This window comes from Mchenga conophoros, linkage group LG6 (assembly GCF_057382185.1).
Source record: "Mchenga conophoros isolate Kocher_MC1m ecotype Shallow Benthic linkage group LG6, M_conophoros_male_GT1.1, whole genome shotgun sequence".
Taxonomy (NCBI): domain Eukaryota; kingdom Metazoa; phylum Chordata; class Actinopteri; order Cichliformes; family Cichlidae; genus Mchenga; species Mchenga conophoros.
Window position 1 is genome coordinate 10,108,635 of NC_140531.1, and position 142,718 is coordinate 10,251,352.

At 40.0% G+C, this 142,718-nt stretch overlaps 10 protein-coding genes and 1 long non-coding RNA gene across 14 annotated transcripts; 8 read left to right on the top strand and 3 right to left on the bottom strand.

Moving 5' to 3' along the window:
• Positions 1-2,709: 2,709 nt before the first annotated feature.
• LOC146572091 (somatostatin receptor type 3-like) lies at positions 2,710-13,390 on the top strand. Its single transcript, XM_085276095.1, has 2 exons — positions 2,710-2,773; positions 12,499-13,390. Exon 2 carries the CDS (start codon positions 12,564-12,566, stop codon positions 13,344-13,346), a length of 783 nt encoding a protein of 260 aa, XP_085132221.1. The 5' UTR covers positions 2,710-2,773; positions 12,499-12,563; the 3' UTR covers positions 13,347-13,390.
• Positions 13,391-14,676: 1,286 nt separating this feature from the next.
• LOC146572092 (ras-related C3 botulinum toxin substrate 2-like) lies at positions 14,677-18,755 on the top strand. Its single transcript, XM_085278457.1, has 4 exons — positions 14,677-14,769; positions 16,352-16,414; positions 16,813-16,972; positions 17,279-18,755. Exons 1-4 carry the CDS (start codon positions 14,677-14,679, stop codon positions 17,407-17,409), a joined length of 447 nt encoding a protein of 148 aa, XP_085134583.1. The 3' UTR covers positions 17,410-18,755.
• A 29,403-nt stretch (positions 18,756-48,158) lies between these two features.
• Positions 48,159-51,951, bottom strand: LOC146572093 (serine protease 1-like). 2 transcript variants are annotated; one of them, XM_085278590.1, is made up of 6 exons: positions 51,875-51,951; positions 51,331-51,517; positions 50,896-51,075; positions 49,101-49,162; positions 48,674-48,813; positions 48,167-48,580 (listed from the first exon to the last, which is right to left on the bottom strand). In XM_085278590.1, exons 1-6 carry the CDS (start codon positions 51,912-51,914, stop codon positions 48,437-48,439), a joined length of 753 nt encoding a protein of 250 aa, XP_085134716.1. In that variant the 5' UTR covers positions 51,915-51,951; the 3' UTR covers positions 48,167-48,436. The 2 variants fall into 2 exon arrangements, with proteins under 2 accessions (XP_085134717.1, XP_085134716.1); XM_085278591.1 differs by lacking the exon at positions 50,896-51,075 and having other exon boundaries at positions 48,159-48,580.
• Positions 51,952-66,784: 14,833 nt separating this feature from the next.
• Positions 66,785-70,568, top strand: LOC146572094 (somatostatin receptor type 3-like). The gene is made up of 3 exons (XM_085278458.1): positions 66,785-67,561; positions 69,919-70,034; positions 70,458-70,568. Exons 1-2 carry the CDS (start codon positions 66,785-66,787, stop codon positions 69,937-69,939), a joined length of 798 nt encoding a protein of 265 aa, XP_085134584.1. The 3' UTR covers positions 69,940-70,034; positions 70,458-70,568.
• On the top strand, positions 70,414-73,334 carry LOC146572095 (ras-related C3 botulinum toxin substrate 2-like). The gene is made up of 5 exons (XM_085278459.1): positions 70,414-70,500; positions 70,717-70,779; positions 71,178-71,337; positions 71,644-71,777; positions 72,984-73,334. The coding sequence occupies exons 1-4, from the start codon at positions 70,414-70,416 to the stop codon at positions 71,772-71,774; spliced, it is 441 nt and encodes a 146-aa protein (XP_085134585.1). The 3' UTR covers positions 71,775-71,777; positions 72,984-73,334.
• Positions 73,335-84,622: 11,288 nt separating this feature from the next.
• LOC146572096 (F-BAR and double SH3 domains protein 2-like) lies at positions 84,623-94,470 on the top strand. Of its 2 annotated transcripts, XM_085276097.1 has the most exons (5): positions 84,623-84,842; positions 88,902-88,966; positions 90,883-90,966; positions 92,457-92,640; positions 92,725-94,470. In XM_085276097.1, the coding sequence occupies exons 3-5, from the start codon at positions 90,949-90,951 to the stop codon at positions 92,904-92,906; spliced, it is 384 nt and encodes a 127-aa protein (XP_085132223.1). In that variant the 5' UTR covers positions 84,623-84,842; positions 88,902-88,966; positions 90,883-90,948; the 3' UTR covers positions 92,907-94,470. The 2 variants fall into 2 exon arrangements, with proteins under 2 accessions (XP_085132223.1, XP_085132222.1); XM_085276096.1 differs by lacking the exon at positions 84,623-84,842 and having other exon boundaries at positions 87,704-88,966.
• Positions 94,471-100,973: 6,503 nt separating this feature from the next.
• Positions 100,974-116,133, bottom strand: LOC146572097 (uncharacterized). The gene is made up of 7 exons (XM_085276099.1): positions 115,634-116,133; positions 113,640-114,687; positions 113,108-113,494; positions 112,614-112,741; positions 112,220-112,405; positions 105,380-105,450; positions 100,974-101,131 (listed from the first exon to the last, which is right to left on the bottom strand). The coding sequence occupies exons 2-7, from the start codon at positions 114,266-114,268 to the stop codon at positions 101,075-101,077; spliced, it is 1,458 nt and encodes a 485-aa protein (XP_085132225.1). The 5' UTR covers positions 114,269-114,687; positions 115,634-116,133; the 3' UTR covers positions 100,974-101,074.
• Positions 101,962-103,674, top strand: LOC146572098 (serine protease 1-like). Its single transcript, XM_085276100.1, has 5 exons — positions 101,962-102,215; positions 102,310-102,483; positions 102,933-102,994; positions 103,293-103,435; positions 103,516-103,674. Exons 2-5 carry the CDS (start codon positions 102,314-102,316, stop codon positions 103,672-103,674), a joined length of 534 nt encoding a protein of 177 aa, XP_085132226.1. The 5' UTR covers positions 101,962-102,215; positions 102,310-102,313.
• Positions 116,134-116,358: 225 nt separating the features above from the next.
• Positions 116,359-119,644, top strand: LOC146572099 (uncharacterized). 2 transcript variants are annotated; one of them, XR_014892655.1, is made up of 3 exons: positions 116,359-116,546; positions 117,972-119,307; positions 119,538-119,644. XR_014892655.1 is itself a non-coding variant. In XM_085276101.1 (2 exons), the coding sequence occupies exons 1-2, from the start codon at positions 116,495-116,497 to the stop codon at positions 119,033-119,035; spliced, it is 1,116 nt and encodes a 371-aa protein (XP_085132227.1). In that variant the 5' UTR covers positions 116,359-116,494; the 3' UTR covers positions 119,036-119,635. The 2 variants fall into 2 exon arrangements, 1 of the variants encoding a protein (XP_085132227.1); XM_085276101.1 differs by having other exon boundaries at positions 117,972-119,635.
• A 6,939-nt stretch (positions 119,645-126,583) lies between these two features.
• Positions 126,584-129,268, bottom strand: LOC146572100 (uncharacterized). Its single transcript, XR_014892656.1, has 3 exons — positions 128,582-129,268; positions 127,225-127,401; positions 126,584-127,064 (listed from the first exon to the last, which is right to left on the bottom strand). It is a non-coding gene; the product is annotated as an uncharacterized LOC146572100 (long non-coding RNA).
• A 2,888-nt stretch (positions 129,269-132,156) lies between these two features.
• On the top strand, positions 132,157-135,067 carry LOC146572101 (ras-related C3 botulinum toxin substrate 2-like). The gene is made up of 5 exons (XM_085278460.1): positions 132,157-132,243; positions 132,460-132,522; positions 132,921-133,080; positions 133,387-133,520; positions 134,717-135,067. Exons 1-4 carry the CDS (start codon positions 132,157-132,159, stop codon positions 133,515-133,517), a joined length of 441 nt encoding a protein of 146 aa, XP_085134586.1. The 3' UTR covers positions 133,518-133,520; positions 134,717-135,067.
• Positions 135,068-142,718: the final 7,651 nt, after the last annotated feature.

The following is a 142,718-nucleotide window of genomic DNA, read 5'->3' on the forward strand; positions in this document are numbered from 1 at the left end:
GCTAAACTCCAGATATTTTCTATTTTGAGCTTAAGATGATTCGATCGGTTAATTAAGTCCATTTGAGTTCATTTGTGGCACACTTGTGGATGCATGTAAAACCACACCCCCAAACACAGAGCCTCTTTCTTTGACATCATAGGAAAATCAACCAAGACATCAGGAAATGAATTGTAGACTCCACAAGTGTGGCTCATCTTTAGGTGCAATTTTCAGATGCCTGAAGGTCCCACATTCATCCATTCAGACAATAATACGAGAGAATAAAAAGTACAGGAACGTACAACCATCATACCGCTCAGGAAGGAGACCTACAAACCTGACCCAGTTACACCAGTTCTGTCAAGAGCAGTGGGCCAAGATTCCAGCAAACTGTTGCAGAAAGCTGGTGTAAGGACACCTGAAGCGTGTGGCCCAAGTGAAACAGTTTTGGGGCAATTTTACCAAATAATAAGGAAGTGTATGCATACTTCTGACTCTGATGAAAGTTAAAGAAACAAAAAACAAACAAACTTCTCTCTCTTTATTTTGAATGTGTAAACAGAATCCGCAAAAAGATGTAAACACAAAGCGCGGCTCATTCACCCGGACATGCCGTCAGGTGCTGAAAGCAGACGTCCAAAGCGAAATAGTCAATTCACTTTGGGCACGTCATTGTCAAGCAGGACGATTAACCCTAACCCTATGAAATAAGAAGTTATCTATAAGGTTATAATTAAACTGCTACGCAGATAAGCTACACAAAAACACCACTATGTGTTGGAACAGGAAGTGATACTCTACCGCAGAGAGAGCGAACACCAGCTGGATGGCGCTGTAGTCTGCACTATAGCTTTGTATTATTTATTCATTAATGAAAAAGCACACACATTGCAGCTCTTCCTGTTTGCTTACTGGATCTAGAACACCATTTAGATCATAACAGCTCCTGATCAGGATGAATTTCATTTTCAAATCAAATTTCATGTCCCAGTTTCACAATTTTGTGACATAATATTTCAAAGCTTGCTTATGGGCTTGTTTGGAGCAGACCAACAGTCAGGCTCGTCTTCACCCTTACTGTCAGACTCTGAATTGATGGTTCTGCTATATCTCACCTGGCTGAGTGGGGACACACGTACTAAAGGTTAGAGTTCCCACTGCAGGAGCTTGGGTGTGAGTCTGCCGCACAGGTGTAGGTGCTTGAAAAGTAACAATGTTGGAACTGTGTGCTGGAATGACAGACAATAGAAGAACACACACATGCAGGCACACCTTCAGAGTACTCTCTAAGGAGACCCAAACTACTTATGCACCACTCAGCATATCTCACACTGTGAACATGACATTTGCTTCAGCCATGTTCATGAAGCCCATTCTCACTATGCCTTGGGTTGAACTGCATTTTTGCCTTAGTTATTGCTAAGGAGGAAGGTGAAATGCACTGGCTGACGGTCGTAAAGTGACTGCCTCGTTCAGTTAAAAAGTCTGGTCTGAACATGGACTGTTAGTCAATGGCCCCTCCATTTTTACTTACAGCTATTCACAGAGGCAGAAAGATGAGAGAGCAAAGCAAAGTGCCTGCTATGTTCGTATGAATCTCTATTTTTGAACACTTTGTTTGCATTTCTGAATCAGAATTAAATGTCTAAACAAACACAGCATTTTAAAATTGCTTTGTGTAAAATATGTGACACTGTGATTGCACTATCCCTGTACTTTGTTATACAGTACTTCTTACTGCCAATTTGTCTTGAGGACTCAAATTTAAGTGCACAAAAAGTAAAAAATGAACCCATGTTAATGGCACTTGTTTAAAAAGCATAAAGTGATGGTTTTCCAAAGCTGCTGCTATGAGTAATGGCTCCAGAGATTCAGGTGCTTAGCTGTTTGTTCATTTGTGCACTCCCCGCAAAGGTATTAACAACTGATTAGTGTAATGGGAAATTTTAAGACTGTGTGAAGCTGACCTGACTCAGTGAAAGGCTCCATGTTTTGTCATTCTGTCTTCATGCACTCAGAAAATATTTATGCTCAAAATGCTGATTTTAATTTAATTACATGTCAACTTTCTGTGTCTTTGTTTTTTTAAGTCCATGAAAAAAGTTTAATGGAATCTGGCCAAAAGAAATGTACTTGATTGGTATGTATTCAATTTATTATGAGCATATCTTCCTAATAATTTGAATAAATAAACAGATTTTATTTATTGTTATGAGGGCAAAGAATAATCTTTCAGGTATACCACACGCTCATGCATCAGTTATCTTTCGCACACAGTGTTCTGACCGTATTGTGTGATCGTGGCAGTGATGTGTAAATATTGGAGGTGCTTTGTAAAAAAGCACATGGACCTGCTGGTAATTTGAACCAATGCAAAGTCAAATTAAAGTCGCAGAGAAAACCTGATTTATTTCAGATTTCCACAACATTTGCGCTCAGCTACGAGAGAGGATAATACAGGATGTGATTAAGCCGAGCATAACCATTATAATATGTATATATAAAACATCTAAAACTGTTTCTAGAACTAGGGTTGTGGTTTCTATTGGTTAAGAGAGTTGCTAATACGTCGTGTCTGCAGGGTCCTCGAAATTCCAACAAAAAACAGAGAGAAAGAAAAAAAAAAAGAAACACGGGCGCGTGTGTGCGCGCGTGGGTATTGTAGGTGGAGGCTGTTCTTACAAACCCCCTCAGCTCTCAGAGCTCTGAGACAGTCTCCGCTGTTCACGGCTCCGAGTGAGTCTGTTCTCAGCTGAAGTGCAGACCGGTGAAACACAGTGAGCGGATAGTTGTAAGTATTTTTTTCCCTTCGTCATGTCTTTAGTCTCTGTTTAGAGTGTGCAGGACAGCCTTTTTAATCCACACTGCCGCTAACACAAGCCTGTGAAAATGAAGCGTCGTTAAGTTTGTCTTACTTAGTAACATAAACTTGATGGCTCGTCCAAACAACAGCAGCCATTGCCGTCAGCTGGATACATTTTTATTTGCAGAATTCACCTGTGATAGCGGACAGCACACAGCCATAAACTCGTGCTTACATGTAAATACATCAGGTGAAGGTGGCTGGTGTCGTGTTTAGGTTCACTTCAGCAGTCTGTGCTTTGTGTGTTGCTCGTGTCTTTCTGTTTTGTCCTAGTTGTTGCTGTGTATTGGTGGGATTTATTTTAATCTCTAATACTCTTTATTAATGTGAGATATATTTCGCGCCGTGTCTCTGGAGGTGCAGCAAGCCAAAAACATTATCAGTCACGGTGCTCATCTGTCTGCTGCTGATACAGAACTCCTGGAATTACTGTAAAAATGAGGATTTTTGTGTATGTGGCTTTTAAAAACGATACAGGTGGAAGTGGAGGCCTTGATTTGCTCTAAAGGGTCACACATACAAAAAGGGGACTGGAATAGAAATTGAACTCAAACTAAAAACAAAAAATGCAGAATTAAGAGGAATAGGAGTCACGAGAGAAGAGATGAGGAGAAACCAAGTGAGATGAAGAAGGGTGAAATGCAGTGTAGGAGATAGAAGAAGAGATGAGGGGAAAACAACAACAGGGTTGAGAGGAAATAAAAGAAAGAGGAAAGAAGAGGAAGGAATATGAAATCTGCTCCACTATCACTGATAAGGTTTAGAACACTGTTATTGAAGCCCTGCTGCTTGAATTAATGGACTGCTGTGAAACAGGTAAAAAAAATAATTAACCTCTACGTGACCCTTTGTTTTCTCTTTCTTTCACTGTCCAAGGAAACAGAGCTTTTAATTTAATTGGTCACCACTCTTTAGCTTTTAAAGCTTTTCATTCTCGTCTGTTCACCTGTGGTACGTTTTTTTTTTTCTCATAAACTGCATGTGTCCTGCACGCTGTGTAGGAAGAGGATAAAAGTGTTGCTGATATTGGTTTTAGCAGAACTGTGGCAATGCATGTAAGCATTAATGCACCCCCCACAAATTCCTGTATACCTTCCCAAAAATCTACCCTCCACAAGCAGTGTGACACTGTGGGTGCTGCAGAGTCTCCTGTGTTTTTTAACTTCAGTCACTGCCTTAGGGCCAAATGACTCATGTGTGCACACGAACACCTCCCTGCGTGTTTATCTATCCATAGATAAGTCCTTCCATATGTGTCGTTCAGAAAAACTGAAATACAACCAAAACCATTCTGTGACCATGTTTGCATTTGCAGATCTTTGATCCACATGACATGCTTGTAAGATTATTGATCACACTCTGTGCAATCTGTGAGCACTTGTCAGCTTTGTAATAAAAAGTGTGGAGGCGGGCAGCGGTGTGGAGGTGACTGGATCCAGTCCAAATCTGTTAATTAAACCGCAACAGAGGAAGTAGATTCCCTGAGGGAGTAGTACTAATGGATAGCCAATTAGCTGATGGTGTATCTCTGCTCAATCTATGCTCTCCTGCTTCGAGTGAAATTGCTTTAAAAAAAAAAAAAAGAACATTACTGTGTATTACATGTCATAAACAGTGTACACACATCACAAACCCACTATTTTCCCCAAAGAAATATCACAAATGAATATTTATAGTCCAAATATTTGCCTTGCTGAAAGCATATATGTGTTTTTGTGAAAATACAAGCTTAGGATCTTTGTACTTTGGGCTAAAGTAACTCACAAATGTTTACTGGTCTATCTTGCAAAGATGGGGCTATTTTTAGTAACTGTAGATATTGAATAGGCTAAATTTAGTAAACAAAAAGTACAATATTTCACACTGATAATATTATCACTATTTAAATGTTACCTAAAGTCAAACACTCTATATAAAATTTGGACCCAATCACAACAAGAGCACATACTCTTTTGTGGACTACTGCTTTGAAGCTTCAAGTTTGGCATTTTGGCTGTCACCATTGTTTTTCTTTGGAAGTAAACAATGGCCGTATTTGGATGAGAGGCTGTAGTGCTAGCAGCTAGTTAGCAGCTAATGTGGTTTATCTTGATTAGCAACTTGCATACATAGACTGAAGCATATTCATACAGTATTACAATTTAAGTCACAGACCTTTTTGTGACAGAAGACATATAATTTGCCAGATAAACTCGTTAAAATGGTCCAAAAGAGCACAAACATGTTCAGTGATTTTTAACTAGCTGAGGCGTTACCTAGCATTTGCTAGCAGCTTTAGCGACCCTAACCCTGGAGACTGCTGCCAACCTAGAATGTACTGACTTTGGTAAGCTTTTTTTTAAATGTGTGTGTCATTAGCATTATTGTTGTATTTTATTGGCATATAATGCAAATTCACAGATGCAGGAGTGTGTTTCAAGCTCCAGTCTCTAAATGTTTTGTCTACACGAAGTGTACATATACTTAGGTGTGTTCATGTCCAAGCTCAAAGCGTCGCAGCAAGGAATTCAAGTGATGATTTTGTGCAGCATCATCGTCGTGTGATGATCAGTTGTATCCACAATTATAACTAACATTATAAACCATATGAAATAAATGGACAGATGCACATAAATGTATATAGTTTATGCTGCAATTCCTTGGCACCTTCTTAATGACAGCGTGATAAGTAAGGCTTTGAAATCTATTTTGTGCAGTGAGTGATGGTTACTCTTCCCCATTTCCCATGACCCTTTATGAGATACCCTCTGCAGCCTGGTGGCCACACCACCAACAGTCTTTGCTTTTTCCTGTCCTATTTTTTATATGCTAGGAATAAGGGTGGCAAAAAAAAGAAAAGACCAGACTGACATTAAAAGAAACAATAGAAATGCCCTAAAATGCACTTAGTGAATGTAACAATAATGAGCGGCCCTTTGGGCAATCAGCAGGCATTCACTTCCCCAACGAAACAGTTGCCAGACAGGCGTCTGTGTTAATGGGTACCTTGTGGCCTCTAGATTGCATCAGGAGGTTGTTTGTTCCAAGCTGTGGATTGAACAATTACGAGGTATTACGCAGGCGTCAACAGAGTTTTCAGTGAGGAGGAAACATGTATTTACCACCAGTATCAACCATGTAATCATCACCAGGCCTCTTATAAAGAGAGTCACCATTAATGTTAGTATAAATGCTTTCCAAAAATTCAACTATTGAATTTTATTCAAGGACATCTCTTTTCCATCTCTTATGCTCTCTTTTGTCTTTAAGAGAGGTTAATCACACCAGAAATACGAGAGGTTAAAGCCAAATTGATGGTTGTACAACACGTAATGGTGATAGGAAAAAAACAAAAACATTAAAAAAAAAACCATGGAAACTGATGTTAAAAGTGTTTATTAAAGCATCGTGCACCAAACCGCTGTCAGCATGAATGTGGATTTTTGAAAGTTTTCAGCTTGTTCCTTTGAAAGACACAACAGCTGAAGCTCACAGCAGGTGCAAGCTATTTTCATTAGCAGAAACCATAACAATAGTATCCAGGCTTATTATGTGCCAAGCAATTGTCGCTTCACCAGCTAATCTCTAAGTACAATACTGCTAGTGTCGCTTTGCAGTTATGAGCAAGCATCATTATGGAAATAACTGAATTTGGGATTCAGTGATGTTGTGGATGAACAGCTGGAATGATCGATATGGGAGTAGAGAAGTGTGTTGTCCTGCAGTGTCAGCCGTGGCATCCAGTTATGAGTACACACACCTTCAGTGAATTCCATCGAGGGACAATAACTGCTGAGGTGGTGCATGACTCAGTATAATAGTCTTTCCTCTGGAAAAGGCTCTGAAAATCTCAAGATGACATCTTGGCTTCAGCTAATTCAAAGGCTAACTGTAAAGCCTATGCTGAAATACACTGAGGCTTCAGTGAAAGTGGATTTTATTTTCTACTGATTCATGAGGAACAAAGTGACATGCATTTGTTGGTAATCACAAACTGAGTTTGCAGCATTGAGTTTAGTCAGAGTTGAATTAGAGCAGTGAGAAAGTCTCTGACGTGAAAGCCTAAAGGTGTTCAAGCCAGCACAGGAAAACATGGGACTGATGAGATTAAGAAAAAACACATTGAACTGTAATGTCGTTAAAGTGTGTAGTGAACAAGTGGATAGAAAGGACTGCTGCTTAGACCACCGACAGTTTGAAAGCGTTGCATAATTTTGGTAGGTTATGAACTGCTGCTGTTGCCTCAAATTATACTGTACAAATGGACTGATTCTTACATAGCTTTCACTTTTCTACTCTCCCGGAGTACTCAAAGCGCTCTATACAACATGCCACAATCACCCAATCTCACAAGCACTGTCTCTAAACTGAGTGCTTTCTATCGACATTCACACACATTCATGCTCCGATGGATGCATCGAGAGCAACCTGGGGTTAGTATCTTGCCCAAGGATACATGAGCCAGGGATCGAACCACCAACCTTCCGATCAGTAGGTGATCTGCTCTACCTCCGGAGCTGCAGTCACCCCACCCAGGCCTCTCATTGTACTGCCTCAGCAAATAGGTACAATTTCACCAGTTCATTTGTAAACCCTGTGTTGTCTCACTTAAACAGAGTTTTTTTCTAGACTTTTTTCAGTTTTTTAAATATATTTACATTCAATTTATTAATTTAAAAAAAAAAACTGCAAATCAAGGTTTTAAATTAAATTTTTTATTCTTTTTCATTGTGTCACTTTGTAAAATTAATATATATTATATTTTTTATTCAGTCTCATATGTGGCATATGGCATTCACTTATTATTAATAGTTAAATTACTGTAAATGACAACCAGTAAGTTACCATTAAAGTTTAATGATCAGGCAAAATACATATTTCAGTTACACATGAGATTTTTTTCTATATTTATTTTTTTCAGCACAGCTTCAACGTCATTTAAGTTTTTTCCTGCTTGCACAGAATGATAAGGTTACGAAACCACAGAAGATTACCGTTTCACGCTCTCGATCCAGTCTTGAGTCTTTTCCAAATGTGTTTGATATTCAAATTTGTATGCTTGGCATTTGCTTTTCCCTGCTGCAGCCACAAAATGAGCTAAAAAGTGGGGAAAGTGAACCAGAACACTGAATTAGTAAGCCATATGACTGGATAACCTTGTTTGCCAGAATGATAGAGTAATCCTTGAGATGTGAAATAATAAAAAAGTAAGTACCTTCCTATTTTTAACAAACTTTCTAGCTTCTGTTTCTCCGGATGTCTGCATTAGGAGAGAACAGACTATGCAAAATTTGCCAAAGCAGCAGCTCAATCATATTTTGTGTTGAACCTATTATTTTAAGATTTGCTTTGAAAACTATACATATTCCATTCTATGCCACAAATGGCACATAAATATAGATATGTATAGCAAACAAGTGAACATTTAGAATTGTAATCATCACTTCAGCTAGCATCAGACTTTAAATAACAACCAGTTAACATAAATTTACCCTGAGATCTCTAAGACTATATTATCTTCACTCTGCAGATGCACAGAGGGCAGGTTTTGTGTACACACATGCACAAATGCATTTGTCACACACCTGGCCTCTCACACACAATACTCTTTGTATTTGAATGTAAATGCAAGGACTCTTCAATCAGCAGTCATTCAGACTCTCACTTATCTCGTCAATTTGCTCCATGCAGGGACCTTTAAGCCTTGTCTTGACCTTATGTTACCATAGCAACACCTCCTGGGAGGGTTTTCACAGAGCTGCTCGTGCAATGGCAGACAAGAGAAGTGATGCACTTCAGGAAGAAAAATTGTCAGTCTGCTCTTATTGTGTTTATCAGAGATTAGGGTGGGAGGCAATAGCAAAGGCAAAATGAGGAGAGTGTAGGGGAGTGTGTGTGTGATTAGGTTAGCCTTGCTGACTGTTCACATCTCAGTGGGACATTCAGTGACTATCTAATGTATGGTGTGAGTAAAAAACAAAACAAAAGATACCTGCAACCACTCCAGTTTGTGTTATGGAACCATTAAACTTCTTATTTCCCCTTTTATATATTAATTAACAGATATTCTCGTTATGACAGTGATGTGAAGCCTGTGATATGTTAGAAAATCATTTGTCTTCACTAACCATGGATGTGAATTGCATTACTATAGTTTTTATATGTTCAATTCCATTTTATTATTATAGTGCCAATTCACAGCCACAGTTGCCTCAAGGCGCTTTCTATCACAAGACAAAGATCCTACAATATCATAGAGAAAAACCCAGCAATTCACTGTGAGCAACCACATGGCAACAGAGGGGAGGAAGAACTCATTTTAATAAGAGGCAACATGTGGCAGAACCAGGCTCAGGAAGGGGCAGCCTTGTGCTGTGACTGGCTGCTGAATGAGAGGAAAGAGAAGGAGGAAAAGGGAGCATAGAGAGACAAGGACAGAACTTGAAGGTAATTGTGGATTTTTTTAAGCTTAATAAATGATGCACATACTAGCCACAAGGTTGGATTACAAAGAGAATGCACTCCAAATAGTCACAATGTGTAACCACAGAAAGGTTTTGGTTTCCTACTATTTGTTCATTATCTATCCAAAACTGTTTTTTTAATAAATGTTGGAACCATAAAAACCAGAACGATAATTTTTTTTATATTTTTTTATTTATGGAGACAGGATTTAAGAGTGAACACTGGCTCTTGTGCCTCAGCTGATTTTTAATATTTTGCTGAACCACTTTTACTGCATTACAACATTCTTTTCTTTTGTGTACTCCTGATACGCTTTATTGAAAAGGACTTATTGAGACTTTATACGTCACTCAAGTTCGCTGACTGGAAAAAAAAAATCAATGACTGAGGCCAGAGAAATAATTGGTGCCTCGATTTAATCTGTTGAACCATTTTAGCTCCGTGTCTTTGTACAGTGTGACACCTGAACGTTGTACAACTCCATATTCACAATCACAGCACTGTTTGTGATACGAAGCCTGTCAAAGGTTAGTCAAGAAGACTGTCTCACGTTTATACCACCCATTCATGTTCCCTCTCACACAGCACCTAGTTTATAAAGGCGACTGACTGATGATGTTCCTCTCTGTGTTTATCATAGTTTCTGTCTCTTATCCAATTTTTTGCACTGTGGTCATTTAAAAAATGTCTAAGCCTCTGCTGCTCTCTGTGGTCATTTCCTTGTCAGATTGATGGAAAACTCTTCCACCCCATTCATCCTCACTTTTAATCAGGACCTCTGTCCTCAGGTCCATCCATTAATCTCACCATTTGTCATGCTTCACATCACATCCATCCAGATCTCCAGCATCATCCTTCACCCCTGCGCTGCCATCACCACCGTCTAGACTCCCTCCAGGGGATTTTTCCAGTACAGCTCAATATATCACTACTCCCTTATATGATGATGTCACAATAGCATCTCTTCACTAAAGACTCCTTACACAATGTGCACACATTATAAAAAAATCCATCTTAGCCTTCTTTCATTTGAATAATTTCTGATTTAAACATGAGGTTTTAAAAGCCTAAATAACCCCAAGTATAAGTGTAATTCGATATTAGGTACAAGTTAATATTTCTATATTTATCGACTTCTTGTCTTTACCCTGTTGCTTCATAAAAGCAGTAGCAGCATTAAGCAGTTGAGATCCACGGCATATACCATCCTCTGGCATTCACATTTAGTAACTGAGGTCATGACCTATGGATGGCTCTTAGGTTTGGTCTAAAAACTGTACATAAGGATTGACATTCACCATGATTTGATCACGTGTTTGACCAGTGAACACTGTGGTCTTATTCTCCACTGGTGGTACTGGTGCCCTTTAGGTTGTAATGAATGAAATGTAATTAAAGCAAAGCAAAAAAAATCTCCAAACACTGAAAGAGAATTCAGTCATGCTTCAAAGTGTGTACATTTGCTGTGTGCTGCCAATATTTGTACTTATTTTAATCTAAAGTAACTGTCTCTGGGGGATTCTTTAGTGGTGTATATAATTCACCTTACCTTCCCCGCTCTTCCGCTCATCTTCACATCTGCATTAATGTACTTTACTCAGTTGAGGTCGCAGAAGATATGCCTCTGCTATTTTTCCCCCATAGGTCAGTGCATTTTGTTCCACCAATTATTAACCATCGCTGTGAGGGATGAGGGTGTGCCTGTGTGTGGAACAGTGGTGATTAAGAAGCTGGGATGGCTTCATAAACAAGTCTCGTACTAATAAAACTAAATACCTTATGTCTGTGTTCTGGTGCTCGCTTGCTTTGTTGTGACGGAAGGAAGGTTGTTATGTTTATTAATAGCTTAGTATTCATCAAGCCACTGGGCAGATATGGCCAAACTTTTGAAACTTTTAGGTGTTGTCCAACATCAGCAGCAGTCAACGTTATGTGTACATAGAAAAGTGTGTCTTTGTCAATACATGTTGTTGCCTGTTCATTCTCTCTTACTGCTGTGTATGCCATTGTTTTCTATGTTTTATCTTTCTTTGCTACATATCTTTTAGAGACACAGTTTTATATTTTATTAAACTGGCTCACTCATTCTCTTGCCAATAGTCAGATGAAAAATGTAATAGTGCTTGCACGTCTATTTTTGACAGAAGCCTGTTAAAACATTTAAATACCCCTAAAGCTCACATTAGCTAGTTATATAGTATTGTTGTCTAGATGCAAAAAAATGTCACTTGTGAGTTTTACAGAGAAGACATAAACACTAAACATGCAGCAAAAGTCTCCTGCCCACTTGAAACCAAGAACAATACAGCACTTGAGTGCCGGCTGTCTCCAGGCAACCTCAAGGTAACAAGACTTCCCAAGTTGCTGTCTATCCAATAAAAATTCAAAGTCCATACTAGCAAAGAACAATCTAAGACGTGATGGGAAATCTGTTACCTTTACACAGTCAGCCTAGATGTTTCCTCTAAAACTCTAAAACACAATTATAATGCAGTTTAGTTGAAGTTTCATGGACCTGGATTAACGTTACATTAATGATAATCCAGGTGCTAAATAACACCGAGCACCTTTCTTACTCCTAAGGGTTTTACATAAATTCTATACTTATTATTATGTACTATATTTATATTTTAAAGTTAAGCAACAAGTTTGCTGCAGTGTGTATAATTGCATGCAAACTGTGTGCTGTGTCTATTCCACCATGTAAAGCAGGGTTCCCCAATCCCAGTCCACGGGGGCCGGTGTCCCTGCAGGTTTTAGATCTCACCCTGGGTCAACACACCTGAATCACATGATTAGTTCATTACCAGGCCTCTGGAGAACTTCAGGACATGTTAAGAAGGTAATTTATCCATTTAAATCAGCTGTGATGGATCAAGGACACATCTAAAACCTGCAGGGACACCGGCCCTCGTGGACTGGGATTGGGGACCCCTGATGTAAAGGATGCTACAAAGGATGAAGCATTTTCTCCAACAACAGATCTGCTCGAACAGAAACTGAAAACAGAACTCAGAAAAGGTCCCAGAAGAAACTTTATAGCTTTACAGACACATTTCAGTGGACGAACAACCAACACGGCTGATTTGTTGGAAGAGTTGATTAACTGGACATCTCCAAAATGTTAGAATACACCTTTAATGCATTAATTGCTTTATATTTCATGTCCACATGAAGTGTGCTAAATTAATTAACTTTGCTTTCTGTAGGGCTGCTGATCTTCTACTGATGTGAGCTTACCAACAACTGTTGCCTGATAGTCGTTAACGCCTCGATGGAGCTCGTCCAGTTTGCTTTGCTGCCTCAGGAAGTCCCTACAGCTACCTGGAGCAACACCTCTGCCCCCTCCTACTCTCATTTCCTGCTCCTTTCTACTCCCTCTGAACCGCTTCACAGCTTCAACCAAGATGACACTTCGTTTCTCCTTAACAGCTCCTGTCAAAATTGCACCAAAAGTAAACCAGGATCCCTCCCTGGCTTGGCTGGAATCTTCATCCCACTCATTTATGGCATCGTTTGTGTCGTTGGCTTGGTGGGAAACACTCTGGTCATCCATGTTGTTGTCAACTACACAAAACACGAGTCAGTCACAAACATCTACATCCTCAATCTAGCCATTGCAGATGAGCTTTTCATGCTGGGCCTACCCTTCTTGGCGGTACAGAACGCTTTGCTCTCGTGGCCTTTCGGCTCTCTGATGTGCCGAGTGGTTATGACAGTGGATGCCATCAACCAGTTTACCAGCATCTTTTGTCTAACTGTGATATCAGTGGACCGATACCTGGCTGTGGTGCATCCCATCCGCTCTTCTTGGTGGCGGCGCCCCCACGTGGCTAAGGCTATCAGTGGCACCGTTTGGGCGGGGTCCTTTGTGGTGGTGCTGCCGGTAGTGGTGTTCGCGGATGTGCTGAAGGATGATGGGAACTGCAGCATCGTGTGGCCTGAACCAGCAGAAGTGTGGAAGACATCGTTTATTGTCTACACGTGCACTGTTGGATTCTTCTGCCCCCTGCTGGTCATCTGTTTGTGCTACCTGCTGATCGTCATCAAGGTATGACTTTTAGAGTAACACTGAAATAATTTGAGTTTTTAAGATAAAGGAGGAAGTATGAGGCTGCAAACTGTTTTAAGAGTATTGTGGCTTCAGTCAACTAATGTTGATGTACTTGATTGACATTTTATGATTGACATTTAACTGTTCATCCACTGTCTAAAAAAAGCCATTTCCTTTAAGGCCACTCTTACACCCTCAGGAAAGGGCTAGGGGATGAGGGGATTAACAATGATAAGCTCAGGGGACAGATAACGAGTCAACTATACTGTTATATCACTCCAACAAAGGATGTCAACAGACTAGAATCTGCTGAAAAGACAAGAAATGGTTAATCAAAGAAAAACTTCACTCTCACATAGGGCACTGGCTGCTCACTACTAGCTCAAACACAGCGCTAAACTCATCGTCAAATACGTCAAAGCACATCACTACACAAGCCTCTGCAGGCTGGGAAACAAACACCTAAGGTCACCACAGTACTGACACTGGCGTACACCGAGGAGCTCTTCACAAGCTTGTATCCAGCTATACACTGGCTCCTCAGGAGAAATGGGCGGCAGCTGAACCTGTGGGAGCCTGCTAGGGTTATAACAGCCACCCTCACTTTAAGCCAGCTTTCTTCTGTTCATTATAAACAGGTTGAAAGAGCAGGCGGTGGCTGTGTTCACAGCCAGAGCTGTGAGCATGAGATGACCATATTAACGATGTCCCCACTCTTACATATTACACAGATAAACAAGCAGTAAACACTGTCCTAAACCTCACTGTGCACAGCGATTACTTGCACATGCATTGGCCACAAGGTTTACAAATTTGGGCCATGTTTAACATGAGTATCTAATTTTAACAGTATACACCAATGAGGCTTAATATTATGATCACTGATAGGTGAAGTGAATAACACTGATTATTTCTTTATTGGGGCACCTGTTAGTGGGTGGGATATATTACGGAGCAACTGAACATTTTGTAGTCAAAGTTTATGAGTTAAAAGCAGAAAAATGGGCGAGCACAGGGATTTGAGTAAGTCTGCAATATTAATAATATTAATATTGTGATGGCTGGATCATCTCCAAACTGCAGCTCTTGTGGGGGGTTCCCGGCTTGCAGTAGTATCTATCAAAAGTGGTCCAAGGAAGGCGCAGTGGTGAACCAGCAACAGGGTCATGTGCAGCGCATGAGGCAGCATAGCTGCAGACCAGTCAGGGTGCCCGTGCTGACCTCTGTCCATTCATGAAAGCACCAAAAATGGGCACATGAGCATCAGAACTGAACCACGGAGCAACAGAAATACATGGCCTCTAAAGCTGTGCCCTCTTTCAGCAACGCAAACATGTTTCAGGACTGGTTTAAAGAGTACAACAACATGTTTAAGGTTGAGAAGCTCCGAGGCCCCACCTCGCAACTTCCAGAACTTAAAGGATCTGTTGCTAGAATCTTGTTGCAGATACAGCATACCTTCAGGGCTCCAGTGGAGTCCATTCTTCAGGGCTGTTTTGGTATCAAAAGGGGGACCTGTGGCCTGTGGTCATAATGTTATCCCTGATCGGTATCTGCATGAGTGTGTGTATACACTGTTACTGTAACTTGTTTATATGTAAACAAGGTTATAACTTTTCATCTTCCACTTTCACAGTTGCTAATCTTTTTGCAGTCATGATTAACATTGCTCATGTTGACTCATTGTGAATCATGTTGCTGCATCTGTGGGAAACATAAATGAACTTTGGGAACATAATGGCTCCTTCCACACTAAAACTCTGTCTCGGTTATTTTTGTTTAAAAAAAAGAACCTCACTCCTCTCCACAGTGACGTCCTCCTAAACTTACATTACTCAGAAAATCTGCCAACATGTGCGTAGATGCTGAAGCCCAACGTAAATGGACTACACTCTGTTAATATCACTAATGGCACAGGAGGATGAGTGTACTTAAGTAGTATTTGCACAGACCTAATGGAAAAGCAGAGTGTGCCATGGTTAGCAGGTGTTTCTACATTTTGGGAGAAAAACAGCAATCAGACTGCGTGAATGTTGTTCTTCCAGCAATCTGAACTCTTAACTCTATAAATATGTTTAAACAACAAACAGAATCACGTATATCCTCCCTAACCACCAGCAGGATCTCAGATAGTGTTGACTGTTTGTCATAGTTGTTCTATGTTTGACAGTTTACGTTATTTCAGTGACTTTTCTATTTCAGGAAATCCATCCATCTTTTTAACTACTGGGTCATTAAGGAGACTGAAGCCCATCCCAGCTGTCATTAGGCAAAGGGCGGGGTAGACCTCGGACAGGCCATAAAACAGGATTAATCTGGTACACTAGTCTCTTTCTTTCTGTAAAAAAACATCTGTGTCTGCAAACATTTGTGTTATCAGTTTCATTTGAGCCTGAATACATTTGAATATGAATATGAAATTTCTCAAGTTTTTAAAAATGAGAAATTAAACTGTTATTCTACTATGAGACCACACGGGGGCAGCCCTGCCTTATTATGTATTATTCTCTCTTACTAGACATGGTTAGGATGGCTTTTGTGTCAAACTAACCAAAGTAATGTTGTTGGTTAATGTTTTTGTGAACAGTGGTATTTCAAGTATGGTCCTGTTTTTTTTCTCCATTACAGGAGTTTCACTGGTTAAACAATCAGTGAATTGAAAGATTGTTGAATGAATGAATAACCAATGAAATGAAAGGTTGCCTATGACTTGTTGGCTGATCGCTGACCTTCTCTACTCTCCCCACAGATTCGACAAATATTCAGCTAATGTGATGGTGGACAGCAAGCCGGTCAACCTGGGCCTCTGGGATACAGCTGGACAGGAAGATTATGACAGGCTCCGCCCACTGTCCTAGCCACAGACGGTACAGAATCACACATACACACACAGGCACACACAGTAACTAATGGACATAAAGTTACAGAGACAGAACTTGTATAACATGTCAGCTAATTAAAACTGCAGCAGCTATTCTAATTCTTTGTCTCCTTGTCTCTCCATCCAGGATGTTTTCCTAATCTGCTTCTCCCTGGTTAGCCCGGCATCCTATGAGAACGTCAGAGCTAAGGTGAGTTTTGGCTGTTTTTTATGAGGCCTGTCTCTCAGCTGCCGAGGAACAAAATGTAAAAAAGAACAAACAGAACAAAAGCAGGAATTTATTATAGAGAAAAAAAATAGGTACTTGGATTACAAAATGGAGAAAAAGCCTAAACAGGTCTAATAATTGATGTGAATGAATGATTGATGCTGTGGGTGAAAGTTGGATGATGTATTTCTCTCATCTTTAATAGCTACAGCATATCATTTGTTTTTCATGCCTTCATCCACCTTTCTGTAACACCTGGCATCAGAGCTTCATCTCCCTCCACCTTTGATTCTGTTTTTTGCCTCTAACACGTTCCTTGATTTTGCGTGTTCCCCTTTCTTGCCTCTTATTTAGTTTTCCTTTACTCTGTATTCTGCCAGTGGTACCCTGAGGTCCGTCACCACTGCCCCTCCACACCCATCATCCTGGTTGGCACTAAGCTGGATCTGAGGGATGAAAAGGATACCATTGAGAAACTGAAGGACAAGAAACTGGCGCCTATCACCTATCCACAGGGCCTAGCTCTGGCTAAGGAGATAGGTCAGTCACTCTTACTTTATTTGCTTGAAAAGCACTTTAAGATTTGAAGCTCTCCTCACCAGTGAAGATATGAAACTAGCAGATGAAGATGCTAGAGAACTTTGTAGCCTGACTGCCTCTGCAAATTTTTGTTATTCCCCTCATTTCCTGGCATCACAGTAAAAGTATAGTAGCTGTAGTTGACTATAGTGTTCTTTGAAAGTTGAACTTATTCTTCTCCACTACCAGCAAACCTTTCTTCTCTTACTTTGTCTTTGTAGTTCTTTCTCTTCTTTTATTAACATATATGTGTCTTCGCATGTATAGATGCAGTCAAATACCTGGAGTGCTCAGCCTTGACCCAGCGTGGTCTGAAGACTGTGTTTGATGAGGCCATTCGTGCCGTCCTCTGCCCTCAGCCCGCCAAGGTCAAGAAGAAGCCCTGCTCGCTGCTGTAAACGGTACGACTGAATAAAACACAGAGGAAGAGGAGGAGGAGAGATTAGACGTTTGAGAGAAGAGAGAAACAAAGTGAACTCGCTCATTAAATCAACACATAAAGTAGAGTAGAGGTTTGAGGGCTTCTTTTCTTTTCTTTGAACATAAGTCTGAAGCTATTCAATCAAGCCTTTTATTTGTCACATGCAATGTTTACATCTGCAGTGAAATTGGACCCCCCGAACATACATACGTATCAGCTCCAGCCTTGAGACCACAGCTGACACCGATACGGTAGCTGCATGAAATGATGGTGGTTTTCCTTTAGTGCGAACAACTGCATGTCAATTTCACAGTTGGTCTAACAGTCCGTCACTGGTCTCTCAGTCTCCCGTTGGAGAGCTTCTCTGAGATGTTATCAATCTTGTGCTCAGAGAGCAGAGACTGCCGTGAGCTTCTCCAAGATCGTATCCGTGCTGCGTTCAATGAGCCCATTTTGAGAAGTCACGACCCGTCCCATCATTTCCATCACAGCGGGCAGCCTTGTGGGGTTTTGGAAAGCCAATTCTGCTATCTTTGATAAGCCAGGGCCAAGCCAACTCCGAACAGCAAGAACCCTGTTATCATGGTTCCGAAAAGGTAGATGTCTACAATGTCCTCGATTGACAGTCCCGCCAGGCACACGACCCTCCAGTTCCTCCACCCGTCCATTGTGTATCCAGAGGGGAACGTCCCTCTAGGACACTCGGACTTACTCAAGCCCAGGCTTCTCGTTGAGAAGAGCGTGTCAATTGCATTCAGGGACCAGTTGTTCAAATCCATAATTCCTCTTTTAGGTTGTAACAGACCGTGAGAGTCATCCAGGGCAAAAGTAGAAAAGTAGACGAGACTAGACAAGGACATTGAGAAGCCAAGCAGGAAAGAGAAGGAAGAGGGAGAGGAGAAAAGTGCGACTGCCTTCATCCAGAGCCAAACGAGAAAGGAAACTGTAGACACTTATCACTAAGAGGTGATTCAGAAGTTTGTTCTTGCACATATAATGGACAGAAACATTAAAGAGAAAAGAAAAGACATAAATGAACACAACACAAGACAGAAAAGTTTCACATGCACACACAAAAAACAAAACAATGTATGGTGTGCAGGTTTGCTATTGTTTTAGAAATGCCAACGAGCTCTTAAGTCCAAATCCAGACGCTGCCCAGACAGGATTTCTTTGTAAAATATATCAGTTTAGAGATTATAGACCCTTTGAGTTTAAGTGTAAGTCTGAGAGCAGCATGCTGCCTTCATCTAAAGTACTGCCAACAATATATATGTGTTTCATGAAACCTAAAATAAAAATAACTTTTGTAACTGAAATAAACACAGTGTTTCAGTATGATTTGTTCACTGTGCTGTTTTCAGGGTGATGAATGTAAGGAGCAGAAATGGTCGTTTGTGAGGAAGCAAGCAACAAGCAAACTTGTGTCTGAATAAGATTTATTAACAAATGTATTATTTGTTGTGCTATTAAAATAAAAATAAAACATTTGATTGCACAAAAGATTCACATTATTTCTCCACAACATGTGACCTTTTGGATTGAATGCCTATACTCAACTATGGGGGATATAAAATTCTCATTTTGATCCAGCTGCTGATATCGCCTATACTCTATCCTTATTTACATATTGTGGAGAACAGCATCTTTTTCTGGTGGTGAGTTGAAAATGTTCAGACTCAAACAGCACTTTCAGTTTTGCAGTTTAATGTTTGACCAGCTTTTTTGCCAAAACACCTTCATGTTTCAATCATTTTAGTAATCCTGCGAACAGTTAATCATGTCACATGGTGCTCAAGTCTTCAGCTGTGATTTTATTTGTTATTTAATTAATACAGTTTAATGTCTTATAATATAGATAGCTACACAGGCATACAGAGAGATTGTTTACTTAATTAATCCCCAGTGCGACTGAAGATTAAACTGAATATAAAGCATTTAAAAGAAGCTCAATCTTAAACTCATAACAGAACAGTAATGTTAGTCCATATAAAACTGATGTGGAATATTTTCCTCTTGAATTATTAGGTTAACTTTGATATTTTGTGGTTAGTTTGCCAGGATGATGACTGTCATCCTCTCTGCCTTTCTGCAAGAGGCTCCATATGCCGCTGTTCTAGTGGATACTGTAAAAATAAATAAGCAATAATATATGATAATACATTATCATTAAACTCTTAACTATACAGTAGTAGTAAAAAATATTTTATATTTTATATTTTTCCAAATATCAATGAAAGTATAGGCATTCATGTAATAATAATAATAATAATAATGAATTATGTTTCATTCACAAAATATTTTCTCTTGCCAGTTAGTATTGTATTGTAGTGGTATTGTAATTTTCAGGAGACTGACAGTAACAGAAATTAATTCCATAGACAAGAAATCAACATGGACGTGGACCGCCACACTGCAAAACATTTGGTAATTTTTTCTGAATGGTTTATAGTTATGACCCTATTAAGGATACACAGAAGACAATGGACGAATGGACAAAATAAAACATGTAGAGTACTTTTCAAATTCTTTTTGGTGTTTGCTCAAATATGGGAGCTCCAATGGAGCTCTAACACCTCTGCGGTCTTAAAGAAGGCCCAACAGCGTCTCCACTTTCTGAGAATCCTCAGAAAAATGGACCTGAAGAAGGAGCTGCTGACCGTCTTCTACCGCTGCTCCATTGAAAGTGTGCTGACATATTGCATCGGTGTGTGGTTCTCCAGCTGCACCACAGCACACAGAAAGGCACTCCAGAGGGTCATCAACATGGCCCCAAAAATCATTGGACATCCTCTTCCCTCCCTGAAGGACCTGTACAGCACTCGCTGTCTCAAGAGGGCACGCAGCATCCTACGGGACTGCACACACCCAGGACACCGGGTGTTTAAGCTGCTGCCGTCTGGCAGGAGGTTCAGGCTGCTGAGGTCCCGAACAAATAGACTCAAGGACAGCTTTTACAACAGGGCAATAGCCCTGATCAATGTAAATAGCTGACCTGACTGGATACCTCCCTGGACTTTTTAGGGGGAGGTAACAATGTTTAAAACGATAACAATAATATTTATATTTATAACAAGGTGCAATAATAATTAATGTGCAATAATAACAGTGTGCAATATACATACACTTATTCTTCTTTTTTTATACTAAGTTAATATACTGTGTTGTGTTGTTTGTTACGTTGTGATGTGTCATATCGTGTCGTGTTGTGTTATATGTAGTGCCGACGTAGGACAGTTTTTCCAATTTCATTGTACTACTGTACTATGTATGACTGTGCAATGACAATAAAGAGTTATCTTATCTTATCTTAAATAAGTTTTTTTAATAATATAATTTAACTAGACCATACCTAGAATTTTTTGTGGTACATTTCCCTGATGACAGATCCTGATTTAATTTCATGGTTGGAAGGACCAGGAAAAATTCTAAAAATTGTTTGAGTTGAGACAAAATGACCCTATTAGCAAATCACCATCGGTTTAAGAAAGGACACAAAACAATTCAGTTAACATACAAAATCTGATATGAAAGAGGCAATATAGATAAACTACTGTCAAACAATAACATTTTTTGAGATTGAGCCCATTTGAATATAACAGTTTAATTTGACAGACAAGCACATCTATGTAATACCATAAAAGTATATGTTGGTGTACGTGTGTGTGTGTGTGTTCAAGACATGTTTGCAGTTGGAAGTGTAGATTCCTTTTGTGAACAGAAGACAGTTCTTAGATAACTCAGTGCTTGTTACCCCGGGCTCACGCTTCTCCATGTCGCAATCTGATAGATGAGTCTGCTTTTGGCAGTTAGCAGGAAAATCGTACTTGTTTGACTGCATTGTGCAAAGTGTAAAGTTTGGTGGAGCGGGGCTCATGACGTGGGGTTGTTTTTGTGGAGTTGGGCTCCACCCTGAGTCCTGACCTCTGCCCGTCAGAACACCTTTGGGATGAATTAGAGCAGAGACTTTAAGCTCATCCATCATCAGTGTCTGACCTCAAAAATATGTTTCTGGAACGGTGTTCTGCATGCGGTGTTCCTGAGTTCACTGATGTTATGGTGTGTAAAATTTTCACCACTGGATGTCAGTAGATTGCAGATTGCGGTTAACTTAGTTCTGTTTTTTTATACCCATCCCAATCATCCTAGCTATGTTGTTAGGATGTTAGATAGGAAGCACTTAAGCACAGAAAGAAATTGCTTATCTTGTATAGAGTGCTTTGAGTAGAAAAGTGCAATATCGGAAGAAGGCCATTTACCATAATGTCTCAGAACCCTACTGTGTTTGCAAATCAAGTAATTCTGTGAAATGATTGATTGATGACTGTCCTTCTCTGATCCCCACAATGCCTCACAACAACTTAACTAATGGGATGGTGCATAGGCAGCCAGTCAGCCTGGGCCTCTGAACACACAGTTGCTCAAGAAAATTATAGCAGGGCCAACCCATTGTCCCTCCTACAGATGGTATACAAGCATACTTGCAGTTAGAAAAAGTTAAACTTTAACATTAGTCTGCAAGCCTAAAATTCTGTTTGTGACCTTGGAAATAGCTTAATAAAAATCAAATCACATAGAGCACTTACATCATATCACACACACACACACACACACACACACACACACACACACACACACACACACACACACACACACACACAAAGGAATGAAATTCATCTCTTTGTGAATGAAATGGTTTTTTTTATATGATTTGTTAATAAGTTTTATGTTTTTTTAATTTTTTGAAATATGTATAGCTAAAAAAATTTGATCAGGTAACAAATTTACAGTTATTTCAAAGTGTCCTCCAGTTCTTGCAAACAGCAGCAGTTGTCCACATGATCTATATGTCCACTGTATTTGCAGTTTTGTTGTGTGCTGAAAGCTCATAAATGCTTATCATGTTTACTGTTTCTATGCGATCATGAAGATGTGTGGCTTTCAGCAAAGATACAACTTTAGTTATTTTGTGAGGTTTTGCCAGAATGATCAGAGGTTTTTTTAATCATGCGAAGGACAACATAATTTTCTTCATTATTGACCCAGATCCTAACCCCAAGTTGCTCTTCGATGTATCAATTGAAGCATGAATGTGTGTGTGAATGTTAAATACAATGCACTTCAGAATAGGAGAAAGTGCTTGTATGAATATGTGAATGGGGCATGTTATATAAAGCGCTTTGAGTGCTCTTGGAGAGTAGAAAAGCACTATATACCAATCAGATCATTTACCATTTATCATCTGAGTCTATGATGTTGACATCAGTGAAGAGATATCTATCCATCCATCTACAAATCATTTTTAGCCATCATACTGAAACCAGGGAGATGACACTGGGGTGAATCCAGAGTACTTTTTTACAATCTATCCCAGCAACTGGCATTGTGGTTTTAGTCAGTTAATCCTGAGCAGTCCATGTGTTTTTGAATGTTACTGTACTGCATGCATGCATCACTCTTTTCTGCAGGCTGTAGATTCATATACATGTTTGCTTGCGGCTTGTATCAGGATTCTTCTTTTCGGTCAGAAACCTTAGGCAGGGAAATACAAGAGAAAACAGGTCTAAATAGTCAGATGCCAGTCAGCCTAAACGAAGGGTTTTGAAGTGTAAGATTTGGCATTGTGTCATAATGAGGAAAATTGCAGTCTGTGTAAGTTTCAGACGACTACAAACCCTAGTGCAAAAACCATCTTTTTATTTCTACTCAAAAATCACTTTTATGTGATTAAAAATTTAAGAGTGTTTAGTATTTTCTGTGATTTAGAGATATTTGTAAATGATCACGGTAACCATAGCCCTTTTTTGGGTGCTCATGTCATTGCCCACATGAGCACCCAAGTTTCTCAATAAGATATGAGTCCCCAGGTGGAGCAACCTCAAGCAGCCCACTCAGGGACTCCAAGACAGCCGGGTACTCTGAACTGTCATTCGGCACATAGATACAGACAACTGTCAGGACCCGTTTCTTGCACCAAAAGCACAGGACCTGTTCCTCTCTCCCATTGGGAAAAACTCCAACGCACAGACAGCAAGATACCCACCCCGGCCACTGTGCTTTGGCCTTTTCTCCATTACACTGTTTCAAGGTATGGAGTGAAATCACAACATTACATGCAATCCTGGCCTCCCTTATGAGAAACTGCACAAACTGGCTAAGCTTGGAAATCTGCCAGTCTTCTCTTCTATCATCGAGACCTTTCTGTTCCACCTTGAAGTCAGCCCATCATGAAGCTTAGAGAGGACTTTTTGATTCTCATTATAGTCATTAAGAACCTGTAGACCCTTAATCTGGCTTTCGGCAGCTTCACAGCTACGCTGGAAGTCTACAAACACTTAAGTTCTAAACTGTCCTTGGAGCCAATTCTAGGCCATGCACTAAGTTTATCTCTAAAGGCTTTGACAATAAGAAAATAGTTTTCAAATCTCTCATCTAAAACTTCCCATGGTGCTTTATAAGCAGCCTCAGTGCCTAACAGGAAATAGTTTTCAACAGCCTTCTTAGCTGGTCCACTAACGTACTTGCACAAATAGTAGATTTTCTCAGAGGCTGGTGTGTTTTTTTCTTTTGATCAAAGTTTGAAAGGCAGCTTTCCAGTTCTTATGCTTTGGTGGGTCACCACTGAATGTTGTTGGCTTTGGCATAGGAAGATGACTAGCACTAATAGAATCTGCTAATGCCATGGCAAGTGCTGCAATGCTACCGTCATGCTGTGGCTGTATAATAGCTTGTTGTGGTGAACATCTGTCACATATGTAACTCTGGTGAGTTACATATGTGACTTGTGTGATGACTTGAGTCTCCTTCCTTTTCCCTTTCAGATTTTCATGCAAGTAGTAACTGCTTAATTTCTTCTCCTGAATCTTCATCTTGCTCTTGCTTTTACACTTGCATGGATGCCTTAGCAGCCTTAACTGTTTGAGTGCTTCCAATCACTCCAGTTCCTTGCACTTCTCTTCCAAAACCTTTCGCCTGGCAGCATTTTCAACCTCAAGTTTTGCTTGCAACTGTGCTTCTTCTTCCTCCATCCTTAAACATCATCTACAGGCCTCAGCTGTTTATTCTGCAATCTGTCTTTTATTTTCAGCTTCCAGCTGCAGAAGCTCTGCTTGCTGACACTGTTGTTCATGTATGATTTTCAATGTTGCTTGAGCTGCAGCGATTTTAGCAGCAGTTTCTTGTCCGCTCACAGATGATGCGCTGGAGGACTTAGAGGTGACTCTTGATGACCTCCGAATTTTCCTTTCCGTCCAGTCCATCCTTTCCAAAATGTTATTCTGACTTATGAAGCGGTGTTTCATCATTAGGTGTCCTGCAGCTGATTGATGGCATGTCACAAACCTGGTTTCCATCTTCACAGTGTCAATTTCACAGTTTCTGAAGAACAAAATGATCTACTATCTGAAACTATATTCACACCACACATAAGGTGTGTGGTTTTATACACATAAATTTACATTTCTGAGAAAAAGTGGTTCTGGGATAGAAACAAATCACACCACACATATTTCTTGTAGAGCTGATTGTTTATTTTTTTCTTGAAATCTTATTTAATTGAATTATTTTCCACTATTTGGTGTAATGAAGTTTTTTATCCAACCAATGTAAGAGCAGACCTTCAGAGAAACAGCTGATCTGCTACAGACACATGTCCCACCTCCAACATGAACACCGTAAATCATGTTGTTGAATAACACTCCACCACCAGAATCACCCTGAGAAAGAAAATATAATCCATAGGTTTATTTTAAAACATCTGATAATGGAGAGTAAACGTTAGCAGCATGGCAGCTCACCGGACATGTGTCCACTCCAGCTTCTTCATAACACATCGTGTTTCCATTTGGCCATAATAATGGTGAATTACATGGAGTGCGATTAAGCCCACAGTTAACAACATGCATCTTTGCACACTTGAGATGAGGCGGTTCATCAGGGCCTAAAAAAAAAGAGGAAAAGAACAAAAGCTACTCAGTGTTTCATGCAATGAAATCAGATCAGAAACACGCTTTCACTCATTTCTGGAACAAAATGTGTGAAGCTGAGCAGCATTTAAAAAGGAGGGAAACTGAGAGTATATCCACCATAAAATCAAATAAATACTGCATGTCATCACAGTTGTAAAATTAAAACAGGCTCACAAGCCAAAATCAAATTCTAATGTAAGCTAGAAAAATGAAAAAATAAAATAAAATAGGTCTTACGTGGGATGTTCTGTTGATTTACTAGATAACCACCAAGGCCTGCAATTTTAATGTCATTTCCTCTACAAATTAAAGAATAATAATTAATTAGTTCATCCATGTGTTGTGAGTACAAGATAAATTCATATGATTGGAGTCCACAGGCTGGGTATTTCCAGTTCACTATGACTAAAGCTAAATTAACTTTAAGGATTCAAAAATTAAACATTAAATTTCTGATTATTCTCTGAATTTTATGCCACTCTCATATTTTATTGTCCTTTACTCTGGGTCATGAATGCATCTCCTAAAGTAAAGAGAGTCTTATTCTCATTCTAAAGCATACTTGCAGATTTGCTTTAAGCATGTAAGAAAATCTAAATAATTCAGGTTACAACGACAGTTTAAAAAGAAAACCTATCATGCTTGTGTTGGAACTCACATGTTCGGAGGAACGGTACAATCAGGTAACTGAACAAGGTCAGTCCTGATCGATGCTGGTGAGATTTTCAGTAGCATGATGTCATGGTTCTGAAAGATTTGGTGATCCCTAATTGCAACCATACTTCCTGGACCTGGATGAATTCCTACATATGCAGACATAGTCCTAAACAATGGAAATGGTTATAACAAAGTCTTTATTATGAAAATAAAGAACAAATATCAGTAATGATTTTTGCCTCTGGCCTTTTTGATTCTGTCTAATCTTAAGTTTTAAGTGAAATTCTCATTTTCTCACCATCCAGGTTGATCTATCCAACAGTGAGCTGCAGTTAGAACCCACTCTCTGTGGATCAGAGAGCCTCCACATCGAGAAACAGCTGTTCCTTTGGTTGCAGTTATTTTCACATGGTACAGATGCTTGGTGTTTTCACAGTCATAACCGTTGAAGATTCTTTTGTGTAAATCCAGGACTGCGCTCTCTGTGACACCTGAAATAAGCCCAGTAATTTACTTACAAATAGTTGGTTCACTGTCTGAACAACATTATCTTTCTCAGCCAGTTGTTTGGCTAAAAAGATTTATCATAAATAACTGATGAAATTCAAACATATTGTATGAGCGAGTGTTCCTGATACTGGGAAATTCTGACAAATGTACAAAACTGATATCAAAGGAGAAACAAAGAATTAGAAGGACATACATGATATTAACACAAAACAAGCAAAACAAGCCTTTATTAACATAGATGTGTCATAACCTAAGGAACAGTTCAAACAGACAAAGTTCAAACAAGCACAGGAAGTGAGTGCAGTAGTTCACTTACCAACCCACAGGAGGAGAAGGAGGAACTTCAGATGAGCCATTGCTGTCATTCAGCTTGCAGTGAATGCTGTGCTGGGACCCTTTTAAGCCTCATTTTTTAGTTAGTGATGGATCCACCAATCAAAGAGCCTAATGTTATCAACAAAACCCCATTGGTTCGTTGGGACAGTTTTCATGCAAATGTTGAACATCTCTTCATCTTAACAAAAAAGTGTCCTCATTATTTGTAGTCTTTGTCATCCACATACTCCAGGAAATGATACTGCATTTGTTAAAATAAGTTGTTTTTTAACAGAATAATTTCAAAGTTGAAGTTAATTTATACACACACAACTTTTTAGGGTGTGTGTATATCTTTTTCTAAGAGTAGCATAAAGGAAAAACTATAAAACATCTGTTCTTCAATTAGCAAGATATTGACTGACTTCATTTAACAATGTATTTATTTTCTTTTTTGTTTGTATTTTGTATCACACTTTCCTGTATTTTAATAAGTGATACTGCTGAACAACTACGTCTGGCTCACTGAGCACAAAACTCGGGGCCTTAGAATTTCCTGTTCAGTTCAATACTTGCTTATGAGAAGCAACATTTTCAAGAAGCAACACATATCAGTTGTGGTAACAGCCTTAAAACTTTTCTCTGTGCCTCTTTCAGTGGTCAGCTACTACTTTCTAAGTTTTTGTTGGTATTTCTTATTCTTTCAGCGCAGCTTAGTCATTCATGTTCGCATAATACTCATAATCAAATATAAATCAATTTTTGGATAAAAAGTTGTTTGACATCCTCCCGGATCATATTCTTAGCTTTTTAATAACAGCACAATTTTAATAATAATCAGTTTGTTTCTTTGATTTTTCATCATATTTTTCTGATATTCACTCTGTGCTGTTTCAGATCAGTTTGTGATGTGTCCAGGTGACAAAGCCTTTTGGGTCAAATTTGTGATATTTTGCTATGTAAATTAAAGTGGCCTTTGTCTTGACTGTTGTCACATATGATGATGTTTCAAAGGTTCTGCTATGGGCTCAGATGGTGCAACAGAAGATTAAATTTTTTAGTTTTATGTTTTTTCTTACCCGGACTAAAAACATATGCAGCAGTTTTTCTCAACTAGTCTGTAACACTTTCTGACACGTTCTTTAGACGGACTCAGGCGCACACCAGGAATTCCTTGTGAAAGAAGACAGTGCGTTTATTTACAGTGAGAAAACACCAGGTGAATATATGTACAGAGTGCCAGTGAAAAGGCGGTCCGGGGCTCCAGGGTCCGAAGGAAACAGGGAAAGGGTCCAACATGCTCCACTCTCTCACAGAAAAGTCCAATTCCTCTCCTCCGCTGCTCCTCTCGCTCACATACTCAAACTGTGACCACAAGTTTGCATCATGGCGCTGATCCAGAATCCTTCCCTTATTGTTAATTCCTAGTGCTATAATAAAAAAGCGATAAGAATAAAAATATGAAGTAATAAATATACAATAATGTATGTATGATGATTCAATTTGTTTGACTATCCACTCGGTGCAGGCACAACGTTTATGTATTATTGTATAAAATACAATCATGTATTTTCTTTAAAATGTGTTTTTTGAATATCATAATTACAATAATCCAATCCATAACTGTGTTTTCTTGTCATTGTCTTTTCAAAGCAAATAGGAGTTTAAACCACAGCAGTGAAATATGAGCTGAGTCAACTGAAGGTGAACAAGAAAGAGCCTGACAGCTGTTGTGTTGTGCAGTTTCACCTGCAGTATATAACATATCAGACTAGAGTTATGTCCTACAGCTTCGGTTCCTGAGAGTGTGAAACGTTAACATGGTCCTTGTGTGTGTGTGTGTGTGCACAATGTTTCTTTACAAGTGAAACTAGAACCACTAGATATGTGGTTCTAGTTTGGCTCTGTTGGCTCTGCTGCTGCTTTGTTTGCTTTACTTCCAAACTTTCTGCATTTAGTAAATAGCCTCTTTTGCTGTTAGCTAATCAAACAGAGGCAAGCAGAGAGAGTCTGTCACCTTCCTCCCTAAACTTGATTAAATATTACCACAGTGTAATAGTGTACATATAGTTGAGGACAGAGAGACAAAACAGGTGAGATGAGGAAGTGAAGAGAGAGCGTTATGCAGTTTTCCCACTCCCACCTGATAAAACCATCTGTTTTGTTTCTCATGACACTTCTTTCTCTCTGATTCTTTCACTGTCTGTGAAAACAGAAGACTTTATTCATAGAGTTGTTGTTTTTCAAGGTTTTTATTTTGTTCTGTTCCATTTTGGCATTTTGTTTTGCACAGTATGAGTGCTGCACACTTTGGAGGAAGAATGAAATTGTTGCTAATAGTATTTTTGTCAGACTGTGCCATGTATGTCACCATAAATTCACTCAAAAGTCGTGTTTACCGTTCTAAAAGTGCTCTACATGTACTATGGTCCAGTGGGTGCTGCACAGTCTCCTGTTCTAACATTTAATCAGTCTCTTGGTGCTACATGACTCGTGCACATGAGCAACTAACAGATGATCACTCGAAACAGGAAGTATCTGTGCTCAATTTTCAGTGTCATGGCAAACGCTGTGGAGGATATTTTATGATCACTGACCATAATTTCAAAATACTTATTTGAGAAGTCGTTGTAATATTAACTTTGAGCCTTTTATTTTTGATGACAGATCATATTGACTGATTGTTCTGAGAGGCTGTGGCTGAGAATATTATAAGATGGAATCAGAAAAGGAAGATGAAAAAGGAATAGAGAAGGACACGGGGAAAAGAAAAGAAAAATATAAAGTGCGATGATGCAGAGTAGAGAGAGTAGATGTGAGATGAATCAGTAAAGAAGTAAGAAAAGAGCAGCCTGCAATAGTCCACTGTTAGTATAACGTACAGTGGGATGCAAAAGTTTGGGCAACATTGTTAATAGTCATTATTTTCCTGTATAAATCGTTGGTTGTTACAATAAAAAATGTCAGTTAAACAGACACACACAGTGATATTTGAGAAGTGAAATGAAGTTTACTGGATTTACAGAAAGTGTGCAATAATTGTTCAAACAAAATTTAACTCACTAACAACCTTGGAAGAGATTTTTATTTGTTTATTTTGCATAGGCTATTAGTATTAGGGACCCACTAATCCAATAGTTTGATTAGATATCAGTCCCATATTTACAAAAAAACCTTGGTCAGATATCGGTGACAATGAGCTGATCTATTATTCACTTCTTTTTTTTTTTTTCTTTTTTTTCTGCCTGTCCCATTTGGTTCTTTAGCCATCAGAATTGTTGTCTGAAGACCAACAAGGATACCCAATGGATTTACTTTGCCAAATGGATCATCGTGGCATTGCCGTATTGGTCCATTTGGTCGATCTTTGTTTTTATTATTTATTATATTTTATTTTCAGATGTTACAGACGGGACAGACATGAGTGAGGGATAGGAAAAGAAAGAGGAAGGAAAGGAAAAACAGAAGGGGAGAGGGACAGTGAGAAAGGGGGGGAGAAAAAAAAGTAAAAATCTCCTGGATCACCTGTTGAGAGAAGAATAGAAAACAAGCAAAAAAAAACAAAAAAAAAACAAAGCAACATACTAAACACAACACCATCGCATTAATCTAGCTAAGTGTAAACAGCAGTAAATACTAAATATTCAATGTTGTTGTGCAGCACGCAGGACAGATGTGCTTCGAAGTAGCAGCCAAGAAAGGTGTAATTTAAGTCTACGAGCAGTGAACACCCGTGTGCATACCTGTGTGGATCAGCGCGCTTGTATTCCAAAGGTTTCTCCATGTAACGATCTGCTAGGGAGTGTGGGGGGGCCACAGCCCCGTCCTCCAGGGTATGAAGCGGGTATGGAGGAGATCAAAACTCCAGACATCCAGAGGCCCCCAGAACACAAGAGACCATGGAAGACCAACAGAGGGGCAGCCGCGCCACTGTTCCAGTAAGAGCTGAGGAGAGTCCCAGATAAGGGTTCACTCAGCAGCCGCGGAGCAGAAGCCAGGGGGAGTTGCAGTGACGCGCCCATGAGCTCCGCCGGCAGCCAGCTGTGCCTGAGTGACCGAGCCCCAGGCCGAGAGGCCGGGGGCACCCAACCTCCGAAGGGGCCCAAGCGAGCCCTAGGCTCCAGGCCCCGATAAGCGGCCGCCAAGGAGTGAGCCGGTGTGTACCTGGACGCCCACCCCCAGACACAAAGAACCACCAACGCACCGACACCTGAGGGAGTCCGCCACTGGCAGGGGAAGTGGTGGTGGGTGGAGATAGGCCTCCAAACCTTGGAGGACCTGAGGTGTCCCCAGAGAGGTGGTGTCTGATACCCAACCTGACATATAGACACAGACATACAGGCACACACAGACACAAACATCCATTCCCACCCTCATGCTCTCATATGCACTCACTCCACACTCAACCAACGTGGAGACAGACATAAAGAGACGCTGTACACACGATCACACTCCCCAAGCGTACTCTACAAACCGGGTCTAGGTACCCTTGCCCCTGGAGGGGGGAACTGCACCCAGACCCAGGTGGTGTTACCCCTTTCCCTGCGGTGGGGAGAGGCAGACCACCCCGACTCCGTAGCAGCAGGGAGGCCCCACACTCCAGACCGCAGTCGGACGGCCAACTCCTCCTCCTAGCCCTCCCGCTCCAGCAGGCCGCAGAGAATGGGGGTGGAAGAAGACTCCAAACCTCCCTCCACCCGCTCATTGTAGTGTTGATGCATGTGTGTTCTAAGGTGCAATTAAAACCCAGGAGGGCATAGAGCTACCTGCCAAGGATAAGCAGGTAAGCGCATAGTCCCTCCTGCTAGCCCTCAATGTCTAAGTGTATATTAAAATTGAGAGGTGGGCAACGACGCCAGGGGTGAGGTGTACACCCTGATGGTAATTTGGACTCCGTGATTGTGCCCACCCCCAAGATCCTATATGTATGTGTAATGAGAGTGTGATCTATTATTCACTTCTGGTTTTACTTCAACATGCCACAGGAGGGCTAACGTAGCATGGAAGCAGCTAAGAGCACAGCAACAGTAGTGTGGGCGTGTTTTGCCCCACCCACAAGTTAATTATTGTAATTATTACTTGACTTGAAAAGAATCAGCCTTTTGGGATTTACTTACCTGGATGACTGAGCATGCATCATCTGGACGTAGCGTTTTCAGTGAGAGAAACGTTTCGTCACTCATCCAAGTGACTTCTTCAGTCTCAGCTGACTGCAGGTTTCCCCAGTCTTATAAACAGTACATTTGCAAAATGACTGAAACTAGCACCACTGATCCCATTGATCAATGGCCTTTGATCAGTAGTTGTTCATCAATGGTCATGAGAATCTGTATATTAATTACCAAGGAACTGACCTCCCAGACCATTGTTCATTCAGTGGTGCTAGTTCAAATTCAAAGGTTCCTTGTTGATTGATATGAATTTTATTTCATGTGAATAATCAGTAATTACTTATTAAAAGCACTATGTCCAGGTCATTCACTGTCATACAGGTTCTGCTGTGTTGATATATATTGGGCAGCCAGATGTGCCTTCTTCACCTCCAGAAGTGTTTTTAATTTTGAGATGTTGCTTAACTGGTTAAAATTGGGAGCTGAATTGGAAAAATGTTTCTTCAAAAGACCAAAGCTCAACCAGTAACAGCACGAGGTGGAGGAGAAGTGAGAGACAGACTTCTTTTCTTTGGCAGTTAATGTTGCTGTGCCCACAGTTCCTTATAGTGGTGAAAGATAAGTAAGTAAGCACTGAAAGTACTTTTTTAAAAAAAGAAAAGAAAAAAGAAACAGCTGCTACCCGACAGAACTCCTTAATGCCATTTGCAAGTCAAATTCACCTTTTAGGCTGGTAAGAGGACACAGGAGCATTTTCATCTTCATGATGTTTTATTGCTGTTTTACTGCTCTTGGAAATATCAGTATCAGTTCTACAGTAAAAAAAAATTGCTCCTGTCATTATTTTATCAATGCAAACGTGGTCATGGTAAATGGCCTGTATTTGTATCGCGCTTTACTAGTCCCTAAGGACCCCAAAGCGCTTTACACAACCAGTCATCCACCCATTCACACACTGGTGATGGTAAGCTACATTGTAGCCACAGCCACTCTGGGGCGCAAGGACAGAGGGCGAGGCTGCCGGACACTGGCGCCACCAGGCCCTCTGACCACCACTAGTAGGCAACAGGTGAAGTGTCTTGGCCAAGGACACAACGACCGAGACTGTCTAAGCCGGGGCTCAAACTGACAACCTTCCGATTACAAGGCAAACTCCCAACTCTTGAGCCACGATCACCCCCACGATCGTAGTTTGCATCTGTACACAATGCAAACTACAGCCGAGGAAGGCAAATCAGAGACATCAATGTGTATTCATACACTTCCTTTCATAATACTCATTGTGTTGTCTATTGTCTATTCTCTGCTCTGCTGACTATATACAATTTTTGAAACAGAAGATACAGCCATACATTTCACAATAACTACTGGAGCTGCTGCAATTTTGGCTTCCAGATGTAAGCCAGAGACATAATAACAGGAGAATTCTAGATGGAAAAGTGTGCACAGTATGTGTTTTGGGGTTTGAGGGTACTCACTGTTTCTGCACTCAAAGCTCACAGACTGACAAAAACAACATTTTATAAGTAAAATTTAGTCTCTTTAAATTTTTGTGCCACTTGTATAAAAAGGTAAAACAGTGGTAAGTTTTGAGTTTGCAGGAGATGTTTTACTTCCAGTCAGCCTGCAGATGGTTAGCAGGTGATACTCCTGCCGTTGGCTTATCAAACAGAGGAAAGCTGTTAACTTATTCTCCCTCAATGTGTGTTTGATAAAATTTACATTCTTATAGTTTTAAACACGTTATTATAAGCTGCTCTTTTTATGACTGTAATTTTGCACGCAAACACAATAATTTACTTTGGCCAAAGTGTCTTGCAAAATACTGCACAAAATATTTTGTAAGTTCTTCTTATATAAACTTTCAGGAATTTATTGGTGATGACAGATTATATTGACTGATTCTTCTGGAAGGACAGAAAAATAAAAACTGGAGGATGCTGAGTAGAGAGGGTGGATGTGAGATGAGGCAGTAAGAGAGTAGGTGGATAATAGAAACTAATAATAAGATCATCAAGAGTTAATAAATGTGATTAGTTTCATCATTTTTATTTTAGTTTGTTGTTTTTGGTGAAGGAATGATGAAATTATACCTTCAGCAACGACTAGTGAGGCGAAAATGAGAAGCTGTTGTGTTTCGGTGTGACCACACGGGGCAGTGCTATATAAATGTTGTGTTTTCTTACCAGGCATGGTCTCTTTAAAAATGCCCAACAGAGCAACAAAATGACTTTAATTATATGCTCTGTGGTCAGTTGTCAGTTTGTGTTGTTTGTTAAGCTTTTTGTATGCCAGTATGTCCAGATAAACTTTGTTCCTCGTGGTTTACTTGATACAAACCGTCGTATTATGTGTCCTTGCATTAGTGTGATCAGGGCCGTGCAGAGAGGTTTAAAGGGGCGGGTGCTCAAAGTTAAAAAGGGGCACATTGAACCAGGTTGAATAATAACAACACACATTCATCAAGAATCTAATATGGGAAGGGCAGGGCTGTGTTGATCTGAGACTGTAGACATTAAAAAGTCCATAGGAGAGATGGTAGCTGATTAAACAAGTGTCATGAGATAATAACAAAATGCAAAGATTGGTGACAGCGCTTGGAACCATAAGGCAACAAAAAACTGTGAGAAATGAATTAGGCTCTGCCTGTGAATCACTCTTTGCTTCTCTTCTTCCTTCCATCCCATCATTTCATATATCACTCTCCACTTGCTGTCTATCTGAGAACAAGGCACAACTTGCTATAAACTACAATCTAATTATCCACACCTAACAACTCTTGCACTTAATCTATAATAAAATGATGACAGTTTAATGTTATAGCCCTGCCTTTAGTAGCCTCACACAGCTCCTACTGTTTCCTCCTCATGTCCTTACCAGCCATGTCTGGACAATGTTATATCATGAGTAATATTTTTTTTTAAATCCATCTAAATAAAACAAACACATGCACGCACACACAGTGACATTTTAGACCTTCTTCAGAATACTGTATATACTATGGGCATCATGGTGCTGATCCAGAATCCTTACATTATTATTTATTACTAGAGCTACAATAATAAAGCAATGAGGAGGGGGAAGTAATAAATATGAAATAATGTATTTATGATGATTCCATTTGTTTCACTATCCACTCTGTGCAGGGCAAAGCTTATTACATTTTTAAACTGTAGAGATACAATCATTTTACTGCTGTAAAATTCAAATTTTGTCTTATTTAAAATATAAATCTAATATAATCTGCTTCTTAATGTATGTTCTTTAAAATACAGCGTGTGTTTTTTTAATATATTATAATTATAATAATGCATAATTATGTGGACATGCATATTAGATCGTTTTTTAGTGAAATATAATCCCTCCAGAAAGGCAGGAAAAGCTCTGTAACTTGCTTTAAAACTAAATATGTTTCTAAATACTTTAAAACTAAATATGTTCCCTAAAACGGTGACAGAGCTACAGACCCATGACAGCCTTACACAGGTAGCCAGCAGCTATGACCAGCACTACTTGTGCAGTTAATAAAAGGTCAGGTAATGTTTGTCGCGCTGTTGCACACACAGCACGCTCGTTTGTTTCAGTTCGTCAGTTGCAACAAGACAGCTTACCAACGTGTACGTAATAAGCTAATACTCCTGGGTGCTACACACTACAGTGTACGCTGTACACCTACTTACTGGTTTTGTCGCATCAGTCTGTGTCTCTGAGTTAACTTGTGTTTCTCCTACAGCTCCGGACCGTTAAAAATGCGCGTGCTCTTTGTGAGCTCGTTCCCGGCTCGTAACCAGCGCGTTCTGCCGTCAAGGGCGATCATTGGTTAAATGTGATCATGTGACTGATGCAAGCCAGATCCTTTTATTTAGCAAAACTGTGATTAATAGTTAAATATTATTGTTGAGGGGCACAGACAGGACTCCGCACGCACACACACATATAAAAAAAAATAAAAATTTTTAAAACTTGCCTCAACAAAAGGGCACTTTGGGCACCCATCAGGAAAGGGGCGGGTGCTCAAGCCCCTCTAGCCCCCCCCCCCCCTCTGCACGTGCCTGAGTGTGATGGTGTCTGTGGCATGTCAAAATCAACTGAAAACAGAAACTTCTGACTTTCTGTTCCCCACAGATTTGCCAGCTACTCAGCTAATGTGATGGTGGACAGGAAACCTGTGTGTCTGGGACACAGCGGGACCCACTGATGCACATCTAGTAACACATACAGTATTTAATAATCTGTATTTAATCTTTTAATTTAAAAAAATAGGAACATAAATTTACTTAACAATGATACAGAGTGAGTGGAACATCCTGAGAAAATCATGACTTAGCTCTAATGTCAATTATATGTTTCAAATCATTTAATATATTCAAAACACTTAATAATAATAATGGATTGGATTTATATAGCGCTTTTCAAGGCACCCAAAGTGCTTTACAATACCACTATTCATTCACTCTCACATTCACACACTGGTGGAGGCAGCTACAGTTGTAGCCACAGCTGCCCTGGGGCAGACTAACAGAAGCGAGGCTGCCATATCGCGCCATCGGCCCCTCTGGCCAACACCAGTAGGCAAGTAGGGTAAAGTGTCTTGCCCAAGGACACAACAACCAGGACAGAGAGCCCAGGGATTGAGCCGGTGACCTTCCGGTTACAGATGCGATTCCCAACCCCCTGAGCCACAGTCGCCCACTTGAAGATATTCTTTTCAACGAATGTCTAAGTTATTCCTAAGAGATTGAACTTAGAGGTAGTTCCATCTTTTTTCACATAACCACATCATAAACTTCATGTAAAATGCTGACTATAGCTCACACATATTCTCAGCACAGTCAGACATTTAAGACTAAACAGCAGGTGGGGGATAGTCATAGGTAGGGTTGCCAACTCCCTGAAAAATAAATAAGGGACACCTCGTGGCCAAGGCCGGGCAACCCAGTTGTCTTCACCCTTCCCAGTGTGGTAGCTCTTTTTTTTTGTGTGTGAAATTATTTTTTAACCATTTGACTTGAATTTGATTTAAGGAGATGCATATTCTTTGTGATATGACCATATGGGAAACAAATGATCATTTAGCCATTTATTTTTAGCTCACAATGACAACATTAACACAGTAAAACAGGTCTCCTTCTTAAACAGAAGCCTGTCATGCTTAACTTTTGAGAATATAAGTAAATCTTTCTTTAAAAGAACTCTGTCCTGCTTAACTTAAAATTATATAAATTAATAGAAAGCAATAGAACGAAAAATATTCTTGTAACAGTGCACATATAGTGCATTTAGTACAATTGGCTTCAGTTGAGGTATTATTTCAGCTTTTCTAATGCTAATCAGCTGCTCCTGTTTGTAAACCCACTTGTTCCTATGATTACGCATCTTAAGTCATCATCATTATTCATCTATGTATTACTTTTATGTATTAGTCATCTATTTGTTGTAATCATCTATCCTTGCAGTTGTTTATTACAAAAAATAAATTTTATTATCACACTTCTGGCCACATAGCGCTGATATTCACTGCACATGCCCATATTAACCTTAACCAGAGGGTTTAAAAAAAAACAAACCAGTGTTTACATACCATATCTGCTTCTGCCGTGGCCTGGTGGACAAAAAATTGGTTAAGGGTTCCCCGAGCTTTCACGCCCCTCATGTTCTTCATGTGCCCACCACTAGAAGCATGCCTATGGAAAAAGTGCGCCGGCACACAGTGCAGTGTGCGTTATAGGTGTTATCGTGCACTTTTCCAGCCAGGTGTTTTCCTTTTCCCATTCCTCCCTGTATTTTTGCAGCCTTTTTTCTCTTTCTCTGAGGGGAACAAACATTGCTGCTCTAATGCTGGGCTTACACTGTGCGATTTTTGGCCCATTTTGAGCCGATTTTTGAGTCGTGCGACCGATTTGGTGATCGGCTCGATTTTGGCCTTCATCGTGCATCGTGTAGTATACGTGGGGTAACGAGAAGCAATTAACACCTCACGACCAGCTCCCGATCATCAATCGCTCGTGAGGGTGTCACCACAGCCGCTCACACTGCTCACGCGCAAACACGGAAACGTCTGTGAAAAAGACGGAGCAGCACAGCTGTGCAGCGTGTGATCTAGACACAAACGATGGAGGCACAACTTGTAGAACTTTGGAAACCTCACCCGAGCCTTTTCGATGTGGCATCACAAAATTATCACGACCACAATAACCATGAAAATAGTTGGATTTACACTGCTGCTCAATCACAGCTGCCTGATCAATGTTTTTCATTAGCAATTTAGCAAAGTTGATGGTGGTGGCATGTCTGTGTGAGTGAAAGACAGAGAGAGCGAGCGACAGATTTTCTGTTATAACCTTCATGTTATGGAGGCACAGTGTGAGCACTCAGGTCGCATCAGAGCATCGGGCCGTATAGTGTGAGACCCTGCATCGTGACCTACCAACTTCTAACCCCTGCGAGTCAATCGTGCAGTTTGAGCAGGAGCTGAATGACGTGACTGAAAAAATCGCACAGTGTCTGCCCAGCTTTAGGTGTACTGTCATCCGAGACTTGCACCGCAGTGTCGGCGTTTGTTTCCCTGTTGGCCATGCTTCTTGTTGTGGTCATCTGTTGTCTTCCGGTATTTTCTCCGCAAGCGACTTTTCCTCGACCAATGAGATGAGCGGTAATCTGAATTGTCATACTCAAATTGTCATAAGTGTGCTGTCAGCTCATTGGTCACAAAGCAGGAGAGGGGCTGGGAATTATGTTTTCAAACAAAGTGTTAATTCCATAAACATTTATAGACTACTTTTGATTCTCACTGTATTACGGGACAAAGTGCGTCCCTTATTAGCTCAATACGGGACGTGTACTTTTGTTTCTAAATATGGGACGATTCCGTTTTTTAAGGGACGGTTGGCAACCCTAGTCATAGGAGAGGTGGAGAATAAACTTAACCTGGGCGTCTATTGTCTTGTGCAGTCTGGGAGATGATTGAATGTTAGGGTGGGTACAGTTTCCTCTGCGGTGGGGTCGGGTGGGCTGCCCCGGGTCCTGTGGGGCTGGGCGTTCCGGCTGCCGTAGGCCCTGGTCTGGATGGGCCTGGGCTCCCCTGCCTTGGTGGGTGCCAAAGGACGGGGGTGCCTACTGGGGTCAGCGGGGGAGCTGGCCCCAGGGAGGGGCATCTTGCTCCTCCCTTCTTTTCCTCCCCATCCTCGGCTGCCTCCCTCTTCCCGCTCCAACACACCCACCCACACAAGTAGTGCCTTCGGGTGCGGGTGTGTCACCAGGGTGCAGGGGAGGCATCCCCCCCCTCCTGTCCCCTTCTGGCCACCTGTGCCACAATTTTATTCCACAACTTAGACATCCACATTACTCACACTCTCATAACACATACATATAGGGCCTTGAGGGTGGGCACGTTAACGGCGTCCAGTGGACGGTCTGTGTATTCAACCCCACCTCTGGCGCCGGTGCCCACCTCTCAATTTTAAATCCATGTAGACATTGAGAGTTCTCGGGAGGGGCCGTGCTAACACCTGCTGCTCTCTGGCAGCAGCACCATGCTCTCCCGTGTTTTAAATGCACCTTAGAACAACACGCAGCAACACTACACATGAGCGAGAGGAGGGAGGTTTGGGGTCTTCACACACCCCCGTTTTCTGCTGGCCATCGGGGCAGGGGGGCTGCGAGGAGGTGTTGGCCGTCCGATTGGGATCTGGGATGCGGGGCCTCCCTGCTGCTGCGGAGCCTGGGGCGGTCTGCTTGCCTCCTGGGTCTAGGTGCCGTTTCCCCCTCCAGGGCGAGGGTACCTGGACCTGGGGTATAGAGTATGTTTGGGGAGTGTGATTGTGTGTACATGTCCATGTATGTCAATCCTTACGTTGGGTGAGTGCTGACTATTTGTATATGTGTGCATGAGGGTGGGAATGCATGTTTGTGTCTGTGTGTGCCTGTTTGTCTGTGTCTATATGTCAGGTCGGGTCTTACACTCCACCTCTCTGGGAACTCCCAGGCTCTCCAAAGTATGGAGGCCTATCTCCCCTCACCACACTCCCTGCCGGTAACTGATGCCCTCAGGGGTCAGTGCGTTGGTGGTTCTTGGTGTCCGGGGCTGGGTGCTTAGATATGTACCAGCTCACTCCCGGTGACTACTTGGCGGGGCCTGGCGCCTGTTGCTCGGTCAGGCCTTTTCTGGGGCAAAGGGGGCCCTCGGGCCTCTGGGCCTGCGGCTCGGTTCACTCTGGCACAGCTGGCTGCCGGCAGAGCCGGTGGGCACGCCAGTGCAGCCCCCTCTGGCTTCTGCTCCGTGGCTACTGGGTGACCCCTCATCTGGGGCTCTCCTCAGCTCTTCCCAGGAGGGTGGCACGGATGCCCCTCCGGTGGTCCTCCTTGGGCTCTCGCACTCTTGGGCCTCTGGAGCCTGGATCTCCTCCATGCCTGCTTCATGCCCTGGGGGACAGGGCTATGGCTCTCTACATCCTGTTGCAGACCATTACATGCGGAAACCTTTTGAATACAAGCGCGCTGATCCACACAGGTGTGCACACAGGTGTTCACTGTTCATAGAAATAAACTACACCTTTTTTGGCTGCTATTTCCAAGCACATTGTGCGCTGTCGGTCTTGCTTGCTGCACAACAATATTCAATATTTAGTATTTACTGCTGTTTACACTTAGCTAGATTAACGTGATGGTGTTGTGTTTAGTATGTTGCTCTCTTTTTTTTGCTTGTTTTCTCTTCTTTTTCTCTCAACAGGTGATCCAGGAGATTTTTTTTCTCTTCTTTCTCTTTTTAAGTGCCCTTTCTCACTGTCCCTCTTCCCTTCTGTTTTTCTTTTCCTTCATCTTTCTTTCTCCCTTTCCTATCCCTAAGTCATGTCTGTCCCGTCTGTAACAACTGAAAATAAAATAAAATAAATTAAAACAAAAAAAAGACTAAACAGCACAAGATGGAGGAGAAGTGAGAGTAAAAAATCTGAGTAAAAGTATCTTATATTTGAAAATTTCCACCACCTCTACTCCTGTGTTTGCAGTGCTGTGTTTCCTTAGTGGATCTAGATCAGGGGTGTGCAACTCCAGTCCTCGAGGGCCGTTGTCCTGAAACTTTTTCATGTGTCCCTGCTGCAACAGATCTGAATAAAATTAATAGGTTATTAGCAAGACTGTACAGAACCTGGCTTCTTGCCAAGGTAACATCCCCTAACCCTACTCAAGTAAATTAAAGTGAAGTCAAGTGTTTGAAAAAATGTACCTTTATTGTCACCATGTTTATTCACTCATGAGCTGCTGTAACATGATTCAAATGGCTGAACACCTCAGCATGCAAGTTCTATAGTCTTGCTAATGACCTACTTATGTTATTTCAGGACACCAGCCTTCAAGTTTGATGCCTTTTTTTGTCACCTGTGATCTAGATGGTCAAATTCTGTGTTTTCAAATAAGTAGAGTGTCTCTGTTCTCTGTCACACTCTGGGATGAATCACAGCTTCCATTATTAGTTTACAGTTTGTGTTTCTCATTAAACTTTGCATTATTTAGCACCTTTTTCTATTTCTAAGCTATATCACAATATCTGTTCATTTAACCATCTTTGCACTAAAATGCTGTTATACAAGAATCCATTTCAAGCCTGGGAGACCTTAGAGAATATGACAAACATTGTTGTGTTTTTGTCTGCATCTTTTTGGAGCATCTCAAGATTTTGTGATCTTTTCCGATGCCATAATACTTGAAAGATGGTGTGCATGTTTCTTCAGGGAAAAAAAAGCTTTAACACAAACTGAATGTGCTGATGTTACAGTGATGATGTGTCCTCAGTCATATTGTTCAACAATGTCTCCCTCAGCTGGACTGGTGAAAATTAGCAGACAGGAAATAAGTGTCCCCTTCAGTCTGGGCAGAATGAAGTGTTTAAATGAACTGGTTAAATATTGATGTTGAATTTCTTATTGACTTTTCGTAGTGGTGTATCCATTTGTCTTTTTATCTCTGATTGTTCTGTTTAGGATCATAAGAATAAATCATTTTGACCAATGATGTTGTGTGACATTGTGAGCTAAAAAGTTCAGCACTTTTTTAAAGCACTCTTACTATTTTGTTAGTTATACTCCAAAACATTGTTTGAATTTATGAACTTATGATGTTTTCAGTGCTTTGGATCAGGTCAGCTGAGAAAAGTTCAGACAAGTCGATGACGATGTGAAATCATGTTTGAGATTTCAAATCAATATTTCAGGTCATGTATCAAGTAAAAAGTCACTAAAGGCAGTTCAAGTCTGTTTGGTGCTTCATCCCCAAGATTTTATCTTCAGTTATTTTCTTGAACTGAAACTCTTATTGTTGTAAACTGCTGTGTTGGTCTCTACTTTATGTTGCAGGTTTAGAACCTGATCGCAACTAGTCTGAAGTTTACTCTGTTCTCTGTTGTGATTAATGCCAATAAAAAGTAACAATTACAAGCCTGTGTTCACTAACAGTCTGTTCGATACTTCTAGAAGATATCATCTTTCATTTCCTCACTGAGGAAAATGAATGAAGAGAGAATAAAACAGGTTTGGTTGAGAGAGCAAGTGGATGAAGAGGAAAGGGAGTGAGGAAGAAAAATAGTTAATAGTTTGTGGTGGATTTTTGTATGATATGTATAACTATGTAACTATATACACTATATGCCTATCTGCACTGAACATATATACTCTCACTTTTCGTAGTGGTGTATCCATTTGTCTTTTTTTTTTTTTTTATCTCTGATTGTTCTGTTTAGGATCATAAGAATAAATCATTTTGACCAATGATGTTGTGTGACATTGTGAGCTAAAAAGTTCAGCACTTTTTTAAAGCACTCTTACTATTTTGTTAGTTATACTCCAAAACATTGTTTGAATTTATGAACTTATGATGTTTTCAGTGTTTTGGATCAGGTCAGCTGAGAAAAGTTCAGACAAGTCGATGACGATGTGAAATCATGTTTGAGATTTCAAATCAATATTTCAGATCATGTATCAAGTAAAAAGTCACTAAAGGCAGTTCAAGTCTGTTTGGTGCTTCATCCCCAAGATTTTATCTTCAGTTATTTTCTTGAACTGAAAGTTTACTCTGTTATAACTTTTATATAATTTGTGAGTTTTTTTTATTCTGAATTTTAGTTTTCAGTTCGTTTCCACAGTTCATATATCATGTGTAAGCTCTCATTAGTTTCAGTCTTTGTTTGTATTTTATTCTATTCATGATGGTTGTGTTGACAGATTTGTCCAAATTTAAAGCTATAGATGTGAACTTTTGGTTCCTTTATTATTACCTGTATAAACGTTGTGGGATCAATAAAGTCTTATCTTATCTTATTTTATCTTAACACTAAGGTCCATCCATCCATCCATCCATCCTCATCCGCTTTATCCGAGGCCGGGTCGCGGGGGCAGCAGCCTAAGCAAAGAGGCCCAGACCTCCCTCTCCCCAGCCACCTCCTCCAGCTTATCCGGGGGAATACCAAGGCGTTCCCAGGCCAGCCGAGAGATATAATCTCTCCAGCGTGTCCTGGGTCTGCCCCGGGGCCTCCTCCCGGTGGGACATGCCTGGAACACCTCACCCAGGAGGCGCCCAGGGGGCATCCTTGTCAGATGCCCGAACCACCTCAGCTGGCTCCTTTCGATGTGGAGCAGCAGCTGCTCTACTCTGAGCCCCTCCCGGATGGCCGAACTTCTCACCCTATCTCTAAGGGAGAGGCCAGCCACCCTTCGGAGGAAGCTCATTTCTGCCGCTTGTATCCGCGATCTCGTTCTTTCGGTCACTACCCACAGTTCGTGGCCATAGGTGAGGGTAGGGACGTAGATCGACCGGTAAATTGAGAGTTTCGCTTTTACACTCAGCTCCCTCTTCACCACGACGGACCGGTGCAGCGTCCGCATTACTGCAGCTGCAGCCCCAATCCGTCTGTCGATCTCCGGCTCCCTTCTCCCATCACTCGCGAACAAGACCCCGAGATACTTGAACTCCTCCAGTTGGGGCAGGAACTCATCCCCGACCCGGAGTGGGCACTCCACCCTTTTCCGGCTGAGAACCATGGCCTCAGATTTGGAGGTGCTGATCCTCATTCCCGCTGCTTCACACTCGGCTGCGAACCGTTCCAGTGCGAGCTGGAGGCCATCACCTGATGAAGCCAACAGAACCACATCATCCGCAAAAATCAGAGATGAGATTCTGAGGCCAACAAAGAGAAAGCCCTCTGCCACTTGGCTGCGCCTAGAAATCCTGTCCATAAAAATTATGAACAGAACCGGAGACAAAGGGCAGCCCTGGCGGAGCCCATCACCCACCGGGAACGAGTCCGACTTATTGCCAGCAATGCGAACCAAGCTCTTGCAACGGTTGTATAGGGATCGAATGGCCCGTAGCAATGGGCCAGACACCCCATACTCCCGCAACACCTCCCACAGGACACCCCGAGGGACACGGTCGAATGCCTTCTCCAAGTCCACAAAACACATGTAGACTGGTTGGGCAAACTCCCATGCACCCTCAAGTATCCTGGAGAGGATAAAGAGCTGGTCCAGTGTTCCGCAACCAGGACGAAAACCGCATTGTTCCTCCTGTATCCGAGGTTCGACTAACGGACAAACTCTCCTTTCCAGCACCCTGGCATAGACTTTCCCAGGGAGGCTGAGGAGTGTGATCCCCCTGTAGTTGGAACACACCCTCCGGTCCCCCTTCTTAAAGATGGGGACCACCACCCCGGTCTGCCAGTCCACGGGTACTGCCCCTGATCTCCACGCAACATTGCAGAGGCGTGTCAACCAGGACAGCCCTACATTGTCCAGAGCCTTCAGGAACTCGGGGCGGACCTCATCAACACCAGGGGCTCTGCCACCAAGGAGTTGTTTAACTGCCTCAGTGACCTCGCCCCCGGAAATTGGCGGGTCATTCCCCTTATCCCCAGACTCTGCTTCCTCCTCGGAAGACGTGTCAGTGGGATTAAGGAGGTCCTCAAAGTATTCCTTCCACCGCCTGACAATTTTCTCAGTCGACGTCAGCAGCGCTCCGCCAGCACTATACACAGTGCAGGTAGAACACCGCTTTCCCCTCCTGAGACGCCTGACGGTTTGCCAGAATCTCTTCGAGGCAGTCCGAAAGTCTTTTTCCATGGCCTCTCCGAACTCCTCCCACACCCGAGTTTTTGCTTCAGCCACTGCCCGAGCCGCATTCCGCTTGGCCTGTCGATACCTGTCGGCTGCCTCCGGAGTCCCACAGGCTAACCAAGCCCGATAGGACTCCTTCTTCAGCCTGGTGGCTCCCTTCACCTCTGGTGTCCACCATTTGGTTCGGGGATTACCACCACGGCAGGCACCAACCACCTTGCAGAACATATGGTCGCAGGTCTGGTGATACGATTACAAAAGGTGTTTATAAATAATTCATATTTATGCATTTGTACAGTCCTGAAAGAGGCCCATACATTGAGCTACACTCGACATTAGTCCAACTGAAGATCATAATTTTATGTAGCAACTTATTTTCCCTTACCCCGCCTCCACAGACAGATGTGCACAGAGGTTCAAAGGCCTCGATCACTGAAGACAGGCTGCATCAAGAGTGTTACCACCAAAGTGCTTTATTTATTCACTTCAGCCAACCTCTTTTTTGTCCCCATTTATTTAAAATCTGCTCTAAGAAATATTTCCTGTGATCAACTTATACAATTTGGAACATTTGTATTTTCCAAATACATTATCCAATTATTTAACCAGGAAGACCCCATTGAGATTAAAAACCTCTTTTTCAAGGGAGACCTGGCCACGATAGGCAGCAGCAAGTGTCTCACAGTTACAGAAATTACTCAATTAAACACAGGCAGCAACAACACACATGCAAAAATAAATGAAAAAATAAAATTCAATAAAATTCAGCAAAATTCAATAAAATTCAAATAAAAATAAAAATCAGTTAAAATGACAATCATTTTAATTGAAACAGTTGCATGTTATGGACTTCAAGGATTCGTAGTTTAGATTTAAAAGCACTTAATGAAATGAATTAAGTCATTTTCCATTCGTTCTGCAGTTTGTTCCAAGCCGAGGGTGCTTAATGGACAAAAGCTCTTTTACCAAATTCAGTTCGGGCAAATGGAACAGAAAGCAACAAAGCTGGCCATCCTACCTGAGAGTATAACTCACAGTGGTGAGTCTGAAATTTAGGGTTAGTGATGAACCTCAGAGACACAGTATCAACCATTCGAAGACATTGAGCAGAAGCAGAATTTCTCCATAATCCAGCACAGGCAAAAATATTGCTTTGTATTAAAAGAGAAACACAACTTATTTTGAAAATAAAATCTGTGAACCAACTCTATTTTATTACCTTCAAGAGTGGCTACTGATGGGATTGTTTGGGCCCATTTCCTTGATGAGCTATGTTTTGTCTGCGTCGAGAACAAGTTTAAGCTGAAGTAATGAGTACTGGACAGCTGATTCTTTTGAGGGTTTTTTTTTTTTAAATTACATAATTAACTTTTTAAATGTTTTGTATTGGAGTCCCCTTCAGGCACAGTCTTGCTTTGAAACATCAATGCATAAATGAATGTGTATTTAAAATAAAATACTTATACAAGACATTTTCACCTGGTGAATGTGAGAGTGAAAGAATAGTGGCATTGTAAAGTGCTTTGGGTGCCTTGAAAAGCGCTATATAAATCTAATCCATTATTATTATTATTATTATTATTTTTAATTGTTAACAGCTTAATTATTGTGCTTTGTATATGTTATGTATATAAAGTAAATGCAGCATGACAGAAGTTTAGTGCCAGGCTTTACATAAATAGTCAAATATGTTATGATCCATGTTTATCATGTGTGATGTGTGTTTACATTTGACGGTGTGTGTGGGGGTGTGCAGATCTCTCACCTCTCTTCAAGGTGTGGTTGTGTTTTTGATGCTGAAACAGATGTAGACTGCTGATTGGCTTAAGTAGGGTACATTAAATATTGTTGGTTGTTGGTTTGGGCACTGCTCGGGTCCACATGAAATAAACTGCTGCTCATGTGTATTTGTAGGTTCTCAGTCATCCAGGTCATGGTTGTCTAAGGAGCCTGGAAAGAAAGCGACTTCACTTCTTTAAGGTTCTGGATGATGTTAAACTTCTGATCCAAGAAGCTTCTTCACTTCATGTGCTTCCTTTGCTCATGTTCCACCTTTGCACAGTTTCATGTCATGACAATGCAGTGCAGATGTGTCAAACATACAACAGAGGGCGCTATGCACATTCACTGAAGTGCAGAAAAATACAAGTGGAGGAGGAAACAAACAGAAGCATCAAGAGAGAAAACTGAAGTGTTCAAAAAAAGTTAGTCTCTTATTGTAATAACAAACAACATTTAAACTTCACGTTGATGCTTCATGCTAGAAGTCTTTGAGCTGTGCTTTTATTGCTCAGCAAGATAATATTTGATTCAATTTAAAATAAATTGTTTACTTTAGGATTTAGTGATATCTACTTTGAAATGTCACTGTACAAATTAAATTTGAAAGCACAGCCTCATATGAAAACTGAATCATGATGAAATCCTGAAACCTATTTTCAAATGATGAAAGTTGGCTCTTCTTCATATTAATTTGATAACAATCAATATATTAAAAAAACTAAATGTTTCAGAGCTTTGATGAGGTGGAACACATTCTCAGTTTATTGTTCATGAGAGTAGTTAGAACAGCATTTACAAAAGAGAAGCAGTAGAGTGAAATTGTTTTGTGTAGCAGCGACATCTGGTGGAGCAATAGTGTTTATGAGCTTTGTGAGTATGAAACGTCTATTATTCACTTTTTTCTTAGAAGTATAAAATGAAGATAAGATGGAAATGAATTTAGACGTTTTATGAGATATGAAATACATATGTCTCCATGAACTACAATTTAATTTAAATTATTTTAGTTTTTTTGTTTTGGGGTATTTTTTAAACACGGTTTTTAGTTTGAAAACTGGATTCATTGTTTAGATTTGGGACAAAACAATGGACAATTTCAAGAAATGTATTTTATCAACAAAACTTATTTTGATAGTTACTGTGTTTATTTTAATGCTCTCTATAGCTCAGTGATTAAAAGAAAAGTTTATCTGCCACCAATGAGCCAACAGCCTCCACGTAAACATTTTCAGCCTCAACAATCAGCTCTGATTCATGAAGTTTATCATGTTCAGGCCCTGCAGCTGATTGGTGGCATGTCTGATCAGAAAGCCTTTCTGCATCTTCACAGTGTGAGTCTGAGAGTTTCTGAACAACAGGATGAGCTGCTACACACCTGACACCACATTCAAACACACACAAGCTGCAAATCTGACACAATATTTTAGACCAAAGAAAAAGGTTCACAATTTGCAGTTAACATGAAGATATTCTAGAGCAGAAACAACACACAGCACACAAGTTTCATGTAGAGATGATTGTTTATTCTGAATGTTATTTTCATTCAGTTATTTTCCATTACTTTATGGATAAATTATCTGGTTTATCCATTTCATGTAAGGACAGACATTCACAGTAACAGCTGGTCCAGTACAGGCACGTACACCACTGCCACTGATTACACCATAAATCATGTTGTTGTAAATCACTCCACCACCAGAATCACCCTGAGAGAGAAAAATATAGTTTGTGTTCAAGTTTCTTCCAAAAGATCTAAAACATACAGAGATGATATACAGTAATGTTAGCAGTCAACTTACGCGAAGTATATCTACATTAGGTTCTTTCAGACACAGCCTGTTGTCATACGGCACAACTGAAAAACATCGAGCGTTTCTGGTAGGCTCACAGTCAACAACATGCATGTTTGCACACTGGAGATGAGGTGGTTGGCCATCGACTAGAGAAAAGAACAAAAGTCATTCATAACCTTTCAAAAACTAAAATCTTAAGGAAAATGATCTTTTCCTTTATTTCTACAAACAATTCAAATATTTTTCAAGCAAAATGTTTTCTTAAAAAAAACTGCATCTAAAAAGGTGGGAACCTGGCATTTAAACATATACACTGTAAAAAAAAACAAAAAAAACAACTTTTTTTCATACAAATTAAATATAACTATAATAACACAGAAACCAAAATGAGATTTTAAAATAAACTGAGCTAATCAAGAAAAATTATTCTTACTTTCTTTCTTGTTCTTATCTACCTGGTAATTCCCAAAGCCTGCCACCTGAACGACGTCATTTCTAGAAACAGAAAAAATTGTCACAAATTAATTCCACATCCACACGTGTCTTGTGAACACAGAATAAAATAATAAATCATAATGATGTACACTGCATGCTGGGGATTTCCAGTCCAGCTACAGCTACTAACTCTGAGTAACTGTGAGGGTTCAGATATCACACATCACTGTTTGCCACACGTGTTTCATTGTCATTCACTGCGTGTCATGGATGTAACTCCTAAAATCAAAACAAGGAATCTTAACTCTTGATCCAGGCTCAGTGATATTATCGTTGATGTCAGTCAGGTGGAGATGCAGGTATAATGTCAGTCATGGGTTTGAAACTTCACAAGTATGATGTCATCCTGTTGATGGACTACTGCCCTGACCTGCGTGATAACCATCTTCTCCTGCTGCATTAACTTGTTTGAACCTTTCTAAGTCCCGTTCTGAAAACCGTTCCATGGTTGGATACATTTTTTGTTTCACTGAGCCTCGTGTTATCAGTTAGAGCAACAAACACTGTAAGTGGCTTTCATGGTTTCATTTATAATATTATATCAAATTATATTTTCTTATTACCCTGCTTATTAGTTGTGGGTAATGGATTCCATGACTTCCCTACAAGATGATCTTATATACAATCTCAAAGCTTATTCACTGTTTTTTAAATTCATATTTGTTAAAGGACACCTCTATGAAGACAGATTAGAAGTTCAATATGTTGTATGATTTTCACTTTAGTCAAGCAGCCTTAACAGGAATCCCATTTCTTTCCGTAATGACTTATTTACCCGTTACTCTCATAATGCACTGTGTGACAGGCAGATCCAATATCCAGGGCTAAACTCAAAAGCAGCTTTAAATATAGAGTACTCGGCGATACTAGCTCGGCTATTGCAACAGACAAACAGGACACAGCCAGAAAGAGATCCAGACAAACAAAAGTACAAAACAAAGGACTTAAATGCACACAAAGTAATCAGGCAGATGGGACACATGAGGTAACACAGGTGAACTCAATCAGGCAAACAACAGGGGGAGCAAAACTGAACACAACACACACTGAGACTACCAAAATAAGAAGGGAAACAGAGCCAGAGGTTAAACTCCAGACATACAAACCTGGGAAGGACAAAAACCTGCTGCCTGTTACAAACAGACTACAGAGTACAGAGTTATTCTTTAGAGGGAATGAATGAAAATGATAATCATTTATTTTAAACTGGTATTAGTATGTTTATTATTACTATATTATATTATTTTTCTTAAATGGTCCTCTTTTATATTCATTCATGTTTCATATTCCACTTGCTGAATGAAATTCACTGTCTAAAAGACACAGAAATACTATTTTTAATGTTGTTAATGATGTTAATGTGTACAGTATAAGGTGTCACGGTTCTGGGTCATTTTGACCCAGCATTTTCAGTTTGTTATATTTTTATGTATTATGGTTTTTATGTCTTCTGATTGTCTTGTTTTAATTCCATGTTTCAGTTTATTCTGGTTTAGGGTTTTGTTCTTAGGTTTTATGTCTTGTGCCCTCGTACTTTGTGTAGGTTTAGTTCAGTGTCAAATCTGCGCCTTTGTGGATTGTTTCCTGTTTTACTTTGGAGGTCCATGTCTCATGTCAGTGTATTCAGTTTTGCTTCCCCCTGTCTCGTTACTAGGGGTGGGTATCGAAAACTGGTTCTTACATCATAGATGTAACTTTTAAGATTTAAAAGGATTAAAATAACCTTAACTCACTCTTCAGGCTTTTTATTGTGCTTATCCTTGCAGGTAGGAAGATCAACAGGTTCAACACCAGTAATAGCGTTTGGTAACTTCAGGAGCATGATGTCATCTTTTTGATCATGTGGAAATATGTTCTTTTGGTCAATTTTCACTGCTGTTCCTTGACCTTGATGTACACCTACAACTACATACCTGTAAGGAATGATAACAACATTCACCTCCAAGTTTAGCATAATGTATTTATCTGTATAGATAACTGCATGGACTTGCTGCCTCACATTTACAGATGTGAAGTAACAGCTAAAAGCACTTTAGTTTTTACTTCATTAGGAACAAATTTGTCATTAATGTTATGTCAACTATAGCACAGTTTTCATAATAAATATTTCCAGAATTATATATAAATATCATGGTAACTTGCTCAGTAAAAACAGTTTTTTTTCTCACATTGGATCCTTCTTGCAGTGAGCTGCAGTTAGAACCCATTGTTTACTGATCAGAGAGCCACCACAGTAACCGGGTTTTCCATCAGGTTCGGTTGACAGGCTGACATGGTACCGTTGCTCACTTTCGTCACAGACTTTTCCATTATAAATTCTCTTTTGCAGATCCACTGCTGTGCTCAGTGTGACACCTGAAACAGAGGATCCGGCATCAAGGGACTGGTTACAACAGTTGTTTAACAAGCAGCACATTTAATCTTAAGAGATGAAAACAGGTGAGTTACCTGCAGTGACAAACTGTTACTTGTTGGTGAAATAAAACAAATGCATATTCAGCATTATTATTCTTTATTCATGCAGCCTAGACCTGTCTGAATGCACACACTTGTTTGAAAAGACACTCTGTGCTATTTGAGCAGCACAGAGAGAAATTCAAAGAAGCTCAGAAACTATTTGCTGTGTAATTACAAAAATGTAATTGACTCGTACCCAAAACATGTTTTTTTTTAATATAAATATGTAACAAATTTGAAGAAATACATACTCACCAAGCCACAGCACAAGAAGAAGAAAAGTGAGGTGAGTCATCACTGTTGCTGACCTTACTACTACCTTCTACTTCAATGACTGAACCAGTGTCAAAGTGGCCCTTTTTAAATTTGTACATGTTCTCCTATTGGCCCACAAGCCACTAATACCCTCCTAAAGTTTTATCAACACTAACCCATTGGCCACAAACACTGAACTTGCATACATTTGATTACTAATCAAATCAGATGAACATTTGCTGTGTAGGCCCCTCCCCTATACTGCAAGTATCATCCTGAATGAAACTGTTGAACAGTTTTTTAACTATTAAAAAAAAATCCATAGACCTTTCTTACTGGGAAAAACTGCACTTTCTTACAAATATTGCCTTTATACCTTAGCTTAAGAAATTTTTAAAAATCGATGGAAATACAGTGTTTAAAAAAATTAACTCACAGCATTGTATCTTTGTATCTACAGGATTACAAAATATGAAAAAAGTACAATCCATACATATATTTTGTTGTGTGACAATCAGAAGAAATCTGAAATTCCTGTATTTTAACTAGTAGCGTATGTCATGCTTTAACTTTGTATGTTTTGATAGACCCTCTCAGAGGAGATCACACTGGGCAACCTGTAAAGAGTTTGATAAAATTATTGATCATTCCATTGTACAAACTATGATCTTTTAATAAATATCAAGTATTTGTGATGCTTAAAAGGAAATTATTTGATAATTTCTATTATCAAATTTATTTTTATTTTATTCAGAGGTGAATAAACAGTGTGTTGCTTTATTTTCTACATTATTTAAAAATCATTTTAAAAACAGCATGTAGCCAAGTCTTAGAGAAAGTGATGATGTGTGGCATTATGGAAACTGCAGGTTTTCCAGATTTGCTTGTCAGCTATTTGACATGAAGAATAGAAACATTAGCATTATTGCACGTAAGGTTTTCAAGGTGTATTTGCAAGTGAAGAAATCTCCAGTATTAGGAGGGTTGCCTCACTAGTGGAGGCCTCAGAAGGTATACCTCTATGAGCCTGACTTTGTTAGAGAAAAACAAAGCTGTAAATCTCTCGGTTCAAGGATGAGCTGAAGATATAGACCTGCAACATGATATGTGGCTATGTGTAAGTGCTGTGGAATGTTATTTGTCTTCAAAGACACTCATCAAGTGTTTGCATTTTATTAACTAAAATTCCACGACAAGCTGTATCTGGATGGGTGAATACTTTTGGCAATATAGTATACCAAGCCTCATATTTTTTTCCAAGGTTTTAATCTCACTTCTCAATAGAATTAATGTTAGGGCAGCAAGAAGTAATTCCATAGGCTGACAAAGAAAACAGTTTAGGAAAATTAAACCTAGGAGTCTGTACCTCTTCAGTAAAAAAGAAGATAGTCGTAAGTAAAGCTTAGAAAGGCAAACATGTAAGTGTTTGAGGGTACACATTTGTATCTGCACTCACACCAAATAGAAGTAAAACAACAGAAAATGAAATTTTAGATCAGCATATGGATATGTTTATCTCTGTTACCAAAATAACTTCTAAGGCACGAATCATGGCAGCACAGGAACAAACTCTGAGCACAAGATCCATAGAGGCTGGGGTCTACCACACCAGGCAAGACCCCAGGTGCAAGCTGTGTAAAGATGCCCCTGAGACAATCCAGCACATAACAGCAGGGTGCAAGATGCTAGCAGGCAGGGCATACATGGAACGCCATAACCAAGTGGCCGGCATAGTGTACAGGAACATCTGTGCTGAGTATGGGCTGGAACTCTCAAAGTCAAAATGGGAGACACCCCTAGGGTGGTCAAGAATGACCAAGCAAATATATTGCTGGACTTCCAGATACAGACGGACAAAATGGTGATGGCTAAGCAACCGGACATAATAGTGATATTAGTGGTGGACAAGCAGAGGAAGACGGCTATAGTGATAGACGTAGCAATACAGAATGACAACTACGTCAGGAAGAAGGAAATTGAGAAGCTGGAGAAGTACCAAGGGCAGAATAGAAGGAATAGAAGGAAATTGTTGCTAATATTATTTGTGTCAGACTGTGGCATGTATATCAGCATAAATTCACTCAAACACTGTGTGTACTTTTCTAAAAGGACACTCTATATGTGCACTTTGGTCCAGTGGGTGCTGCACATTCTCCTATTGTTGCATCAGTTTGTTGGTGCTACATGACTTGTGCACATGAGCAGCCCATTGTACTGGATGTTTATCTGAGTCTATGCATATGTGTGGCTTGGAAAAGACATTCTGTGACCACATTTACCTCCTGTTAATTTTCTAATAAGAAATGTGGATGAAGGCAGCAGTGTGGCTGGGATGCTACACTGCTGCCGCTGTTCAGTCATCCACCCATTCACACACACACACATTCACACACAAGTGATGGCAAGCTACATTGTAGCCACAGCTTCCCTGGGACGCACTGACAGAGGCGAGGCTGCCGGACACTGGCGCCACCGGGCCCTCTGACCACCACCAGTAGGCAACGGGTGAAGTGTCTTGCCCAAGGACACAACGGCCGAGACTGTTTTACTGTTTAGTACATCTTATAATCTTGATTGAAATCATTATTACTTTTTAATAAAGTGTTTGATATTTTTATTACTGTTACTGTTATGATACCTTTTTTTATCGGCTTGAAAAAATGTTAACACACAAAATGAATACTTTGTCCTCCTGCGGAGGTGTGGCCTGTTAGTCTCACATTTGGCATTAATGTCTTCTAATGAAAATGGATTCTGTGGATGTTGACTTTCCCACTTTGACGTAACTCCCGCTCATTTCAACATGCAAACATGCTGTTCTCCCTCTTCACCCTAAAAAGGGAGATTTGGCTTTGTTTAAGAGCTGGAGACCAGTGTGGCTCTGTCAGGCACAGTTCAGTATATTGACTAAGAGATCTTGTACTTTATTTATATTAATTCAGTTTGGTTCATTTCAAATTTATTTAGTGTGATTGATCAGTAATTATAGCACTATGTCCAGATCATTCCCTATCAATAAGGATCTGGCATGTTAATATACACCCAGCAGCCAAATGCGACTCCTTAATTTTGATACGGCTGGTAAGAGGTCAAATGAGCATTTTCCTCTTCATGATGTTTGCTATATTGCTGATGGAAATATTAGTATCAGTTTCACTGTAAACATTGTACTCCTTTCATTGGGTTAAGGTAAAAAAATGTACCCTAACCCAATTTATCAGTGTAAATGTGGTCATTCGTACTCAGTGTAAAACACAGCAGTAAGACAGGAAGACAAATTAAAAACTTCCCGGTGCCCATTGTGTGCTATCTCTTCTCTGCTCTGCTGTTTATTTACAATATTTTGAAAAGATGGAACATCCATGAATTTCACAGTGGCAGACGAGCAGTGGGTGGACACTGCAAAGTTGGTGCCCAATTCCAGATGTAAGCCAGGACTAATGCTGTGTGATATTACTAAAGTCTCATAGTTACTGTATATGCAATGTCTTATCCTGATAACAGGGTAACTAGCACCACTGAATGTTCATTCTTTCAGTGGTGCTAGTTTCATGTACTGTTTATAAGACTGGGGAAACCTGCAGTCAGCTGAGACTGAAGAAGTCATTTGGATGAGTGATGAAATGTTTCTCCCACTGAAAACGCTATGTCCAGATGAACAGAATCAACCTTTTGGGGTTTACTGGATGATTCTACATGCATCAAGACATTTTAACTGAAAGATGATCAGTGGAAACAGGAAGCACCTGTGCTCAATTTTCAATGTCATGGCAAAAGCTGTAGAGTATTTTTTGTGATCATTGACCAAACTTGAGTTTGCAGCAGCTGTTTTACTTCCAGTCTGCCTGCAGATGATTAGCAGGTGCTTATCTCTATCTCTGTTAGTATAATGGGTTCTCCTGCTGTTGGCTTATCAAAGAGAGTCAAACTGGCATTGTGCTTTAACATCAGTGCGTGTTTGATGAAAGATACATTATAGTAACAGTGGACTATTGTGGGCTGCTCTTTTTATGACTGGGATTTTACACACAAATACAATAATTTACTTTGACCACAAACATTTAAACATTTCATTCAGCCCACTTTGTTTTTATTATTTTTTAAAATGTTTTTAATATCAGTATTATCTTTAAAAATATTATATAAGGTATTTCAGAAGTTGTTGTAATATTAACCTTCAGGCTTTAATGTTTGATGACAGATCATATTGACTGATTGTTCCGAGAGGCTGTGAGTTTGACTGAGAATATTATAAGATGGAATTGGACAAGGAAAATGAAAAAGGAATAGAGAAGGACATGGGGAAAAGGAGAGAATATAAAGAGGGATGACTCAGAGCAGAGAGGGAAGATGTGACACCAGTAAGAAAGTAGGTGGATAACAGAGACATGAGATGAAGAAATGAGAAAAGATGTAAAGATGTCACAGGAAAAATGATAGAAAGAGGACAGAAGGAAAAAAGAGGTGAATAAGTTTCCTCCAGTCCCACCTGAAACACCAACAGCTCTTTTGTTCTGACATCTATCTCTCTGTTTATACTGTGTATTTAATCTATTTATTTGGTGAATTATAAGTAAATGAGTAAATATGCAAATATATATGTATGCATGGTTGTTTGCAATTTTTAAAGGAGGGACACTGTAATTCAGTTCTACATACAATAACAAAAAACACATTCATTCATTCATTCAGTGCTTTCATTTTATCATCAAACTTCTCTGTCTGCTTCTACGCTCTCTGTGAAAAAAGTTTTTTTTAACATGTATTAATTTATTTTTTTTAATTGGCCTCTTTAGCTGTAAAACTTGTTATCCTCTCTTCTTCTGGTCAAAGGGCCTTTTTCTGTCTAATATTGTTTGAGCAGAACTGTGGGAATGTAAATCAGCATAAATGCACTCTAAAGTTCCCTACTGTGTGTATGCAGGTGGGGGTTTTCGCTTCCCTCCAAACTCTAATCTCTCACCTGGATCTGAGTGACTTTTGCATGCAAGCGAGCGCTTCATTGTGTTGTTATCTGAGTCTTTGCATATGTGCAAAGACTCAGATAACAAGCAAATGTTCTGTGACTTGATCCACATGATGAGTTTGTAAGAGTGTTGTTCCGACTTGCCAGTCTGCAAGTGTTTGTTTTATAGTAAGAAATGTGGAGACAGCAGCAGTGTGGCTGAGATACAGAAAGGATGCATTCAATGAAAATCTGGTGAAAAGATGTCCCTGTGTAAATCTGTACTTTTTTGCTTGTTTGCATAAAGGGTTTCAGCATTATGTTTGACTTTTGGTTGCTCTAATCTTGGTATTCTCAGTGTAGTGCTACTTTACTAGCTAACATAATACATAAATATAGATACTGGAAATTAATACTGCAATTTAAGTCACTAACAATCTGGGAAGCAGATTTTTAGTCATTTATTTTGCATAGGCTATTATTATTAGGAGCCTTGCGACAGACTGGCGACCTGTCCAGGTTGTACCCTGTATCCGGCATTTAATTAAGGAAAAATTGAAGATACCTTCTTTCTAAAGTTTAACGTATCAGGACATAAAACATATAATCTATTCTATGTCAGGCTTTAAAATGACGTATTACACAAATTATACTAAAATGTTTTTTATTAAGATGCAAAATCCTAACATCTGTAAAACTGTATGATGAGTAATAACAGGTAACATGTGTTAGTAAATATTTCACTGAAAATAAATTTAAAATTTAAAATGACTCTGCATTTAAACCCTCAGGGGAAACTTTCAGCAACAAGTACTGAGGTCAAAGTTCAGGAAATGATCAAAGTTCAAACCTGTTGTGTTTTGGTGTGATAACACAAGCTGTGCTGCATAAATGTACAAATGTATTACTCAACATCTCCTCTTTTTAAATATATAATAAAGAAAACGAGTGACTAGAACTTATATTGTCTCATATTGTTATTAATTGTCAGGTTGCTTGTTAATCTTTTGTCTGTCAGTTTGTCCAGATAAACTTTGTTTCTCATGGTTTAGTTCATACAAACCGTCTCCTCTCAGATCTCAGAGGACTGAAGTCTTATTATGAGTGCCTGTACAGTATGATAGTGTCTGTGGCACTGAGAAATCAACTGATTCGTTTTTATAAAATGAAAGACTGATTAACGGCTGATGTTTTCTGCTCCCCACAGATTTTACAACAACCAGCTAAAGTGGCCGCTGACAACAAGCCAGTTAACCTGAGCCTCTTTCTCACAGTAGGCCAGGCACGTTTGGATAACTTTATTCCATTAATGAATGAATTCATCATTTAAAAACTGCTGTTTCTATTTACTTCTGTTACCTTTGACTTTTATCAACCTTTATTTGATCTGACAAATTTAATCATAACAAATGTGCGACATAATTAGAAATCAGGAAATAGTGCAAATACATTAATTTGAGAAATGGGTTAAAGTGGAAAAAAACATTTGTTTCTCCCTCTTTCTCTCCAATTAAGTTCAAAGGTCCTTTACTTGTTGACTTTAATTAATTAAATTTGGTTGATTTTTATTTTATTTCATATGAATGATCAGTATTTACTTATTAAAAGCACTTTGTCCAGGTCATTCACTGTCATACAGGTTCTGGTGTGTTGATATATTTTGGGCAGCCAGATGTGCCTTCTTCTCCTCCAGAAGTGTTTTTAATTTTGAGATGTTGCTTAACTGATTAAAATTTGGAACTGAATTGGAAAAACATGTTTCTTTAAAAGATCAAAGTTCAACCAGTAACAGCACGAGGTGGAAGAGAAAAGACAGTCTTCTTTTTTTTAGCAGTTAATGTTGCTGTGCCCACAGTTCCTGATAGTGGTGAAAGATAAGTAAGTACTGAAGCAGCTGCTACTTAGACAGAACTCCTTAATGCCATTTGCAAGTCAAATCGACCTTATAGGCTGATATCAGGACAAAGGAGCATTTTTGTCTTCATGATGTTATATTGCTGATGTGCTCTTGGAAATATCAGTATCAGTTCCACAGTAAAAAATTTGCTCTTGTCATTATCTTATCAATAGAAATGTGATCTTTGTACACAGTGCAAACCACAGCCGAGGAAAGCAAATCAGAGATATCAATGTGTATTCATACACTTTTCTTCTCATAATTGTGTGCTGTCTATTCTCTGCTCTGCTGACTTTATACAATATTTTGAAACAGAAGTGTCAAGAAATATACTCTAAAACACTTCTTCAGTAAAGACTCAGAGAAGAGAAACACACAGAACTTCTAGCTAGCAAGGGCAGCCTCCAGAACTGAGACTCGTGCTGAGAAACTGCCCCGGTCTTTATTTATACTTCAGTGAGCGTTTGTTCCTTACATTGGAATGTGGAGGTGTACGTACGTGTGTCTGTGTGCGCGCGCGTGTGTGTGTGTGTGGTCAGAGTGTGGCCCCATAAACAACTTCCCTTAACCTGCTGGTCTGGAAAATCCAACAGTTCATCTATATGTAAAGAAGGCACTTAAACTAAAACTGACATAGCTACGTTAATCCTACCGTAAAACAATAAGACAAGGTACGACCTCTCTCATGCTCCTAGGATGTGGGGGTGAACACCCTGGAATGTTACAGATCTCCTAGGATGAGACATTCTTTCAATATGCCACCAACTATATACTTCTACACACAAATGATTACATGCAGCATTCTACCATATGCAAACTCATATCGTTAAAAGATTATAGACTGACTACTAAGTACAATTTTCCTATTAACATTCCCTTCTGTTGTCAGTAAAAAATTTAAATGAGATATCAGTATGTAACATCTTGTTGTACATTTTCTGTCACATCGCCATTAATCACACAAAGTCTTCATGTTCCAACAGGTCGGGGTCATTATCATCATCACTTGTCATGGCTATGTATGCAGCAACAGTAGAAAATATTATGCGGTTAATCATGAGTTTTAGACATGGCAATATACACGTTACAAAGACACAAAATAAAAGTAAAAATATCCCAACTCCGATGAGTAGTCTTTTTAGCACCTGTAACCAGGAGCCAGTGTAGAGCCACGAAAACCAGTCACTTGTATCACTTACATAGTCCTGATTTTGGGCCTGCTGGATCTGTCTCAAAACATTCAGGGCGTCAGTCATGTTTAATGAGTGTACATCGTCCAGTATGTAAGTGCAGCATGTGTTATTGAAGAGGACGCAAAGTCCCCTTTCTCTGCTAGTATCATGGAGTAATTCTTCCCTGGGAGTTGGTCCAGGAACATATAGTGTGGGGTGTGTTGACGTACTGGCATATGAGAACAGACATAATAGTCTGTATTTGCCGATTCTGTCTTTGTCCTGTAAAGGTGAGCGTCGTAGTCAAGGTAACCAGGAGGGTCCACCTTCCCATGGTTGCACACAGGTCCGTCACACCTCGCACTTGGTTGCCCTAGAGTTGATCAGAGGCTGGAGGTTGAAGTGCGAGCTTACACTACGGGGGCTCAATCAGCACTCCCCCCTCACCACTGAAACAACCAAGTGTGAGATTTCCCTAATGTGCTGTCTTGGGGGTGCCGGGGTTTCCTGGGACCTCAACCTTTTTGCAGTGGCTCTGATGTATCCAGGAGGATACATCTCTCCGCTATTTTGCAGGCAGTTGGAGTGGTCAGAAGCACTTGAATTGGCCTCTATCAACCCCCATCACCTCACTTTAGGCCTTCATCCTGCGAGGGGGATACTTATGACTCCTCCATTGTCCATGCTCTGCAGAAAAACCCCTCTGTGGAAAGGGTGCTGGGTCCAGTTATCTTACTGCTGTTATGATCCCAGCAGTCTTCAGTGTGCCATCGTATGCACAGTATAGTGACACAGCATTAAGTGATGTTCATAGGAAACTGCTGTCATCACCACCATGGCTTCTGGTTCCTGTGCTTTCACAGAATCATGATGCCATCCTTAGACTCCCTCTGCGTTGTCGATGGAGCTTGGCACGCTCCCCTCATCCTTCATGTGCCCATCCGTTGTCCACAATCTCCTCTATTGGCCTCTGGAAAGGCGACCGTGGCTCAGGGGGTTGGGAAGCGTATCTGTAACCGGAAGGTCGCCGGTTCGATCCGCGGGCTCTCTGTCCTGGTCGTTGTGTCCTTGGGCAAGACACTTTACCCTACCGCCTACTGGTGTTGGCCAGAGGGGCCGATGGCGCGATATGTCAGCCTCGCTTCCGTCAGTCTGCCCCAGGGCAGCTGTGGCTACAACTGTAGCTGCCTCCACCAGTGTGTGAATGTGAGAGTGAATGAATAGTGGCATTGTAAAGCGCTTCGGGTGCCTTGAAAAGCGCTATATAAATCTAATCCATTATTATTATTATTATTATTATTGGAAATCCCCCTTGGCACGGCTCTCATTCCAACGCAGTTTCATGGTCCTTGCTGTGGCTCCAAAGTCTGATCTCATGATGGGCCCCAACCAGCTCGACCTTTGACCTCAACCACTGCCTGGGCTGTCAGCTATGCCTGGAATGGTTCTCGCTTCTCACTGGGCCTCTGAAGATTTCTCAGGAGATTACTGCTGCACCTGTATTTCCTTGCTAGGAGGAAAAACTTCTATTTGGAGAGCATGTCAACAATCATCAAACCACATTCTTTTGTTCAGTGAACTTCACTTATAGGCCATCAAAGCCTCATCTGAACATGGATGCACCACTTGCATAGGTTTAATACCCGTTGAATGAACTGTTAATCTCATAAATCGCTGCAAAATCCTAAAAATCATATAAAACAAAATTTAATGTTAATTCATTGTTTCATGTTAATCCTGGATCCCTCCTCTTGACACATGGACACTCCCATGAGTCAACTCATCAAAACCAGATTCCTGTCTTAAAGAAAAAGGTTAGCTAGATCATGTCCCAGGCAACATCAGGGCATCTCCTCCTCTGGAGCAGCACCACCCTGGACCTATAATCCTGCAATAAAAGATGTCAGTGTGCTTTGCATATTAAGTTTGCTTAAAAACTGGCTCCGCCAGGAGCCTGCATACACACCATCATGGCCTGGAAAGCAAGATCAGTTGGAAGTGAAATCAAACTTCACACCTATAAACAATTATATCATAAGAGTAATAAGCATTCAGCATCAGCAAGACAAGTGTCATGCGCAGGTTTTCTCAGTAAACTACAATTATTTCCATAATTTGCCTCAGACATGGATCATCCCATGTACTCAGTCAACATTAATGTAATCGGTGACTTCTCTTAAGCAGTTACTCCACTCATCAATCACTATGAGTTCAAAAGTGGCCAGCTAATGAGCCCCATATTAAACTATTCCATAAACACTGCATCTCTTATCTGTTTTTCTCATGTCACTTGTCCGCTTCTGCTGAATCCTCTACATGTACTCTTAGAAAAACAAACATTAGCAATACACATTGACCGTGTTCAGATGCAGGTCGACAGGTTCCAGAGGTGCCATAAAAAACCCCTAAAGTTAGCCATCCATAGCTGTGGAAAGAATGTTATTCACATCATCAAAGTAACCTTCACATTTTCCCAACAACACAGTGTAACAGCATCACCAATTCATAACCTCTAAACACAGTTTTCTTCACACATAAACCCAGAAATCCTGTAGTAGAAAAAGATTAACTAGTCCTCTTATAAATCACATGATCAAACACATGAAAAACTGTAATGATGTAGAAAAGAAAATGCAAATGTTAGCGCTGCGCAGGCGTATGCATACTTTGTCACAGTTACCTCTGTAAGCAACACAAGATAGTGAATAACACCCCCTGGAAGATGCACAGACACAGAAAGTGGCATTTAAAAGGTTAAATCGTCATGCAACCTCGAATGTTGCTGTCATCTTTCTGCTCCTGTAAAAACAAGCACATAAATTCGTCTGCACCTTTGTCAGGTGGGGGTTAACCTTGAGTCGTGGTCAAGTCTTGTCAGCTTTTACCAGTCAGTCAGTTTGTTTTTTATTTCCATTCATTCATTCATTCATTCATTCTTTCTTTCTTTCTTTCTTTGCTGATAGTGGAACCCATCGTCGCATTTAGTTAGAGTATGGCAGCCTTGTCGCGAGCTCCCCCAAGCAACAGCTTTTTTCTGTGTTTAATTTTACTTTTCCTTCATTTTTTCGCGAGTAGCACATGTCTCCTTGTGTACGACCGACAAACCTTACTGGACATAAAAGACGGTCTTTCTTATAACTTTCCGGAGTTCAAGTTTTGCAACACGGACGCTCCGTTTGCAGACCCCCCATTCATCTCACCTGAGACGCCTTTGTTCTCTGGCCCTGGAGGCCGCAAACGCCGACGCAGAGGGAGAAGATCTGGCGTTCTGGTTCGACTGAGACGGCGCACTAACAGACCACCGTTACCCAGTTTATTACTGGCTAATGTGCAGTCTCTGGAGAACAAGCTGTGCGAGCTTCGGGCACGGATCTCATTCCAGCGAGAGATGCGGGACTGCTGCGTGATCTGCCTCACAGAAACCTGGCTATCGGACAAGGTACCGGACTCCGCAATACAACTACCGGGGTTCTCCATGCATCGCGCGGACAGGTCACAGGATCTTACTGGGAAAAGCAGAGGCGGTGGTGCGTGTTTCATGATCAACAACAGCTGGTGTGATTATGCGAACGTGCACTCGGTCAAATCCTTCTGCTCACCGGACCTGGAGTACCTGATGATTAAGTGCCGGCCATTCTGGCTACCGAGGGAATTTACAGCAGTGATTATTACGGCTGTTTACATTCCCCCACAAGCCGACACTGACCGTGCACTCAGGGAACTGTACAGCGCGATCAGCAGCGAGGAAACCGCACACCCAGAGGCAGCGTTTATCACAGCCGGAGACTTTAATAAGGGAAACCTGAAGAAAGTCTCACCCAAACTCCACCAACACATCCATTTTAACACCCGTGGAGATCGGCTACTCGACCACTGCTACACCTCTTTCCGGGATGCGTACAAAGCCCTCCCCCGCGCCCCATTCGGCCAATCAGATCACCGCTCCATCCTGCTCCTGCCCGCCTACAGGCAGAAGCTGAAACAGGAAGCTCCAACCCGGAGGGCGGTGCACTGTTGGACGGACCAATCGGAGTCTGCGCTGCGGGACTGTTTTGATCACACGGACTGGGAAATGTTTCACGTGGCTGCTAGGGACATTGATGAATACACAGACTCAGTCTGCGGATTTATCAGGAAATGCGTGGAAGATGTCGTCCCATCCAGAACAGTTAAATCCTTCCCAAATCAAAAACCCTGGATTAACGGAGATGTTCGCGCGGCACGGAGCACCGCCTTTGCCTCCGCGAACACATCGGACTACAAACACACACATTACCAACTCCGGAAGATGATCAAAGCAGCCAAACGTGAGTACAGGGACAGGGTGGAACAACAGTTTGACAACCCTCGGAGTATGTGGCAGGGACTAAACACGATCACAGACTTTAGAGGGAAAACCAGCACACCGCAGACCACGGCCTCTCTGTGTGAGGATCTAAACGTATTCTACGCTAGATTCGACACAGCGAACACCATGAGACCGGACAGTGTACGCACAGCGGATGACGTCAGTGCGCACACTGTGTCTGAGGAGGATGTGCGGAGGTGCTTCAGGAAGGTGAACACACGCAAAGCTACTGGTCCGGACGGGATTCCCGGCCGCGTCCTCAGGTCATGCGCGGCTCAGCTGGCTGGAGTGTTCACGCACATCTTCAACCTTTCCCTCTCTCTGTCTGTAGTCCCAGCCTGCTTCAAAATGGCCACCATCGTCCCTGTACCCAAATCCTCCACCATCTCCTCATTGAACGACTGGCGACCTGTAGCCCTGACCCCCATCGTAAGCAAATGCTTCGAGAAGCTGGTCAGGGACTTCATCTGCTCTGCACTACCCGACTCACTGGACCCTCTACAGTTTGCATACCACCACAACAGGTCCACTGATGATGCCATAGCCCTGACACTACACACTGCCCTGTCACACCTGGAGAAGAGAGACACGTATGTGAGGATGCTGTTTGTAGATTACAGCTCAGCATTCAATACCATCGTTCCCTCGAAGCTGGATAGGAAACTGCAGGATCTAGGACTGAGCAGCTCCCTCTGCAGCTGGATCCTTAGTTTCCTGTCTGACAGACGCCAAGTGGTCAGACTGGGCAGCATCACCTCATCCCCCGTCACACTGAACACTGGTGCTCCACAGGGGTGTGTACTGAGCCCTCTCCTGTACTCACTCTATACCTACGACTGCACAGCCACTAACAACTCCAACATCATTGTGAAGTTTGCGGACGACACTACAGTGGTGGGTCTTATCACCAACGGTGATGAGACGGCTTACAGGGAGGAGGTCAGCGCCCTGACCCACTGGTGTCAAGACAACCATCTCACACTCAACGTCGCAAAGACAAAGGAGTTGATAGTGGACTTCCGGAGGTGCAGAGAAGTACACACCCCCATCACCATCAGCGGCGCTGCTGTGGAGAGAGTGAGCGGCTTCCGGTTCCTTGGAGTACATCTGGCTGAGGATCTTACGTGGTCAGTACACACAAACAAAACAGTGAAGAAGGCGCAGCAGCGCCTCTTCTTTCTCAGGAGACTGAAAAGATTCGGCATGAGCCCCCGCATCCTCAGGACCTTCTATCACTGTGCCATTGAGAGCATCCTCACTGGATGCATCACCACCTGGTATGGCAACAGCACCGCCTACAACTGCAAAGCTCTCCAGCGAGTAGTGCGGTGCTCTGAACGGATAATTGGAGGTGAGCTTCCCTCCCTCCAAGACATCTACAGGAAGCGCTGCCTGAGGAAAGCGGGGAGGATCATCAAGGACTCCATTCACCCCAGCCATAAACTGTTCAGACTGCTTCCATCAGGAAGGAGGTTCTGCAGCATCCGGTCCCGAACCAGCAGACTGAGAGACAGCTTTTTCCATCAGGCCATCAGACTGCTGAACACGTCATAGACACCTCAGCTTCACAACTGGAACTTTAACATTATGCACTCCATACTGTACAGTAATGCCACTGTTTTGCACATATTCAACTCTGTATATTTTATTTTATATATTTTATTTATTGTTTACTCTATTTAATTTGTAAAATATGTGTACACACACACACACACACACACACACACACACACACGTAGAAAAATATTTAGTATACACATCCAGAAATGCATATACTATTATATATTGTACATATATTTATTAGTTTCAGATGTAGCCATTCTTGTATTTTGCTTGTTTACATTATTGTATTTTGCACAACTCTGTTGCTTGTGAAGCTCGCACACAAGAATTTCACTCACATGTGCTGTACCAATGTACCTGCACATGTGATGTGACAATAAAAAAAAAGTGATTTGATTTGATTTATTCCACCATGTAAAGCAGGGTTCCCCAATCCCAGTCCACGTGGGCCGGTGTCCCTGCAGGTTTTAGATCTCACCCTGGGTCAACACACCTGAATCACATGATTAGTTCATTACCAGGCCTCTGGAGAACTTCAAGACATGTTAAGAAGGTAATTTATCCATTTAAATCAGCTGTGATGGATCAAGGACACATCTAAAACCTGCAGGGACACCGGCCCTCGTGGACTGGGATTGGGGACCCCTGATGTAAAGGATGTTACAAAGGATGACGCATTTTCTCCAACAACAGATCTGCTCGAACAGAAACTGAAAACAGAACTCAGAAAAGGTCCCAGAAGAAACTTTATAGCTTTACAGACACATTTCAGTGGACAAACAACCAACACGGCTGATTTGTTGGAAGAGTTGATTAACTGGACATCTCCGAAATGTTAGAATACACCTTTAATGCATTAATTGCTTTATATTTCATGTCCACATGAAGTGTGCTAAATTAATTAACTTTGCTTTCTGTAGGGCTGCTGATCTTCTACTGATGTGAGCTTACCAACAACTGTTGCCTGATAGTCGTTAACGCCTCGATGGAGCTCATCCAGTTTGCTTTGCTGCCTCAGGAAGTCCCTACAGCTACCTGGAGCAACACCTCTGCCCCCTCCTACTCTCATTTCCTGCTCCTTTCTACTCCCTCCGAACCGCTTCACAGCTTCAACCAAGATGACACTTCATTTCTCCTTAACAGCTCCTGTCAAAATTGCACCAAAAGTAAACCAGGATCCCTCCCTGGCTTGGCTGGAATCTTCATCCCACTCATTTATGGCATCGTTTGTGTCGTTGGCTTGGTGGGAAACACTCTGGTCATCCATGTTGTCGTCAACTACACAAAACACGAGTCAGTCACAAACATCTACATACTCAATCTAGCCATTGCAGATGAGCTTTTCATGCTGGGCCTACCCTTCTTGGCGGTACAGAACGCTTTGCTCTCGTGGCCTTTCGGCTCTCTGATGTGCCGAGTGGTTATGACAGTGGATGCCATCAACCAGTTTACCAGCATCTTTTGTCTAACTGTGATGTCAGTGGACCGATACCTGGCTGTGGTGCATCCCATCCGCTCTTCTTGGTGGCGGCGCCCCCACGTGGCTAAGGCTATCAGTGGCACCGTTTGGGCGGTGTCCTTTGTGGTGGTGCTGCCGGTAGTGGTGTTCGCGGATGTGCTGAAGGATGATGGGAACTGCAGCATCGTGTGGCCTGAACCAGCAGAAGTGTGGAAGACATCGTTTATTGTCTACACGTGCACTGTTGGATTCTTCTGCCCCCTGCTGGTCATCTGCTTGTGCTACCCGCTGATCGTCATCAAGGTATGACTTTTAGAGTAACACTGAAATAATTTGAGTTTTTAAGATAGAGGAGGAAGTTGGAGACATTTTTGAAAAAGTGTAGTCTATTCAATACTCTTTTCTAAAAATATTACATAGTCTGACTCAGATGAGCAATAGTGAAGTAGGAGCCTTTTATTGTTGATTAAAACACCGCAGCATTAGTGTCGTGGTCACCTTAAATCAAACTAGAGTCCACAAGTAAACCGATTTCAGCTGCAAACTGTTTTAAGAGTATTGTGGCTTCAGTCAACTAATGTTGATGTACTTGATTGACATTTTATGATTGACATTTAACTGTTCATCCACTGTCTAAAAAAAGCCATTTCCTTTAAGGCCACTCTTACACCCTCAGGAAAGGGCTAGGGGATGAGGGGATTAACAATGATAAGCTCAGGGGACAGATAACGAGTCAACTATACTGTTATATCACTCCAACAAAGGATGTCAACAGACTAGAATCTGCTGAAAAGACAAGAAATGGGTAATCAAAGAAAAACTTCACTCTCACATAGGGCACTGGCTGCTCACTACTAGCTCAAACACAGCGCTAAACTCATCGTCAAATACGTCAAAGCACATCACTACACAAGCCTCTGCAGGCTGGGAAACAAACACCTAAGGTCACCACAGTACTGACACTGGCGTACACCAAGGAGCTCTTCACAAGCTTGTATCCAGCTATACACTGGCTCCTCAGGAGAAATGGGCGGCAGCTGAACCTGTGGGAGCCTGCTAGGGTTATAACAGCCACCCTCACTTTAAGCCAGCTTTCTTCTGTTCATTATAAACAGGTTGAAAGAGCAGGCGGTGGCTGTGTTCACAGCCAGAGCTGTGAGATGACCATATTAACGATGTCCCCACATATTACACAGATAAACAAGCAGTAAACACTGTCCTAAACCTCACTGTGCACAGCGATTACTTGCACATGCATTGGCCACAAGGTTTACAAATTTGGGCCATGTTTAACATGAGTATCTAATTTTAACAGTATACACCAATGAGGCTTAATATTATGATCACTGATAGGTGAAGTGAATAACACTGATTATTTCTTTATCGGGGCACCTGTTAGTGGGTGGGATATATTACAGAGCAACTGAACATTTTGTAGTCAAAGTTTATGAGTTAAAAGCAGAAAAATGGGCGAGCACAGGGATTTGAGTAAGTCTGCAATATTAATAATATTAATATTGTGATGGCTGGATCATCTCCAAACTGCAGCTCTTGTGGGGGGTTCCCGGCTTGCAGTAGTATCTATCAAAAGTGGTCCAAGGAAGGCGCAGTGGTGAACCAGCAACAGGGTCATGTGCAGCGCATGAGGCTGCATAGCTGCAGACCAGTCAGGGTGCCCGTGCTGACCTCTGTCCATTCATGAAAGCACCAAAAATGGGCACATGAGCATCAGAACTGAACCACGGAGCAACAGAAATACATGGCCTCTAAAGCTGTGCCCTCTTTCAGCAACGCAAACATGTTTCAGGACTGGTTTAAAGAGTACAACAACATGTTTAAGGTTGAGAAGCTCCGAGGCCCCACCTCGCAACTTCCAGAACTTAAAGGATCTGTTGCTAGAATCTTGTTGCAGATACAGCACACCTTCAGGGCTCCAGTGGAGTCCATTCTTCAGGGCTGTTTTGGTATCAAAAGGGGGACCTGTGGTCATAATGTTATCCCTGATCGGTATCTGCATGAGTGTGTGTGTACACTGTTACTGTAACTTGTTTATATGTAAACAAGGTTATAACTTTTCATCTTCCACTTTCACAGTTGCTAATCTTTTTGCAGTCATGATTAACATTGCTCATGTTGACTCATTGTGAATCATGTTGCTGCATCTGTGGGAAACATAAATGAACTTTGGGAACATAATGGCTCCTTCCACACTAAAACTCTGTCTCGGTTATTTTTGTTTAAAAAAAAGAACCTCACTCCTCTCCACAGTGACGTCCTCCTAAACTTACATTACTCAGAAAATCTGCCAACATGTGCGTAGATGCTGAAGCCCAACGTAAATGGACTACACTCTGTTAATATCACTAATGGCACAGGAGGATGAGTGTACTTAAGTAGTATTTGCACAGACCTAATGGAAAAGCAGAGTGTGCCATGGTTAGCAGGTGTTTCTACATTTTGGGAGAAAAACAGCAATCAGACTGCGTGAATGTTGTTCTTCCAGCAATCTGAACTCTTAACTCTATAAATATGTTTAAACAACAAACAGAATCACGTATATCCTCCCTAACCACCAGCAGGATCTCAGATAGTGTTGACTGTTTGTCATAGTTGTTCTATGTTTGACAGTTTACGTTATTTCAGTGACTTTTCTATTTCAGGAAATCCATCCATCTTTTTAACTACTGGGTCATTAAGGAGACTGAAGCCCATCCCAGCTGTCATTAGGCAAAGGGCGGGGTAGACCTCGGACAGGCCATAAAACAGGATTAATCTGGTACACTAGTCTCTTTCTTTCTGTAAAAAAACATCTGTGTCTGCAAACATTTGTGTTATCAGTTTCATTTGAGCCTGAATACATTTTGGATGAAATTTCTCAAGTTTTTAAAAATGAGAAATTAAACTGTTATTCTACTATGAGACCACACGGGGGCAGCCCTGCCTTATTATGTATTATTCTCTCTTACTAGACATGGTTAGGATGGCTTTTGTGTCAAACTAACCAAAGTAATGTTGTTGGTTAATGTTTTTGTGAACAGTGGTATTTCAAGTATGGTCCTGTTTTTTTCTCCATTACAGGAGTTTCACTGGTTAAACAATCAGTGAATTGAAAGATTGTTGAATGAATGAATAACCAATGAAATGAAAGGTTGCCTATGACTTGTTGGCTGATCGCTGACCTTCTCTACTCTCCCCACAGATTCGACAAATATTCAGCTAATGTGATGGTGGACAGCAAGCCGGTCAACCTGGGCCTCTGGGATACAGCTGGACAGGAAGATTATGACAGGCTCCGCCCACTGTCCTAGCCACAGACGGTACAGAATCACACATACACACACAGGCACACACAGTAACTAATGGACATAAAGTTACACAGACAGAACTTATATAACATGTCAGCTAATTAAAACTGCAGCAGCTATTCTAATTCTTTGTCTCCTTGTCTCTCCATCCAGGATGTTTTCCTAATCTGCTTCTCCCTGGTTAGCCCGGCATCCTATGAGAACGTCAGAGCTAAGGTGAGTTTTGGCTGTTTTTTATGAGGCCTGTCTCTCAGCTGCCGAGGAACAAAATGTAAAAAAGAACAAACGGAACAAAAGCAGGAATTTATTATAGAGAAAAAAAATAGGTACTTGGATTACAAAATGGAGAAAAAGCCTAAACAGGTCTAATAATTGATGTGAATGAATGATTGATGCTGTGGGTGAAAGTTGGATGATGTATTTCTCTCATCTTTAATAGCTACAGCATATCATTTGTTTTTCATGCCTTCATCCACCTTTCTGTAACACCTGGCATCAGAGCTTCATCTCCCTCCACCTTTGATTCTGTTTTTTGCCTCTAACACGTTCCTTGATTTTGCGTGTTCCCCTTTCTTGCCTCTTATTTAGTTTTCCTTTACTCTGTATTCTGCCAGTGGTACCCTGAGGTCCGTCACCACTGCCCCTCCACGCCCATCATCCTGGTTGGCACTAAGCTGGATCTGAGGGATGAAAAGGATACCATTGAGAAACTGAAGGACAAGAAGCTGGCGCCTATCACCTATCCACAGGGCCTAGCTCTGGCTAAGGAGATAGGTCAGTCACTCTTACTTTATTTGCTTGAAAAGCACTTTAAGATTTGAAGCTCTCCTCACCAGTGAAGATATGAAACTAGCAGATGAAGATGCTAGAGAACTTTGTAGCCTGACTGCCTCTGCAAATTTTTGTTATTCCCCTCATTTCCTGGCATCACAGTAAAAGTATAGTAGCTGTAGTTGACTATAGTGTTCTTTGAAAGTTGAACTTATTCTTCTCCACTACCAGCAAACCTTTCTTCTCTTACTTTGTCTTTGTAGTTCTTTCTCTTCTTTTATTAACATATATGTGTCTTCGCATGTATAGATGCAGTCAAATACCTGGAGTGCTCAGCCTTGACCCAGCGTGGTCTGAAGACTGTGTTTGATGAGGCCATTCGTGCCGTCCTCTGCCCTCAGCCCGCCAAGGTCAAGAAGAAGCCCTGCTCGCTGCTGTAAACGGTACGACTGAATAAAACACAGAGGAAGAGGAGGAAGAGAGATTAGACGTTTGAGAGAAGAGAGAAACAAAGTGAACTCGCTCATTAAATCAACACATAAAGTAGAGTAGAGGTTTGAGGGCTTCTTTTCTTTTCTTTGAACATAAGTCTGAAGCTATTCAATCAAGCCTTTTATTTGTCACATGCAATGTTTACATCTGCAGTGAAATTGGACCCCCCGAACATACATACGTATCAGCTCCAGCCTTGAGACCACAGCTGACACCGATATGGTAGCTGCATGAAATGATGGTGGTTTTCCTTTAGTGCGAACAACTGCATGTCAATTTCACAGTTGGTCTAACAGTCCGTCACTGGTCTCTCAGTCTCCCGTTGGAGAGCTTCTCTGAGATGTTATCAATCTTGTGCTCAGAGAGCACAGACTGCCGTGAGCTTCTTCAAGATCTTATCCGTGCTGCGTTCAATGAGCCCATTTTGAGAAGTCACGACCCGTCCCATCATTTCCATCATAGCGGGCAGCCTTGTGGGGTTTTGAAAAGTCGACTCCGCCTTCCTTGATAAGCCAGGGCCAAGCCAACTCCGAACAGCAAGAACCCTGTTATCATGGTTCCGAAAAGGTAGATGTCTACAATGTCCTCGATTGACAGTCCCGCCAGGCACACGACCCTCCAGTTCCTCCACCCGTCCATTGTGTATCCAGAGGGGAACGTCCCTCTAGGACACTCGGACTTACTCAAGCCCAGGCTTCTCGTTGAGAAGAGCGTGTCAATTGCATTCAGGGACCAGTTGTTCAAATCCATAATTCCTCTTTTAGGTTGTAACAGACCGTGAGAGTCATCCAGGGCAAAAGTAGAAAAGTAGACGAGACTAGACAAGGACATTGAGAAGCCAAGCAGGAAAGAGAAGGAAGAGGGAGAGGAGAAAAGTGCGACTGCCTTCATCCAGAGCCAAACGAGAAAGGAAACTGTAGACACTTATCACTAAGAGGTGATTCAGAAGTTTGTTCTTGCACATATAATGGACAGAAACATTAAAGAGAAAAGAAAAGACATAAATGAACACAACACAAGACAGAAAAGTTTCACATGCTTTGTACTCAATTTCATTTTTTTGCAGAGGAAAAATAAATTTGTCCTGAATATTGTTGGAGTAATTTTGTCCCACAGGCATCAATTTAACCCCATGATTTATGTGACCTTTGTTTTAGATTCTCACAGGAGCACAGAAGAAGAGAAAAGGACTGCAGACCCTGAAGAATATATGCAAATCTGCCATGTCTCTAATGTATATCTACAACTTTAAACAAAACAAAAAACCAAACAATGTATGGTGTGCAGGTTTGCTATTGTTTTAGAAATGCCAACGAGCTCTTAAGTCCAAATCCAGACGCTGCCCAGACAGGATTTCTTTGTAAAATATATCAGTTTAGAGATTATAGACCCTTTGAGTTTAAGTGTAAGTCTGAGAGCAGCATGCTGCCTTCATCTAAAGTACTGCCAACAATATATATGTGTTTCATGAAACCTAAAATAAAAATAACTTTTGTAACTGAAATAAACACAGTGTTTCAGTATGATTTGTTCACTGTGCTGTTTTCAGGGTGATGAATGTAAGGAGCAGAAATGGTCGTTTGTGAGGAAGCAAGCAACAAGCAAACTTGTGTCTGAATAAGATTTATTAACAAATGTATTATTTGTTGTGCTATTAAAATAAAAATAAAACATTTGATTGCACAAAAGATTCACATTATTTCTCCACAACATGTGACCTTTTGGATTGAATGCCTATACTCAACTATGGGGGATATAAAATTCTCATTTTGATCCAGCTGCTGATATCGCCTATACTCTATCCTTATTTACATATTGTGGAGAACAGCATCTTTTTCTGGTGGTGAGTTGAAAATGTTCAGACTCAAACAGCACTTTCAGTTTTGCAGTTTAATGTTTGACCAGCTTTTTTGCCAAAACACCTTCATGTTTCAATCATTTTAGTAATCCTGCGGATATCAACAGTTAATCATGTCACATGGTGCTCAGCTGTGATTTTATTTGTTATTTAATTAATACAGTTTAATGTCTTATAATATAGATAGCTACACAGGCATACAGAGAGATTGTTTACTTTATTAATCCCCAGTGCGACTGAAGATTAAACTGAATATAAAGCATTTAAAAGAAGCTCAATCTTAAACTCATAACAGAACAGTAATGTTAGTCCATATAAAACTGATGTGGAATATTTTCCTCTTGAATTATTAGGTTAACTTTGATATTTTGTGGTTAGTTTGCCAGGATGATGACTGTCATCCTCTCTGCCTTTCTGCAAGAGGCTCCATATGCCGCTGTTCTAGTGGATACTGTAAAAATAAATAAGCAATAATATATGATAATACATTATCATTAAACTCTTAACTATACAGTAGTAGTAAAAAATATTTTACTACTTTCCAAATATCAATGAAAGTATAGGCATTCATGTAATAATAATAATAATAATAATAATAATAATAATGAACATGAATTATGTTTCATTCACAAAATATTTTCTCTTGCCAGTTAGTATTGTATTGTAGTGGTATTGTAATTTTCAGGAGACTGACAGTAACAGAAATTAATTCCATAGACAAGAAATCAACATGGACGTGGACCGCCACACTGCAAAACATTTGGTAATCTTTTCTGAATGGTTTATAGTTATGACCCTATTAAGGATACACAGAAGACAATGGACGAATGGACAAAATAAAGCATGTAGAGTACTTTTCAAATTCTTTTTGGTGTTTGCTCAAATATGGGACCTTAAATAATTTTTTTTTAATAATATAATTTAACTAGACCATACCTAGAATTTTTTTGTGGTACATTTCCCTGATGACAGATCCTGATTTAATTTCATGGTTGGAAGGACCAGGAAAAATTCTAAAAATTGTTTGAGTTGAGACAAAATGACCCTATTAGCAAATCACCATCGGTTTAAGAAAGGACACAAAAAAATTCAGTTAACATACAAAATCTGATATGAAAGAGGCAACACACAGTCTAACTCTTTTGTTTTTATGTTGCATAATACAGAGAAAAACTGTTTTTACGACACTAATGATGCCAGTAACAGTCGCTGTTGGGGAGGACAGTTTACACTGAGCATGTGCAGTTTAAAGATGCCTTTTATTTTTAAGGAGGAAACCATCCTGAGCTGCTAGCTGTCCAGTTTAAAATCTATAGTGAAGCACTTTCTGATGTCTTCTTATTCCTTTTCAGTATTGTGGATGTTTTGTTCAATATTTCCTTTTTGATGTTTGTTTACCAGCCGTATTGGTATCAATACTTCCTGTTATTTAGCCGTAAATAGCCATTGTAGTGTCTTTGATTGAGATATGACTTATCGATCGTATTGATAATTTACGGAGAGCTTAGAGATGGATATCTGTGTAAGTAATGGCACAGCTTTTTTCCCCTTTTTTGTTTTTAGAATTAAGATTTTAAGAAAAGAAAAACAATTAAACCGTAGCTGAATCTGATCAGAGGAAAAGAGGTATCCGTCAGCTGTGACGCTGCGTTCTCGTTGATCTCCTTGAGATCTGAATGACATCAAACTTATTTTTGAAGTTTGCATTTACCCTGTTGTATTAAAAGAATACCTAAAGTTTCTTTTCCATTAGAGAATTTTTTGTTAACCTGTTTACTGGTCTTGATTATGCATCAAGTCAGAATCTGAAATTCATTTTTTTTAAAAAGGACGTAAAAACTCCCACGTTTTACAGCGTCGGCTATGCGGAGGCTGCCAGGCGTCGTATTTACACACCCATGGATGTTTAACTGTATTTATTGCGTACAAATAAATGTGAAATAAAGATAGCTTAAATGGAACAAGACTCTGTTTTAACACTTAATTCCTGCATCCACCTGTTTAAAATATATTATTTTAAAATAATGTGTTACATGACTACACAGAAGGATGTTTCAGCTCAGTATATAGCAAATAGAAAAAATATAAATAATTCTTAATTTTAAAATAAACATTAATCTGATTATTAAAAAAAATTATTGGACAAAAAGTACATGGAAAAAAGAACTCGGTGAAATGGAAAAAATAAAGTTCAATATCTTGAAAATCAAATAGAATACAAGCTTTGTTTTCTTCCTTGTTTTCTGTATTTATCTGTTTGTATAAGACAAACAGTTTATCATAAGTAACTGAAAGTCTTTCGGCTCTTCGAAGAAAAACTGATGGAATCCAACAAATAAACATAACTAAAAACTGCAGCCTCAAAAGTAAAACTCATTTGTTGCTGATAACGAACGCAAATCCAAAGTGTTGTTGTTCCCACCCCAGAGCAGCAGGTGGCAGCAGCACGATACAAAGGAACTGTACTGTACTGGGATTTCTGTTCGTTTTTGTTTTTATTTTCCAAAAGAAGAAGCTGTTTTTAACGTAAACTGTTGATTATAGAGTTTTTTGTTGCAGTTTGACCTTCAGCTGAACTTAATGTTGGGTTTCTATTGATTTTAGAGAAGCTATTCGCTGAGAGGTTGTCATAATTCATGCATGAAAGGGTTAAAACATATCCTTTGTTTCATTTTTTAGTGAAACTCTGGTAGAGTAGCTTTGAAACTGATAATTCAGCATATACTAAAAAATAAAGCCTTTTCTTACAGTATATTTGTGTGTATTTTATTTTGCAATATTTCTAATTACCACACTTAAAAGTGAACAGCCTATAATGCTATCATGACTCATCACTCAAACGCTTCTTTTTCTCTCCGTTTTGGCCTTCCGTCCACACTGAGACAGCGTTTTCGGTCAAGGAAAGCGCAGCGTTTTGAAAACGCTCTCCAAAGCGTATACATTTGACGCCGTTTTCGCATAGCATTGTGGAAAGCGAACTGGAGCCTTTTTAAAAACAATGACACATTGTAGACTACGTCCACACATACACGGGTATTTCTGAAAACTGAGATTTTTCGTTTTTTTAAAAAATCCCATTCACACCTCAACACCAAAAACGAAGGAAACTGCTGCCAGGAGCATGCCAAAGCAACAGGTGGCGCTATATTCCTAACCGTGTAGAAATGTTGGCCAATCAGATGTCTAGACGCCTGGGCGGGAAAGAGTAAACAAAGATGGCGGCGCAAAGAAGCAGAACCGAGTACTATGTGTGGAGGGACCGTAACTGTCTGTGTATGTAAGCATTTAAACACTACAGAGAGTAAAATTAACAGTATTTTGTCTAAGTCCGCCATTGTAGAAATTAATTTCACCGAAACAATAACTTGGCGCACAGTGTGACGTCAAAAAAGGCGCACACCTTTGACCCTGCGTTTTCTCCGTTTTCCTTGTCCATAGTAAACGCAAAAACGGAGTTCTTGAAAATCTCCACCCAGGCAGGAATTTTTACAACTCTCCGTTTTCAGTGGACGAAAGGTACAAACGCATAGATAAATCTACGTTTTCAAAAATACCCATACATGTGGACATAGCCTAGTCAAGTGATGCAATCATGTGATAAATTGTGACAGCCCCGTTAAAGATTAATATCAGTTTGTACATCCTCCAGATAGCTTTTCTTCAAATTCTTTAATTCTCAATCGCTTTTGTAACTTTGTACTTTTGTATTACTTGCAGCAACAACTCCACCTCATTGTTAGTCCATTTAAAAAACTAGTCGCTTTTCCTTTTCATTTTGCTGCATGTTTCAAAGAGCCGGAAAGTAAATAAACGGCAGACAGAAATGAGGCAGGTCGAGTCACCTTGCGTTTCACGCATGCGCAGTGCTGGAACAACTCTGTCAAAACGGTAGTTTGGACACGAGCATTTTCAGACAAAAACACCTTTTTCAAATTGATCCGGCCTAGTGTGACGTAAGATCACAGGCCGTTCCAATGACGTCACCAATCACCACACTTCAAAGCACAAAGCCTGCGTTGTCACAGTAATGCATTCTGCGATAGGAGGTCATATATAGGAGTGAACTTGACTCTCACACAGCCTTAACTGTCTGTCTGTCCTCATGTCTGCAGTGCTGCTGTCTCCTGTCACCCTGCATGTTTCTAAGGTTAGTTTTCTCCATATTTATATTGTTCTTGTAGTTTTTGTCCTCTGGTTTTTGTCCTTGAGGTTTGAATATATGTGTGTGTGTGTGTGTGTGTGTGTTTGTGTGTGTAAATATATATATATATATATGTATATGTTTTTTGTCCACAGATGAGGTTTGAAGTGTCTGTGTGGTGCAGCTGGTCTGGTCTGTCTCTGTACAGTCGAGGCTGCACCCACCCATAAAACGGTGGAGGCTCACCAGGACATGCACACCTCACAAGTTCCCGGCTCTCTCGACTCGGTTGAAGACGGGTTTCTTGGAGAAGGGGAGGGCAGTGAGGCACAGTCCCCCGTCCCCACTTTCTTGCACTGAGGTCTGTTTGTTGCAAATATTTTTCACTTTGTTGAATTCTCCCAATTCTTTGAATCTTTGGGCTGAAGGAAGGACAATACTCGGTGTATCAATGCTCAATCAACAATCATTTATTTCCATACAATTCAACAATAAGAGCATTACAACGTCCGGACGGGAGAGATGCTACCAGAGGGTCAGGCACATGTCTCAGAATGGTGACGGGTTGCTCAGCTTTTTATAGTCTCTAGTGGCCCCCAGCTAGTCGTAAAAGCCAAAACATCAAATTTTTTCTCTGTTACAGCGCCTAAGTTATGACCTCGGCAGTTGTTTCTCTGCTTTCTGTAAGGTGGGGGTGTGGAATGTGGTCTGTCTATCTCCCCTGTCTTTAGACACAGAGTCTCCTGCTTACAACCTTCTCTTCATGATTCAACAATTAAGCATGTCAAGAAAACAGTGTAACACATTCCCAGCAGATCAAGGATACAGAGTGATGCACATTTATCTAATGAACTAATATGTGAATATGTTCTGTTAACTCAAAAGTATAATGAGAACTAAACTACATACAGCTCACACACTCTATATTAAAGGGTATAATGTGATCTACAGCAGTATTCTAATTCAACTACTTTGATTACATATATAAGGTAACATATAATAACAGAATAATCTAATAACTTGTTTTTATGTCTTATCATGTTTATATGTGTATTTATGTCTTGTAATGTTTATATGTGTATTTATGTCTTGTATTGCTGGTAAGAAACTTTCTTGCACTAAGGTCTGTTTGTTGCAAATATCTTTGACTTGTTTTTATGTCTTGTAATGTTTATATGTGTATTTATGTCTTGTATTGCTGGTAAGTAACTTTATTGCACTGAGGTCTGTTTGTTGCAAATATCTTTGACTTGTTTTTATGTCTTATCATGTTTATATGTGTATTTATGTCTTGTATTGCTGGTAAGTAACTTTATTGCACTGAGTTTTGTTTGTTGCAAATATCTTTGACTTGTTTTTATGTCTTATCATGTTTATATGTGTATTTATGTCTTGTATTGCTGGTAAGTAACTTTCTTGCACTGAGGTCTGTTTGTTGCAAATATCTTTGACTTGTTTTTATGTCTTATCATGTTTATATGTGTATTTATGTCTTGTATTGCTGGTAAGTAACTTTCTTGCACTGAGGTCTGTTTGTTGCAAATATCTTTGACTTGTTTTTATGTCTTGTAATGTTTATATTTGTACTTATGTCTTGTATTGCTGGTAAGTAACTTTCTTGCACTGAGTTTTGTTTGTTGCAAATATCTTTGACTTGTTTTTATGTCTTATCATGTTTATATGTGTATTTATGTCTTGTATTGCAGGTAAGTAACTTTCTTGCACTGAGGTCTGTTTGTTGCAAATATCTTTGATTTGTTCTTATGTCTTGTAATGTTTATATGTGTATTTATGTCTGGTATTGCTGTTAAATGTGTATTTATGTCTTGTATTGCTGGTAAGTAACTTTCTTGCACTGAGGTCTGTTTGTTGCAAATATCTTTGACTTGCTTTTATGTTTTATAATGTTTATGTGTGTATTTATGTCTTGTATTGCTGGTAAGTAACTTTCTTGCACTGAGGTCTGTTTATTGCGAATATCTTTGACTTGTTTTTATGTCTTTTAATGTTTATGTCTGTATGTATGTCTTGTATTGCTGGTAAGTAACTTTCTTGCACTGAGGTCTGTTTGTTGCAAATATCTTTGACTTGTTTTTATGTCTTATAATGTTTATGTGTGTATTTATGTCTTGTATTGCTGGTAAGTAACTTTCTTGCACTGAGGTCTGTTTGTTGCAAATATCTTTGACTTGTTTTTATGTCTTGTAATGTTTATATGTGTATTTATGTCTTGTATTGCTGGTAAGTAACTTTCTTGCACTGAGGTCTGTTTGTTGCAAATATCTTTGACCTGTTTTTATGTCTTGTAATGTTTATGTGTGTATTTATGTCTTGTATTGCTGGTAAGTAACTTTCTTGCACTGAGGTCTGTTTGTTGCAAATATCTTTGACCTGTTTTTATGTCTTGTAATGTTTATGTGTGTATTTATGTCTTGTATTGCTGGTAAGTAACTTTCTTGCACTGAGGTCTGTTTGTTGCAAATATCTTTGACCTGTTTTTATGTCTTGTAATGTTTATGTGTGTATTTATGTCTTGTATTGCTGGTAAGTAACTTTCTTGCACTGAGGTCTGTTTATTGCGAATATCTTTGAGTTGTTTTTATGTCTTTTAATGTTTATGTCTGTATGTATGTCTTCAATTGCTCTTAAGTAAATTTCTTGCACTGAGGTCTGTTTATTGCAAATATCTTTGACTTGTTTTTATGTCTTGTAATGTTTATGTGTGTATTTATGTCTTGTATTGCTGGTAAGTAACTTTCTTGCACTGAGGTCTGTTTATTGCGAATATCTTTGAGTTGTTTTTATGTCTTTTAATGTTTATGTCTGTATGTATGTCTTCAATTGCTGTTAAGTAACTTTCTTGCACTGAGGTCTGTTTGTTGCAAATATCTTTGACCTGTTTTTATGTCTTATAATGATTATGTGTGTATGTATGTCTTGTATTGCTGGTAAGTAACTTTCTTTCACTGAGGTCTGTTTGTTGCAAATATCTTTGACTTGTTTTTATGTCTTATAATGTTTATATGTGTATTTATGTCTTGTAATGATTATGTGTGTATGTATGTCTTGCATTGCTGGTAAGTAACTTTCTTGCACTGAGGTCTGTTTATTGCAAATATCTTTGACTTGTTTTTATGTCTTATAATGTTTATGTCTGTATGTATGTCTTCAATTGCTGTTAAGTAACTTTCTTGCACTGAGGTCTGTTTGTTGCAAATATCTTTGACTTGCTTTTATGTTTTATAATGTTTATGTGTGTATTTATGTCTTGTATTGCTGGTAAGTAACTTTCTTGCACTGAGGTCTGTTTATTGCAAATATCTTTGACTTGTTTTTATGTCTTATAATGTTTATGTCTGTATGTATGTCTTCAATTGCTGTTAAGTAACTTTCTTGCACTGAGGTCTGTTTGTTGCAAATATCTTTGACTTGCTTTTATGTTTTATAATGTTTATGTGTGCATTTATGTCTTGTATTGCTGGTAAGTAACTTTCTTGCACTGAGTTTTGTTTGTTGCAAATATCTTTGATTTGTTTTTATGTCTTGTAATCTTTATGTGTGTATTTATGTCTTGTATTGCTGGTAAGTAACTTTATTGCACTGAGGTCTTTTTGTTGCAAATATCTTTGACTTGTTTTTATGTCTTATCATGTTTATATGTGTATTTATGTCTTGTATTGCTGGTAAGTAACTTTCTTGCACTGAGGTTTGTTTGTTGCAAATATCTTTGACTTGTTTTTATGTCTTGTAATCTTTATGTGTGTATTTATGTCTTGTATTGCTGGTAAGTAACTTTCTTGCACTGAGGTCTGTTTGTTGCAAATATCTTTGACTTGTTTTTATGTCTTGTAATCTTTATGTGTGTATTTATGTCTTGTATTGCTGTTAAGTAACTTTCTTGCACTGAGGTCTGTTTGTTGCAAATATCTTTGACTTGTTTTTATGTCTTGTAATGTTTATGTGTGTATTTATGTCTTGTATTGCTGGTAAGTAACGTTCTTGCACTGAGGTCTGTTTGTTGCAAATATCTTTGACTTGTTTTTATGTCTTGTAATGTTTATATGTGTATTTATGTCTTGTATTGCTGGTAAGTAACTTTCTTGCGCTGAGTTTTGTTTGTTGCAAATATCTTTGACTTGTTTTTATGTCTTATCATGTTTATATGTGTATTTATGTCTTGTATTGCTGGTAAGTAACTTTCTTGCACTGAGTTTTGTTTGTTGCAAATATCTTTGATTTGTTTTTATGTCTTATCATGTTTATATGTGTATTTATGTCTTGTATTGCTGGTAAGTAACTTTCTTGCGCTGAGTTTTGTTTGTTGCAAATATCTTTGACTTGTTTTTATGTCTTATCATGTTTATATGTGTATTTATGTCTTGTATTGCTGGTAAGTAACTTTATTGCACTGAGTTTTGTTTGTTGCAAATATCTTTGACTTGTTTTTATGTCTTGTAATCTTTATGTGTGTATTTATGTCTTGTATTGCTGGTAAGTAACTTTCTTGCGCTGAGTTTTGTTTGTTGCAAATATCTTTGACTTGTTTTTATGTCTTATCATGTTTATGTGTGTATTTATGTCTTGTATTGCTGGTAAGTAACTTTATTGCACTGAGTTTTGTTTGTTGCAAATATCTTTGACTTGTTTTTATGTCTTGTAATCTTTATGTGTGTATTTATGTCTTGTATTGCTGGTAAGTAACTTTATTGCACTGAGGTCTGTTTGTTGCAAATATCTTTGACTTGTTTTTATGTCTTGTAATGTTTATATGTGTATTTATGTCTTGTATTGCTGGTAAGTAACTTTCTTGCACTGAGGTCTGTTTGTTGCAAATATCTTTGACTTGTTTTTATGTCTTATAATCTCTATGTGTGTATTTATGTCTTGTATTGCTGGTAAGTAACTTTCTTGCACTGAGGTCTGTTTGTTGCAAATATCTTTGACTTGTTTTTATGTCTTGTAATGTTTATGTGTGTATGTATGTCTTGTATTGCTAATTGTTAGGAACCCTAACTTTATTTTTTTTTTTTAATAGTAAGATGTATGTATGTGTGTGTGTGTGTGTGTGTGTGTGTGTGTGTGTGTGTGTATATATATGTGTGTGTGTGTGTGTGTGTGTGTGTGTGTGTGTGTGTGTGTGTGTGTGTGTGTATATATATGTGTGTGTGTGTGTGTGTGTGTGTGTGTGTATATATGTGTGTCTGTGTGTGTGTGTGTGTGTGTGTGTGTGTGTGTGTGTGTATATATGTGTGTGTGTGTGTGTGTGTGTGTGTGTCTGTCTGTCTGTCTGTCTGTCTGTCTGTCTGTTTATTGTCCACAGATCAGGTTTGAAGTGTCTGTGTGGTGCAGCTGGTCTGGTCTGTCTCTGTACAGTCGAGGCTGCACCCACCCATAAAACGGTGGAGGCTCACCAGGACATGCACACCTCACAAGTTCCCGGCTCTCTCGGCTCGGTTGAAGACGGGTTTCTTGGAGAAGGGGAGGGCAGTGAGGCACAGTCCCCCGTCCCCCGACGCCCCTCGCGATGCCCCTCCTTCTTCGACTAACCCTCTGCAGAGGAGCCGTGAGAGCCAGGAACTTGTGAGTTTTGTATATCCACTCAGGCATCCTTCATACCTGGTCTGTAGGAAGTTCCTGTCAGAAGGAGGATGGACAGTGAACATTTTAAGCCCACTCGGCAGCGACAGATGGCCACCCCTTCCTGAGCCTGGTTCTGTCGGAGGTTTCTCCCTGTTAAAAGGGAGTTTTTCCTCCCCACCGTCGCCAAGTGCTTGCTCATAGGGGATTTTTTGGGCTTTTTTTCTTAAAACCAACCGCTGATAAGTTCACTGGCATCAAGTTTAGGACTCTGCAAATATTTAAATGGATAATTCGTCATCAAGTGAGGAATGATCCATTTAAATCATATTTGAGAGTCACATATATTTGTATATAAATATGATTTGTTGGACAATAAGGCAAATCACAGACTAATTTGGACAATTGGGAAAAATTAAATAAATAAAAAAAATTGGATAAAATGCATGTGTCATTGTTTCATATTGATTTCAAATAACATACCATTTGATTTCAACATATTTTTGTTACACTTGCAGTGGTGTTATTTTGTTATGATCCTGTTCCTTTTAAATATAAATATAAACCATCTAAATAGAAATGGAAAACTAGAAAGATTAAAAATATAGCTTTACTAATCTGAAAGTTATTTGTCATTGGATCCATCATTCCCACAGTGGAAACACATTATCTCATATTATGTTCAATTCTGTAGTTAAAAGTATAAAGTTTAATAATGTCTATTTTTAGTTTACTTTGTTAATAAACACATTTTTTAGTATTTTAGAAACACTAACATCATACATATCCAAATATGAAGCAATGTTTTAACTCCCATTTACATACAGACCTGTGGCCAACTTTACAAACCATTTTGAATTTTTCCAGCTGAGGCGTTCAAAATAGATATACTTTTGATTGTCACAGTGTTATTTGGGCAGCTGCCTGCCTAATATAACATAACATCACCACAATATTTTACATTAAATGAGGAAATGTATCTTTGTTTCCTCAGCTAAGACTGCTTGGCTGCTGTAGCTTGTGTTTATGTTGAGAGTGACATCTGATTTAAAAGCAAGAAGCAAAAGCCACTGAGCACCATCAGTCAGCACAGAGGCAATGCTACAAATTTAAGGAACGAAGGTCAATTCTTTGTGTGTGTACATGCACAGAGCACATGTGCACACGGTTGTGCAGATTAACTCACAGATGTATATGACAACTCACGTTTGTGGCATTAACATTGTTTTCCAATCTTAAACAGAAACAGGAAGCTCCAACCCGGAGGGCGGTGCACTGTTGGATGGACCAATCGGAGTCTGCGCTGCGGGACTGTTTTGATCACGCGGACTGGGAAATGCGCGGCACTGGCGGCACGGAACACCGCCTTTGCCTCCGCGAACACATCGGACTACAAACACGCACATTACCAACTCCGGAAGACGATCAAAGCAGCCAAACGTGAGTACAGGGACAGGGTGGAACAACAGTTTGACAACCCTCGGAGTATGTGGCAGGGACTAAACACGATCACAGACTTTAGAGGGAAAACCAGCACACCGCAGACCACGGCCTCTCTGTGTGAGGATCTAAACGTATTCTACGCTAGATTCGACACAGCGAACACCATGAGACCGGACAGTGTGCGCACTGCGGATGACGTCAGTGCGCACACTGTGTCTGAGGAGGATGTGCGGAAGTGCTTCAGGAAGGTGAACGCACGCAAAGCTACTGGTCCGGACGGGATTCCCGGCCGCGTCCTCAGGTCATGCGCGGCTCAGCTGGCTGGAGTGTTCACGCACATCTTCAACCTTTCCCTCTCTCTGTCTGTAGTCCCAGCCTGCTTCAAAATGGCCACCATCGTCCCTGTACCCAAATCCTCCACCATCTCCTCATTGAACGACTGGCGACCTGTAGCCCTGACCCCCATCGTAAGCAAATGCTTCGAGAAGCTGGTCAGGGACTTCATCTGCTCTGCACTACCCGACTCACTGGACCCTCTACAGTTTGCATACCGCCACAACAGGTCCACTGATGATGCCATAGCCCTGACACTACACACTGCCCTGTCACACCTGGAGAAGAGAGACACGTATGTGAGGATGCTGTTTGTAGATTACAGCTCAGCATTCAATACCATCGTTCCCTCGAAGCTGGACAGGAAACTGCAGGATCTAGGACTGAGCAGCTCCCTCTGCAGCTGGATCCTTAGCTTCCTGTCTGACAGACGCCAGGTGGTCAGACTGGGCAGCATCACCTCATCCCCCATCACACTGAACACTGGTGCTCCACAGGGGTGTGTACTGAGCCCTCTCCTGTACTCACTCTACACCTACGACTGCACAGCCACTAACAGCTCCAACATCATTGTGAAGTTTGCGGACGACACTACAGTGGTGGGTCTTATCACCAACGGTGATGAGACGGCTTACAGGGAGGAGGTCAGCGCCCTGACACACTGGTGTCAAGACAACCATCTCACCCTCAACGTCGCAAAGACAAAGGAGTTGATAGTGGACTTCCGGAGGTGCAGAGAAGTACACACCCCCATCACCATCAACGGCGCTGCTGTGGAGAGAGTGAGCAGCTTCCGGTTCCTTGGCGTACACCTGGCTGAGGATCTTACGTGGTCAGTACACACAAACAAAACAGTGAAGAAGGCGCAGCAGCGCCTCTTCTTTCTCAGGAGACTGAAAAGATTCGGCATGAGCCCCCGCATCCTCAGGACCTTCTATCACTGTGCCATTGAGAGCATCCTCACTGGATGCATCACCACCTGGTATGGCAACAGCACCGCCTACAACTGCAAAGCTCTCCAGCGAGTAGTGCGGTGCTCTGAACGGATAATTGGAGGTGAGCTTCCCTCCCTCCAAGACATCTACAGGAAGCGGTGCCTGAGGAAAGCGGGGAGGATCATCAAGGACTCCAGTCACCCCAGCCATAAACTGTTCAGACTGCTTCCATCAGGAAGGAGGTTCTGCAGCATCCGGTCCCGTACCAGCAGACTGAGAGACAGCTTCTTCCATCAGGCCATCAGACTGCTGAACACGTCATAGACACCTCAGCTTCACTACTGGAACTTCAACATTATGCACTCCACACTGTATATAAATGCCACTTGTTTTGCACATATTCAACTCTGTATATTTTATATATTTTATTATTATTATTATTATTATTTTATTTTATTTTTTTACTATTTAATTTGTAAAAATGTGTATACACACACACACACACACACACACACACGTAGGAAAATATTTAGTATACACATCCAGAAATGCATACACTATTATATATTGTACATATATTTATTAGTTTCAGGTTGGCCATTCTTGTATTTTGCTCGTTTGTGTTGTTGTGTTTGCACATCTCTGTTGCTTGTGGGGCTCGCACACAAGAATTTCACTCGCATGTGCTGTGCCAGTGTGCCTGCACATGTGATGTGACAATAAAAAGTGATTTGATTTGATTTAAATGTAATACATACATTTCCGTCATTGGCCATAATTCTTGCAAGGAAGGGACTCAAAGGTCACAAGTTATTAAATAAAATTAATTAAACACACCATTAAAAGAAGTTCACTATTCACTCCTTAAACGTCATAGCTAGCAGCAGTTATTTATATCTATGAAAGAGAGAGCTTAATTGTTTGATTAAGCTTGATTGGAATGTCAGCTCCACACTGTGGCTGGTTGATTAAATAAGTTGGGGGAGCAAAAGTAAAATGAGCTACTTGTGGGATACTATTTAACTTGGCTTGGGTAAGCTGCTCATTTTATGCTCATTTTACTTTTCAGATGGTGTCAAGTCTGGCAGTTTGGTGTAATTGTTAGCCTTGTAATTCATAGTAATATATTTCTCACACACAACCTCAACCTCTGCCTCTCCATGTGAGCAGAGACGCAGCAGCATCTTGTTTCTACAGGAAGCCTGATTAAAATGTGAGGCATTTATACGGTGTACAAGATTAAAGAATATAAAACTGATATTACTAAACCTGATTTCCTTCCATCTATTTTCTGCTGCTTATCTGAGTCCGGTCATGATGCCCAGACGTCCCCCTCCCCAGCCACCTACTCCTGCTCTTCCTGGAGAACAGTGAGCCGCCACTCTGGTGCCTTTCGGTGTAAACGAGTAGCTTTCCAAATAACTCAGCTCTTCATCGTGTTTCTAAGGCAGAGGTCAGACATCCTTCAGAAGATGCTCATTTGTGTCAGATTTTAGTCATAGGTAAAGTTATGACTGTAGACTGACGGGTAAATCAACAGGGATCAATACCCTGCTCCTCTTTTTTCCAATACAAGTTCCTCTATCAAATCATTTTTTGACACTTGAGTCAGCAGTCCAAGCAGAGATGTCCAGAAGTTCCTTTTCCCACTTAAGTGGTATTTATGGTCACACAAATGCGTCTGACAACAGACAGGCAGCGAATACTGGGATACCACGGCGAGCCGGCCGAGATACATAATGTGTCCAGTGTGTGTTTGGTCTGCCCTTACCAGCTCGTCTAGGAGACATTCTGGAGGCCTCCTATTTCAGATGCCAGTCAAACCACCTACACTGGCTCCTTTCCTTTCTGTGAATGATCGCAGTTGAGGAGGAGAAGCTATGCTGTCCCCTGGTATGGTCTCCCCAAGGCAACTGGTTCTTGATGAGGGGCCAAACTTAAGTACAATTCAAAAGACCAAAGTTACTAGCCTGGGACCAGTACTGGGGAGGTTTCTTTGTTTTCCAGAACAGCTAATAGCTGTGCCCCATGAGTTCAGCTTAAAATATCCACACAGGTACTTCGTCCTCCCTCGGGTGGGCAGAGAGCTTTGTGGTCCAGGTTGTGGTCCAGTCCCCGGCTGCTTTAGCTGGCTTTAGAAAAAACCTGAAATTAGAATTAAAACTGTTTGTACCTTCACCTGTGTTACTTACAGTGATATGTTATGTAATTTGTTAACTGTCTCTTTAAGCTTTCAGCAGCTGGAGAGTTAAAAATAGTCTGTGTGAAAATAGGCAGGCGGTGAACTCGAGCCTGTGATACGTTTTTAATGTCAGGCTGTGACCACAAACACCAGAGTGGTCATCAGCATTCAGATCAGCTGATAGTAACCAGAAACGGCTTTATGGTCATTCTCTTAATTGTTATTGGCGTTTTCTTTTATTTGACTTGTTTAAAATAATAAAAAGCTGATTTGGGTTCATTTTATAAGCAAATCACATAACTTAATACAACAGAAATAAACTGACAGAGTAATGGAAAATAAAAAATGATAAATGTGGCCCAAAGCTACACGGATCACTGGCCACAATTCATTCAGCTGGAGGTCTTTTTTTTTTTTCAAAGTTAATTTTAAATAGAAATAAATGTGGGCAAGAAATTAAAACTAAATAGGGAGCAAGCCTGAACCCTAAAGGCTTTACTAAGTGTTAATTATGCAGGTTTAGACATGGGCTGATTTGTAAGCTTGTGATAAACCTTAAATAAGTATATATGTATATTTTTGTCTGTTCCCTTGAAACGCATGCAGGTTCTGCAGGAGTTTCACCAGCAGCTGTTTGTGCAGAAGAACATGGCGTTCCAGCAAGCAGTACGGTAAATACTGATGTTTTTCTCTTTTTATTCATTATTAAATGCATAAAATATCACATGCGATTGCTTTTAGTGATTATTGGGGAAAATAAACTCGTATTTATTATGCATGGAATGAAATCCCCAACCTTAAAAATTTAGAACTTAACATGATTTCTCTAAAATGTTCAAGTAAAACTTGAAGAATAATTTTTGAAACTATTAAAATCCAAATCTCAAAGTGTTTGGGTTGCTTTTAATACAAATTTTGTAGCATAAAATAAGGTTCGTGTTTGACTAATTTAGTTGGCAGGAGGTGTTAATCAGTTTACCGGAAAATCAATTTCTACAGAAAAGTGAAGTGAAATGTGGATCCTTCAGGTTTGAACTGCACAGGTTGGAAACCACAGGTAAAATGCTGTAATGAACACAGATCAGAGGAGATTGTTGAGAAGTGGAACAAAGCTCAACAGATGACAGATTAATTTGTTTAGACAACAATCAATACAAAATCAGACGAGTGGAACAAGCAGCTCACGGGCATCCTGAAAGCTGAGCTGGCCGTGGCCACAAAAGCCCGGACTGGACTCGGCTCAGGACCTTGATGCTCAAAGCGGCTTTAGGCAGAGCAGATCCACCTTTTTGGTCCAGAGTTAAACATCTCAACAATACCAGATGCAGAAAAGATTTTTTTTTTTTTTTAGACATTCATGATCACTGGAGTATGAAGCTTGAGAAGCTGGGTGATGACCTTTCCTCTAAATTGATACACAAGCAGGAAAAAATGTTCTAATTTTCTAAAAAATTGTAAGTAACAGACAAAGTAGCTCCATTGTTTGAGTGTCAATAATCTGTCTGCACTGAAATAAACAACTAATTTAAATAGATTTTAATCACAAAAGTGCTGCACACACATTATGGAACAGTCTGGGTAAGAAGTCAAAGCAGGAAACATAATAAGTCCTGCGTGATTGGTCTTTATCTTTGTTAGTCTGAACTATGAGCCTGAAGGCAGAACAGTGAACTTTGTACTGTACTCCTTGCCCTGCACAGGAACTTAGATTATTTCCCATTTTTAGTTTTTATTTACAGATGTGTCGTCTCATTTCCTCACCGTGGGACTATTTCCAGCTCGTGTTTGTTCCGACTTTATCAGACTGTTTATCTTCCTAAATAAATGCACAACCTCCACTTTTAATTAAATATTTGGATTGGACGTGGATCTTTAACATGTCACCAGGTGAAGGACTGGTGACATCCTTCAGAAGATGCTCATTTGTGTCAGATTTTAGTCATAGGTAAAGGTATGACTGTAGACTGACGGGTAAATCAACAGGGATCAATACCCTGCTCCTCTTTTTTCCAATACAAGTTCCTCTATCAAATCATTTTTTGACACTTGAGTCAGCAGTCCAAGCAGAGATGACCAGAAGTTCCTTTTCCCACTTAAGTGGTATTTATGGTCACACAAATGCGTCTGACAACAGACAGGCAGCGAATACTGGGATACCAGTTATAATTCTGACTTTGAAGTGAAGCCACTTTTTGTTTTGGCTGTTTTTAATCAGTTCCAGTCGTGTTTAACCCCCATTTAGATTTACTTTCCCAAACTTTGTGGCACTAATGATTCTGTGTCCAGGCTTAAAACACCTGCTCTTTGAATTTGTACAGAAATTCTAGTTTAAGTCTGAGTTTTGTGCTGCTTTGGAGTATTAGTTGTTTTATATTACCTGAGTCCTGAGTAAAGTGTGGTATAAATGCAGGCATGGTCTCAGTGTTTTCTTCAGTGTTCTGGCTGATGTTATTGAAGCCACAGTGAGCATTTTTGTCCGTTCACCAGTGTGGCAGTATTTGAAAAATATACATCACGGGTGAAATGAAGATGGTTAAACTGTTACATCGCAGCTTTAATTTGAATGAACGTGTTTGTCTGTCTGCAGGCTTCTCAGCCAGACGAGCTGACCATCGAGGAGCAGGAAATCTTGGAGGTCATCGATGATGGCGACATGGAGGACTGGGTCAAGGTACAAAAATAACACAAACACAGTTATGTAGCAGATGCACTCTCATGTTTGAGGGTTGGTTGTTTTGTGTATTAGTTCACTCTCTGGCTCTTAGACTGTTTGACAAACATTTAGTTTCAGTTTTTATAAGACCTCACACCGGTACAGACTATCTACTGGACGTTTTAGTGTTTCTCTGGGATCAGTTGAACTGATGTGGCTTCAGGAATTAGAATAATTCAACTAAAATGCGTGCGGTGCATTGAGGCAGGTCAGGTTGGCCTGGGTGGTAGAAGCTCTGCTGAACATACAGACAAATCAAAAAATGTACAAATACACAGTTCTCTGCTTCTTTTTTGGCCCTGCAGCCGTAAAGGGCTGATGGGAGATTCTCGTCACGCAGCTGGGCAGGCAGGTGGGCGGGCATGGCACCCAAGTTTGTGAATGCAATAATTCATGAATGAGGCAGTTTTTAAATTCATACCTTAAGTGCAGCTACTGAAAATCTGGGCCAAATCCTGATTGATGGTGATCCAATCCTGCCTCAGCAGCGCTCCGGTTTGATCACAGTTTGTCAGCTTCTGCTTTTTAACAGCGGTTCGTGGACTCTTGATCAGTTTGAGATCTGCGGAGTGACCTGGTCATGGATATAAAATGTTAATTTGATGATCTCCCAGCTACTTAGTTATCATTTTCACTTTGTTTGTCACAGACTGTTACAAAGTTGCTCCTGGACCTTTGGGAGAAAATTTGAGAAGTCTTTGAGGACATTTTTCGGGTGGTCAGTGGTGTCTACTTAAATGTAGAAATGTCAGCTGTGGATGCTCCCATCATTGTGTGAAGTCATTCTTTTATAAACGCCTCTGCAGAGCTGCTGGTGTGTAGTCATTGTGTACTTTGTGTGTGGTTGTTTTCAGATCATTTCCCTGAAGGAACATTGTGCATTGTTGCTGTTTTACTTTTGTTTATTGTGTAAGTCTGGCTTTCCTGTGAGCCATTGTGCAAATGTTCCACGTGTTGAGCCAATATTTTATGTATATTTACTTAGGTGATTATCTTTTCATATACAGATATAGTGTTTTAATGGGGTATTTATTTTAATGAATATAATCATACATAAAAATGTGAGCAATATCATTTATATAGATCTGTTTTAGTGCTGTGATTCCCCACAGCATGCCCCAACAGAGATCCCAATACCTCTGAGTGTTTTCAATCTGAATGAAAATAAGTAAGCAGCGGCAGGGGAGGCCACCGGTGTTCATGAAATCAAGCTTCATGAATTCAGCAGAGGCTTGTTTAGGATTTTAGATTTCTCGTTAATTCAGGAAGAGAGAACAAAAGCTCTCCTATTATTCTCTTTGTGGCTGTTATTAAATTCTGGCGACGATGCAGTGATATTGTTACAGCCCTACTCTTTACATCTGACTTTATTTTTTCTCATTAGGAGTTTTCCTGTTGAAACATTTTTGGCTGTTGTCATCGTCTGTGTGCATTGTCTGTGTTTCCAGGCCAGAAACCGTAGCGGACAGGTGGGCTACGTCCCGGAGAAATACCTGCAGCTGCCCTCCTCCAACAGCCTGCTGAGCATGCTGCAGTCGCTGGCCGCGCTGGACGCCCGATCCCATTCCTCCAGCAACTCCACCGAACCTGAAACCGAACCCCCAACCGGCTCCGTCAACGGAGACTCCAGTGGTGAGATCCGCCTCCACCAGATAATATCGGAGTTTTGATTTCCTGCTCTGTTTAATACCCTTGTTGCCACTGTCTGTGTTGCAGTTTCATTCGCAAAGGCTTTGTACGACTACGCGGGACAAACGGAAGATGAGCTGTCGTTCCCAGAAGGCGCCATCATCCCCATCCTGAGCAGAGAGACCCACGAGGACGATGGCTTCTGGGAGGGCGAGTTTAACGGCGTTGTTGGTGTAAGAGTTCAAATAATAGTTTGCAAAAGCTTGTGACTGCAAAATTGTGTCTGCCTAAGGGACAGTTTGTTCCAGGAGATAAGCGAGAGTTAGAAGATTAATAGGAAGCACCTGGCCTCCAGACGGAGAAGATGTCCTTTTAAATGTGTCAAAAGTCGTCAACAGAACATTTGTGGTTTTGAAACTTATGCCTGTGTTGTATCTGCTTGACGCATGAGGGGGCGTCATAAAAGTAAACCCTGATGGTATAAAACAACTGCTTGTGTATCATTGGGCGGAGATCGATGCTGTCTGTGGGCAGTGTTCATCTCCCCACGCGCGTGTTCATTAAAATCATTGTTTGACCGAAGCTCTTCTGGACCATTATTGTTTTGTGCTCACCCTCAATATTTGAACTCGTAACAAACAGCAATAACGGCAAAACATGTAATGGACGTGCTGGTCCACTAGACAACATCATGTTGATGTAAAGCTTTGGGTCTCTTATGCAAAGTAAAGAGGCTGAAATAAGGTGTCCATGAGTATCAGTTTTCAACATTCAGTATTAAGAGACAAAGACTGTACGGGTTGGGCCAGTCGTCAAGTCCTGGAGCAAAGTGAGCCTGCAAATCAATAAGATGCAAATCAGTTTATACCTTTCATATAATGTTTGAATTTGTTTATTCTGAGTTTTATTGTTCAGTTAGTTTCCACAGTTCATATATCATGTGTAATTTTTCATTAGTTTTAGTGTTTGTTTGTATTTTATTCTATTCTTGATGGTTGTGTTGACAGATTTGTCCAAATTTAAAGCTATAGATGTGAACTTTTGGTTCCTTTATTATTACCTGTATAATTAGTTTCAGTCTTTGTGAAGTGGGGAAGGAGGACCCAAAAGCAGGACTCGTGCGATGGACAGTGCTCTTTATTTACAGTGGAGTAAATAAGACAACACAATAATCCCTTGAGCTCCCTCGACTCCTGTGTCATGTCTTCACCCAAAACTCCGTGCTATCTGCTCCGTGGCTGCTGTCCACCTGTGCTCCACTCTCCTCCTCCTGGGAAAAAAACAACAGAGGCAGCCGTCAGGACACCATGCCGCCTAATCAACAAAAAACAGTCCCAGTCTAAATAATCTAAAAGACCAACCACGGCTCCAGTGATGGCAACACACAGTTCTAGTGACCAACCCAGTGGGCGGCACTCGAGACGAAGCAGTTCAGGTGGCCTGCACACATTTAGTATCAGGCTTTACAAAAAAAAGTATCAACTATGTTAGGATCCATGTTCATCATGTGTGATGTGTGTTTACATTTGAAGGTGTTTGTGGATTTGTCACCTCTCTTCAAGGTGTGGTTTGTGTTTGATGCTGAAACAGATAAAGACTGCTGATTGGCTGAAGTAGGGTCCAATAAAAATTGTTTGGTTGTTGGTTTGGGCACTGCTCAGGTCCACATTAAATAAACTGCTGCTCATGTGTGTTTGTAGGTTCTCAGTCATCCAGGTCATGGTTGTCTAAGGAGCCTGGAAAGAAAGCGACTTTACTTCTTTAAGGTTCTGGATGATGTTTAACTTCTGATCCAAGAAGCTTCTTCAGTTGATGTGCTTCCTTTGCTCATTTTCCACCTCTGCACAGTTTCGTTTGATGACAATGCAGTGCAGTTCTCCCAAACATACAACAGAGGGCGCTATGCACATTCACTGAAGTGCAGAAAAATACAAGTGGAGGAGGAAACAAACAGCAGCATCAAGAGAGAAAACTGAAGTGTTCAAAGCGAGTTACTTTAGTCTCTTATTGTAATATTAATCGACATCTAAACATCACGTTGATGCTTCATGTTTGACTTCCGTGTCCTTTTACTGCTCAGTTGGAAAATATTGATGCAATTTAAAAGAAGAGGAGAAGAGTAATTTCTCTGTACTACTTCAAAAGTAATTTGAAAGCACTGCCTCATATGGAAAATGAATCATGATGAAATCCTGAAACAAATAGTGTTTGTGAATATGAAGAGTTTAGTTTTCATTTTGGTCTTAGAAGTATAAAAATGCAGGACTGAAGACAAGATGGAAATGATGTGTTATGAGAAATAAAACACATATGTCACTATGTACTATAATTTTATTTTGTTTATTTTTTGTTCTTGTAGGTTTTTTGCTTTAGTGTAAATTTTGAAAGCACTGCTTTTAGTTTGAAAATTGGATTCAGTGTTTAGAGTTTGGACAAAACAATGGACGGTTTCAAGAAATGTATTTTATCAACAAAACTTATTTTGATGGTTACTGTATTTATTTTAATGCCCTCAGTGCAGTGATTGAAAAAAAGTTCATCTGACACCAATGAGCCAACAGCCTCCACGTAAACATTTCTTTTTTTCTTTCTTTTTTTTTAAACAGGGTTTAATCAGCGCTGACATACAGACATTTATGCGCTGGGTATAACAGACATGCTTACCGTGTGAAAGGACCGCGGATGTCTTGGAGCAGAGAAACATGCTGTATTGTTGTTTTTCTTTATTGCATAAGCAGCGCCCGACTGTCAGAAACGCTCTGTGCGGGTAGCAAAGTCGGCTCCAACGCACCTGCAGGCATCCATTTGAAAGAAAGGTGTCGCTGCGGCTAGGCTCTCGGGATAGTCAGGCTTTTATTTATATTTGCGGCATTCTGGTGCGTTAAAACTAGCAGCCTCTGTGTCCCGCTTGGATCACCATTCTGAAAATTCAGATATTTAAATAAAATGATGAATCGGCGAGTGATGAGGAGCCACGTAGATCCTAAAATGAGGTTTGATTAAATTAAACTCTTATGAACAGTGATGACGCGTTCCAAACAAACGATGCTTTCTACATGGCCAAATTGTGTGCCAACTACCTCACAGCGCTGTGTCCGGGGTCCGAAAAAAAAAGTTAAAACGATATACCTTGCGAAAGTTGTGAAGTGCTGAGGAAAATACTGTGTGTCTGATGGGGTGTTTTTATATAGGTGGACTTGGTTTCAGTTGACCTCTGACATGGAGAGATGAAAAGAGCAGTTTGTAAAGAAAAAAGGTGGAAACTATGGAACTACAGTTGGGATGTGTGTGCTGGGATGCTCTTGATAAGTATGCAGCTTTTATTGTTTTATGACTTGTTTTGCTGACTGTTGGGGCCCTACCTGTAACCCCCTCTGTCTAATCATCAAGTCTTACTGTTGCAGTGCGTTTGTGTGGCTACTAGACAATTATAGGTTGTATTAAAGCAGGGGTGTCAAACTCAAATACACAGTGGGCCAAAATTCAAAACTGGAACAAAGTCGTGGGCTAACATTAATATTTATTGAAAAAAAAATCTTCCTCCAGATATAAGAATGAATATTTTCTTATGGACTCAAATAAGTTTTGCTGGAAACCTGAATATGGAACAAGCAAAGCTTAATACTAAACAATATATATATTAGCTGTATAATACCAGTAGGCCAGCTCTAATAGTAATTTGGTATGGCTTCGCGGGCCAAATGTAATTAGGCTGCGGGCCAGAGTTTGACACCTGTGTATTAAAGGAACATTGGGGGGTCGATACAGTGCTATTGTGGCTAGTTAAGAATGTGGTTTTTAGAAGTATCACAAGAAAAGTTTATTTCTAAAGGGATACATGTTGTTTGTGGTACTCTGTTTTAAAAACTATTAGCCTCTGTGTCTTTCAGAGCACAAAAGAAAAGTGAAATGCTCCTAAACTAGTTATATTACTACTGAGGTTGAGGCAGTAACAAAGTTCTTTAAATCATCAGGCAAGAAAATCCAGAAACCTTGGGTTAGCCGTGGCTATCCGGGTCATCTGAGCCCGAATAGCCTCCTTCTCCTCCTCCTGCACAGGAAATAATCCAAAGTCCGTTAAATTCAAAAGAGTCACTGAAATAAATGTCTGCTGGGTAAAACACGGTCAGGTTAAAAGCGAGCCGTTTAATGTGGCTGATAAACGAGTACAAAAACAAAAGGCAGATGCACACAAGAAAGAACCTAACTAGAAGTAAACTGGGAAAACTAAATGCAAAGAACAAAACCTTGAACGTTGCAAAAACATAAACATGGACACTCCTGGAGACATGGAACAACAGACAACCTGACAAAGAATGAACAGAAACACACAGAATAAATACACACAAGGGTGATTAGGGGGAAGTGGAAACACATGGGGAAACAGCTGACACTACTCTGACATAAGGAGACAAAGGAAGCAAAGCTGACTACACTGAAATAGGACACAGACCTTCAAAGTAAAACAGGAAACATGAGACGCAGACAAGACAATATAAACTTGATAACATAAGAGGGCAAAGGGAGACTAAAACACAGGGGTAGAAGACACAAGAGGAATCTAAATAAACAAATGAGCTTAGATAACCTGATGAACTTAAAAATAAACCATAAACATCAAAAATAAACTAAAACTTAAAACGCTGGGTCAAAAGACCCAGGATCGTGACAGTGGGAGGTTGAAGCTGCCACAGGGCAAAAGCAGGACAGGCTGCCAGTTTATCACAGGGCTAACACAATATATGTGATAGAAAATCAACTGAAATGTTTGATATTTATTTATAATAATAAGAGAATAACTACTATTTATAATAATATTATAGTTGTTATTATAAATATGTGTATATTTTTTATAACACCCAACATAAAAGGCTTCTTTCCAAACCTGAGCTGTTTCAGACGCTTCTTGAAATTCTGACTTCTCTGAACTCAAATTCAAATACAAATACAAATTCAAAATACAAATACAAATTCAAATTTTATTTGTCACGTACACAGTCATACACAGTACGATATGTAGTGAAATGCTTGGACAACTGCTCGTGACCTAAAGAAAACAAAAAAAGGAAAAGGCTATGAATAAGATAGGAAATAAATATGAAAAATTAAAAAGGGTAAATTTAACTAGGAAGGAATAGAATATAAATTAAGGTTAAAAATGAAATAACTGTACAACACAAATTAGAATGAAGGGTAAATTTAACTGGGAAGAATAAGATAAAGATAAATATATAAATTAAAGTTGAAAATAAAATAACTGTACAACAAAATACACAATATAGAACTATATAAGAATGTATGAAGAAATCTAAATATAAATAAATATATACACAATAACAGCAGCTGTACAAGTATTAACCGGAAATGAAGAATATAGTGACCAGTGTTGTGCAAAACCAAAGTCCAGAAAGTCCAGTGTGTGTGTAAGAACTGTATGTGTGGGTCAGTACTGTGTGGTGGTGTGATTGAGAGACCGTATCGCCTGCTGGAAGAAGCTCCTCCTCAGTCTCTCTGTGTTGGTCTTCAGGGAGCGGAATCGCTTTCCTGACCTCAACAGAGAGAACAGTCTGTTGTTGGGATGGCTGAGGTCCTTCACGATCTTCCTGGCCTTGGTCCAGCACCGAACTCAGTGTAAGGTGTCTGCTCCCTCACTGTGGCTGTGCCTGGAAGTACTTCTGCTTCTTGTCTTCCCCTAATGCAGCTTTAAAGTATTAAGTATGAAGCAACAGTGCTTCTCTTTGCGCCTCTGAAATCTGTGTTCTCTCTACTGATAAACAAAAGAAACAATGTAAAATGTATTAATAAATCAGTAACAAAAATATAGCGTAGAAAGTAAGTAGAGATTTTCATACCATCTTCAAGCCTAATGCTTTTAAGTCCCACACTCAATGCAGCCTGACTCAAAACCTGATTCTAAATGGTTCAGCACAGACACAGACTCGCTGACTTTTTATAGTCACTCTATAAATGCTGTCCATTTAAATCATCTCACTTGTAAACACTGCCGTATCCACCGGAGATCAGTGAGAATGGATTCTGGAGTCTTCCCATCCTCCTGTTAGTGATCCTCCATCTGAATGGATGATAACAACCTTCTGAACTGACTAGCAGGTGTAGAAAGCCCGACTAGCCCATATCTATGGGACTGATCACTGCTGATAAACCCACTAAATGGATGGATAAGAGCTCTGGTCACATTTGGAGTTGGGCCACAGCTCTGCACAGTGGCTGCCAAATGGTCGTCTTCTATTGTGAAATTCAGCACAGCAGAGAAGAAATAGCACATTATGACACAGTATGATGGAAAGGCAAATAAGAAAAGTGTGTAAATTAATAGATTCAACTCATGTTTTACTTTACATTTTGACAGCATGACTGCTCTTCCCTTCCATCAAGTACATTTTTCCACTTCTAGAATCCCTAGAAGCCAGAAACACAAAACAAGGCTACGTCCACACGTACACGGGTGTTTTTGAAAACGGAGATTTTCCGTTTTTGTTTTTTTTTAAAATCCCGTCCACACGTAAAAGCCAAAGACGAAGGAAAACGCTGCTAGGAACATGCCAAAGCAGCAGATGGCGCTATATTCCTATCCATGTAGAAATGTTGGCCAATCAGAAGTCAGCCTGGGTGGGAAAGAGTAAACAAAGATGGCGCATAGAAGCAGAACTGAGTCCTATGTGTGGAGGGACAGTAACTGTGTAAGCATTTAAACACTGCAGAGAGTAAAATGAACAGTAATGGTATTTTGTGTAAGTCCGCCATTGTAGAAATTCATTTCACCGAAACAATAACCTGGCGCACAGTGTGACGTCAAAAAATGCGCACACCTTTGACGCTGCGTTTTCTCCGTTTTTCTCGTCCACACGTAAACGCAAAAACTGAGTTTTCAAAAATATCCACCCTGGCTGGAGTTTTTAAAAATCTCCGTTTTCAGTGACCGAAAACGCCGTTTACGTGTGGACGAAAGGTGCGAACGCATAGAAAAATCTGCGTTTTCAAAAATACCCGGGTACGTGTGGACGTAGCCCAAGATACTGCTGTTATTATTAAATAGTTTCAATTTGTTTCTTAGTTTATTTGTGATTTCAATTTTCACCTTTCATCTTTATGCTTAGTTTGTTCTGGTTACTTTGAATTTTGTAGCCTCGAGCTTATTTCTCAGACTATCTCCTTTTGTAATTTGTAAAAATAGTTCAGTGAGTTTATTTTCCTCCATTGTCCTGCGTTCTGTGTCACGTCTGTGTTTCTGTTCTTGCACACCAAGTTACTTATTGTGTTAGTCTGTTGTCTCTTGTGGTTTTTATTTAGTTTTACGTCGCTTGTCTCGTTTTCTTATTTAGGTTCAGCTGCCCTCCCAGGTGTCTCCTGTTTGTCCTGAGCTCCTTGTGTATTTACTCCCTCAGTTTGTCTTAATTGGTTGCTGTGTCCTCCCTCTCTGTATTGTTTCCTTCCTCAGTGTTTCCCTGGTTTTGCTAGTATCCAGTTTCCCTGCTGCTGCCCTGCCACTGTGTTTTTGTATTTTTTGCTACTGCATTGAAGCTGATCTTTGAGTTCATCCTTTGTCTCCTGAGTTCTGCATTTGGGTCCATATTTGAAATATATTCGAAAAACTAACTCTGTAGGTGCTCACACGCCACTGCACGCTCATGCATGTGTGGGAAAGAAAGAGAAAGAGAGAAATACTGCTACAAGCTAGTTCAGAAATCAGAAAGGGTTTTATTGCCAAATGTTGAGCAGGTTTACAACATTAGGAAATTGCTGCGGTGCTTCAGTGCAAACATACTGTTATAAATTACGTTTAAATAGACATGAAAATAAAAATAAGAGTAAGAATTAAAAGTGCTAAGTAGATAGATATATACATGATATATACATGAGTGCAGGTGGTGATCAGTGCCAAACATGGAATGATGCAGTGAACACAGCGTAGGGTCATGTGTTAGTGGTGGGAACAGTCATACGGTTATTGTTCATGTGTCCGACAGCAGAGGGGAAGAAACTGTTCTTATGGCGAGAGGTTTTGGTGCGAATGGACCGGAGCCTCCTGCCTGAGGGGAGCAGGTCAAACAGACTGTGTCCAGGGTGAGAAGGGTCAGCTGTGATCCGAGCTGCACGCCCCAGTGTCCTGGAGGTGTACAGGTCCTGCAGAGATGGGAGTCTGCAGCCAATCACCTTCTCAGCAGAGCGCACAACACGCTGCAGTCTCTGTTTGTCCCTGATAGTGGCTCCAGCGTACCACACAGTGATGGAGGAGGTGAGGATGGACTCGATGATTGCAGTGTAGAATTGCGTCATCGTCCGTGTTGGCAGGTTGAATTTCTTCAGCTGCCTCAGGAAGTACATCCTCTGCTGGGCTTTCTTAATGACGGAGGTGATGGTGGGCTCCCACTTCAGGTCCTGGGTGATGGTGGTGGTAGTTGTGATAAATGGTAGTTTAAATTGTGTCCAGGTAATGAACCATTAAATCTCCTCTTGCACCATCTGAATCTCTCTGCAATCACATCACATAGTATGCATATTTTAATTTATACAGCCAAATATCACAAATCTGACCTTAAGGTCTTTGCCACCTGGACACACACACACCAACCGCTCTGAAGAAGCTTAGAGTGGATTTGGAAATAGACACCTGAGGTGAAAGAATTCAATTGATTAAAGTTGTGCTATTATTAAAAAGGTAACAATATCAAGATATGATTCAGGAGGATGTGAAACAACTTCTTAGGTTATGTACTTATTGATTATCAATAATTAACAATGAATATTTTTATTTTACAACCATGCAAACATGACTGATTAACCTGCATGGGGGAAAACTGAATATTGAGTATTAACAACTAAGAGTGCAATAAGTGACCACTGAAAGAGGCCCACACAAAAAGTTTTAAGGCTGTAAGACAGCTGTATGTCACAGAACAATGAACTTCATTTTGAGCTTACTCATAATCAAATAGCATTTCATATCTTTGTTCACTAAGGCAGGAAAACAGCCTCAAGGTTTTGTACTGAGTGAATGAGACATTGTGGATTCGTTTCTGTCAAACATCAGTGTTCAATGTTGTCACTTATGGAAGTGCAATAACGATATGTACAAGACAAATAAAAGAAAAGAAATTGTTATATCAAGTGAGCCAATATCACATTAACTGAACAACTGATGTTTCATGCTTTTTTTATACTGCTTTTATAAAAAGTTTGAGACAGACCCTAATGAGCTACTGAAGCAAATAAATAACTGTCACTGAGCTTTGCATCTATATCACTGAAAAAGGCAAAGAGTTTGTGAAACAGAACAATTGGGACTGCGAGTATAGTTGCTGCACAATATGTTGTTCAGGTGGTAAGCCAACCATCTGTAAGTATATTACTCTTCTCTCAGGTTTCACGGTGTGCACAGAGGTGGATTTGCACAAGAGAATCTTTCACGACCATAGCTGTGAGAAAAATGATCGTCTGTATCACGTGCACATAACTCTGACCCATGGAACACATTACCATCATCTATGTGGCGGCTCTCTGATCCACAGCCAGTGGGTTCTAACTGCAGCTCACTGCTGGAAAGATCAACCTGGATGGTGAGAAATGACTGTTTCACATATTTTAAAAAAAACAGTCCAGAGACAAAAATCATTACTGGTATTTTGTTCTTTTACCATTTCCATTGTTTAGGACTATGTCTGCATATGTAGGAATTCATCCAGGTCCAGGAAGAATGGTGACAATTATTGATCACAAAATCTTTGAGGACCAAACAGGAAAACATGACATCATGCTTCTGAAAATCGACCCACCAGAGAATAAGATTAAGCCTGTTGTCTTCCCTAAATGTACACGTCGCAAAAAGTGAGTTTTGAGTAACCTTTTAAGTGTAAAGTTTGAATTCTGGAATATGTTGACATAATATGTATTTTTCTTGTTTAGTTGGTTGGTTTTTTAAACTTCCAGGAAGAGCAAAAAAGTGTAGCAACATCTGTAGTCTATGAACAAAATGACATCATGCTTTTGAAGTTACAAACCCCCATTAGTGACTGCAGAGCTTCTTTATTAACAATAATGTAACTGAGACTTGAATATTGAGCAGAGGGTTCTGGTTTTGATTTTAGGTACCTGCTTAGGAGCTACATCCATGATCTATAATAACTGACAATAAAACACGAGCATGAGGAAATGGAAGGAAATGTAATGTTTTAATAAAATGTTTGAATCTGAAAAGATTAGCTGACTTAGAGTGAACTGGAAATACTCAGCCTGCAGACATGGAGATGGAATTTTATTTATTTTTTAATTTGTAGGATGGATGTCATTCAGATTGCAGGCCATGGTGGCTATACGGTTGATGTAAACTACAACAAACGTAAGACCAGTATTGTTTTGATTATTTCACAATATATTAAGTTTATATTATACTTTGATTTTGTCTTGTGTGCCTGTTATAGTTACTTTTTCATTTTATTTGAAAACTGTGATGACATAAAGTATTTATTTCATTTTTTTGTGGATATACTGTCAATTTCCCTCCTTTTTAAATGCTGCTCAGCTTCTTTTAAAGAACACATTTTGTTCCAGAAATGAGGCAAAGCATGTTTCTTTCAATATCTGATTTCCTTGCATGAAACATGCAGTAGCATTTGTTATTTTCCTTTTTTCTCTAGTCCCTGATGAACCGCCTCATCTCCAGTGTGCAAAGATGCATGTTGTTGAGTGTGAGCTTAACCTCCATCCATGTAATTCAGCATTCTTATGGCCAAATGGAAACACGATGTGTTACAAAGAACCTCGAGTGGACATATGTAAGGTGAGTTACCATGCTGCCAACATTTTATCTGTATCATTATCAGATGTTTTGGTACAAAATATTTATGTTTTCTCTCTCAGGGTGATTCTGGTGGTGGAGTGATGGCCAAAAACAACAAGATTCATGGTGTGCATGTTGGTGGTTGTGAACCTGCCTGTACCGGACCAACTATTTCTCTGAAGGTCTGCTCTTACATTGGTTGGATAAATCAAGTCATTACACGGAGTAATGGAAAATAATACAATTAAAATAACATTCAAAATAAACAGTCCGCTCTGCAAGAAACTGCTTCGGTGTGAATTGTTTCTACATGTGAACTTTCGATTGTTAAAATATAAATACGTCATGTGTGTTTTCAATGTAGTTTCAGGCGTCAAGTAGATCATTCAGTTGTTCAGAAACTGTGAAGTTTGCATGAAGGTTGTTGGGTCCTTTTTGCCAGATGATATTAAGTACAATTACTACAGTAAAGTACAAATGTAAGGAATTTGTACATTATTTTATTTTATTTGGTCTTTCCATCACATTTGTGGCTTCTTCTCCGCTGCTTCTAAGTGGAAATTGGTACATTTAACTTCACTACAAATATCTGACATCTTTAGTTGTTATTTTACAGATGAAGATTTGTGCTCATGAAACACATGAAGTACAATTTTGTTTCTGTAGTTGATCAATCAGTTATTTGACTTGCATGAATTTAGCAACTATTATTATATGTTCAATCTTTAAAAGTACTTACTGTTGATATTATTTTCTGTAAATTGTTCAAAATCATAAATGTGTGAGAAGCACTCAATCAGGGGCGACTCCAGCATCAAACCTTTAGGAGGGCTCAGCTCAGTCTTAATGTCATGCTTTTAGTGTTGCCTTCAAAAGAAATGTAATTTTTGGATGACCTACAGCAGTGTCTAAGAATAACAGATTTTAATATAATACATCAGCTTTACGGTGGTCACTTTAGTTTAAACCCCGATGCAATGGCACAGTCATGTTGACCAGTAAATTTCAAAAACAGTTTAAGAAAAAGCAGATCAGAGGAGAAACCTGCACGGCATTGTTTCAGTCTCTTAACCACATAGAGGCCAGTCCACCAAATCATCAAGTATTTAAAGTACCATTATACAATACAGACAGTTCAAAATCCCCCTGCGACTCCACCTGCACAAGAAGCAAACTGGTAATAGAGCTGGTTTTAAATGACAGCTTTTGAATTCATGCAAACCCAAACACTTTGTTGAGCAGACTCAGCACAGAGACTCGTGTACACCAATTCAGAGAGTGGAGAACAGATTTGTAGTCTGTCACATCAGTATAGTAGCATTCATCCTGTTCAAGTTTACAGTGATGTGAATGCTGCTAAATGCTATTATTCACATTAATAGCAGAGTGCTACTGAAAAGCACACAACGCATCCATTTAATGCATGTAGATTGTGTGAAAAATCCACCTGATCTCTGTTAGTTCCAGTCTCTCTGTCCGCGCTTCCTCTTTGTACTGACAATCACACACAAACATTTTATATTCAACTAAAACAATAACGAAAAATATATTCTTGTAATAATTATTTTAAGAGCATCGTTTGATAAGAGCATAGCACCCTGCTTAGTTATGAGCGATCACCATAGATGAATGTGGGCATATGTAATATCAGTTTGCTGCTGCTGGCGAGGGTGTTGCTAGGATCTTGAAGCATACAGGGCTTACAACAGCCCTGAAGTCTTTTGAGTTTTCACTCAATAACAGCACCTTTTAAAGTTATTTGTTTTTATTTATTTAAACATATAGTAAAATTAATATAAAGTGGTAAATGTTATGCACTACCTAAAGTGTGAAGTCACAGAATGATACTATTTAGTGCAGTTTTTAATCATTACCAGTCTTCATCTTAGAGCTTGTGCTCTTATTGTGCCATGATGTCTCCTTTTAAACTGTGTGGATGTTCACCTCTTCTTCATCCTTCCTGTTCCTTTCACCAAACTGCTCACTCTTGTTCTCCTCTGATCTCACTTCCTGTTCTGGTTATAAGAAGAATGCAGTCAGCATGTGTCAAAGACACTCCCTCCAAATATATGATTTTTGATATGATGATTAGATATTTAACATTTTATTTATCAACTATTTTATGCACTAAATCAATTATTAAACAAATATCATATTGTAGAAAAGCAAATAATAATGCACTAAGCAGTTTCATGCCACAAGAGCTAAATGGTCACTTCACTGTATTTATTTCCCACAAACTACTATACCTAGGATCTTCAGGTTTCCACTATATTTCATTAATCTGCAGCGACTGTAGAACATAAAGTATATTGACCTCTATTGTTTTCTTTATGACTTGGCCTGAATACACACACATACACATCTTTGAATAGCACAACAAATGAGGTAATTTTCCATGTGTTTTAATAGGTTTTAGTGATTTATGGGTTTTATGTATGTGTGTGTATTTTGGTCTTCAGTGTAAATTTATACAAACTGTAATTATTTCAGATGAAAGATCCGTTATTTAATGTTGCTTAATGTTGACTCTATGGAGAATAAAGCCTTACATGAGTGTTGCTATTTTTAATTGCGGAGTGGAAGACCTACTGTACTTGTTGTTTAGTCTGTGATCTGAATGATGAATTTAACCAAACTGAAAGCAAAGGTTACAGCTGGGATATTCCACACATTTGAAAGACTCATTGTGTAACTCAGGTGTTTATGAGCTTTGATCACTCCAGCATAATAATTATCATGTAACTGCAAGAAGACTTAATGAAACTGAAACAATGCACCCTAACACAGGCATTTGAACTGTAGGCTAATGAGTACATGAAGTGTACCTCTACAGCTGAAAAGAGTTTGACTCTATAATTTCTGGATCTACTGATTTGTTTCTGATGTATCTCTTCTTTTATTTAGCCTGTATTATGAACAGAAAGATGATGAAATCCTCTTTATTTGAGAAAGTGTCCTTAAACTATTTTTCCTCCTTCTTACTGAGTTTCCGAGCTACCTCTTTGTTAAGTGAATAAACTATTTGAACAAGAAAGATATCATGGCATTTATGATGATACTGTGTGTGTGTGTGCGTGTGTGTGTACGCTCGGCAGAGGGGAGGTCGAGACAGGAGCTGAGTTGACCTGGTACATCAAGTTTGGATTTGCCCAGTTGTTGGTAAACAAAAAAGATTTAAACTCAAAAGATTTTGAGTTCATGCACACTGGAAAAAAAATTCTCTTCATCACAATCATTTGTTTAAAAATATGGCTGTTTTACTGATCTATGGTTATTATTAAAGAGGAAGGAAAGAAGAAGAGGAAGCCTGAGCCCAGGTTCTGTCCATTTTCATAACAAGTGACAGCACAGACATCTGAGCTTTTTCGTCATAAAGATTGTGATGTGAAGCATCAGCAGGTAAAGTGTCGTTAAAGTGTCACTTCAATAATGCTGCTGGCAGAAAGAAGTGTTGACACATACTAGCTTTGAATAAAAGGCTTAAAACACAAACAGTCTAATCCTGGGTGTTGCTTTTAAGCTTAAAGAATATAATAAGTTCTAAGACAATTCAGTTTACTTCTTACTGTCCATGTTGTGTTGTGGTATTTACTTTATCATGAATGTACGTGATAGGTTTGTAGCTTGAACCCATCCGCTGGAACGTTGAAGACAATATAATTACACTGCTAAGCAAGACACAAATAGGCAAAGTTCTTCATGTTACTCGTGCACGGGAGAGACCGGACAGAGTGCCGTTCCTTCACTTGACCCCAGTTGCTCTCGTCCGTTCTCCCGTACCACTGTCCTTTTATTGAGGTTACATGAATATGCATAGGTTCATTAACATGTGACGTCTACATACACACAAAGAGTACCTTGCCTGTGTGTGTGTGTGTGTGTGTGTGTGTGTGTGTGTGTGTGTGTGTGTGTGTGTCGGGTACTGCTGATCAAAGGGTCATAAAAGCACACAAGCAAACATCCTTGGTCAGGAAGAGGGTAGACCCCCCCTCATCCTAGATAACACAGTAAGGAAGTCCAGCAGTTCATTTATACACAAAAAGCACTTAGACTAGAACAGACGTAATTACGTTAATCCTACCATAAAACAATAAGAGAAGGTATGACCTCTCTCATGCTCCCAGGATGTAGGTGTGGAATGCACACCAAGCCTCTGTAGCCTGTTAAAGATCACACAACTTATCACTACACAATTGATTATACACCTCTAAGCATCTATGGTTAAATATTTCTAAGCATAAATGACAATCAACAATACAAACTCTAACAGTACGCTACTTTGTTCTAGCGACTGTAAAAAATAATTGTATTCATGAAATAAACTAGACTTTCACAGTCTGCATCTTCCACAGTTTTTATGCTTTTGTTCACTCCAAGTTTGACACAAACCCACAGACAACCAGAGTTAACTATGTGAAGCAATCACAGACACTGTAATGGATGATTTTTCTAATAAACACAATCAGGTTAACATTAAGGTTTAACATTGAAGGAGATTTGTTCCATAGTCACAGTTATACTTGTATTTCCTTTACTTACATCCAACACTACTATGTTCTGTTTCAGTCCAGGTGCTGGCAGTTTATCCTTTGTTGTTTGGACAAATAAGCTTAAAGCTAAACCTTCATGTTTTTGATGGGAAAGTTTGTTAAACCATTGCTCAACTTATGTCTGCACAGAGCAGATAATTATGATGTACTTGTAAAAAGACTTGATAAGCAGGTCACAGCTGAATCAAGGGGTAATAAAAGTAAGACCACGCGGTCTCAGCACGACTACACATGCAGTGGGTTATCGCACACATTTGAAAGACTCATTGTGTAACTCAGGATGTGACCCCTTATAAAGGAGACAGAGAAGTTCTGTTGTTCAGTCAAGTAAAACCTGGTGAAAGCGCAATTCTAAGACTCTGGTCGTTGCTTAAGTGTATAGATAAAAAATCATTTTTTCATACATTATTTTCTTACTATATTAGTATAATCACCAAATCAATCATTTCATATTTATCCCCTGAAACGATCTACATTAACTTTTCTATCCCTAGAAATGTGTTTCCAGAGTCCCAGGTTTAGTGACTTCCTGTCCACCATCACATTAGCTGAGTAGTTGTCAAATTTGAGGGGAGCAGAGAAGATCAGACACCAGTCAGCAGGTCAGAGGCCATCTCTCATTTCACAAATCAATCACTTGATTTATAAATGGAACAAACACCCCATCAGACCAGGTAATGACCCATTATGAGACAACAGCCGTCTGAGAGGAGATGTTCTGTATCACAAAACATGGGAAACAAACAAACTCTAGGCATTCTGAAATATATAAAGCTCAACAAAAAAACAAAACCATATCAGATCCTGATGTAATTCATTTTGTTGTTGTCTTTATTAGTCATTTAAAAAGAGGTCTAGAAAAAGTGTCCAGGAAGAGATTCTACTATTTATGCAGCACTGCCCCCGTGTGGCCACAAAGACACACAACAGCTTCATTTCTCAGCCTGTTGCCTTCTTTTTCCTTCATGATGTAAACAGTGAATGAACTGAAAGAAGTCAACCCATAAACTGTTAAACTGATACAACAGTCATGATGATTATGTAACAAGTTGTAGTTGACTTTCTGGTGGTGGTTTTGGTATACAATTTAAAAGCCATTTTCTTTTATAAATACACCATACACTTTGTTCTTGACCATTTCTTTTCCTCATATCCTTAATGGACAGTGGAGGAACACTACATCTAGCTTCTGTTTAACATTTATCCAGGCGCCCCCACACTGTACCTCTACAGAAACCAAGGGAGAGAGACAGACACACAAAGATTTCCACTTGAATCTTGATCTCAAAATAGAAAAAGTTTTATCACAAAATAATTACAAGAGCTCAGCCAGGTGAGATATAGCAGAACCATCAATTCAGAGTCTGACAGTAAGGGTGAAGACGAGCCTGACTGTTGGTCTGCTCCAAAACAAGCCCATAAGCAAGCTTTGAAATAATATGTTACAAAATTGTGAAACTGCGACATGAAATTTGATTTGAAAATGAAATTCATCCTGATCAGGAGCTGTTATGATCTAAATGGTGTTCTAGATCCAGTAAGCATTCATTCAACTTGTCTGCAGCAAAATTAAAAATAAGTTACCACAAGTTGTTTTTTAAATTGGTAAATAATTGATAAAATGTTAAAAGTACTGGTTGTGTTTGACCTCATCACCAGGATGAGTTGGAAATACTTCAAATTCCCTCAGGTGGCCTTTTGCTGGTTGGATTGCCACTACAGTCTGTAAACTGTGGAGGTAATTTTGTGAGCTCATTGGATGAGCAGTTTCTGAAATACTCAGACCAGCCCATCTGGCACCAACAACCACGCAATCTCTTTCCCCCATTCTGATACTTGCTTTGACCTTCAGCAGGTCATCATGAACATGTCTGTATGCTAAAATACTTTAATTTGCTGACGTCTGATTGGTTCACTAGACATTTGTGTTTAACGAGCAGGTGAACAGGTGTACCTGGCAAAGTGTGTGTAACCTTCAGTGTTACTGACATGTTCCACACTGATGCACAACAATACTCTGGGCCCCACACTGTTTTATTAAGTATGTCTAATCACTGTAGACATTACATGTACCTTCTTGAAGGAGAGGTCAAAGGTCAGTTACGTTTATAGGTTCCTGCTATATGTTGTGACATATACACAGCACAGTTGTAGGAATGATAGTTTCTAGATTAAGTTGATAAAGTTGACCTCGAAGACCACAAGTTTGAATGGATTGTTAACATGACCCCACTCTACAGCACTGCAACATTTTAACATGAGTTATTTAAGACTTTCCAGGTATCCTGGTTACAGAAAAAGATTGATGAGCAGAAAAAAAGAAACAAACTTTAATTGTTTCTGATTAGAAGCTGTACAATCCGGACTGACTTTAACAAATGTGCTATAGGCTCAGCTGGAAAATAGTGAGCTTTACAAGACTGATTTTGTTCCAAAGGCTTTCACAGACCTCAACCAATCCTAAGGCTAATTAGCACGGCTAGAATTTTAAAAACATTTGTTAAATGTTGTCATTGCTAACATATACCTGTTTTAGAGCATGCTGAGTAGCGAGAATGCAAAGTTATTGTTACCTCTAAAAAAAATGTGAAGATGTGATATTAGCATGTACGGAGCCCCTCTGATGACATGGTCCAAAAAATAAATAAATTGTGGCCACAAAATACTACTTTGTGGCCACGAAATGGGTATAACGTGCGCACGAAATGCTTATTTGTGAGCACGAAACACTTGACCAATAACCGTGATCCTTCCCAGGCCCTTGCAGTTGGTTGACAATAGAATCTATCCCAACGTCCGGGTCGTACTTACGTCTGCAATGCAACTGGGCTCTTAATATCCTGTTTAACTGTCTCTCCATAATAATGGTTCCTTTCAGTGCCAGGCTTTTCAAAATGCATGTGTAGCTCATTCCCAGCCTAAAATTGTCAGGGATCTGGGTCTGAGGGACCTAGACCTATTATTGTGTATTGTTTACTCCACTGTAAATAAACGCATTTTGGGTCCTCCTTCCCCACACACCCAAGGTCTGCCACGCAGACCATGACAAAAATAAAACTCAATCATACTGTCTCTGGCCATGTTGTACAGGTTTAGCCTACTCTTATGCTTATGTCTCTACACAGCTGTCCAATGTATCAATATGATGTGCGCACGTCATCTATTTGTTGCCACAAATGCGTAATTCGTTGACACGTTATACCCAATTCGTGCCCACAAATTAGCATTTCGTGCGCACGTTATTTCGTGCCCTCGAAATAGTATTTTGTGGCCACAAATAAGTATTTCGTGGGCACTTATACTATTTCGAGGGCAGGAAGTAGTATTTTGTCGCCACAATCTATTTATTTTTTGGAGGATGTCATCAGAGGGGCTCCGTAAGCATGAGCTATATAGTATCTCCAAGAGAAAAGCGATCAGCTGATCATTGATCAGTTTCATGATTTAAGTAGCAACAGGAGAGAGAGGGAGAGAGAATGGGAGAAGAAGAGGCAGCTGGCCACGTAAAGACACAGAAGAACTCCAGCTTTGTGTATTTGTTTTTCATTCAAGCTGAAGTCCGGGACAAATCGGGTTCCTTTTCAATACGAGACGCGGCCGGTCCGCGGGTCTCTCCTCCTCCTTCCTCCTCTTTCCTTCATCCACCTGCTGTACTCAAAATTTGTACTCAAGTACAAGTACTGTTACACTGCTTAAATTGTACTCAATTACAAGTAAAAGGTACTGGTGTTAAAAAATACTTGAGTAAAAGTACAAAGTACTCTTCTCAAAAACTACTCAGAGTATTAATTACTTTTTAACAGACTGATGTTTTATTCTGTCGTCAATAGCAGGCATTCAACTCGATTCACCAGTATAAATATTTATGTTCAAAGCACATTTCTCAGATGAACAAGGTATAGAAAGGTAACTTGTTTTGTAAATAAATGTAGATATAAAAGAAGGAATTTTGTTTGTTAAAACAATGACAAATATGTTTCTGAACATGCGTAGAACCATTTAAACTTTTCCCCATACACTGAACAACAGGCAGGTGAGTGTCTTAAACTCTTAGCATTTCTGTCACACTTGAACCTTTTGTTCAGTTTCAGAAAGAGCTGGTTTTCTAAATTAACAGAGGCAATCCGACTTGGTTTGGCTGTGAAGAGTAGACCAGCACAGCTAAAAAGTCGTTCACACGCAGCAGAAGCAGGCAGAGCTGTGTTCAGTTTAAGAGAGAGGTTTTTGATACCTGAGAAGGAGTGCAGCAGCTCCATGGTGTCTGTGGCACAAGCAAGGTAACCATCAAGCTCAACTGCACTTTGCAGCCTTCTGGAGATTGGTCTGGAGAAGAATTCATCTTCATCAGATGACTCTCTTTGCTGATCCTCACTCTCATGCTCTGTCGTTTCAAGATGTTGTTTGATGTATGTCAAGGCTGTAATTGCAAGTAGATAACACAATTTTGTTATTTAAATTTCAGTGATTATTCCTGAACACAAATTTAAAAACGGCAAATTCTCAAAAAGGATTGTTTAGTATTCAGGACAGACCATCAATAGCTTACAATGTATTAGGTGAAATACTCACTTAAGCATGTGTTCAAATGTAAAAATACACAAAAATGGGATCACATGAATCCTTACCAGCCTCTGTTACATCTGCTCTGTCAGTCCAGGAAGTCTTGAACTTGGGTAAGAGGACTGCAGCTGCAGCCAACTCTGGATCCTCCATCATCGCTCCAAAACGCTTTTGAAGGCCATTTTGCAGGGCTCTGATAAGATAAGATAAGATAAGATAAGATAACCTTTATTAGTCCCACATGTGGGAAATTTGTTTTGTCACAGCAGGAAGTGGACAGTGCAAAAGTTATGACGCAAAAATTAGAATACAATAAGAATAAATACAGTACGCAGCTGTACAGAATAGAATAAAATAATATACTATATACAGTAGAATAAAATAGAATAAAAATATACAATAAGATAAAAATAGAATACGAATGCTATATACAACTGAGTAAAATACAACGATGCCAGAAAAGATTATTGCACTTAGTGTTATTGCACATGTGTGGATGTGTGTGTTTGTTCAGTTAAAGTCTTTGTTGTGGAGTCTGACAGCAGTGGGGAGGAAAGACCTGCGAAATCTCTCCGTCCCACACCGTGGGTGCCGCAGTCTCCCACTGAAGGAGCTGCTCAGTGCTGTCACAGTCTGCTGCATGGGGTGGGAGACGTTGTCCAACAGGGATGACAGCTTAGCCGCCATTCTCCTGTCACTCACCACCTCCACTGGGTCCAGAGGGCATCCTAGAACAGAGCTGGCCCTTCGGATCACCCTGATGAGTGGCACACATGTCTTGCTTGATGTCTCCAGCCTGCTAAGTTTGGACAGTAGTTGTTGGATTACTGGCAGGAGCCATCCCATAAAGGAAGTGGACTCAGACTGAAGAATGTTTGAAGCTTTCACCAGTGGCTTCATGGTGGTACAGTACTCCCTAAGGAATGCAACTTCTGCAGGACTCAACCTGTAAGACACAACAACAAAACCCACCATGACTATAATAGGGATCTTCTGATTTAATATTAAGAGTCTGCTCACGTTTTTAACCATCCATTAAGGAAAATTCACAAAATTTGCAACCATATTGGTAGGTGTCCAATTTTACTCACATTTTCACCTTGAACTCCTCACAAATGCTCCTGATGTCATTTTCCCCCTTCTCATCAATGATGCGTATTATCCTTTCAATGGCAAGGTAGGTTGAATTCCATTGTGTTGCATTGGGACGAATGATCTGTAGTTCACACTTGTCCTCTACCACTTCATTAGCCAAATGAGTTTTGTTCCAAATGGCCTGGCATTTTGCAAAGCTTGCACGGGAGAGCCTCTTGTAGGTTTCATTCATGCTCTCTGCTAGGGCAGCATCAGATGTTGCCACAAGGTTTAGCAGGTGACATGCACATCGCTGATGAGGCGGGAGTTGATACTCCAAACCAGAGTCTTCATCAAGAATTGCACTTGCCTCATGGTAGTCAATATGGTCAGTCAGGTCAATAGTTTCTGGGTCTGCTTCATCTTCAGCTTCATCTGCATCATTTTGTGCCCCAAACATGTGGAAGGCCTTGACAAAGTTGGATCCACTATCAGTTGTGGTTCTTACAACTTTGCCTCTAATCTTGTATTGGCAATGGATATCATCAAGCGCACCAGCAAGCATGTCAAATGTGTGAGACCCTCTCAATCTTTTGCATGCTGGTGCTGCAGATCTTCTTTCCAGGGACTCTTCCTCCAATGGCATGTGACTCCAAGGTAATTTTTCTGATGAGCTGACCAACAATCAGTAGTGGTAGCAACCAATTTGACTTTATCCAATGCTGCAACCAAAGTCATCTTCATGTGATCAGCAGCTTCACAGATTCTGGCACGGACAGTGGGTCTGGAGATGACTTTGGCTTGAGGTTGTAATGTGGTAACCAATTCTTTGAAAGATGGCTGTTCTACCACTGCAAATGGCTGTAGACCCTCACATATGAAATTGATGACAAGCATGTCAACAGTTGCTTGTGGAACATGTTTGTTTGCAGCTCTCAACATCAGGTCTGGTAACTTGGCTTGTGTATTTGCTGAGAGCTTGTTTGGTGTGGCTGTGGTCTTTCGCTGACGAGATGTTGATGCCACAGTGATATTGTACTGCTCAATCTTCGATGGATGTTTCCTCTGTAGAGATAAATATTATCATACGTCAGGTTCATACATTACTTCATAACATCACTGTGATTAACACTACAGGAAAACACATTTTTAAAACATCATTCAACTAGACATGAGCTAATCTTTGATTGTTTAGCATAGTATAAAAGAGTGGTGAATTTGGTCAAATCTTGCAGATATATTGCTGTATTTATTTACAAATGTAAACCAATTTTGAACGATCATTGCAAAAAACATGAATTTCTGTATACATTCTAAGTTCTGTAATCTGTATACTATCTGTAAAAAGAGTATCGACCAATGTATCAGTATCTAAATTTTTAACTCCTTTTTATCAGTATCACCCTAAAGTTTTCAGTATTAGTCAGGTTCTAAAAATACTAAGAGAGCAAAATATGTGTATATAGCAAATGTAATTTAAGAAAAGGGATCACATACACAAAAATGCTGCCCATACAGCTAACAAATAAAAACAATCCACATTATGTTCTTTAAAAAAAAAAATCATATTGGGAAACATATAACCCTACTGATTAAGAGCCACGTCACTATGATAGACCTATATCAGGCCAATGATCCTGATCAACTGATCCATCAATCGGGCTCTGATACATGTCAGCTGAGAGCTGGAAGATTAATTTGAGATGCAGCTCAGCACTGTGTTCAAATTTTGTTTTTGTTTTTTATATAGGCCAGCTGATTGTAGGCCTGTGAGTTTTAAATGACTACAAATTTAATTTATTGTAATGACGGTGGTTATCCAAATAATAAGCTAAAACATTCCTACGAATTTAGCTCAATTATGCACACACACGCACATTAGCTAGCTCCGTCTTATTTTAATATCAGGCTAACCAATGGCGGTGACAATATCTTAGCCAAACTAATAACCTTAACACACATGAAAAATAAGAAGGCAATATTGTACACGTATAGTTGTAAAACCTCTTACCTCAATGTGTTTTTTTAAGATTAGACGCTGAAGTCTTGTAAGCTGAAATGACTGTAGAGGTCAAACAAAGTTTGCACTGCATCTGGACGCTGTCTCCTTTTCTCCCTCTGCACATGAAAAATTCCTCCAGGTATGGCCACGGGCACGCGTCCTCCGTCTTTTCTACGTCGTTTTCATGGTTGACAGTGTTGTCCTCTGTCTCCATTTTGGCTTCTTTGTCTCCAAATCTTCCGTCTATAAAGTAGTTTGTACTCCACCATGTAGCACCTCCAGACACCTGTGCCTGCTGCTGCAGCAGAGTTTATCTTTGCTTATGTCTTAAATTGGCCGGTCGGGATTGCACGGCCTTATTGGCTGCAAAAATGCAGACGAAAGGTTTGAATATTAATTCAAATTGTGGGCGTACTCAGTAGTACTCAGTAGATTACATGGTGTAAGTTGTACTCAAGTATGAGTAAAATTACACACTTGAAAAATTACTCATAAAAGTACAAGTACCCAAAAAAATCTACTTAATTACAGTAACGTGAGTATTTGTAATTCATTACTTCCACCCTGACAGTAAATGACCATAAATTAACTGTAATTACACTGTGGTGAGCTCCATTCCTATAGTTCTATCACGTGCACCTGTACACGTTGACAACCGTAACCATGGCCGCCGAGGGTATATAAATGCTGCACAAGGTTCCAAACGTCCGTTTACACTTGCTCGTGGACTTGTTTCGACCTGCTCCAACCTCAGCCTGTGGAAAGCTAAGTTTTGCAAACCATTTTACTAAAAGCGGATATAACTTGAACGCATAACAAGTACTTCATCTGTGGATCGTTTGTACTTGTTTTTGTTTTTCAAGTTTGAAGATGGCTCGCCGTGGACCCGGACTCCCCGACTGTCACCTGGACTTCGCTGCAGGTACGTTTGAAAATTTCTTTAAATGTAAATTACTGTAATAATTTAACAAGTTCCAGTGTGAATATCAAGTTTTAACGTGATCAAATATGTGTATTCAAGATTGTTTCCCGTAAATTGTTTGTATGTTTTAAATTTTCCGGGAGAGGTGTAGAAATTATTAACGACTGATGTATGAATATGAAAAAAAGGTGTTACTTTGATTTGAAGGCTTCAAATTTGACACTTTTCTTTAAAATGAAATGGTTAAAAATAGCTTAATGGACTAAAATTTGTAAAATGCCCAAAAATCAGTTTCTGTGGTAACGGCATCTTCAAGATGTCACGGCCTCAGAACACGCAGGCGTAAACACACAGATCCAGGTCCCCTCCTGACATCCTTTTCTTCTCCGGATCAAAGGCTTTATTGACATAAACTATATTTTTTCTCTGCTGCAAAACACAAAGATAAAAAAATACAAATAAAATAATATCAAAAGAATATGAAAACAGTAGTAATAATGGCATTAAGACCTATCTTCTGTTACGGTAATGCTTTTAACCTTATTAGATAGCAGAGAGAGATATTGTACACAGGGATATTTACACAGGGATAGCATGTTTACCACAGATTAGATGTATCTGTCCTTATGGCAGATACAGTCCTTGTGCACATTTCTAAAAATGTGGATTCTGAGTTAAGAGTTTCTGTTTGTTTGTTTGTTTGTTTTTCACTTGACCATCATTTTCAGACATACCTGCAGAGCTTTGTGTGTGCAATTCTTGCCAACTCTTGCCAAGAAGGTTGTGTTTTTATTTAAAAAAAAAAAAAAAAAAAAAAAAAAAAAAAATATATATATATATATATATATATATATATATATATATATATATATATATATATATATATATATATTTAGGACATGCAATTGGTACATGTGGTCTAAATGTTACATTATGGTTTGCATCCACATATTTAACCTATGAGCTTTTTTCAAAATGTGTGACATCGTGAATTGTAAATAAAACAGGAGAATGAGCTGCATGGTTAGTTATAAATGTACTGTAGTATATTTATATAATAAGTTACTCATGTCCGGCTATTTACAAATCAATACCTATTATCCATTACCTATTCCAACATAGTGTTTGCATAAAGGCTTACAAGGAACAAATAAAACAAATTGAATGTACACAAAATACAGTGTCATATATAGTGTCAATATAGTGTCACCTTAAAAGTACACAGAGTGAGCTGCCTTGGTGGAGGTTTGGTGGTCTTCTATTAAAAAACTTGACTTAAAGATTGAACAAGTAGAAGTGTCATTCAGTCTGACATAAAATGCTTTTCTCTCATCCTCTGCTCAAACTAACAGATGTAGGTCTGTTGCTTTAACACTGGGTGTCTATTACATTCCTAATGTTATTTTAAAAATTGTTTCCTCACAGGGCGTCTTGACTATGTGGTTGAACGCCCTGCAGAAGAAGGCCTTCCTGAAGTCATCAGGATCCTGGATGACAGTCTCCAGAGCACCACCTCTTCTGGTGAAGCTCAGGACACTGATACCCAGCGTATCAGCGAAGGTGAGTATGGTGAGTATTTTATCCCTCTCTCACCCTCACCCTCTTCTGATGAAGCACCAGATGCTGATGTCGGTGAACAGCAAGGTGAGTATGGTGAGTACCCCCCCTACCTACCTGTAGACGATGAAGAGTTTAGTGAACAGACTGACAATTCATCTGACTGGAACGACTCAGAAGAGTGGGGGGATTGGCTTAGCGATGACTCTGGGTATGACACCATGGATGAGAGAGATGATTCCCCTCTCATCCGGGAGCACCCTCCAGAGCCGTTTTGGCACGATTGGCAACGTCCTATTGCTCCAGGTGCTGCCCCCATCGCCATGCCGCCTTTCGGCCAGGCCAATGCCCCACTCTTCCCTCGAGTTGTTGCCCCAGTTGGTGATCCGCCAGCTGCTCCTCCCTCAGCTGCTCCCTCAGCTGCTCCCTCTGCTGCTCCCTCTGCTGCTCCCTCTGCTGCTCCTCCCTCAGCTGCTCCCTCTGCTGCTCCTTCCTCAGCTGCTCCCTCTGCTGCTTCTTCCTCAGCTGCTCCTTCCTCAGTTGCTCTCTCTGCTGCTCCCTCTGCTGCTCCTTCCTCAGCTGCTCCCTCTGCTGCTCCTTCTTCAGCTGCTCCCTCTGCTGCTCCTTCCTCAGCTGCTCCCTCTGCTGCTTCTTCCTCAGCTGCTCCCTCTGCTGCTTCTTCCTCAGCTGCTCTCTCTGCTGCTTCTTCCTCAGCTGCTCCCTCTGCTGCTTCTTCCTCAGCTGATCTCTCTGCTGCTCCTTCCTCAGAAAAGAGAAGCAGAGAAGACATCTGCACCGAAGAGGTAAGTGCAAAGAGGTGCAAGGTGAGTGACCAGTTTGATGCCCCTTCAACATCCTCAGGTAGTTTTGGAGTCAGACGTTTCTGGGAGAGGCCTTTTAGCCTTTCCATGGATGACAGTGACTCTGATTAGTTTATGTTAGAATGTGTTTTTAAACTTTGTTTTTACAGATATAAGAACATGTGACTCGCACATGTGAAATGTATTGCTTTTTTTGTTGATATGTGACATTAATATTAATATTACATTGTGAATTAAAGGTAGTTTTTTAGTTGTTATTACTTCCAGTTACGTCCAAGATGGAGCAAACACCCCACCCAGAAGACAGCCTTACCCCAACCAACCCGATGAGAAGGATGGATGACCAAGTGAAAAACGGGAGAGTGGTGCTGTGTTCCAACTATGTAAGTTATCACCTCACATTGACAACAAACTGTATTGAAGACAAAATTCTTCCAATAGTTGGTATAAATCATCATCCTATGTCAGCAGCACTGTAGGTTTAGCTTTATTTATATTTTTCATGTGTATACGTTGGGTTTAAAATTGCTTTTTAACAACATACTGCAGCTACCAACAATGAAAATGCTGTTTTGTGTTAAAATGACGTCTTTCTTGTGTTATTACTTTGCAGGGCAGCTGAGAGTGGACAGAGCTGCACAGAGGACCAAAGATCCACTCTCAGCACTTCATACCTGACTGGCCACAGCACCAACCCTCCTCACCCTAGGTGAGGAGGGTCCTGACCCCGCCTGCACAGAGGGAGTTGTGAACATGCACTTCTGTGTTGGTGGGTTTAGGATCCTCCTCACACTCACACTGATGAAGACTGTCACTGGAAGATGTCTCCATTGCATCAGCAGGACGTAAGCATTTGTAAAATATTACAGTTTGTGATGTTTTGTACATATTTTTATTGCATCATTTAAAACTATGAGATATAAAATAAACCAATTTTCATAACATTTTCTGTGTATTTAGTGGTTTTCTTAATAGGTTATTTGGAACATCATTGCAACCTGTCAGCTTTTTATTGAGGATTTAGAAAGTTGCTGGTGGCCCGAGTGTGTAGAGTGGGGTGTTGTTTTTGTCACATGGTGAAAGTGACCTCATGGGGAGCAAAGAGAACAACTGAACAATTTGGGGATTCACAGACTTTTGTAATCGCTAAAAACAATTAATAAAAATTGTTCTGTGTGAACTAAAAGCTCAAATATAAACCATCCTGACACTGACACAAATGATCTGCTGTTTATAAGCAGGACAGTGTTTTCATGAGCCTGGATGAAGCTAATTTGCATGAGTTTAACCTGCTGGTCAAAAACTTGCATGACTCTGATATCACTCCAACTTTCTTCTGTTTATTTATTCATTTTTGCTAATTGTAGTAGATTAATATGTTCACCAACTGATTGTTGGCCTGAATGTTTGAATGTTTGCAGTTTCAGGTCCTACTGATCAGTTTTAAGTATTGTAGAAAGTGAGCAGCAATTGAATCAAGTCCTGGGATGAAATGGGACAAAAGGGTAATGTGACAGCCACATTAGTTCCCTTCCCTCGTTTAACAATGTGTAAGCAGACTGCTTTAACCTGCAATTTACTGCATGTTGTTAGGCTGCATGGTACAACCACAGTCTGCTAACCACCCGTGGTGATCGAAGGTTTTGAGGTCTTGCTTGAGCTACTGATGAAGTTTTATCAAAGCTTGTTAAGTTTCCCAACCACATTTTATCCTGATGGTCCAAGGCTTACATCTTTATGCTCACAGACGTACTTCTGTAATTAATCAGTGACCGATTTATTACTTTAAGTTACAGTGTGAGGGGCATTAATGAACATAAATCAGATTTAACTGGATTATGTGTTTAGGTCAAGAGACACAGACCTTCATCTTTAAGAGGCTCTTCTTGAATATCTAATCACGATGTTTGCCATGCAAGTACACTGGGCGGTTGTTTTTAACAGAATCATTTGAAGATTCTGATGAAATGAAGTATTGTTTCAATGAGTTGTGGCACCATTCTTGCTTTAGCAGTGAAAGGAGTCAGGTAGGGCTCCATCAGGAAGAGGGCCCCAGAGGTCCTATCCCCCCGCCCACTTCCCTGGGGCTTGAACATCAGTGGATTTCCACTTAAGCAAAGCCTCATCAAGTTCCTGCAAACAGCACCATACACACACTATCATGTACAGAGTGTGGATGCTGTGTCTAAGACCACGATCAATGTGTTTCCACCATCTGGTGCAAGTTTCATCTGTCTCACTGTGTTCTCCTAAAGGCCAAGACAGCAGGACAGTGAAATCAATCTCACTTATAGGTGCCAGAAATCAGTGGATGTGAGATGGTGGTAATCAGGTTATGCATTTGTTGTCTTCTCAGCAGGTGGGAAACATCTCTCTTTATTTGTTTATGTACATGTGTATCAGAAATCTATTTTCCTGTACAGCTCAGGATTAAGGAACAATGTTGATCTAATCTAATGAAGATCAGTGAAAATACTGACATTAGTGACGTTAACCCTTGACTAAGAGTTTCTTAGTCAATTGTTAATGGGAAACACATTTCCACACCACCATCTTCTAAGCTGTGATGCTACATGTGCAGCAGCAAACGTCCAATTAGTACCGATCAGAAGGTTGGAGGTTCGATCGCAGCCTGATCTGATCTGTATCTCAAAGTATCCTTGGACACGATACTGAACCCCAAACTGCTCTTTCATGTGTCCATCAGAGTATGAATGTTAGATAGAAAGAACTTAGGTACAGAAAAGTGCTTGTATGAATGGGTGAATGAGGTGTATAAAGTACTTTGAGTGCTTGAGTAGAAAAGTGCTATTTAAGAACAAGGATGTGCAAGAATTTGCTAGACACGCTCTTCTTTTTCCAAAACTAAAAATGTTATTTCAAATTTGGCAGCCTGTGTGTCAAAGAGACTGAAGAGTAACTAAAGGGCAAAGTCCAGGAATACAGCCAAACTCAGGAGACCAGTTAGGAGCACAACTGAGCAAAGGTGATTCAAAAAAATGGAGAGAAACTCTGCCATGCAGTGCCATGCTGAGCAGACTGGTTTACAGCCACAAGAGAGACTCAGCGTTCACAGATCATAAAATCTTCAGGGAGCAAAGCTCTCAGAGAAGCTATAATGCAATCCACAGATAGAATACAGTCAATAAGCTCCAAGTGAAATGTTAAACAGTGCATGGATAGCTTTTTGTTCAGCTTTTTCGTCGTATCCTTTTTCCCCCTTTCTAAAGTCTCTTCAGAGGCTTTGCAGTTTGTCAAACAGCAGCTGGTAAAAAGGCTTTTGCAGTGAGGCAGGGAGCCTGTTCAAACCAGATTATGCTTGATTTGATGACTGCAGAGAACTTGGGGCTGACAGCTCAGATTAGGATCGGTTCTCCCTTGAAAAGGCATTAGTGTGTTCTGTCATGGCAGGATTTCTGTTCAATGTGCAGGTAGATTGAAATCAAAGGGCACCAAAGACACCCAAACCTGAGGGATCATTACGTGACACCCAAAGCATCTGAGCAGTCTTATTCCTTCATCTGTACCAAATTACTCAGATTCACAGACGTCGTGCACAGCAGACCTGCAATACAACGATGAATAACAGGAGTTACGCCTGCGTTTGACAGGTCAAAATGTCACAGGGAGCAGTTCAGTTAAGTTTCATTCCCCTCCAGAAATCACTTCATGCATGATTATCAGGAACCTTTGAGTAATGACAGCACTTAAGTGAGTGTTTCCTTACCATGTTCCACTTTGTCACCAAGTTTTAGGATGAGAATGTTTTTTTTCTACTTTATTTTTTTTTATATCGTTGTTATTATTTCTGTTGTAATTTGTGTTTGTTTTTTGTTTGTTTGTTCAGTTTTTCAGCCTTGTTGCATTTTTTTTCTATTTCCGTTGTGTTTTATTCAACTTCTGTTACATTTTGCAGGATTTTGCAGCTTTTTCTATTGACGGGTGTTTTCTTCAGGGCCACCATATTATCATTATCTTTAAAACTGCATTTGAAACTTAGTGCTGAGTTTTTACTTTCTGCAGTTGAAGTTATCTAAAGAAACTGTGTGTGGGTGCAGCTGAAAAAACGTCTTTTGGCAAATAACACAGAAATTCTGAAATCCTCTACTGCTTATATCAAAGAGAATAAAAGAAACCAAAGCTAAACTCTAAAAGATTATTTATTTCAGCTTGTTTACAGTTATCCACACCTCACAGCTTTTTATGGGTTGATAGTTTTCCTGATCCAATCTGCATACTCAGGATCACAGAGGTCCATGAAGGCAGCCGGTGCTCTGCATACAAAGTCTGGATCTCCCACAAAAGAAGAGACCCCATAAATCCTGCCATTATGAACCACTCCTCCACCAGAGTCTCCCTGCAAGACAGAAATACAGTTTCCCAGTTTTATAAAATCTTTCTGTATTTTGAATGTTTAATAAATGCAGCTGTGAGCTGAGGGATCATGCAAACTCACTCGACATATATCTTTCCCAGGACTTTGTCCACAGAACCAGTGCTGATAGCTCTTGACTCGGTGGACCTTGGGGAATTATTTCTGTAAAATATCATTGAGCTCTGTACAGCTGACAACCTCAGTCTCTGCACAGTGAAGAGAGGGTGATTCACCAGGTTCTAGAAAAAAGGGACAATTAGTTCAGCTTAAAGCACTTTTTTAAAAAATGATGCAGATTTGTATTTTATGCAGAAATGCAGCAGAAAGAAATAAAATGGTCTGAGCTCACAGGAAAAGCTTGTTTTTGCTTTGAACACATTAGAAATGAAGAAAAATACAATTTCAGTACAAATATCTGCAACATCTCTTTACTAATAAAGTAACAGTTTGGATGGTTTGTTTTCTTTTTTCTTAATACAACAAATTTGTTAAAAATCATCTTCCTTCTTTTCTCATTAGCTAGTCCAGTGGCGGCACCATAACCTGCGACCTCAACTCTGGAATGACACAAGAAGTGTTTGGACACTTTTCTCTCCTTTTTTTGTCAGTTACATACAAATACATATATTGATTGTTTTGCACGTTAACTTTGAAATGTTGCCCTGAGGCCTGTACTATGAAGCAGGATCTCATCTCTCCAGGTAACTTCAGAGTTCTATATGAAGGATTTTGACTTCTTACCAGAGAAAATTGTAAGAGTAACCCTGACCTGCTGTTATATTAGTTATGTCCTTTATAGAGTTTTAGTCACCACTTTATCATCACGCACCACACCTGGCTAGCATGCTTGCACTGTGCTTGCTCAGCGCATTGGGACACCATTCAAGCTCACTGCAGCACATGCTACTTCCTGTTTTAAAGGGCCTTGTAGCAGCCCTTGTTACATGCGTGGGCACGGAGCATGAAGCAGAAAGCACAGCTTAAAAGAGAAGTTGATATACCCGGCGGCGTGACACTGACTGGTGTTTTACGTTTTCTCAAGCCAGCTAACGCAAAGTAAGCCAAGCCTTGTTGAATTTTCTTTGTACTATATCCCTCTGGTTAAGTTCAAGCTTAGAGATCATTTGTCCAGAAAAGCAGCATCACCATTCCTGGAAGATCCCTTGAAACTTTCAACTTTAGACCCTCCTACTGTACTACATGGACAGTGGGAGGGGCTAAAATTCTTCAATAGCATTTTTTCGTAGACATTTTTCAGTTTGCAGCCTATGTTTAAATTCTGTTGTTATATTAAGTTTTATTTTCTCTTAAACTAATAAACAGCAGAAAGTTTGCAGCTGACAGAATAAAAGCTGAAACTGTCTTTCAAACATTAATTAAATGAAATACTTAATTATCCATCCATCAGATTCTCCTGTGTAATGATAGGTCGTGATGTCAGTCAGGATTTTTGCTGTCTTTTTTTTTTTTTTTTTTTTTGCCTGTCCCATTTGGTTCTTTAGCCATCAGAATTGTTGTCTGAAGACCAACAAGGATACCCAATGGATTTACTTTGCCAAATGGATCATCGTGGCATTGCCGTATTGGTCCATTTGGTCGATCTTTGTTTTTATTATTTATTATATTTTATTTTCAGATTTTACAGACGGGACAGACATGAGTGAGGGATAGGAAAGGAAGAAAGAAAGAGGAAGGAAAGGAGAAACAGAAGGGGAGAGGGACAGTGAGAAAGGGGGGGGAGAAAAAAAATCTCCTGGATCACCTGTTGAGAGAAAAATAGAAAACAAGCAAAAAAAACAAAGCAACATACTAAACACAACACCATCGCATTAATCTAGCTAAGTGTAAACAGCAGTAAATACTAAATATTCAATGTTGTTGTGCAGCACGCAGGACAGATGTGCTTCGAAGTAGCGGCCAAGAAAGGTGTAATTTGGGTCTACGAGCAGTGAACACCCGTGTACATACCTGTGTGGATCAGCGCGCTTGTATTCCAAAGGTTTCTCCATGTAACGATCTGCTAGGGAGTGTGGGGGGGCCACAGCCCCGTCCTCCAGGGTATGAAGCGGGTATGGAGGAGGTCAAAACTCCAGACATCCAGAGGCCCCCAGAACACAAGAGACCATGGAAGACCAACAGAGGGGCAGCCGCGCCACTGTCCCAGTAAGAGCTGAGGAGAGTCCCAGATGAGGGTTCACTCAGCAGCCGCGGAGCAGAAGCCAGGGGGAGTTGCAGTGACGCGCCCATGAGCTCCGCCGGCCCCCAGCTGCGCCTGAGTGACCGAGCCCCAGGCCGAGAGGCCGGGGGCACCCCACCTCCGAAGGGGCCCGAGCGAGCCCCAGGCTCCAGGCCCCGATAAGCGGCCACCAAGGAGTGAGCCAGTGTGTACCTGGACACCCACCCCCAGACACAAAGAACCACCAACGCACCGACACCTGAGGGAGTCCGCCACCGGCAGGGGAAGTGGTGGTGGGTGGAGATAGGCCTCCAAATCTTGGAGGGCCTGAGGTGTCCCCAGAGAGGTGGCGTCTGATACCCAACCTGACATATAGACACAGACATACAGGCACACACAGACACAAACATCCATTCCCACCCTCATGCTCTCATGTGCACTTACTCCACACTCAACCAACGTGGAGACAGACATAAAGAGACGCTGTACACACGATCACACTCCCCAAGCGTACTCTACAAACCGGGTCTAGGTACCCTTGCCCCTGGAGGGGGGAATTGCACCCAGACCCAGGTGGTGTTACCCTTTTCCCTGCGGTGGGGAGAGGCAGACCACCCCGACTCCGTAGCAGCAGGGAGGCCCCACACCCCAGACCGCAGTCGGACAGCCAACTTCTCCTAGCCCTCCCGCTCCAGCAGGCCGCAGAGAACGGGGGTGGGAGAAGACTCCAAACCTCCCTCCACCCGCTCATTGTAGTGTTGATGCATATGTGTTCTAAGGTGCAATTAAAACCCAGGAGGGCATAGAGCTACCTGCCAAGGAGCAGCAGGTAAGCGCATAGTCTCTCCTGATAGTCTTATTGAACAAAACATCTGAAGTTCTTGCACATTCATATAGTGCTTTTACTACTAAGCAATTTTCCACTCACACACACACACACACACACACACACACACACACACACACACACACACACACACAACACTGGTTTTTCTGCAGCAGCTGTTACTTTCAGTCTGTATTATGCATTTAAACCCTTCATATTTTTCTAATATTACAGTTTTATCTTCCTTTTTAAAACCTGCATTGCCAGTATAGTTTATCCACATCCATTAGGATTGAAAGCCCTGGTTAACTTGATAACCAGGGCTTTCAATTGATAAGCAGCTTCCTGTGAGTACTTATCCTGATTCCCACTGTTGGGATAAGATAAAGGAAATATATTCTACATATGCTGAACTCACTTCACAGCACAGAGCTCAGGTCAAGAAGAAACTTTAAGAAAAAAAACTTCAAAGCAAGAAACTTTGAGCCACAGGAACATCAAAGTATCATTTGAATCTAAAACTGAAGTTAGCACGACGTATCAGTATCTGTCAGAACACATGAACCTGAAGCAGAAACATCCACAACTCACAGTCAGGTAGTTTTATAGGATGGACATCAGAGCTGCTAGTAGCTGCAGCAGCATGATGTCATGAACTCTGCCTGTGCTGGTGTCTTTGTCTGTATAGATCTCAGCTTCTGCTGTTATCTGCACTTCTTGTTCCGGACCCCCTTGATGCACACTTAGATTTGCAAACATGGTCCTGCATGTGCACAGCAAACATAAAACATGATTACTGATGGTCACCATATTTTATTTCTCATCTTGTCTGAATGTATTTTACTTTTTACTGAATAGCAAAAACATGGCTACTAGACATTCCTTGGGTTAACAAGTTTTAGTTGCTGCTCTGATCTCCTCACCCTCCTGGCTTCAGACGGTGAGCTGCAGAATCCAGCGGTCGCTGATCAAAGAGCCTCCACACAAGCTGGAAGGTCCATGTGGATAAACTGCTCTGAGCTGTACATGATACTGTCGCTCACATTCATCACCTCCAATGACTCTCTTTTGCAGAGCGACCTCTGTGTTCGCCATCACACCTGAAAGAGGAATCCCCCGCCCACCAGGTCACTGCCAGTTTTTCTTTGTACCTGTAAAATATCTGCTCTCAGAAGTAAGGCAGAAACACACAGTGAGGACCAGAGCCATTAAATATAGATACTGTAGCTGAGCACTCGCTGATACAGAGAAAAGAGAAGAGGCACCACACATAGTGTTGCTGCCATTCACTCTCTAATGACTGCATTTCAGTTTGAATATTGGACACTGCATAGTCACATAGTGTCATTATGAAGCTTTATGAACTGCAAAGCTGCAAAGCTCCACACATTTATGCAAAGTTACTTATCGTCTCTTTTTGCTTTTGGCTTTCATAAAGTTACAGAAGGGAAATGAAGGTAAAATATTTCTATAGAGAAAGTGCTTCACAATAATAATCAATAAAAATAAATACAAACATTAAAAGACAATAATAATATCCACTACCTAAAATTAAGCCTGTACAAATAAGTAGAGCTGCTCTTTCAAATGTTCAGACCGCAGAGATCAAATGTAATATTAGTGCATTCCATAGATTATCAGCCAACAGCCTTGAAGACACACTTAGTCTCTTTTGGTTTTCAGCCTAGAACGAGGAACCACCAGCAGGTTTCTGTCAGAAGACCTCAGTGACCTGCACCTTATAGATGGAAGCAAATGAAGTTTGATCTCAGCTTCATGCTCTTGTTCTGCTCGTGCTCTGATTTGAATTACATGTTCTACACACTTCACTGTATCTCACTGTCAGTTTGTCAATTTGTGACATTAATTCAGAGGAATGTGGTGTAAACCAATGATCTATAAACCTAAAACAGCTCATGATCACTAACCAATGCTAACTTTGAGAAGCAATGCAGAACATATTGTGCCCTCTGTGTGGCTAATGGAGCTCTTAAGAGTAGAAGAGCAAAACAAAAGAAAAAAAAAACCTCGCTCACGAGTCTGCGACTGCGTGCTGACAGAGAGCGAGTGGGTTACCTCTGTGTGACTTCAAGCTGCAGAGGGTAAGGCTCTGACTGTGGTCTGCATATATGTGCCGAGCAGCAATTCAGAATACCCAGCGTGCACAGTTTCTGTGAGGTTTGGCATAACTCGATGCATTGAATCATTTTCATATTATACAGACAGAATTATGCAGTAAGAACCTGCAGTTAAATATAGAAACTGTTGTTGAATACTCACTGATACACAGAGGCAAGAGAAGAGGCAGCAGACACAGTGTTCCTGCCATTCACCCTCTAACAACTGCCTTTCTGTTGAGCAAACACTTTGGCGACAGTGGGAAGGAAAAACTCCCTTTTAACAGGAAGAAACCTCCAGCAGAACCAGGCTCAGGGAGGGGCGGGGCCATCTGCTGGGACCGGTTGGGGTGAGAGAAGGAAGACAGGATAAAGACATGCTGTGGAAGAGAGACAGATTAATAACAAGTATGATTCAGTGCAGAGAGGTCTATTAACACATAGTGAGTGAGAAAGGTGACTGAAGAAGAAATACTCAGTGCATCATGGGAATCCCCCAGCAGCCCACCGCATTGCAGCATAACTAAGGAAGGATTCAGGGTCACCTGGTCCAGCCCTAATTATATATTTTGGAAAGTTTTAAGCCTAATCTTAAAAGTAGAGATAGTGTCTGTCCAAACAGGAAGCTGGTTCCACAGAAGAGGGGCCTGAAAATTGAAGGCTGTCCCTCGTATTCTACTTCTAAATACTCTAGGAACAACAAGTAAGCCTGCAGTGTGAGAGTGAAGTGCTCTAATAGGGTGATATGGTACTACAAGGCTTTTCAGGGAGTTTTTAGGACATCCTGATAATAATGAATTACAGTAGTCCAACCTGGAAGTAATAACTGCAGCTTCACTCTGAGACAGGATATTTCTAATTTTAGAGATGTTGCTCAAATCGAGGAAAGCAGTCTTACATAGTTGTTTAATATGTGCATTGAAGGACATGTCCTCGTCAAAAATCACTCCAAGGTTCCTCACAGTGTTACTGGAGGCCAAGGTAACGCCATCCAGAGTAAGAATCTGGTTAGATGCCATATTTCTAAGATTTTAAGGGCCGAGTACAATAACCTCAGTTTTATCTGAATTTAAAAGCAGAAATTAGAGGTCATCCAGGTCTTTATGGCTTTGAGACATTCATGTAGTTTAACTAATTGGTCTGTGTTATTTGGCTTAGCTAAGCTAAGGTAGCAAATTCCTAAAAATACAGGGAGTGAATACAAGAGAGTGTGCTTCGGATGAAGCAAGTGAAGATTAAACTATGAAATAAGAAGTTATCTATAAGTTTTTAGTTATTTCGGCTATCCAGATAAGCTACACAAAAACACAACCATGTGTTGGAACAGGAAGTGATAGGAGGTGAGAAAAATAACCTTAGGACAGGTGAGATTGGTCAATGGTAGAGCTATTTTTCTGAAATTACACACGTTAGTAACGTGTGTAATTTCAGAAAAATAAAATAAAAATAAAAATAAATAAAATAAAAATAAAAAATAAATAAAAATAGGAAGACACAGTGCTGGTTCAACAAGACAAAGTGGACAAGTTTACAACACCATTCAACGCAACACCACACAAAGTTGTAAGCAGAACTGGAAACCAAGTCATTATTGAATCACCAACAGGAGCTCGCTATCACCGGAATACCACACATGTGAAGAAATACGAGACAAATGAGACCAGAGAAGGACACTATGACACAATACCTGAAAGGGAGGAAGGTGAAACACCCACAAAGACTGACACCTTCACTCCAACACCACAAGAGGGCTCCCAGGGGCCAGAGAGACCAAGTAGATCACAGAGGGCTAAAAAGATACCCGAGAGGTTTCGTGATTTTGTGGTGAAATGAACTATAATATGTTAAGGTGAAGAGGTAACTTACATTTGGCAAGTTTCAAGTTCATATGTGTATTTCGACATGTATATATTGAAAAAAGAAAGGTACATGTGTGGTGAGACATTTAGATTATATAATTGTTAGAAAGTAAGACAAGAAGAATGTTCAATGTTGGGGGAAAAAAAGACATCAAAGTTATTACAACTAAAGTTTGAATCTAAGGAAAAGGGGGGTGTCATGTATTGATATGGCTATGTCTTAATGTGATGACCTTTGAACCGGATGTGGTTGTCCGAAGGAAGCCCCGTTAAGTGGCTAGTTGTAAGATGGACAGTGTTCAATAAAGCAACATAAAGACCGTGCTTTATGTCCTGATTCAATTCAGAGTGCTCTGCCTAATTTAGTAATAAGGTGGGCACACAACAAGTGGGCTTGACTTTTGCGCCTATTGGCTGATCGTTTACTATCGACTAGTTTTCCTGGATACCTGCTCCGCGGACGGCTGCCACAGGTAGCAAAAACGTGCTAGGTCAAAGGTCAGGGAGGATGGCGGACTGGTGTGAACTTCAGTCAATTCTGCTCATTTTAGCAGATCAGATAGAGAGGGTAGATACATTTACCTGTAGATACTGTTTTGAGTCGTTTAGATGATGTTTCTGAAATGCTTGGGATGATAATTGCTCTTCAAGATGTTAGCATCGATGACAGCATTGTCGAAAGTTTAAGATCAATTCAGCACCGTGTTCGTTTGGAATACGCCGAGGAAGAACAGTCTTCAAATGTTGGTCGTCCACGTCTTGAAATCCCGGCTGCAGCACTCAGGACTTTAGTGCTGTCCTGGATAACCATCGGGGTAATTGCCGATATGTTTTCTGTGTCTCCGAGCACAATTAGAAGGAGAATGACGGAGGAAGGTCTAAGGTAAGTTTATGCTGTAATTTAACACCTGTGTGAGTCTGTACACAGCATTATTTAGATGTTGACCTTAATTATGACGTTTGATATTGAAATATTATCGCTTACTTTTTTATTGTGAATGTCTAAAATAAGCGGGGCAGCTACGGCTAGTATAATAACTATACTAACTATATTATATATGTCAAAAAATACACTCTGTTAATATCACTAATGGCACAGGAGGATGAGTGTACTTAAGTAGTATTTGCACAGACCTAATGGAAAAGCAGAGTGTGCCATGGTTAGCAGGTGTTTCTACATTTTGGGAGAAAAACAGCAATCAGACTGCGTGAATGTTGTTCTTCCAGCAATCTGAACTCTTAACTCTATAAATATGTTTAAACAACAAACAGAATCACGTATATCCTCCCTAACCACCAGCAGGATCTCAGATAGTGTTGACTGTTTGTCATAGTTGTTCTATGTTTGACAGTTAACGTTATTTCAGTGACTTTTCTATTTCAGGAAATCCATCCATCTTTTTAACTACTGGGTCATTAAGGAGGCTGAAGCCCATCCCAGCTGTCATTAGGCAAAGGGCGGGGTAGACCTCGGACAGGCCATAAAACAGGATTAATCTGGTACACTAGTCTCTTTCTTTCTGTAAAAAAACATCTGTGTCTGCAAACATTTGTGTTATCAGTTTCATTTGAGCCTGAATACATTTTGGATGAAATTTCTCAAGTTTTTAAAAATGAGAAATTAAACTGTTATTCTACTATGAGACCACACGGGGGCAGCCCTGCCTTATTATGTATTATTCTCTCTTACTAGACATGGTTAGGATGGCTTTTGTGTCAAACTAACCAAAGTAATGTTGTTGGTTAATGTTTTTGTGAACAGTGGTATTTCAAGTATGGTCCTGTTTTTTTCTCCATTACAGGAGTTTCACTGGTTAAACAATCAGTGAATTGAAAGATTGTTGAATGAATGAATAACCAATGAAATGAAAGGTTGCCTATGACTTGTTGGCTGATCGCTGACCTTCTCTACTCTCCCCACAGATTCGACAAATATTCAGCTAATGTGATGGTGGACAGCAAGCCGGTCAACCTGGGCCTCTGGGATACAGCTGGACAGGAAGATTATGACAGGCTCCGCCCACTGTCCTAGCCACAGACGGTACAGAATCACACATACACACACAGGCACACACAGTAACTAATGGACATAAAGTTACAGAGACAGAACTTATATAACATGTCAGCTAATTAAAACTGCAGCAGCTATTCTAATTCTTTGTCTCCTTGTCTCTCCATCCAGGATGTTTTCCTAATCTGCTTCTCCCTGGTTAGCCCGGCATCCTATGAGAACGTCAGAGCTAAGGTGAGTTTTGGCTGTTTTTTATGAGGCCTGTCTCTCAGCTGCCGAGGAACAAAATGTAAAAAAGAACAAACAGAACAAAAGCAGGAATTTATTATAGAGAAAAAAAATAGGTACTTGGATTACAAAATGGAGAAAAAGCCTAAACAGGTCTAATAATTGATGTGAATGAATGATTGATGCTGTGGGTGAAAGTTGGATGATGTATTTCTCTAATCTTTAATAGCTACAGCATATCATTTGTTTTTCATGCCTTCATCCACCTTTCTGTAACACCTGGCATCAGAGCTTCATCTCCCTCCACCTTTGATTCTGTTTTTTGCCTCTAACACGTTCCTTGATTTTGCGTGTTCCCCTTTCTTGCCTCTTATTTAGTTTTCCTTTACTCTGTATTCTGCCAGTGGTACCCTGAGGTCCGTCACCACTGCCCCTCCACGCCCATCATCCTGGTTGGCACTAAGCTGGATCTGAGGGATGAAAAGGATACCATTGAGAAACTGAAGGACAAGAAGCTGGCGCCTATCACCTATCCACAGGGCCTAGCTCTGGCTAAGGAGATAGGTCAGTCACTCTTACTTTATTTGCTTGAAAAGCACTTTAAGATTTGAAGCTCTCCTCACCAGTGAAGATATGAAACTAGCAGATGAAGATGCTAGAGAACTTTGTAGCCTGACTGCCTCTGCAAACTTTTGTTATTCCCCTCATTTCCTGGCATCACAGTAAAAGTATAGTAGCTGTAGTTGACTATAGTGTTCTTTGAAAGTTGAACTTATTCTTCTCCACTACCAGCAAACCTTTCTTCTCTTACTTTGTCTTTGTAGTTCTTTCTCTTCTTTTATTAACATATATGTGTCTTCGCATGTATAGATGCAGTCAAATACCTGGAGTGCTCAGCCTTGACCCAGCGTGGTCTGAAGACTGTGTTTGATGAGGCCATTCGTGCCGTCCTCTGCCCTCAGCCCGCCAAGGTCAAGAAGAAGCCCTGCTCGCTGCTGTAAACGGTACGACTGAATAAAACACAGAGGAAGAGGAGGAAGAGAGATTAGACGTTTGAGAGAAGAGAGAAACAAAGTGAACTCGCTCATTAAATCAACACATAAAGTAGAGTAGAGGTTTGAGGGCTTCTTTTCTTTTCTTTGAACATAAGTCTGAAGCTATTCAATCAAGCCTTTTATTTGTCACATGCAATGTTTACATCTGCAGTGAAATTGGACCCCCCGAACATACATACGTATCAGCTCCAGCCTTGAGACCACAGCTGACACCGATATGGTAGCTGCATGAAATGATGGTGGTTTTCCTTTAGTGCGAACAACTGCATGTCAATTTCACAGTTGGTCTAACTGGTCTCTCAGTCTCCCGTTGGAGAGCTTCTCTGAGATGTTATCAATCTTGTGCTCAGAGAGCAGAGACTGCCGTGAGCTTCTTCAAGATCTTATCCGTGCTGCGTTCAATGAGCCCATTTTGAGAAGTCACGACCCGTCCCATCATTTCCATCATAGCGGGCAGCCTTGTGGGGTTTTGAAAAGTCGACTCCGCCTTCCTTGATAAGCCAGGGCCAAGCCAACTCCGAACAGCAAGAACCCTGTTATCATGGTTCCGAAAAGGTAGATGTCTACAATGTCCTCGATTGACAGTCCCGCCAGGCACACGACCCTCCAGTTCCTCCACCCGTCCATTGTGTATCCAGAGGGGAACGTCCCTCTAGGACACTTGGACTTACTCAAGCCCAGGCTTCTCGTTGAGAAGAGCGTGTCAATTGCATTCAGAGACCAGTTGTTCAAATCCATAATTCCTCTTTTAGGTTGTAACAGACCGTGAGAGTCATCCAGGGCAAAAGTAGAAAAGTAGACGAGACTAGACAAGGACATTGAGAAGCCAAGCAGGAAAGAGAAGGAAGAGGGAGAGGAGAAAAGTGCGACTGCCTTCGTCCAGAGCCAAACGAGAAAGGAAACTGTAGACACTTATCACTAAGAGGTGATTCAGAAGTTTGTTCTTGCACATATAATGGACAGAAACATTAAAGAGAAAAGAAAAGACATAAATGAACACAACACAAGACAGAAAAGTTTCACATGCTTTGTACTCAATTTCATTTTTTTGCAGAGGAAAAATAAATTTGTCCTGAATATTGTTGGAGTAATTTTGTCCCACAGGCATCAATTTAACCCCATGATTTATGTGACCTTTGTTTTAGATTCTCACAGGAGCACAGAAGAAGAGAAAAGGACTGCAGACCCTGAAGAATATATGCAAATCTGCCATGTCTCTAATGTATATCTACAACTTTAAACAAAACAAAAAACAAAACAATGTATGGTGTGCAGGTTTGCTATTGTTTTAGAAATGCCAACGAGCTCTTAAGTCCAAATCCAGACGCTGCCCAGACAGGATTTCTTTGTAAAATATATCAGTTTAGAGATTATAGACCCTTTGAGTTTAAGTGTAAGTCTGAGAGCAGCATGCTGCCTTCATCTAAAGTACTGCCAACAATATATATGTGTTTCATGAAACCTAAAATAAAAATAACTTTTGTAACTGAAATAAACACAGTGTTTCAGTATGATTTGTTCACTGTGCTGTTTTCAGGGTGATGAATGTAAGGAGCAGAAATGGTCGTTTGTGAGGAAGCAAGCAACAAGCAAACTTGTGTCTGAATAAGATTTATTAACAAATGTATTATTTGTTGTGCTATTAAAATAAAAATAAAACATTTGAATGCACAAAAGATTCACATTATTTCTCCACAACATGTGACCTTTTGGATTGAATGCCTATACTCAACTATGGGGGATATAAAATTCTCATTTTGATACAGCTGCTGATATCGCCTATACTCTATCCTTATTTACATATTGTGGAGAACAGCATCTTTTTCTGGTGGTGAGTTGAAAATGTTCAGACTCAAACAGCACTTTCAGTTTTGCAGTTTAATGTTTGACCAGCTTTTTTGCCAAAACACCTTCATGTTTCAATCATTTTAGTAATCCTGTGAACAGTTAATCATGTCACATGGTGCTCAAGTCTTCAGCTGTGATTTTATTTGTTATTTAATTAATACAGTTTAATGTCTTATAATATAGATAGCTACACAGGCATACAGAGAGATTGTTTACTTTATTAATCCCCAGTGCGACTGAAGATTAAACTGAATATAAAGCATTTAAAAGAAGCTCAATCTTAAACTCATAACAGAACAGTAATGTTAGTCCATATAAAACTGATGTGGAATATTTTCCTCTTGAATTATTAGGTTAACTTTGATATTTTGTGGTTAGTTTGCCAGGATGATGACTGTCATCCTCTCTGCCTTTCTGCAAGAGGCTCCATATGCCGCTGTTCTAGTGGATACTGTAAAAATAAATAAGCAATGATATATGATAATACATTATCATTAAACTCTTAACTATACAGTAGTAGTAAAAAATATTTTACTACTTTCCAAATATCAATGAAAGTATAGGCATTCATGTAATAATAATAATAATAATAATAATAATAATAATGAACATGAATTATGTTTCATTCACAAAATATTTTCTCTTGCCAGTTAGTATTGTATTGTAGTGGTATTGTAATTTTCAGGAGACTGACAGTAACAGAAATTAATTCCATAGACAAGAAATCAACATGGACGTGGACCGCCACACTGCAAAACATTTGGTAATCTTTTCTGAATGGTTTATAGTTATGACCCTATTAAGGATACACAGAAGACAATGGACGAATGGACAAAATAAAGCATGTAGAGTACTTTTCAAATTCTTTTTGGTGTTTGCTCAAATATGGGACCTTAAATAATTTTTTTTTAATAATATAATTTAACTAGACCATACCTAGAATTTTTTTGTGGTACATTTCCCTGATGACAGATCCTGATTTAATTTCATGGTTGGAAGGACCAGGAAAAATTCTAAAAATTGTTTGAGTTGAGACAAAATGACCCTATTAGCAAATCACCATCGGTTTAAGAAAGGACACAAAAAAATTCAGTTAACATACAAAATCTGATATGAAAGAGGCAACACACAGTCTAACTCTTTTGTTTTTATGTTGCATAATACAGAGAAAAACTGTTTTTACGACACTAATGATGCCAGTAACAGTCGCTGTTGGGGAGGACAGTTTACACTGAGCATGTGCAGTTTAAAGATGCCTTTTATTTTTAAGGAGGAAACCATCCTGAGCTGCTAGCTGTCCAGTTTAAAATCTATAGTGAAGCACTTTCTGATGTCTTCTTATTCCTTTTCAGTATTGTGGATGTTTTGTTCAATATTTCCTTTTTGATGTTTGTTTACCAGCCGTATTGGTATCAATACTTCCTGTTATTTAGCCGTAAATAGCCATTGTAGTGTCTTTGATTGAGATATGACTTATCGATCGTATTGATAATTTACGGAGAGCTTAGAGATGGATATCTGTGTAAGTAATGGCACAGCTTTTTTCCCCTTTTTTGTTTTTAGAATTAAGATTTTAAGAAAAGAAAAACAATTAAACCGTAGCTGAATCTGATCAGAGGAAAAGAGGTATCCGTCAGCTGTGACGCTGCGTTCTCGTTGATCTCCTTGAGATCTGAATGACATCAAACTTATTTTTGAAGTTTGCATTTACCCTGTTGTATTAAAAGAATACCTAAAGTTTCTTTTCCATTAGAGAATTTTTTGTTAACCTGTTTACTGGTCTTGATTATGCATCAAGTCAGAATCTGAAATTCATTTTTTTTAAAAAGGACGTAAAAACTCCCACGTTTTACAGCGTCGGCTATGCGGAGGCTGCCAGGCGTCGTATTTACACACCCATGGATGTTTAACTGTATTTATTGCGTACAAATAAATGTGAAATAAAGATAGCTTAAATGGAACAAGACTCTGTTTTAACACTTAATTCCTGCATCCACCTGTTTAAAATATATTATTTTAAAATAATGTGTTACATGACTACACAGAAGGATGTTTCAGCTCAGTATATAGCAAATAGAAAAAATATAAATAATTCTTAATTTTAAAATAAACATTAATCTGATTATTAAAAAAAATTATTGGACAAAAAGTACATGGAAAAAAGAACTCGGTGAAATGGAAAAAATAAAGTTCAATATCTTGAAAATCAAATAGAATACAAGCTTTGTTTTCTTCCTTGTTTTCTGTATTTATCTGTTTGTATAAGACAAACAGTTTATCATAAGTAACTGAAAGTCTTTCGGCTCTTCGAAGAAAAACTGATGGAATCCAACAAATAAACATAACTAAAAACTGCAGCCTCAAAAGTAAAACTCATTTGTTGCTGATAACGAACGCAAATCCAAAGTGTTGTTGTTCCCACCCCAGAGCAGCAGGTGGCAGCAGCACGATACAAAGGAACTGTACTGTACTGGGATTTCTGTTCGTTTTTGTTTTTATTTTCCAAAAGAAGAAGCTGTTTTTAACGTAAACTGTTGATTATAGAGTTTTTTGTTGCAGTTTGACCTTCAGCTGAACTTAATGTTGGGTTTCTATTGATTTTAGAGAAGCTATTCGCTGAGAGGTTGTCATAATTCATGCATGAAAGGGTTAAAACATATCCTTTGTTTCATTTTTTAGTGAAACTCTGGTAGAGTAGCTTTGAAACTGATAATTCAGCATATACTAAAAAATAAAGCCTTTTCTTACAGTATATTTGTGTGTATTTTATTTTGCAATATTTCTAATTACCACACTTAAAAGTGAACAGCCTATAATGCTATCATGACTCATCACTCAAACGCATCTTTTTCTCTCCGTTTTGGCCTTCCGTCCACACTGAGACAGCGTTTTCGGTCAAGGAAAGCGCAGCGTTTTGAAAACGCTCTCCAAAGCGTATACATTTGCCGTTTTCGCATAGCATTGTGGAAAGCGAACTGGAGCCTTTTTAAAAACAATGACACATTGTAGACTACGTCCACACATACACGGGTATTTCTGAAAACTGAGATTTTTCGTTTTTTTTTAAAATCCCATTCACACCTCAACACCAAAAACGAAGGAAACTGCTGCCAGGAGCATGCCAAAGCAACAGGTGGCGCTAGATTCCTAACCGTGTAGAAATGTTGGCCAATCAGATGTCTAGACGCCTGGGCGGGAAAAAGTAAACAAAGATGGCGGCGCAAAGAAGCAGAACCGAGTACTATGTGTGGAGGGACCGTAACTGTCTGTGTATGTAAGCATTTAAACACTACAGAGAGTAAAATTAACAGTATTTTGTCTAAGTCCGCCATTGTAGAAATTAATTTCACCGAAACAATAACTTGGCGCACAGTGTGACGTCAAAAAAGGCGCACACCTTTGACCCTGCGTTTTCTCCGTTTTCCTTGTCCATAGTAAACGCAAAAACGGAGTTCTTGAAAATCTCCACCCAGGCAGGAATTTTTAAAACTCTCCGTTTTCAGTGGACGAAAGGTACAAACGCATAGATAAATCTACGTTTTCAAAAATACCCATACATGTGGACATAGCCTAGTCAAGTGATGCAATCATGTGATAAATTGTGACAGCCCCGTTAAAGATTAATATCAGTTTGTACATCCTCCAGATAGCTTTTCTTCAAATTCTTTAATTCTCAATCGCTTTTGTAACTTTGTACTTTTGTATTACTTGCAGCAACAACTCCACCTCATTGTTAGTCCATTTAAAAAACTAGTCGCTTTTCCTTTTCATTTTGCTGCATGTTTCAAAGAGCCGGAAAGTAAATAAACGGCAGACAGAAATGAGGCAGGTCGAGTCACCTTGCGTTTCACGCATGCGCAGTGCTGGAACAACTCTGTCAAAACGGTAGTTTGGACACGAGCATTTTCAGACAAAAACACCTTTTTCAAATTGATCCGGCCTAGTGTGACGTAAGATCACAGGCCGTTCCAATGACGTCACCAATCACCACACTTCAAAGCACAAAGCCTGCGTTGTCACAGTAACGCATTCTGCGATAGGAGGTCATATATAGGAGTGAACTTGACTCTCACACAGCCTTAACTGTCTGTCTGTCCTCATGTCTCCTGTCACCCTGCATGTTTCTAAGGTTAGTTTTCTCCATATTTATATTGTTCTTGTAGTTTTTGTCCTCTGGTTTTTGTCCTTGAGGTTTGAATATATGTGTGTGTGTGTGTGTGTGTGTGTGTGTTTGTGTTTGTGTGTGTAAATATATATATATATATATGTATATGTTTTTTGTCCACAGATGAGGTTTGAAGTGTCTGTGTGGTGCAGCTGGTCTGGTCTGTCTCTGTACAGTCGAGGCTGCACCCACCCATAAAACGGTGGAGGCTCACCAGGACATGCACACCTCACAAGTTCCCGGCTCTCTCGACTCGGTTGAAGACGGGTTTCTTGGAGAAGGGGAGGGCAGTGAGGCACAGTCCCCCGTCCCCACTTTCTTGCACTGAGGTCTGTTTGTTGCAAATATTTTTCACTTTGTTGAATTCTCCCAATTCTTTGAATCTTTGGGCTGAAGGAAGGACAATACTCGGTGTATCAATGCTCAATCAACAATCATTTATTTCCATACAATTCAACAATAAGAGCATTACAACGTCCGGACGGGAGAGATGCTACCAGAGGGTCAGGCACATGTCTCAGAATGGTGACGGGTTGCTCAGCTTTTTATAGTCTCTAGTGGCCCCCAGCTAGTCGTAAAAGCCAAAACATCACATTTTTTCTCTGTTACAGCGCCTAAGTTATGACCTCGGCAGTTGTTTCTCTGCTTTCTGTAAGGTGGGGGTGTGGAATGTGGTCTGTCTATCTCCCCTGTCTTTAGACACAGAGTCTCCTGCTTACAACCTTCTCTTCATGATTCAACAATTAAGCATGTCAAGAAAACAGTGTAACACATTCCCAGCAGATCAAGGATACAGAGTGATGCACATTTATCTAATGAACTAATATGTGAATATGTTCTGTTAACTCAAAAGTATAATGAGAACTACACTACATACAGCTCACACACTCTATATTAAAGGGTATAATGTGATCTACAGCAGTATTCTAATTCAACTACTTTGATTACATATATAAAGTAACATATAATAACAGAATAATCTAATAACTTGTTTTTATGTCTTATCATGTTTATATGTGTATTTATGTCTTGTATTGCTGGTAAGTAACTTTCTTGCACTGAGGTCTGTTTGTTGCAAATATCTTTGACTTGTTTTTATGTCTTATCATGTTTATATGTGTATTTATGTCTTGTAATGTTTATATGTGTACTTATGTCTTGTATTGCAGGTAAGTAACTTTCTTGCACTGAGTTTTTTTTGTTGCAAATATCTTTGATTTGTTTTTATGTCTTGTAATGTTTATATGTGTATTTATGTCTTGTATTGCTGGTAAGAAACTTTCTTGCACTAAGGTCTGTTTGTTGCAAATATCTTTGACTTGTTTTTATGTCTTGTAATGTTTATATGTGTATTTATGTCTTGTATTGCTGGTAAGTAACTTTCTTGCACTGAGGTCTGTTTGTTGCAAATATTTTGCACTTGTTTTTATGTCTTGTAATGTTTATATGTGTATTTATGTCTTGTATTGCTGGTAAGTAACTTTCTTGCACTGAGGTCTGTTTGTTGCAAATATTTTTCACTTGTTTTTATGTCTTGTAATGTTTATATGTGTATTTATGTCTTGTATTGCTGGTAAGTAACTTTCTTGCACTGAGGTCTGTTTGTTGCAAATATCTTTGACTTGTTTTTATGTCTTGTAATGTTTATGTGTGTATTTATGTCTTGTATTGCTGGTAAGTAACTTTCTTGCACTGAGTTTTGTTTGTTGCAAATATCTTTGATTTGTTTTTATGTCTTGTAATGTTTATGTGTGTATTTATGTCTTGTATTGCTGGTAAGTAACTTTATTGCACTGAGGTCTGTTTGTTGCAAATATCTTTGACTTGTTTTTATGTCTTATCATGTTTATATGTGTATTTATGTCTTGTATTGCTGGTAAGTAACTTTATTGCACTGAGTTTTGTTTGTTGCAAATATCTTTGACTTGTTTTTATGTCTTGTAATCTTTATGTGTGTATTTATGTCTTGTATTGCTGGTAAGTAACTTTCTTGCACTGAGCTTTTTTTGTTGCAAATATCTTTGATTTGTTTTTATGTCTTATCATGTTTATATGTGTATTTATGTCTTGTATTGCTGGTAAGTAACTTTATTGCACTGAGTTTTGTTTGTTGCAAATATCTTTGACTTGTTTTTATGTCTTGTAATCTTTATGTGTGTATTTATGTCTTGTATTGCTGGTAAGTAACTTTCTTGCGCTGAGTTTTGTTTGTTGCAAATATCTTTGATTTGTTTTTATGTCTTGTAATCTTTATGTGTGTATTTATGTCTTGTATTGCTGGTAAGTAACTTTCTTGCGCTGAGTTTTGTTTGTTGCAAATATCTTTGATTTGTTTTTATGTCTTGTAATCTTTATGTGTGTATTTATGTTTTGTATTGCTGGTAAGTAACTTTCTTGCACTGAGGTCTGTTTGTTGCAAATATCTTTGACTTGTTTTTATGTCTTATCATGTTTATATGTGTATTTATGTCTTGTATTGCTGGTAAGTAACTTTCTTGCACTGAGGTCTGTTTGTTGCAAATATCTTTGACTTGTTTTTATGTCTTGTAATGTTTATATGTGTATTTATGTCTTGTATTGCTGGTAAGTAACTTTATTGAACTGAGTTTTGTTTGTTGCAAATATCTTTGACTTGTTTTTATGTCTTATCATGTTTATATGTGTATTTATGTCTTGTATTGCTGGTAAGTAACTTTATTGCACTGAGGTCTGTTTGTTGCAAATATCTTTGACTTGTTTTTATGTCTTGTAATGTTTATATGTGTATTTATGTCTTGTATTGCTGTTAAGTAACTTTCTTGCACTGAGTTTTTTTTGTTGCAAATATCTTTGATTTGTTTTTATGTCTTATCATGTTTATATGTGTATTTATGTCTTGTATTGCTGGTAAGTAACTTTATTGCACTGAGGTCTGTTTGTTGCAAATATCTTTGACTTGTTTTTATGTCTTGTAATCTTTATGTGTGTATTTATGTCTTGTATTGCTGGTAAGTAACTTTCTTGCACTGAGGTCTGTTTGTTGCAAATATCTTTGACTTGTTTTTATGTCTTGTAATCTTTATGTGTGTATTTATGTCTTGTATTGCTGGTAAGTAACTTTCTTGCACTGAGGTCTGTTTGTTGCAAATATCTTT

Excerpts from the sequence above, each read along its gene's own strand:
- LOC146572092 (XM_085278457.1), top strand. The coding sequence starts at position 14,677 with ATGTTTCAGGACTGGTTTAAAGAGTACAACAACATGTTTAAGGTTGAG. Across the intron at positions 14,770-16,351 it reads TTCCAGAACTTAAAGGATCT|GATGTTTTCCTAATCTGCTT; the intron begins GTTGCTAGAATC and ends CTCTCCATCCAG. Across the intron at positions 16,415-16,812 it reads ATGAGAACGTCAGAGCTAAG|TGGTACCCTGAGGTCCGTCA; the intron begins GTGAGTTTTGGC and ends GTATTCTGCCAG.
- LOC146572099 (XM_085276101.1), top strand. The coding sequence starts at position 116,495 with ATGGCTCGCCGTGGACCCGGACTCCCCGACTGTCACCTGGACTTCGCT. Across the intron at positions 116,547-117,971 it reads TCACCTGGACTTCGCTGCAG|GGCGTCTTGACTATGTGGTT; the intron begins GTACGTTTGAAA and ends GTTTCCTCACAG.
- LOC146572093 (XM_085278590.1), bottom strand. The coding sequence starts at position 51,914 with ATGACTCACCTCACTTTTCTTCTTCTTGTGCTGTGGCTTG. Across the intron at positions 51,518-51,874 it reads TCTTCTTGTGCTGTGGCTTG|GTGTCACACTGAGCACAGCA; the intron begins GTGAGTATGTAT and ends CCTCTGTTTCAG. Across the intron at positions 49,163-50,895 it reads CACAATAAAAAGCCTGAAGA|AAATGACGTCGTTCAGGTGG; the intron begins GTGAGTTAAGGT and ends TTCTGTTTCTAG.
- LOC146572091 (XM_085276095.1), top strand. The coding sequence starts at position 12,564 with ATGGAGCTCGTCCAGTTTGCTTTGCTGCCTCAGGAAGTCCCTACAGCT.
- LOC146572096 (XM_085276096.1), top strand. The coding sequence starts at position 88,865 with ATGTATATTTTTGTCTGTTCCCTTGAAACGCATGCAGGTTCTGCAGGA. Across the intron at positions 88,967-90,882 it reads GCGTTCCAGCAAGCAGTACG|GCTTCTCAGCCAGACGAGCT; the intron begins GTAAATACTGAT and ends GTCTGTCTGCAG. Across the intron at positions 92,641-92,724 it reads CGTCAACGGAGACTCCAGTG|TTTCATTCGCAAAGGCTTTG; the intron begins GTGAGATCCGCC and ends TCTGTGTTGCAG.
- LOC146572098 (XM_085276100.1), top strand. The coding sequence starts at position 102,314 with ATGTCTGCATATGTAGGAATTCATCCAGGTCCAGGAAGAATGGTGACA. Across the intron at positions 102,484-102,932 it reads AAATGTACACGTCGCAAAAA|GATGGATGTCATTCAGATTG; the intron begins GTGAGTTTTGAG and ends TTTAATTTGTAG. Across the intron at positions 103,436-103,515 it reads CTCGAGTGGACATATGTAAG|GGTGATTCTGGTGGTGGAGT; the intron begins GTGAGTTACCAT and ends TTTCTCTCTCAG.
- LOC146572095 (XM_085278459.1), top strand. The coding sequence starts at position 70,414 with ATGACTTGTTGGCTGATCGCTGACCTTCTCTACTCTCCCCACAGATTC. Across the intron at positions 70,780-71,177 it reads ATGAGAACGTCAGAGCTAAG|TGGTACCCTGAGGTCCGTCA; the intron begins GTGAGTTTTGGC and ends GTATTCTGCCAG. Across the intron at positions 71,338-71,643 it reads AGCTCTGGCTAAGGAGATAG|ATGCAGTCAAATACCTGGAG; the intron begins GTCAGTCACTCT and ends TCGCATGTATAG.
- LOC146572101 (XM_085278460.1), top strand. The coding sequence starts at position 132,157 with ATGACTTGTTGGCTGATCGCTGACCTTCTCTACTCTCCCCACAGATTC. Across the intron at positions 132,244-132,459 it reads TGATGGTGGACAGCAAGCCG|GATGTTTTCCTAATCTGCTT; the intron begins GTCAACCTGGGC and ends CTCTCCATCCAG. Across the intron at positions 133,081-133,386 it reads AGCTCTGGCTAAGGAGATAG|ATGCAGTCAAATACCTGGAG; the intron begins GTCAGTCACTCT and ends TCGCATGTATAG.
- LOC146572094 (XM_085278458.1), top strand. The coding sequence starts at position 66,785 with ATGGAGCTCATCCAGTTTGCTTTGCTGCCTCAGGAAGTCCCTACAGCT. Across the intron at positions 67,562-69,918 it reads ACCCGCTGATCGTCATCAAG|GAAATCCATCCATCTTTTTA; the intron begins GTATGACTTTTA and ends TTTCTATTTCAG.
- LOC146572097 (XM_085276099.1), bottom strand. The coding sequence starts at position 114,268 with ATGCCATTGGAGGAAGAGTCCCTGGAAAGAAGATCTGCAGCACCAGCA. Across the intron at positions 112,742-113,107 it reads GGGACGGAGAGATTTCGCAG|AGCCCTGCAAAATGGCCTTC; the intron begins GTCTTTCCTCCC and ends TTATCTTATCAG. Across the intron at positions 101,132-105,379 it reads ACAGGAAGGATGAAGAAGAG|AGAGATTCAGATGGTGCAAG; the intron begins GTGAACATCCAC and ends ATGTGATTGCAG.